This window comes from Pimephales promelas, chromosome 2 (genome assembly GCF_988280905.1).
Source record: "Pimephales promelas chromosome 2, fPimPro1.hap1.1, whole genome shotgun sequence".
Taxonomy (NCBI): Eukaryota; Metazoa; Chordata; class Actinopteri; order Cypriniformes; family Leuciscidae; genus Pimephales; species Pimephales promelas.
This window is the reverse complement of record NC_142770.1, coordinates 21,866,620-22,010,798: the sequence shown is the minus strand read 5'-3', so window position 1 is coordinate 22,010,798 and position 144,179 is coordinate 21,866,620. Positions and strand designations below refer to the sequence as shown.

At 37.6% G+C, this 144,179-nt stretch overlaps 1 protein-coding gene across 4 annotated transcripts; it reads left to right on the top strand.

The window, feature by feature from the left end:
• The first annotated feature begins 30,641 nt into the window (after nt 1–30,641).
• On the top strand, nt 30,642–135,330 carry pcbp4 (poly(rC) binding protein 4). 4 transcript variants are annotated; one of them, XM_089117917.1, is made up of 15 exons: nt 30,642–30,782; nt 80,993–81,171; nt 84,399–84,422; nt 90,031–90,063; nt 93,096–93,212; nt 103,551–103,682; nt 105,328–105,456; nt 106,898–106,972; nt 115,641–115,712; nt 124,010–124,051; nt 124,262–124,340; nt 125,815–125,892; nt 126,421–126,473; nt 131,245–131,414; nt 133,148–135,330. In XM_089117917.1, exons 2-15 carry the CDS (start codon nt 81,064–81,066, stop codon nt 133,500–133,502), a joined length of 1,467 nt encoding a protein of 488 aa, XP_088974043.1. In that variant the 5' UTR covers nt 30,642–30,782; nt 80,993–81,063; the 3' UTR covers nt 133,503–135,330. The 4 variants fall into 4 exon arrangements, with proteins under 4 accessions (XP_088974043.1, XP_039524550.2, XP_039524552.1 ...); XM_039668616.2 differs by lacking the exon at nt 125,815–125,892; XM_039668618.2 differs by lacking the exon at nt 125,815–125,892 and having other exon boundaries at nt 132,884–135,330.
• Nucleotides 135,331–144,179: the final 8,849 nt, after the last annotated feature.

Here is a 144,179-nt window from a genome sequence, read left to right as displayed (position 1 = left end):
AAACAGACCTCGCTGCCCCAGGTGAAAGAGAGCTTCCTGTATGAGAGAGACGATCACCGGGCCCTGTGGCGCCGCATCATGCATTGTTTCCTAAAAAGGAACATTGAGACTACTGATTTTGCATTGAAGAATCTCTGTAAGACATGGATTGAAAATATTGACCCGACGAAAAGAACATTCCCTCCATCATCTAGTGCATTAAGGTTGTTCGCTCATTCGGAACCCAAGAAAATATATTTGTTTATTCTCGTTCTCGTGTTTTTGTTAGTGGTTTTGCCATGACAGGCAGATTTAACATCATGCATAAATGTTAGGGTTTGGAATTTGAACAACAAGAACGTAACTCTTGAACAGTTTGTGCTTTGGAAATGAATAATGCCTTAAATCATATGTTTGTTGAAGAAAATATTGCCAAACCATGTAAGAAAACATGCTTGCAACCAAATGGTAACCAACCACAACCCTCAATTGTTTAGCAATGTCCTGACAGTCATCTACAAGCCCCTAGCAACAGAATACCAAACCCTAGCAACCAATACCATACCAATAGACTGGCAACCCACAACCCCATAGCTACCTCATATACACCCTGGCAATCACCCGTAATCACATAACAACGCTGTTACAACCACACAGATAACATATATAAATGCTTTGACATGGCAACCACAAATAAACACAATGGCAACGAGTCACAACCCCCAACCAATGTCCTGGTAACCACCCACAGCCCACTATTAACCACAAAAAAAACCACAACAACCTGGCAGCCATTCGCAACCCCATTGCAATGACATAGCAACTCCCTAGCAACCACCCACACTCATAAGACAGAGCCGCATAGAAACCACATAGAAACACCCTGGCAAGCACTTCAGGTCTCTAACAGCCATATAAAATGTCCTGGCAACCACCCACAATCCCATAGCAACTCCCTGGTAAATACCATCACTCCCATAGCAATCACAGAAACAACGTGTCTACCACATACTACCCCATAGCAAGTGCACTATCATACAATCAAATATCAGATGGAAATAGTCTGACTATCGCATATAAACACTCTGGAGTGGCAACCACTCACAATCCCATAGCAACCCTAAAGCAACTCCCTGGCAACCACCCACACTCATATATCAACCAGATAGGTTAAGACAGAGCCACATAGAAACCAAATATAAACACCCTGGCAACCACTCACAGGCCTCCAACAGCCATATAAAAATGTCCTGGTAACCACCCAAAATCCCATAGCAACTCCCTGGCAAACACCCACACTCCCATAGCAACTCCCTGGCAAACACCCACACTCCCATAGCAATCGCATGAACACCATGTCAACCACCTACAACCCTATAGCTACTACAAAACACTACAATCAATCGCATATATTAATCAGATAGAAATAGTCTGACAATCGTATATAAACGCCCTGGCAACCACTCACAAACCCATAGCAACTCCCTGGCAAACACCCACACTCACATAGCAATTGCATAAACACCCTGTCTACCACATACTATCCCATAGCAAGTAATTACACTATACTACAATCCCATATACTGTATCAATCAGATAGAAATAGTCTGGCAGTCGCATATAAACACCCTGGCAACCACCCACACTCCCATAGCAACACCATAGCAACTCCCTAGCAACCACCCACACTCCCATAGCAATCGCATGAACACCCTGTCAACCACCTAAAACCCTATAGCTACTACAATACTGTACACTACAATCGATCGCATATATAAATTAAATAGAAATAGTCTGACAATCGCATATAAACACCCTGGCAACCACTAACAAACCCATAGCAACCCCATAGCAACTCCCTGGAAAACACCCACACTCCCATACCAATTGCATAAACACCTTGTCTACCACATACTATCCCATAGCAAGTAATTACACTAGACTACAATCCCATATACTGTATCAATCAGATACAGTATTTGGGATTAAACACCATGGCAACCATCCACAACCCCATAGCAACTCCCTGGCAAACACCCACACTTCCATAACAATCGCATATAAACACCCTCTCAACCACACACTACCCCATATCAACTATACTACACTACAATCCCGTCTCAAGATAGAAATTGTCTGGCAATCACATATAAACACCCTGGCAACCACCCACAACCACATAGCAACTTCCTGGCAACCACCCACCCTCCTGTATCAATCAGATAGACGCATATTAAGCCTGGCAACCACCCACAACCGCAAAGCAATCTTCTGGCAAGCATCCACAACATCCAAGCATCATGACAGGGAGGTTTGCAGCTGAAAATGTCTTTGACATTTTTTAAATCAAGTTATTATTTACAATATCTGACCTCATCTTCTATGGTGTTTGATGTTATGCAAGAATATCAGTGTGTTATATCTCTCATCTCTCCATAAACAGATCTAGCCTGGTTCAACTCTGGAACCGCTCCATTGAAAAACGTTTCCTTCCTTGTAGGCGGGTTCACTATTAAAGTTCAAATTGGATCTGCCCAAAGTGACGTATGTCACGCGCCGAAATGGCTGGAAACAACAAGTCCGAATGATCAGAGGATTATGTTTACAATAGGATTTCAGTCAACGAGCGCCGCAGGTTTTGTTAATCTAGGAACAATTATTAATTTGAAATGTATATTTGACACGAAGGACAGTGATATATTCATTCAACGGTGGAAGCTGTGTCTAATCATTACAAATACGCCGCTGTGGTCGTTTTCTGATCTGCCGCAAATGCTGTAGCAGCTACAGTGAATGATCAGTCTGTCTCTATCTGCGGATGTGTAATAAACAACAATTTTTCATATTGCGTCTTATTGTTTCTTAATTACCTTAACCCTTGTGCTGCATTAGATTTTTAACACCGTTGAGTGCATTAAGGACCAAAAATGGCCACATATTAAACATTGCCTAAAATATTATATATTATTATTATTTTCCACTTTTACCAAGTTAAATCTTTTAACCAGCATCAGTCCTCATCATAACTACCAAAAATCTATTCAATTTCAGGATTTTAACCCTTTAATTACCAGTTTTGTTTGCGAAACCATCGATTTGTATAAGAGGAAAAAACACAAAAATTCAATTATTTTCAATAAACTAAATGCAAAGAGAAAACTTTAGATTTGGATGATCACAGTCCCACTTTGCAAAAAATCCCACTTAGCGCGTTAGAGACCAAAAATGGCCACCTATTAAACATTGCCTATTGCCTAAAATAAGGTGCATTTCCACCCATAGGGAATACATATGTAGTGACGTCATCTGGTGGAATACACTATATAATGCAAATATAATGCTTTTGCTTCAAAATGAAAGGATGTTTGTGCAAAAATCATGTTTCATGTATTACTGACAGCCTCAGATTTAATGGGTTTCAATGGGCCATTGTTGGTCTTTATGGTGCTGAGTGTTACTATTTGATCTACACAGTGTGTGTTATACATATTTTGCAAAATGGGATCACATTTTTTACATGTATCCAAAAAGTCACAATTTTGCCAAATTTCATACCATTTGCATTAAAACAGCCAAAATGGTCAAAGAAATTAAACTGCAAAAGACCAAAAATGTCCCTAATGCAGCATAAGGGTTAATTATGGTCTTCAAAGTATGTGTTTGTACATTTTTATGTGGCATTTATTTTTTTTTAGTAAAACAAATCAACCATTGCCATCTAAAACTGAAAATCAAATATCTTCAAAGTATGGTTTTTCACATTTTTATTTATGACAATTTTTTTTTTTTAAATCACAACCAATTTGTATGATTTACAACATGTAAAACTGACACACCAACCTCCTGCACGAGTGCACAAAGGGGCTCAAAATGTTCTATTCATCACAAGAATCAGTAAATTTACAGTTGGGAATATGAGCGACTGACATGACTCCTGAGCGGATCTTCAACAATGGTTTAGCAGCCAGGACTCGGGGCTTCCGAACACCGCGAACACCAGGCTAAACCGTCCGTCCAAAATGTCACGGTCATCGTGCACGAGCTGCCCAGCACAAACTTCCAAACTTTCTGCCTCTTCACTTGGTCCTCAGTTGTGCAACAAGAGGTTAGACGACAACAATCCGGCTTTAAATTCTGTATATTCTGCAGTTTCTTTTCCAACAACGGACCGAATAGCTTTTCTCACGTCTTTCTCCGCTGCCATTACTGAATTGAAACTGACGCGCTTACATCAACGTCATCGTTCTCAGCCACTCCCTCTATTCGCTGATTGGTCCTACAAAAAATTGATTTCTGGAAACCTAAGGATATGGAGCGATCCCAGACGTAGTACAGAAGTAAAATGAAATTGAGCGGACGTGCGTAGGAGGGCGCAACCAGGCTAAAACAGACCAACTGTTCAGGAAATCAAATCTAAATTATGGCTATTGTCCACTGATCAGATGGCAACTGTAGCACTTTCAGTTGACGTATTTGGACTGTCTACTGCGTTCAAAGAGAGGTATGCATACAGTAGTTTCAAAGGACATCATTTATTGATCTCGTTGTGTCTGGCAGAGTTTCGAATAACACGAGTACGTCTCTCCAGAGAAGACACTTGGCCGTGAGTTAATGTTTTCCAGAAGCACAGCACATTTGGAAAAGAACATGGAACAAATGGCCACAGTGAACAATGAAAAGCACAACGCCAATAACAACAAATTAGATTTCAATGTCCACAACTTTACATGATTTTGTGTCAAAAGAGATCAGATCTTGGAATTTAACGCTTAATAATGAGATTCAAGAATATAATAACCATCGTATTCATAATGCTCATCTCATTTAATAACCCATCAACTCATCTTATCCTTTTAACAGCCCATAAGGAGGCAGGAACAATAGTGAAGGAATGACAAAAGATCACGTTGAACGATGGTGTTCGCTAAAAATAAATGCATCTACTTCCAACTTTCAGTATGTGAGAGTCAGTAAAGCTCCCTACACCCCTACAGGCACAATAAGGGAGTGGGTGGACATTACCGATAAAAAGCAATTAATACCCGTAGTCCATAATTAGAAGATATGACAAAGTAACAGAACTTTTAGAGCAGCCCAAACAAAAGACTACAGTGTAGGAGGGCTGAATCTCTTTTAGCATCCCCACCAAGTGGAATGGTCTCCTGTAGAATAGAATAGAACTACAGAGAAAGAAAAGGTGTCTTTCATCAAAGAGCTGAATGTGGTAATAAATTTGACGGCAATAAATTAGCCAGAGGTGCGGTGTTTGATATATGGGCTTTCTGAAACACCTACCCAAGAATAAATGTCAAGAGAATTTTTATGATCCTGTTTTTCATCATGTATTTCACCGCCTTATGCTAAAAATCTATTTTCCTATAGAGGTATCTTCCTGTGTTGTCGCCACAAATTTACCACAAAACATTAGCGTTCTTCATTTCTTCAAAACAAAATTAGAATCAGTAGCTAAAAGTAGTTGCATTGTTAGCATATTGCTAATACTGTTATAACTACTGTTTTTCAGTATGTTTATACACAGTTTAAGGTTATGCTAAAGGCGTTTTGTTTTTTTAATATCAAAACATTTTAAATCTACTTTGGCAAATGAAAAAACCCTTTCACACCAAAAGTGAGATGAATAGGTATGTACATGTATTCCTGTACAGTAGAGGGCGCTGCTCAAACAAACCTTTCAGCTGTTTTGCCATTCTGGATCACAGAAGAAGAGGACGCAGTAGAAGTAAGTTTGTTTATGTGATTTTTTGTATTGTTGGTATAGTTAAATTGGATCATCGAAGGTCAGCAGCAAAGACATTCATTAACAAATTGAGTTTAAATAAATAAAGGTGGCTATATTTGTGTAATTTAACACTTAATTATTGGAGGTTTGTGTATTAATCTGAGATTGCATTTTACTTTTTTTATTCATGAACACTGAAGTGACATGAGTAAATGAATGTTCACATTTAGTCTAGATTTAATCACCATGGCTGCGTCCGAAATCGAATACTTCCCTACTATATAGTATGCGAAAAACAGTACGCGAGCAGAGTAGTATGTCCCAAATCATAGAATTCGAAAAATAGTAGGCGAAAAGTACCCGGATGACCTACTACTTCCGGCGAGATTCTGAAGTGCGATGCCACGGGAGAGGAGTTGTTGTCGTTATATTTGAAAATGGCGGAAACCGGAGACCGAATACTGTAACGTTAGGAGACAAACACAGACACACATGCTTGTCTCTATTGATTCATTTATGTTTATTTATCGATGGTAATATCACAAGCAAATAAATGGCTTTTTCCTTGCCAAAAATCAACATCTGTCATTGTTCATTAGGGGTTGTATGAGGTAAAATTTATTCGGTAAATAAATGTTATTTGAGAAATTCCGCAAAAGAATTTCTCCTCTTGATTGAAGAACTTCTCCTCTTGATTGTCGGCTCGGACGACGTAAAAACGCAGATGAAAACAGAAAGCAGAGCTAAAAACAGCTCGAAGTTGGTGCAGTCACTGGAATGGGCTCTTTAAATTTTCGCACTGTTCTGACAGCGTATGTCACGCGACAACAACATGGCGGATGTAGTACGTCCGGACTCATTCATACTGCCCATATTCATACTATATAGAACGGTCACAAAGTACGTTCTTATTTAAATGTAGTACCTACTCGCATAGTATGCGATTTCGGACACAGCCCATCACGGCCCACACAACGCCTTTGCACTACTCCTAATTTCTCTCAACATGACGACAGAAAATGTGTCAGTCGAAAACTTTAAAAAACAAAGAGACTCGTGTTACTCATTTGAAAAAGTAGCTAATGTGATTTGTTGTAAATTTAAAATTAGTGCATTGCTAACTGTCACATCTAATTACGTACTGTAACTTGCGTTACTTGTATGTGCTACCCCAACAGTAGTAGTAGTAATAGTGTTGCTTACGTTAGCATCTTATTTAATAATACTAAGAAGACAACATGACATCATGACTTTTGCGTAAACATACACGCCACTTTCGAGTCAAATGGCGTGTTATCTCTACGCATTTTGAGCTATCCGCGTGTATCCACGTGTATGCGTGTATGTCTATGCCGTTTACGTCCGAGTGATTCCGCGTGTCTGTACACGCCGTCAAATGTCCGCGCGAAACGAAGCAAAATGTACATCTACATCTGGGGAGCGATCTTTTATTTTCCTAGGATGGTAGGGGAAGACTCATAAATGCCATTAACCCCAGTGACGGTTAGGTTTAGGGATGGGGTTGAGGTAAGTCATCAGTGTTGGGAGTAACGCATTACAAAATAATACATTACAGTAACATATTACTTTTTGCTGTAACGCAGTAGTGTAAGGCATTACTAATCAATTTTCAGTAATATTTTACTCGTTACATGTTCAGTGAGGCTTGTATTCAGTATTACAGTGTATTGTCTGCTTTTACTTCTTAAAGGCAACAGATGTGAAAGTTTTAAAGCAGTCTTTTAGTGCCAGTTCAGAGCGGTCGCGTCTGTAACATTGTTTTTTCCTCATAAATGCGAACACGAAAACTAAAATAAAATGAATATTTTAAGTTCTATGGAGACTGGAGAGCCAACCCTTCCTCATCCGATTTGCGCAGTGCAATTAACAAAATTACAAAAAATATATTTTACCTCCTATTTTTTGTCACGCATGAATGTGTGTCTTTTCCCTAATATTAAAAATAAAACATAGACTGATATTTGTCTAATGTCTGGAGTCCTTTAAGGAAGTAGCCTATATATATGTTTCAATACATGTATTTTCTGAGAATTTTTCTGAGAATTTATCTGCAAATGTCATGTCCATAATGTTGGACTTCCCCAATTTTCAATAATTTATCCTTAACTAGTTTTGTGGTTAACTTCAAATGTTAACTTCAAATAATACTAATAGCCTAATTTAAAGATAAGGCAGCATTGGATCTGGACGGTAAGGAGAATAATGCTGGGAGTTGGAAGAGGTGTGTCGCGATTCTGTAGGTTCGTGGATCTGAGTCGTGTGGCGAATGGCGATTTCGGTTTCATATTGCATATCGTTACAGCCCAAAAGTTAAGTTCTACTTAGTTATTTTGGTGAAAGTAACTCAAAAGTATTACATGAGTAATGTAACGCATTACAATTCTGAGACAGTAATATTGTAAGGTAATGAATTACTTTTAAATAACAGTAACAAGTAATACCTAATGTATTACAGTTTGGAAGTAACTTGCACAACACTGTAAGTCATATATTTATACAGTAATAACGTTAAGTCAACGGCGTTCATAAACACGCTGAAAAGTCTTGATAGCACGCCAAAAATGGAAATACGAATTGCCGTGTCATACACACGCTACTTCATGAGATCAGTCTGAAGAAGACGACGTATCATAATGAAAAGCAGAAGGGTAGCCATTACTTCACAGCTCGCGCCTCTTAAAAATTGTCCTTGTGCTGATCGGTGGACCTGGCACAAGCTCACATTACCCATCAGTCCTGAGAGACCAAGGCTTCTGCCTGAGCAATTCAACCCGCCACAAGTTGTGGATAAATCTCAGTTGGAGGTTAAAAAAGAGCTTCCTTATCCATAATACTGGCCCACAAGATTCCATCCATCCTGTAAATGGCTTTGTTTGGGACCAAGATGAGATTCACGTCTCATTCAAGCCGGTGTTGTGCCTGACCTGTGGCCTGTTGGGTTCTGCAGTTTGTTTGGCTGCTGGCCAATCCCCATCCCCTTCCAGGACCTCATTGAAACCGTGAGATAATACATCACACTCATTCCCCAGTGCTGATTCAGGCACTCCGTCTTGAAAGATATGACTGCGTATTAAATTTGGATGACCTCTTTGGCTTGGTCCGTTTTATTTATTTATTTTAGCTTCTTTGGTCCTAATATCAGCAGAAAGTAGTTTCCAAAAGATCCACAAGAACCTGTCCGGCAGCTGATGTTGCCCTTTTTTTTTTTTAAATGGCGGTACGCCAGCGTATACATTAATGCATGTACAAATCAGATAGACCCTGTACTTGTCAGAAACAATCTCTGTCTACAGCTGATGGGCCTCATACTTCCAAACGAGGCAACGTAAGGACACTGTCTTCAACATTTCTGAACACCAAGTGAAGAGGCTGAACCAAGAAACTAGAAGCGAAAATAAAAGAAGAAGCAAACGCCAGAGCCTTCTGATGACTTGAGTTACAGTGTGGGCCGGTGATGTAGTGTACCATAAAACTGGTCATACAACTGTGGGTATGTTATAATTTCAAGAAACTCAGAAGGAGGAAAGGATGAGCAGTTTTCTTGTGGGAGGTTTGTTGGAAAAGCAGGGCCCATTAATGTCTCATGGTAGTAATTATAGTAACTCTGTTTATGGTGCGTCCAGATGGCGGCTCCTGTAATGTTTCTGAAGTTTAACTTTTCATTTAAATCTGTTGCTGCTTGGAAGTGCCAGATCTGGAAGCACATTATCTTTTTAGCTAGCATTTCTATTGTTTCTATTCAACGGGCCCAGGTTGCGATTCTATTCGAATGGTGCAGACACCATCATTTTCGAATTTTCACACAGGTGTGAAGCGCTCTCCCTCGTTTACCTGGTCCTTTTAGAAAGTGCAGGTGCTACACAAAAGCCTGACCGCATGTAATAATTGTATATTTTCTGCTTGGGATAACGCCCCTTATTCACAAGAATGTGTTTAATCCAGTGAAAAGCCAGACAGTCGGCGAGTTGTTTCACTAAATGGAGGCTGTAGACTGAGGAATAACAGGTGTACAAAATATCTTTGGCTCTTTGAAATACAGTCGAGCGAGAAGAGGGAACAAACGCTAGAACATTCCTCAATAAACAATGGACGTATGCCAGACACACAAGGACTGGTTTTCATCTGGTATCAATGTCCCTCTGGGATGATGCCATCTTAGTGCCAGAAACAGGTGTAAACAGGTTCCAAAAGACCTTGGAGAAGAAAAAGACCTAATTTCGAAATGGTTCATCCCAGGAATGCAAACATACAGGAACTGTTTAATGAAGTATCCTAAGCTTTCCATTTTAAGATTTCTCCAAGCACCACTTTGGGGACAGTTAGAACACACAATGCCGGCTAGCTAACGTTTATTTTATCTGACTAGTCTCCTGCGCTACCACTTCCCAAATGTTCTAACCTCACTTCAGGGGATTTTGCCAAGGAGCGTTCAATTATACCAAAGCTTCAAATATTAGGAGAAAAAAAAAGGTCCCAGTATTCCCAAGTGCAGAAAGCACATATGCCGTAGAAGCCCTCTCTTTCTACCTGTAGTGCTCTAATGGCTTGTGACAGCTGGCACTTCACAGTTCAATATGATGATGTTTGGGACTAAACATCATCCCTGAGATGCTGCAATGTGCTTGTTGCTGGACAAAATATTCATAGCATGTCATTGTCAACTCCATTTGCCATTCCATCAAGAACTATGGGAAGGTAGTCAACAGTCTCCTCGGAAAAAGATGATTGTAAAATTAAGATTCAAGAACTACATCTGGTAAATGACTACTGGAGCTAATGTACATTTGCAGGGCCTGAAGTAAATAGCAATGCTTGGAAGGTAACAAAAAAATGGGGCCTAGACCCGAACCTTGTGGAACAAAATGACTATTTAGATCCGATTTAACATTATTTATTTGTACAAATTGAGATCGATCGTCAAGATAACATCTTAACCAAGAGAAGGGGTAACACTTTACAATAAGGTTAATTAGTTAACATTAGTTAACTACATTAGTTAACATGTACAATATGTGAACAATACTTCTTCAGCCTTTATTAATCTTAGTTAATATTAAAGGAGAACTCCGGCGAACAAAGAACCTTTGGTTGAATAAAACATCGGTACATAGTCAACCGTTCTCTGAGATTTGTTTTCATGATAATCGAATGTAAAGAGTTTTATCTCTAAAAACTGTTTAGCGTATAATGCTAGTACTGGGGGCATTGACTAAGTAAAAATAAATCGCTAGTTTATACCACTAACAAGGCTCAAAATAGCCCCACACTAACACAGTAACATAATGAGGGTCCCTACATGCAAAACGAAGCATTGAGAACTTTGTAAGTGTACAGACCGTTTAATAAGAAGATTCTTTATGAAGACAGTTCACTTCGCGTATACAGACAGGAGCCATCTTAGAAAATAGTCTCGATAAGTCAAACCACGAACGTCGTGCTGAGTGATCTGAACTCTATGAAGTTCAACGAACTTCTGAACAGTTTGAACGGCGTTCGGGGATCGACTTATCGAGACTATTTTTTAAGATGGCTCCTGCCTGTATACGCGAAGTGAACTGTCTTCATAAAGTATCTTCTTATTAAACGGTCTGTACACTTACAAAGTTCTCAATGCTTCGTTTTGCATGTATGGAGCCTCATTATGTTACTGTGTGAGTGTGGGGCTATTTTGAGCCTTGTTAGTGGTATAGTGGTTAGTGGTCTTTTTACTTACTCAATGCCCCCATTACTAGCATTATACGCTAAACAGTTTTAAAACTCTTTACATTCGATTATCATGAAAACAAAACTCAGAGAACGGTTGACTATGTACCGATGTTTTATTAGACCAAAGGTTCACTGTTCGCCGGAGTTCTCCTTTAATTCCAACATTTACTAATACGTTATTAAAATCAAAGGTTGTATTAGTTAACAATGGCTTTCCCTTTAAGAATGCCACTAAGAATGGCACTTTGTACGCAGCTCACATTTAGCTAACAGTTAGCGACCTGAAAACTTTTAAAACTCAAAATTAAAGTTTTTCCATTATTGTAAAATTTTAATTTGATATATGTCTTATACTAAGACCACTACTGTACTACTGCTTTTGTAGCCTCAAACAAACACAACTTCTGATTTCTAATGAGAATCTGTTCAACGTTCTGACTTAACACAAACTATCTCGGAACTCTTTCCCCGCCAAACACGGAATTTTCCGTGTTTAATGAAAAAACGCATCTGCGCCAAACACGGAATTTTCCGGGTATCCGTGTTTTAGGTGGTATACGGTAAGGAAGACCCGCGCGCATGTCCTGAATGATTGCGCAACTCTTTGATCAGAGAAACAGATCGCAATCGTCTCAAACAGTGGAGTAGTGAGAATGTATCAGACAGACAATGCAGAGGTATATGGCTGAAGTACTGGAGGTTAATGGACTCGGAGTCCGATCACTCTTTATTTGATAATTCTGAATCTGACCGGGACGAAGTAGTCAGTGAGAGAGATGCACATGTTCATGCTAGCCATGGACGTGCCGCAGATAGATCGTATAATATTATGACACTATAATATGTATGTGTGTGTGCAGGCATTTATGTGTGGCTGTCTAAATATGAAGGTGTAATTGTCAAATTATTTCTCTCTTTGTGCACATTTACCACATTGTAATATGTATTTGTGTGTGTGTGTGTGTGTGTGTGTGTGTGTGTGTGTGTGTGTGTGTGTGTGTGTGTGTGTAGGCTTGTTTATTGTAATTCCAATCATTATTCACAGGTAGAACACAGAGAGGCAGAGGCAGAAGTTTTATTGCAAAAGTTACATTTCCCTTACATCCTGGGAAATTTGATATATTTTACATTTATTTTATGTTTTTAATTTATTTTGGAAAGTTTTATATATGAAGGAAACAACATCTGAATGTATTCTGCTTTTAAATGCACTTGTTTGATAAAAATACCTTTTTCTCAGTTTTTTGTCCAAAATGTTGTGTTTTTGACAAAACCTACCTCTGTTCAAGAGGCAATAAAAAAAGAACAGATGAAGATAAAATAAAAACGTTTTTTTTGCCTAAAAGCAGAGGCTCATATCTTTATTTTTATATATATCATCTTCATATATTCATGGAAGAAAATATTCAGCGGGGGCATTCAAATTTAGCGAAAATCGTCAAAAACCCTGGCGGTGGCTGGCAACTTTTTTTTAAAACGCTGGCGGGGAAAGAGTTAAACATTTGAAGTAGCACGTTAAAAATGTAACATAGTCCCCAAAAATCCCTAATAAATGCATTCTGGCAGCAAAGATACAGTAGAATGTGTTTAAAATGGTATATCTGGCCTTCTGTCTGGATCCCGTACTGAATGTTTGTAACACAAAGCAGGCCTGGGCAAGCCAGGCATATCATCATTCTCATCTAAACTATAATGAGGAATTCAGATCTCAGATCAGTGTTACCAACCCTGAAAAGCTCACACACACACAAAATGCAGAATGCAGACTCTGCAAAGTTCATCCTGAGTAAGATTTCTGCTAGTTCAAGAATTCCTTCATTAAAAATGCATTATTTAACTTCAAACTGGACACTAATTCAAAATTGTCTGAAGGAAGAATGTAGTTCATACTGTAGATGAATGTGTGTGTTCCTGTTTGAACACTCAAAGGCCCTTGACTCTGTAATTAATCCAGCACTGGATTGCTTAAACACATCAAAGCACACCTTGTGAAGCCATATATCAGTAATGTGACTTCAAAGGGAAGGTATACAACAGTTACGTACATCATTCTATGATTAATAAAAAAAAGTTTTGTGTTTCCATTCATCTTTAAAGTTATAGAAGATGAAAGGCTGACTTTAATGATGCAATAACGGAAATTAAATAAAATATACAGATGAAGTATTTGGACAGAATAGCCTTATGTGACATTTACATCGTCTTTCTGATGGCATTTAAGGACATGCCGTCGTATGCAACAACTTAGAGATGGAGCTTATATTTTTTTAGAAATGACTACATCTTGCTGCTATGTTTAGCCCTAAACCAAGAATCAGTGTGTTGTGAATAGCCTGAGCCCTATCAGGTGTGATAAAAGCGCCCTCTCCTGGACATGTAGTTACTTACATCTTTTGCATTTTTTTTGTGTCCAAATACTGTCCAAAAACTGCTCTCATTCTTTAACAAATAACCTTTTTGTTTTGACCATTTATCTAATGCAGTGGCATTCACGCATTTGTAAATGTCCAAATACTGTTTTGGGACATTCTGCATCTACATCGGTGCTCTTGTGTTCTCCGCTGGCTAAAATTAATGTAATTTGGCTGGTGGCTTCTTGTTTACAGCAGTGTGGATGAGTTTGTTTCTAATTGATAGATGGTTATCAAGTGCTTTCTCTTTCACCACAAATCACCACAGACAGAATTAATGCAACTGTCACATCTGCCACGAAATCTAGGGATTAAGATCCTTGTGCAAACATAATGAGCAACACGCCAGTCAAACTTCAACGGAAAACAAGCAGCATAAATCAATATACTCATTTCAACCACTGTCTGCATTTATAACAGGTGGGAGAGTGTTTGAACAACGCACTATTGATTTTGTGCTGCCTAATACATCCTTCGGCTGATGAAAGTAAGCAGAAACCCTTAGGCAGATCACAAAAAGCTCACAGAGCTATAATGGCCTCCTATTGATATGACGCTCTCATGGTATCACAAAAAGAGCTGACAGTTTGTTTGAGTGAGAGAAAGTGAAATCGGCTCTTAAATCTTGATCCGCCCCAACTGGACCCTCTTCTCATCAATATAACTGTCCCTTCAAATTACAGAGCTGTAGTTACACTTGGCAGATTTCTTGTTTCCAACACTGAGAAAAAGCTTTCTAAGTATACAATGTATAACCGACGTGCCTAATGTATTATGAGGGGTTTTGACTCTCTATAATTTCATCAAAACAAGAGGGTGGGCTATGAGTCACACGCATGTAAGCAATATATCATTTTCAAGGGGTTTCAAACATTCATTATAACAATAAGATTAAAAATTAGTCAGAGTGCATATTTTCATTTGTCAGCAAGTAAAAGCTAGCGGACAGAAGTCACAAAGGACGCAAACATAGCAACAACGTGCTGTTCTTGCACTTTTCACTGTGAATCATATTCTACAGAATTTTGTACCTTTCTTTTTTTAATAAAGCCCCGTGAAATCAGCACAACGGCAAGGCCAGAATACAAGAATTAATGACAGACTCTCCCCTGGAAGGAAGGGGAAGGAAGCAAAGGAAGCAAAAAGGGAGGGAGGGAGGAAGGAAGGAAGGAAGGAAGGAAGGAAGGAAGGAAGGAAGGAAGGAAGGAAGGAAGGAAGGAATGAAGCAAAGAGGGAAGGAAGGAAGCAAGCAATGAAGCATATAAGGAAGCAAAGAGGGGAGGAAGGAAGCAAGGAAGCATTGAAGAAAGCAAAGAAGGAAGGAAGAAATCGGAAAGGAAGGAATGAAGGAATGAAGGAAGGAAGGAAGGAAGGAAGGAAGGAAGGAAGGAAGGAAGGAAGGAAGGAAAGAGGGAAGTAAGAAAGCAAAAAAGAGGGAAGGAAGCAAGGAAGCATTGAAGAAAGCAAAGAAGGAAGGAAGAAATAGGAAAGGAAGGCATAAACGTTTGAACAATTATTATTTAAAATGTTTTATGCATCAAGAAAATGTAGATTTCATTTTTTTTAAGCATTACATGCTATTTAAATGCATTTGATCGGAAGATTGAGTAATGAAAGTTTGATTAAAGGAACACATGACTTTTTGGGACTTTAGCTTATTCACCATATCCCCCAGAGTTAGATAAGTTCACACATACCCTTCTCATCTCTGCATGTGACGCACCCACCGCTAGCCTAGCTTAGCACAAAGACTAGAAGTAAATGGCTTCAGCTAGCATACAGCTCCTAATAAATTACAAAATAACGTAAATTTTCCCATTTACAGAATATGTTGTGATTTTTATAGTCAGAGTGTGTACAAATAACAAGGTCATATGAGACAGACATCTTTTAACGGTATACATACTGGGAACTATATTTTCAGAAGGCGAAGGGCTCAAGGGCTCCTGATGAGCTGGTTCAATTGTATTTGGATCTCCAGGAACCGTATTGGGCAATACTGATGATCTACAAAATAGATGCAGCAACTTAAATTAATTTGGGGTTGCCTATTCGAGCAACGCATATTCAAAGTTAGATTCATATAAAATCTCCATATAAGGGCTTTCCACACACCCTTTCCTTTACAGTCTTTTGTCACTCTTAGCAAACATATCTTTCTTCAGATACTCCATCTGTCTACAGACACTAGAGCAATTACAAAGGAATCCCATCCACATTTACAAAACCTCCAGCAGTGTCTCACTTGCTTACGTCTTAAATTAGATCTCACTTTCTAAAGCAGCTGAATTAGTTGTAACACCACTGTGCCGCTGTGTTATTATTACTAGAAAATGGATTAAATTCTACACACATTTCAAATTACTTCTGCCCCGTACCTTATCAGAAAATAGGTGGCAATCCAAACCATGTGACCAGAAGATCCAGGGCAGAAGCATTTCGACTCTAGCCCATAAAGTTTAGTGTTTTCAGATTTCAGGCCTATGATTCACACATACTGTATATGCATCCTTCGCTGCGTGTGGACCCGTAATGAACACAAACTTCAAATCATTAATGTAGAGCTAGATGCTAGATTATTTTTTTAACTTTGAGACCTCTAATTAATAGCAACTTGACACAAATTGCAATTGCACAGAATAATAATGCATCTGAAGCAAAGGTCATTATGGCTATCTCACATAGATACCTAGTATAAGCAACGAGGTGGACCTGGAGATATAAAAAGCTGTTTAACAAAAAAACTGCTACTAAGAACTACACACACACACACACAACAGCAGCAACAACAATATGCTTGACATTAAACCAGCATTTAATTTTAAATGAGGACATACGATGCTTACCTAAGATACACTGCAAAACACAACTTTGTATCATATATTTACTTTTGACTCAATTGTCCAAAAGATTTGATTGCGTTAACAATAAACCTCAACATAAGTTGATGGATTAATGCTTAATCAAGAAAAATAAACTTTTTTAGTGTTTTTTGCAGCTTTCAATGTTATGTCATGATGTTGTTTGTTAGTTAGTTTTGCAGTGGTTTGTCTAAGTAAAACACATTTTGTTTTGATTAAAAGAGAGTTGGATATGTTTACTGGTTAAGAAAATGTTTGTTTGTTTGTTTGTTTTGGTTACAGCTATTGTCTTGATTAAAAGGTAGCTGGATATGTTTATTGGTTAAGAAAATGTTTGTTTTGGTTACGGACAAGTAAAACACATATTGTCTTTATTAAAAGGCAGTTGGATATGTTTACTGGTTAAGAAAATGTTTTTTGTTTGTTTGTTTGTTTTGGTTACAGCTATTGTCTTGATTAAAAGGTAGCTGGATAGGTTTACTGGTTAAGAAAATGTTTGTTTGTTTATTTGTTTTGGTTACGGATAAGTAAAACACATATTGTCTTTATTAAAAGGTAGTTGGATATGTTTACTGGTTAAGAAAACATTTGTTTGTTTGTTTGTTTGTTTTGGTTAAGGCTAAGTAAAACATATATTGTCTTGATTAAAAGGTATTTGGATATTTACTGGTTAAGAAAATGTTTGTTTGTTTGTTTGTTTGTTTTGGTTACGGCTAAGTAAAACACATATTGTCTTGATTAAAAGGTAGTTGGATATGTTTACTGGTTAAGAAAAGGTTTGTTTGTTTGTTTGATTGTTTGTTTGTTTTGGTTACGGATAAGTAAAACACATATTGTCTTTATTAAAAGGTAGTTGGATATGTTTACTGGTTAAGAAAACATTTGTTTGTTTGTTTGTTTGTTTGTTTGTTTTGGTTAAGGCTAAGTAAAACATATATTGTCTTGATTAAAAGGTATTTGGATATTTTTACTGGTTAAGAAAATGTTTGTTTGTTTGTTTGTTTTGGTTACGGCTAAGTAAAACACATATTGTCTTGATTAAAAGGTAGTTGGATATGTTTACTGGTTAAGAAAAGGTTTGTTTGTTTGTTTGATTGTTTGTTTGTTTTGGTTACGGATAAGTAAAACACATATTGTCTTGATTAAAAGTTAGTTGGATATATTTACTGGTTAAGAAAATGTTTGTTTGTTTGTTTTGGTTACAGCTATTGTCTTTATTAAAATGTAGTTGGATATGTTTACTGGTTAAGAAAACATTTGTTTGTTTGTTTGTTTGTTTTGGTTAAGGCTAAGTAAAACATATATTGTCTTGATTAAAAGGTAGTTGGATATGTTTACTGGTTAAGAAAAGGTTTGTTTGTTTGTTTGATTGTTTGTTTTGGTTACGGCTAAGTAAAACATATTGTCTTGATTAAAAGGTAGTTGGTTATGTTTACTGGTTAAGAAAATGTTTGTTTGTTTGTTTTGCAGTGGTTACGGCTGAGTAAAACACAATTTGTCTTGATTAAAGGATAGTTGGATATGTTTACTGGTTAAGAAAATGTCTGATTGTTTGTTTGTTTGTTTTGCAGTGGTTATGGCTAATGCCGTGTTCACACTACATGACTTGCTCTCAGTGAAATCAGAGTGTTCAAGTTGTTGAGCTGTTCACACCACACGACACAACGTGATTGATCCGCAACAGGAGGTAACGCACTACACGAGTGGACAACAACTCTGTCACCCAACAATTCTATCTTGTCTACAAACCACGTTTTGTCACGGAAAATCATGCGATAAGACGAACCGGAAATGATGCAAAACGGCATAATTTGAGGCGTCTGCGAGCGTCTTTGATGCGTTGTTGGCTCTTTCATGCTAACAGATTGGCAAGCGTCCATCACCCGCTAATCCCCGCGATTTGCATGCGATAACACCCTGACCTGTCGGCAAGGTCAACGATTTGCAAATCGGGCTTAAATCAGGCTTAAAACCCTATAGTGTGAACTTGGCTTAAGTAAAAGTTTAACATGTCCATTACGTTATGAAAATGTTATTTTATGTTATTCACCGAACGTTGAAAGCGTACAGTTATTTGATAACTGTTTTTCTTTGTTATTCAAACGTTAAGAGAACTTTCCACTCGATAATTTTGCAAACATTGAATGTTACTTTGGAATATTCTCCAAAGCTTTGAAACTAGGGGTAACATTTAAAAGTTTTAGTAGTAACATTTAGTGAAAGTCCAACTAAATTTTAGGAAAATAAATTCCCACTTTTCCAGACAGCAACATAGTGTTGAATCCACATGTACCAGATGTGGCCCGGATCTGGGCCGACACTATTTTGCTGTCTGGCTTGCCAAATGTTTTTAAGCCAATTCATTTTTTATTTATTTATTATTATTATTTTCTGGGTTGAAAAATAGTCAAATTAAGTACATTTAACCCACCATCACATAATTTATTAACAAGGACACTTTTTCTTAATTTTATGCGGCTTGTTTCTCCAGTTTAAATTAAAGCGTTTTATCCATTTGTGAGCATATATCTTTAATTCTTTCTTGAAGAATATGGGTAACCAAACAGTTGACCACTTTTTTTTCTCCATAGGCTACTATTGAAGTCAATGGGGTCCGTCGACTTTTTGTTTACCCATATTCTTCAAAATATCTTCTTTTGTGTCCAGCAGAAGAAATAAACTCATTCAGGTTTGCAACAACTTGAGGGTGAGTAAGTAGTCAACATTTTCTTCTTTTTTTGGGGTGAACAATCAATATGTACATGTAATTTTCGTTTTTTTGAATCAAGGAATGAATCAAATAATATTTGCCAACTGACAGAATGTCCCACTTACTACCCTAAACATTCCTTAGGTCAGACCAAACTCCAGAAATGTTAACGTTTCAGTGAGTGTGCACTCAGCAGAAGGCAGCGCCACACGACAGATGAGAACATATGCCAGCTCTACAGTCCTGTAATGTCACTGCGCGGCAGATGCCTCTTCACTGTAAGGACTGTTAAGACTGGTTTTACAGGGGATAATCAACACCTGCTTGCGTGATAATGAAGGTCCTCTCTGATGGAACAACTGGTGTTATGTAACAGGCCTCAATGAGGTCAGAGCGATGAACATGGGGATTGGATTTAATTTACAGCCTGACCTTCGCTGTTTTGAGGGATGATGTGATTCGGATTGAGAGGTGTGTGAGCATCACTTTCAAATCACCATTGTTGAGGCGTCAACAAGCTGATGTTCACGCTCCAGCGAGATCATAACAATAACTTGCTAATAAGAGAAGACATTTCACTGCAATTCTGAACATTTTGGCCAATGTCAGTACGACCAATATGATTTAGCCTAATATTTGTCTTATTTTTCATAAAAAATATCTAAACATTCACCAGGTCACATTTATTAGAAGGGCAAAATTGTTTAGGACTTTGACTTGTGAAGTTTATGGTTAAAACATTTAAAAAAAATACATTTCCAGTGGGCTAGAAAAAAAATCAATAGTCAACACACTGCAACTTTATAATTGTCACCATTGTTGAGATTCACAGGCTGATTCTTGACGTCTCTGTGTTTCTTTGGATTATGTTTAAAAGTTTAAAACACTATGCTGTGCAAGAATAGTGCTGCTATTATTGATAGAGTACACCTAATTTGGCCTCTATATGAGTTCAGTTAATTAATTCAGGTCAAATGATTGTTAAATAATGATTGTTTAAACACAACCAACACCATCAGGTCACCTTTTCTATGTATTTAATCATCTGGCTGTTATAACTCAGATACAGCAGCCAAACAAAATCTAAAGTTAATGATTTAAGGGTCAAGCACCCAACTAAAGTAAACACTGATCACCATAATGGTGGCTTAACACTAACATAACACTAAAATGTTTCAGGAAAAAAGTCCCATGAATGATGTTTACACTTAGAACACTTTTGTGCTAATGTTTAATACCCTTATTAAAAACCACATTACTCTGAATGAACGTCCTATTAACATTACTGGAATAATGTTTGTTCAAAACTTTGAGAGAACCTTTACCTGACCGTTAGCCAGAGTTCCCTGTTAAAATATGGATTAAAATGTTTTGAAGATCTTTGAAAGCTGAATGTGTCATAAAGCACATTTTAGATAAGATATAGCCTACATTCAAAGGTAGGCAACTGTATATAACAGGTATTATTCAATATGCAAAATACACATGGGCTAATCTTGGGGCTAAAATCTGGATAACAAGAAAATGAACAGAAAAATGTTCCATCTTCACAATGAAAGGTCAAAATAAATTGCAGAACAGTGATATAAACTTTAACAAATTTCTAATCGAATTCCCAAAAGCTGTTGGATGTGCAAACAGAAAAGCTGCATTGCTAGTAACCACTAGAGGGAGGTATGCTTCCACATCGAGGCTTCTGTCCCGAAGAGTCCTCTTTAAAAGGGATCAACATTTGAATTTGAAGGAAAGCTTCAGAGCTTCACACCCCTCCAAAATGAACAGAAACACAGTGTCGGAGAGAGTCATTGACACTTGCTTTATCACCGAAAGAGTATTCAATAACAATCCCTATTGTCATCATTACTATATCTGGGACAGTGGGATACCTCTAGACCACTGCATGCCTGTCATGTTGCACTTACGACTGTCTGGAACCCGTTCACACCTCGACACGCTTCCCGCCGTTTACACCCGCTCTGAAATCCCGCGAAATCTCTGGTATTTCTCAATGGACACCAGTTGGCATGTCCGTCAATTCTGACACCATTTGATTTGCTCAAGATACTTACTTACCCAGATCTGAAATATCATAGACTTTTAAAAGTAAAGACCATCTCCACTTTGGGATTATGATCGTCAAAGCATTGATATTTCGGCATTGACGCGATGAGAAGCAAATGCAGGTGTGCGCTGTAAGTGACAGAAGGCATACCATAAATCACTCAAGAAAAGCCGTCAAAACCATTTATAGTTGTTTACCAGAGACAAATGCTCGTGTCACTTGAAGTTCATGTCAAAAAGAAGATGACATACTTGCATTATGTGGCATATAAAAGGAAACATATGCTAATCTATACTGACCCCCACTTCAGTCTTCCCTTTTACAGTGTAACAACTGTTGCCTCAGACACAAAGGGCGTAGGGAAAAACTTCTGTCATTGTTTACTCACCATTACGTCATTCCAAACCTCTAGGGCTTTTATTTGTAGAAATGAGGTGACATTTTGTAGAATGTTGACACTACTTTTTTGGGAAAGCATGAAAAAAATGGTGTCGGAATTCAGAGAAAAAAAGAAAAAAAGGGCAAAGTCAAAATTGCAAGAAAAAAACAACAATTGTGAGAAAACAAGACAGAATTGCAGGAAAATTTTCAGTTGCGAGTTTCACGCATATGACTTTATAACTCACAAAAGCCATTCTGCAGGAAAGAAGTCAGAATTGAGAGATAAAAAGTTACTATTACATTTCTATTTTGTATTCAATGGCGGAAACAAACTTACATGGCACCATGGTCGAACAAGGATAAAAAGCACTATAAAAGTATAAAAGCAGTCTAATAAAAGTATAAAAGCAGTCTACTAGCCTTTTGGCTAACTCTGGCATATTTTGACTTGTCATGTTAATATGCACTGTCCTTGTAATAAATAAACAACAACAACAAAAAAATAGGCTGATTGAGAAAAACATATATAGGCATACAAATAAAAATATTTAAAAAAAACTAAACAAACATGTTAACAGTTAATTAATTATTCCATTGATTCATTTTATTTTTTATAAAAATATTTTTCTACTGACAAAATGGATTGTAATATGATTTTGATTCACTCGAAAAATAACCGGTTCCTAAGAGTCGTTCGTTCCTGAGTCGAGCTTCACGGGTCGCACCGTTACTGTCTGAAATCTTAGTACGTACTGCATTCTATGGAAGTTTGTTTTCGCCACTGAATAAAAAAAAAAAATTAAAAAAATAATTGCGACTTTTTATCTCACAATTGCGAGATATGAAGTCAGAATTGTGAGAAATAAAGTCGCAATTGCAAGATATAAAGTCAGAATTGCAAGATATAAATTTGCAATTGCGTGTTATAAAGTCAGAATTGCGAGATATAAAGTCAGAATTGCGAGATATAAAGTCAGAATTGCGAGATATAAAGTCAGAATTGCAAGATATAAAGTCGTAATTCTGAGGAAAAAAAGACAGAAGTGCGACTTTTTATCTCACAGCTCTGACTTTCTTTTCGCAATTGCGAGTTTATTTCTCACAATTCTGACTTCACATCTCGCAATAACACGTAATTGCGAGTTTATATGTTGAAATTCTGCCATCTTTACTCGCAATTGCGAGTTATCAGGCCAATTCTAAGGAGAAAAAAAGACAACCCCCCCCCCCCCCCCAAACTAAAGATTTAGTTTAAATCTAACAATTCTTACTTTATATCTCGCAATTCTGACTTTATAACATGCAACTGCGACTTTATATCTAGCAATTCTAACTTTATATCACGCAACTGCGACTTTATATCACGCAATTGTGACTTTATATCTTGCAATTGTGACTTTATATCTGGCAATTGTGACTTTATATCTCGCAACTGCGACTTTATATCTCGCAATTCTGAGAAATAAAGTCAGAATTGCGAGATCTAAACTCGCATTTGTGAGAAAAAAGTCTGAATTGTGAGATAAAAAGTCGCAATTACCTTTTTTTATTTTTCATTCTGTGGCGGAACAAGCTTCCATAGCATTCAGTTTAAATCTAACAATTCTTACTTTGTATCTCGCAATTCTGACTTTATAACATGCAATTCTGACTTTATATCTGGCAATTGTGACTTTATATCTCACAATTGTGACTTTATATCTCGCAATTCTGACTTTACATCTCGTAATTCTAAGAAATAAAGTCAGAATTGCGAGATCTAAACTCGCAATTGTGAGAAAAAAGTCCGAATTGTGAGATAAAAAGTCGCAATTACCTTTTTTTTATTTTTCATTCTGTGGCGGAACAAGCTTTCATAGCATTAACGGTTTGAAACTTACTATGAAATGAAGGCAGCCCTATATTCGGACGCAGTGCGTTTTGGATTTGCTAAAAAGAACCGGTTCCTATAAGTCTTTCATTCAGGAATCGCTGATCGCACTGTATGTTTTTGATTCAACAAAAAGAACCGACTCGTAAGAGTCATAGGGAATTGGTTAGACTACACTGGTTGTGTTTTCATTCACTAAAGTCACAACAGGATTTGGACTACACTAGCTGCACTTTATGACTTGTAATCACTAGAGTTGCCCATATAAGCTGCTTGTCTGTTGGTAAGGACTACATTAGTTATGCTTTTGATTCACAAAAAAAAAAAAAAAAAAAAAAAAGACCCAGCTTAAAAGCTTATTACACAATGGTCATGCTGCTTGTTTTTATTCACTTAAAAGAACTGGCTCATAAGAGTCATTCGTTAGGGAATGAACTACTCTGGTCATACAGTAGCTAAACAAAGAAAAAAGAGCAGAGCGGACATTATTAAAATTTTGCATTATTAAAGGGTTGGATCAACGTGATGGTGAATAAATGAGGACATAATTGTGTATTTCTTTTGTGATTGTGTGTGTGACGCTTTACATGCTGCTTTTGTGTCTCTAACTATTGACTAAACAGCTCTACAACAATGGAAATGGGTGACATATGATACTAGATCACCTGTGGCCATTTCTCACTGTCACATGACCACATTTACCACTGCCTTCATTCTACATGAACTCAAACACTATGTATCAGTTTCAGCCCAGTTAAATATACACGCATAATTACACTGTTGTAATTAATTCAAGGAACCATGGAACAACAAGCCAAAGCACAGATTAGGTTTTCATACTTGACGTAACACACTTAATAAACAAGTGTAACCGTAAGAAATTACATACAGAGTATGGAAATAAACAAAATATTTTTTAAAAGGTAAACTTATTTTTAACGCATTTAACAATGCAGGGCAAAAACTGTGTGATGTAGCCCATTTTTGATGAATGTTGGTAACCAAACTGTTATGGTTACCATTGACTTCCATTGTATATGTAAATATAAAAATAGAGCTGGGCAACGATTAATCGCGATTAATCGTATCCAAAATAAAAGTTGTGTTTACATAATATATATATATATATGTGTGTAGTGTGTATAATTATTTTGTATATATAAATGCACAAACATGCATGTATATATTTAATACATTTTTCTATACATAGCTATATTTGATATATATTTTTGCATAATTTATATTAAATTAACAGATTTTTCTTTAATATACACATTTGTGTAAATTTTTATATACAAAATAATCATACGCACAAAACACACATATATTATGTAAACACAAGCTTTTATTTTGAATGCGATTAATCACGATTAATCATAGCCAGCCCTAAAAAAATACTAAGACACTTTTATGTTTCACACACGAAAGAAGTAATACAGGTTTTGAAACGACATGAGGTTGAGAAAACGATGACAGAATAATTTTTTTGGGAGAACTATCCCTTTAATACCCATTTATTAATCTCATGGTATTTTTATGCAGCTGTAATTGCAGTGTAAATGCATTCATGCCACCTCTGAGCTGTAACTAAATACAGATGCAGCTTCTGAAAACAGATCATGGCCATTTTAACCTAAGCGTCTGTTTACACGACAATGATGTAATAAAAACGGAAACGTTTTTCCTTCGCGTTTATCGTGTACAGACGACAAAGTTATCTTTTAAAAAAGATCTTTCGCGCAGATCCGTGAAAATGACTAAAATCACTGTATTATTCATGCCAGGACAGTAGATGGCAATGTCACTTTATTAAGAAACACTATGCTCCTACGTAATGCATGACATCACTGTTTTCACAATTTTAAGTTTTTGTAGTTTACATGGAGACAATAAAAGTATTATTTTCAAAAACTTGCACTTTGAAAGCCTTTTTCAAAAGTTTGAGTTTTCAGGCTCCCAAAACGCTGTTGTCGTGTAAATGAAAAAAGATTTTCGTTTTTAGTTAAAAAAAACTGTGTTGTGTATACGGATCCTAAAAAATGTGTGTAAAAAAGTTCTATGTTGAATCAAATAATCCTTTCTGACGCTACTTTTTTTGTAATGAGAAAATTACGTTCAAATGTTTCAATCACACTGTGTCGTTGATTCTGTGTTACAAATATTCAAATGATCATAGAAATACTGGGATAAAAGTTTATAGCTAGGATAAAAATACTGATTTCTACTAAATCCTTTTGAAAATAACTTGGTGTTTCAAATAACGAATTCGTACGATTTGTCTAAACCCACGTGATGGGTAGGTTTAGGGCCGGGGTCAGGGGTAGATCATTCATACGAATTCATACGAATTGACCAATTTGCATAATATATATACGATTTAGCAAAAATCATACTAATTCGTACGAGTGAGGTCGTACGAATTGTTACGAATTAGCCACCTAGTAAAATTCGTACGAATTCCCGTGAGATCGGGTTGGTATTACGTGTTCAGTCTATAGTGTTTCATCGCCATCTAGTGGCCTGGAGCAGAATACAGCACTTTTAGTCGTTTTCTGTGTGAATGGGCGTTTTGACAATGGAAAACTCGAAGGAAAACTTCTCCGTTTTAAGGATATCGTTGTCATGTAAACGTACTCACAATCATTCATTCAAGAGATTCGTTCAAAAATGCTGATTCATCCAGTAATGACACAAGTTTAATATTTATGAGTGAGTCATTGAATCATTCTTTCAATCAATCAAAAATGTAATTAAATACTTTTAATAGACTGCAGCAATTAACACCATGTCAGAAGCTATAGTAGATTATGTTATTTTGTTTAGTCGTCTGTTCAGAATCGCGTGAGAATCGAAATCATGAATTCATCAAGAATCATACAACTCTATAGATTAAAAATTGTAATCAGTTGGACAGCCCTATAAAGATTCGCTTTGCATATCTTTGGATTTTAGCGTGACGAACATGGCAGCAGACTTCTGGGATCATTAGTAATCAACAGGAAGCCACGTCTAGTGTTCAAATCATCTCTCTCCGGCTGAAATGAAAGATTTCTGTGACCTGGAGTGGCCCTCCGCTGCTCGTTACAAGGCCGAATAATATTGAGAAAGGCAGCTTCAGGCTCCCGCTGACTTTATATCATTTTTACAACAGGAAAATTAATTAAAACATCCAGAGACGGAGAAAGACTGCTAGTAACACCATGAGATAGCGAGAGACTGTCTGTCCAAAATCACATGCGGGGAGCAAGAGGAGTTATGTGACCAAGCAAATTCAAAATTACAGGGACATCTAATTGATTTAATCAGCATGTATATTAATGTGTTTTGGATTTGTACTTGAGTAAGTCATTTGGATTTAATATAATCAAGTTATTGACAAAAAGTCTTGCTAGATTTATCTTCAGTAAATCTTTATTTGTCCTGGTCAATTTATTTGCATTACACCAAAGACTAAGATTAAGTTTAATTAAATTATGTGAACATAAATTGTTGTACCTGAGCAGTTCGTGGTTATAATAATAATAATGATATACAGACGATGTATTGTCACTAGATGGCAGTATTTCTTAGGACATGCCAGTGTGCCTTGTTTATGTTGAATTTATTCATTCATCTGTTTATTGTTAATCAATATATAATGCATAATGCAGTGTCTTCAGTCTGGATGGTAAGCAGCTGAAGACTGACGAGTCTGTCCACGGTAGCCGAATGGATTTCATTGTGCAAATGGATTTTATAATGCCTATAAAATCAGGGCTATTCTGCAAGCAAATGAGCTGTAACATTGATCAACTTGATCACAAAATAAGATAAGATAGACTTTCATTATCATAGTTTCACCATAAAGCTAAAGTTTACCATCTTACGTCCTTAATTTAAATAGCATCACTGTATAATGCCTAATTACATTCTAAAATAGACGTTATTATACACTCAAATAAGCATGTTTTGAAGATTCATATTCATATGATTCATGTTCGGTTCATATTCATAGATTCATATTTCAGTGCACTTGAACCACTATTTTGAGGTCAATTATTAAGTAATTAAAATGTTGATGTCTGGTTAACAAAGTAAATGCATCTATAAATGGGCTACTACTGACCACAACAAGAAATACTTTTTTTTCCTGTTTTTGTTATTTTGAGATATTTCCTGATTTATGATGCTCGACCCCTTGATGACTCAAATCGAACCTTTGTATGGATTATTTGGCCGAATTATATCTGTTAATGACTGTAAAATCAAATGCCCCTTCAGCATCATAATGATAATTAAAAAAAATCTTGTTTCTCCTTCAGCACATCACTCAGTCCTATCAGTCCAGTCAATTTTTTTTTTTTTTTTTTTGGAATGAAATTGAATACTTGAAGAATCCAATCAAATATTTTCCAGTCAGGCAATGTGTTGAATAGAATATTTTCCAGTCAAGCGCAATGGAAACGAATATTTTTCAGTCAGGCGCTGTCGAAACGAATATTTTTTAGTCAGGCGCAGTGGAAACGAATATTTTTCAGTCAGGCGCAGTGGAAACGAATATTTTTCAGTCAGGCGCAGTGGAAACGAATATTTTTCAGTCAGGCGCAGTGGAAACGAATATTTTTCAGTCAGGCGCAGTAGAAACGAATATTTTTCAGTCAGGCGCAGTAGAAACGAATATTTTTTAGTCGGGCGCAGTGGAAACGAATATTTTTCAGTCAGGCGCAGTGGAAACGAATATTTTTTAGTCAGGCGCAGTGGAAACGAATATTTTTCAGTCAGGCGCAGTGGAAACGAATATTTTTCAGTCAGGCGCTATCGAAACGAATATTTTTTAGTCAGGCGCAGTGGAAACGAATATTTTTCAGTCAGGCGCAGTGGAAACGAATATTTTTCAGTCAGGCGCAGTGGAAACGAATATTTTTCAGTCAGGCGCAGTGGAAACTAATATTTTTCAGTCAGGCGCAGTGGAAACGAATATTTTTTAGTCAGGCGCAGTGGAAGCGAATATTTTTCAGTCAGGCGCTGTCAAAATGAATATTTTTCAGTCAGGCGCTGTCGAAACGAATATTTTTTAGTCAGGCGCAGTGGAAACGAATATTTTTCAGTCAGGCGCAGTGGAAACGAATATTTTTTAGTCAGGCGCAGTGGAAACGAATATTTTTCAGTCAGGCGCTGTCAAAATGAATATTTTTCAGTCAGGCGCTGTCGAAACGAATATTTTTTAGTCAGGCGCAGTGGAAACGAATATTTTTCAGTCAGGCGCAGTGGAAACGAATATTTTTTAGTCAGGCGCAGTGGAAACGAATATTTTTCAGTCAGGCGCAGTGGAAACGAATATTTTTCAGTCAGGCGCTATCGAAACGAATATTTTTTAGTCAGGCGCAGTGGAAACGAATATTTTTCAGTCAGGCGCAGTGGAAACGAATATTTTTCAGTCAGGCGCAGTGGAAACGAATATTTTTCAGTCAGGCGCAGTGGAAACGAATATTTTTTAGTCAGGCGCAGTGGAAACGAATATTTTTTAGTCAGGCGCAGTGGAAGCGAATATTTTTCAGTCAGGCGCAGTGGAAACGAATATTTTTCAGTCAGGCGCTGTCAAAATGAATATTTTTCAGTCAGGCGCTGTCGAAACGAATATTTTTTAGTCAGGCGCAGTGGAAACGAATATTTTTCAGTCAGGCGCAGTGGAAACGAATATTTTTCAGTCAGGCGCAGTGGAAACGAATATTTTTCAGTCAGGCGCAGTGGAAACGAATATTTTTCAGTCAGGCGCAGTGGAAACGAATATTTTTCAGTCAGGTGCAGTGGAAACTAATATTTTTTAGTCAGGCGCAGTGGAAACAAATAGTTTCCAGTCAGGCGCAGTGTAAATGAATATTTTTCAGTCAGGTGCTGTGGAAACAAACATTTTCCAGTCAGGCGCTGTCGAAACAAATATTTTGTGTCAGGCACTGTCGAAACGAATATTTTTTAGTCAGCCGCTAAGGAACCAAATATTTTTCAGTCAGCCGCTGTGGAACTGAATATTTTTAGTCAGGTGCTGTTAAATGGAATATTTTTGAGTCAGACGCTGTTGAATCAAATATTTTTAAGTCAGGCACTGTTGAATCGAATATTTTTCAGTCAGACGCTGTTGAATCGAATATATTTCAGTCAGACGCTGTTGAATCGAAAATTTTTAAGTCGGGTGCTGTTGCATTGAATATTTTCCACTCTGTAAACATTTTAAGTTGATTCAAATGGAAAAAGTGAGTTAAAACAATGAAGGAGATTGATTTAATCATCAGAAACTCAAAATAATAAGTTATTTGAACTAAATAAATTATTTAAGTTGATTTGACAAAAGAAAAAATGTTGTGATAACAATTCTTGAAAATATTACTGAGAAATCAAATAATTTTCAGTCAGACGCTGTCGAAGTGAATTTTTTCTTAGTCATGTGCTGTCAAATCGAATATTTTTTAGTCAGGCAGTGTCGAAACGAATATTTTTTTTTCAGTCAGATATTGAGGAATCAAATGTTTTTCAGTCAGGCACTGACAAATTAGTTCATAATATTCTAAACTGAGCACTTGGATAGTCATATCCAAGTATGACTATATAGGCTACTTATATTTTTATATTTTGTAGACTTATATTTTTGTTGGCTACTATTTTGAGTTAATGTTAGTCTAATTTCTTATTGCCGACAAAGAACAGGTTGAGAAGACCAATGCAGTGAATTTTGCCCTCGGCATATGGTTGTGCATTGTTGTTCCTTTTAACCCTCATTTGTCTTTTTGTAATTGGATAGTATGGTCGGTCCTATCTCCTTTAGCCCTCCCTCTCTCCCCTTCTCTCTCTCTCTCTCTCTCTCTCTCTCTCTCTCTCTCTCTCTCTCTCTCTCTCTCTCTCTCTCTCTCTCTCTCTCTCTCTCTCGCTCTCTCTGCTCTGACATCGGGGTTTTCTCTCATACAGTAAGCGCCTGGCACTGACAATGTGGACACCAGCGGGGAATATATAGTGTTATCATCCGAATTCGCGTCGTGTTCACAGCGCATTCAACTTCATTATTACCAGGTAAGACGGAATCATTATGTCAGACGTCTTTATCCATGTGGTGTCTGTATAGCTCTCGGTAAATGCATCCCGATCCCGATGTAAATCTGATCGGGACAGAAGTGAGAGATGGTTCGGACTCGCGCAGTTATCCCGTAGGAAACCGCTGCTGTTGTTATGGCAATAAAAGCGGAGCGCGTTTGTTTCAGCAGCACTAGTAATACAAGTTCATCACCTAACCGGTTGGAACGGTGAAGTTTACAGCTTTATGAACGTTAGAATCCTTTTAACTCGCAGCTTTCTGAACATAACATTCAAAAGCATAGCGAGCGATACACTGCGTCTGGTATATTGTGTAGAAGATTAGGCGCCTCAAGTTGACTTGTGAATTTAGATTAGGTTAGTTAATCTGGTTTAGAGCTAATTCGAGAGAGGAGGTGATTCAAATCTCCTCTACATTTAAAATAAAGGTTATTCATTCTTTATAAAGATTCTTTATTGGTTGGTCAAGCAACGTTTTGGTTTTGGACTTGTTTAGATCATCATGGTTCCTTAATGATTGAATACAGGGCTAAAAGTTCTTTGTATCTTCATATGTAGCACCAGGCTTTGGTTGTACTGAAGCCTTTATAAACGTGTGTGGTTTTGGATGAAGTGTAGGAGATACTAATGGTGTCCGGATGCCAGGGGTCTGGGTGATCACTCCTTCTGGACATCTGATTTGATTTTAGATGCTGTAATTGATTAGGTTGACCGGGAGCCGAACCCTCGCAATTAGTGCAAATACTTATTAGCTTGGGTCAGTGACTGAATGACTGAGCATCTTTGTAATTGAACTTATCCAGGAGATTGTATTGAGTGTTTGTGCTCCTGGAAATGCAGCAATCCTCCAATTTATATTTGCAACAAATTTGCATACAGAGTCAAACCTTTTAGTTTTTCCCCAAATCTAAAGATGAAACTCATTTAATTTAGTTTGTGTGTACAGAATACAGTATTTATTCTTCTGTCATTCACAGTTATAGTATACTGTAAGAAGACCTCGAGCTCTTACTATCAGCGCAAGTGATTGAATGACTTGGCATTATTGCTAAGCAATTGAAACTGTGTATTGTATGTTTAGTCCACAAAATGCTGCTGTTTCCCAACAGGCCTAGATTGAATTTTTGTTCAGATTAAAATTTGTTTTCGCGTCATTGTCAAAATCAGAATTGAGCTTTTGTTCACTGTCTGTTTGAGTGATCTATCTATCTATCTATCTATCTATCTATCTATCTATCTATCTATCTATCTATCTATCTATCTATCTATCTATCTATCTATCTATCTATCTATCTATCTATCTATCTATCTATCTATCCATCCATCCATCCATCCATCCATCCATCCATCCATCCATCCATCCATCCATCTATCTATCTATCTATCTATCTATCTATCTATCTATCTATCTATCTATCTATCTATCTATCCGTCCATCGTTCCATTGTTTCTTCTATCTGTCTGTCCATCCACATTATATAATGTATTCTAAATATTAAGGCGTTTGTAGAATAATAGAGTTGATTAGTTATTTTAATTGCTCTCCATCGCCTAGAAATTAAGTAAAAGCTTGACTGCACACACCAGCTGAACTTATGTAAAATAAAAAACCTCATTGTGTTCATGGCATTTTTGCTGCAGAACTGTTTGGCATGTGAGCAGCTAATTCTTGTTCTCTGAATCACTGAATAGAGATCTTTGTTGCCATTTTCTTGCCTCTCGTACAAACTAGCTTTGAAGTTAACTTTGGATTTTAATAGGGTGTACTGAGACATGTTCGTAGCTCTGTCCTTTTGAAGAGCATCATCCATCCAAAATTGTTTCCACACCAATTTTTGGTTCTTCATTGGCATTGGTGGTCCCACGAAGAACCTTTAAGATCCATGGAACATCAATTGTACAAAAGGTCCTTTCACTCTAAAAAATGCTGGGTTGTTTTAACCCAATTTTGGGTAAAATATGGACAAACCCAGCCATTGAGTTACATTTTTAAATTATATTTTTAACCCAATTGGCATTTTAGCATTTTTTAGAGTCTTCTAGTAGAAAAAGGTTCTTTAGATTATTATAAAGATCTTCACATTAGAAAAAAAAAAACATGGTTCTTTTAAGAACTGTTGACTGAAAGGTTCTTTGGGACACCAAGAAACGGTTCTTTTACACTCTAAAAATGCAGGGTTGTTTTAACCCAACTTTGGGTCAAATATGGACAAACCCAGCCATTGGGTTAAATTTTTTAATTATATTTTTAACCCAACATTTGGGTTTGTCCATATTTGACCCAAAGTTCGGTTAAAACAACCCTGCATTTTTAGAGTGCATAGCATCGCTGCAAAAACCAACTTTAAAAAAAAAAAAGTGTACGAACCTCGAAATGTCTATTACAAAATTAGTGGCGGTGATGTAATTGTTGCCATTAAAATTTTGACAAATCTGCACCAAAGCTCATTAGTTTTGGCTCTTTGATTAAGTCCCTTGTCAACTCAATACCCCTCAAACTGATATTCCCTCAAAGCGAGTTTATAGGAAAACAAATTGCTTCTCTGGTTGAGGAAATGAGGAGGCAAAAAAAAGTGATGAATGACTTTAAGAAGGAGAAAAAAAAGTGGGTGAAGTGTAAACATCCTTCTAAAAAAAAAAACAAACAAAAAAAAACCCCAGAGATTTCTGAGACCTCCTCATTGAAGTTCACCATGTACGAGGCATCTAACGCACAATGGCATTACGGTCCCGCTTCAATTCGGCATGGCAGACAGGCGATTAACTGCAGTTTAATCTGCGCGAGGCCTTATTCTCCTCAACATTCTGATCTACGACACTATTTTTAGCCCCACAAAACAACCCCGCTTCCCCTACCCCCTAAAAACACTGCAGGCGTCTGTGAGGAATCCAGCGTTTAAGATAAGAGCACAGGCTCTGCGTGAGGACGCTAAGTTTATCAGCATGACATGCATGTGATTCATGCTAATTCTCCCTTGTCTTTACTGTATTTGTTTTCAGTTTAAGATGGTTCAGCGCGTGGCGCTTCACGAGGTCCTCGGGCACTTGATCGTACATGGATTCTCTGTTTAATGTGACTTCTGACTGTTAAAACTATTACGACTTGGACTTTTAGTTGAAAGCACTCAGTCTTGTGTCGTTACAAACCTGTATGATTCAATATTAGAGATGTTTTAAATGTATTTGTTTCATATTGCCAATATAATGGTCAATATTTGATATTGTAATTTCCTCCTAGTTTTACATTTAAAACATCAATCATTTTACATGTAAATCATTTTTCATCGAGCGCTGACTTAATTTGTCATAGTATTAAAATAACTGTATTTATATTATGGTTTATATTAGGGCCGTCAACCGATTAATCGCGATTAATCGCAACCAAAATAAAAGTTTGTGTTTACATATACATATATGTGGGTGCACGGTATATATATATATATATATATATATATATATATATATATATATATATATATATACACACACACATACACATATACACACATGCATGTATATTTCAGAAAAAAAAATATTATAATAAATGTTTATATTTATATATAATATAAATTAATATAAATATATGTAAATATAATGAATATAATATATATGAATATAAAAATAAATATAATATAAATATATGAATCGATATACAGAATATACATTAAATATATTTCTTAGCATGTGTGTGTATTTATAAATATAAAATAATTATACACAGTGCACCCACATATATTTTGTAAACACAAACTTTTATTTTGGATGCGATTAATCGCGATTAATCGTTTGACAGCCATGTTTAAAAAAGATGTAGATTTAGATAATTTAATATATTTTTAGAGAAAATAATGTTGAATTTAATATCAGCTGTTTATCGATTATCGGCCATGACAAAAAGTATAATTGACTTCATGATCAGTATCAATTTTTAAATAATTTTCTGCATATGGAAAAGAGCTGCATGGACATTCTTCAAAAATTCTCCTTTTGTGTTTTTCAAAAAAAAAAAATAACAGTATACATAACTCATTTTTTAAGTAAAGAAAAAAACTGCTTATTGACAGATTGATAGTGTCATAATGGCTTAATGTCTATCGTATGAGGTAAACAAATTTGATCTTCTGACGAAACTTGCTGTCACAGTGCGTTTAGTGCTGAATCTGGTACAATGTTCCACCCCACTATAGCACTTCCTCCAGCTAAATTTGTCAACTTACATGAGTATATTGTTCCTGTCTGGTACATTTATAGGTAATGCTATGAATTTTCTTTTTGACAGATGAGATTTTTCACACCGTTTTTCCTCTTGTTGGTCCATTGGTATCTATTTTTGACATTTTTTATCTATTTTTTTTTTTCTTCTTTTTTCCCCTGAAGATTGTTGGAGCATGTTTTATATATTATTGGAATAAGAAAATACATTTTCAGTCATTGTACTTGCCTCTATTTGTTAAATTTACTACCAATTTCGAAATGAAAGTCGTTTAAAAGTAAATTACTCAAATTTTTCTTGTGTGGTGTAATTTTAAGCCTGTTAGCCTTGGATCCAATTCTTTTTGTACAACTAAAGATTGCGTGATGCCAGCTTACACAAATATATTCTAGGAATGTTTTGCTAAGGTTAAGGGAATATGCCATTTTTAAAATTTAGGAAAAAATTATGAAAATTTTACTTTTGAATGTTATCTGACCATTATTAACATTTGAAAAAGTTAGAGAACAAGGTCCAACTAAAACATTTCAGAAAAAAAAATAAACGTTCCATGAACAATGTATAAATAATATTTAGTGCTGTCAAATCGATTAATCGCGATTAATTGTATCTAATATAAAAGTTTGTATATGTATATATTAGGGCTGTCAAATGATTAATCGTGATTAATCGCATCCAAAATAAAACTTTGTGTTTACATAATATATGTGGGTGCACTGTGTATAATTCTTTTATATACATATATATATATATATATATATACACACACACATATATACACATATATATATATATATATATATATATATATATATATAAATATATATAAACACACATACTTGTATATATTTAAGAAATATTTTTATGTATATCTGTATACATTTTTATTATATATAAATATAAATATTTTATATATAAATAATAATTATACACATTGCACCCAGATATATTATGTAAACACAAACTTTTATTTTGGATGCAATTAATCGCGATTAATCGTTTGACAGCCCCAGCGTATATATATATATATATATATATATATATATATATATATATATATACATACATACATACATACATTTATATTAGATGTGATTAATCGTGATTAATCGAGTAATCGTTTAAATAACGTTTTGAGAACATTATTAAAGACCACATAACTTTGAACGAAAAAAAGTGTTGACAATAAAGAAAATGACAGACATTAGTTTGAAACTTATACCATATCTCACTCTTTCGCCAACGTTTATTGTCAAGGTTGTTTCTTTTGTCTAGAGACTGTATCTAAACTTAGAAGGTTCTCCGTTGTGCATGTAGTTTGACACTCGTATGCTTCAGTTGAAGTTTTCTCCCATCAATGTCACAACATTACCCCCCCCCCTTTCTCGCCCACTGTCAATGTTGTGCTTCCAACTTTTTCAGAGCGTCTTTGATATATTTCTTTGGAAGAGAGGTGTTGCAATTTAGAGCTCTGAGAATTTTTAGATCAAGACGTATCTCTCCAATTCCCATCGGTATCAAAGCCAGTTGGCAAGGTTGCAATCAAAAAGCTGAAAACGACTTTCAGAAAACGCGACGTGTTTGACCTGCTCACGAAAAGTGAAGGAACGTTGTCGTTTTGATAAAAGAACGCAGAGCTATTTGATATTTGTGGTTATGCCGCCGTTGAAAACGACTGTTAGAGTTAGTGAGGATTGTGTAATTGTTCAGTCAGTTTATACAGGCCTCTTCTGAATCATTTCCAACAGAACGCTTCTTTCATAGAGAGAGAATACATATATTGTTTCACATGTTCTAGCAGAATGGTAAAAACGCAGCCCACTCTTCAGAACAAAGCTTCCCCTTATTTTCCTGCTTTCTGAGAGATTGAGGTCATTGTTAATTGAAACACAGACACATGTTAATTAGTGCAAGATATTTTTCCCCTGAATCTCTCCAACTAACGATGTCCTTCAATTAATTACCGGCTTCTTGTCTCTGCTGCAAGCTAGTGCTAGTCAAGAGAAAAATAAATTAACGAATTGGTCCAGCCACAAATGAACATTCACTCGCCCTCGTGTCGTTTCCCAAATGACTGCCTTTGTCCCGTGGAGCACAAAAGAAGATGTTTAGCAGAATGTTCATGCTGCTCTTTTCCATATGAACGGAGCGGTGGCCACAGAATGTCACTTCTGCATATTCAAACCCAATGCCATTTGGTGTTGTTGATATAAAACGTTAATTTGTTCGTAGATAATTCAAATAATAATGACTGAATGTTTGGTCTATTCCACAAACAAAACTTACTCAAAGTCATGTGAACTACTGTTATGACACTTTTATGTATGTAAAAAAAAAAAAAGCTTTGAATTAACATAAAAAAACCCACATAAAATTATTTAAATTAAAAAAACATTAAATAATATTAAACTTAATTGAAAACTGATTACTGAAGTTAAAGGGATTGTTCACTTTGAAATGATTTTTTTTATATGTTTTAGCTTCCCTCAAGGGCATCCAAGATGTAGGTGTCTTTGTTTCCTCAGTATTTTCAATTTTTATATTTTTAGGTCAAACCGTTTGTGTCGATCAGTCATATAATGGAGGTCTATGGTCACCACCTCAAAGAGGATGCACAGAGAAGTCCAGATTAAACATGATTTAATGACTCGTAAATGTAAATACACATTGATGGCCTAAGACACGAAACGAGCGGTTTGTGTGAGAAAACGAACAGTATTTATATCGTTTTTACCTCTTGTAAACACAGCCACATCCAAGTGATCTGAGGGCGCGGGCGCTTTGTGGATGTGGTTACAAGAGGTAAAAACAATGTAAATACTGTTAGTTCTCACACAAACCGCTCGTTTCGTGTCTTAGGCCATCAATGTTACATTATGAGTCATTCAATCATGTTTAATTTGGACTTCTCTGTGCATGCTCTTAGAGGTGGTGACCATAGACCTCCATTATATGACCGACAGACAAGAACGGTTTGACCTAAAAATATCAAAATTGAAAATACTGTGGAAACAAAGACACCTACATCTTGGATGTCCTTGAGGTAAACTAAAACATACCAAAAAACAATTTCAAAGTGAACTATCCCTTTAATAGCATATTATTGTACTATTGTACTAGTATATAAATAATGCTAAAAAAACAAAACAATTTTGGAGTTTGTCAGACATGGCCACTATTGGAAATATGGATAAGAGCAGCCTGAACATTCTAATAAACATCTCAATTTGCGTTTCATAGTGAAACATAGGTATTATTATTATCATTTTATATTAGGGATGTACCTGTATTAAGATTCTAGCCAAAACTGATAAGCTGATCATTCGTTTGCAAACTTTACTCATTTGGTTTTCATAATGGCAAATACCGATATTCTATACTAGTTTGTCTGGATAAGAACAAAAAAATCAGTTGTTTTAAAGTGAATTTAGGAATTTACTTTATAGTCAATTAAATGCCTTACTAACAAATTGTTAGTTTGACGCTGACATCAATCTAAACGTAGGCTTGAGAGAAATCAAAGGAAATTAATGTCAGACCAGGAGGATTTCCTGACGCCTAACGAGTTTTTCCATGGTGATTTTTGGGATATAATCAATCTGACATGTGTATCAAACACCTGTTTTCCCCAAACAGAATGGCTGCCACCTTCCATTTTAATCAGCCAGGAAAACTGCCATGGTGGGCTTGACTATCCGCCCCAGAAAACCAAACACGGATCCATCGCCGCTCCGCAGAGATATTTATGAGACGCACTATCCTCCTCCTACAGGCGCAAATGATGTCCTTTCCGGAAAGGCGGGCGTGTACCTGAGCGTTGTGGGCGCCTTGCCATGACATCTTGCCTTTACATTAAGAGGAAAGCACAATGCTATTTTCTGAAGTAGTACTTAACAGGAGGGGAGGGAGGGACCTCGGGAGTTTCCGCCACTCGTTGGGAGTCTTGATAGTGGGAAAGAGGGCTGGAAAAAAGTGTTCATTTGAAAGCACTCTGTATCCTCAGAGGGATGGGTAACCGCATTGGGAAGAGTTAAAATCCTCCATTAGACTGAAAGGTTACAGGCTAATAACTGACTGTGGAAATAAGATAGGAGAATGAACGCTTTTTGGCATTCGGGCTAAGTGGAAATTGTGTCTTGCAAACATGAGCATATAGCGGAAGGTCTCGGCTGTAATAGCAGGATGTTAGTGGACATCAATTTCAAAATTGACCTTATTTGTTAATGTGCTCCTGGAGTCCTTGTGATTTATTATTTCAAAGAGAAAAATAAAATCTTTGCAACATTTCAACATTGTTCTGTCTCTAAAATAACTAGATCATTTTTCAGGACCGTAACATTTATTATATAAATATTTTGGTGCTGTCAACATAAATCTAACATAAAAGTTAGTGTTAAAGTAAATATAATAATCAACATAAAAATGTTGATTATTACATTACATATTAATTATTTTTAGAATTGTATATTGTGAGATTTTCACAAGCGCTCAAAGTTCAGCATTTCAATTTTAGATGAAACTCGCAGCTGTGATGACACAGCGAAACTGGTTATAAATATACTATTTCCCTTCTGCTATGATTCATTACTGTAGCATTCATTTTTTTTTTCTTTTGTTCGCCAATAATTGTTGACAATCTGTTAACCAACAGAAGTCAGTAATTTACTATAATAATATATTAACATAATTTATTTTGTATTAAGCAAACATATTATTAATGTATTCATAATAATATTGTTAATAAATCTAAACATAATATACAAATATATTTATAATACATATATAATATAATTAGCATTGATATTTTAATCCATTATTCACTCTCAGAAAAAAAAGGTACAAAAGCCGTCACTGGGGCTGTACCTTTTCAAAAGGGAAAACTTTTGTCCATTTTTGGTAATATGTACATTTTAAGTGCTAATATGGACATTAATGTGCTAATATGGACATTTAGGTGCTAATATGGACATTTTAGGTCCTAATATATACACTTTAGGTGCTGATATGGACATTTAGGTGCTACTATGTACATTTTAGGTGCTAATATGGACATTAAGGTGCTAATATGTACATATTAGGTGCTAATATTTAGATTTTAGGTGCTAATATTTAGATTTTAGGTGCTAAAATGTACATTTTAGGTGCTAATATGGACATTTAGGTGCTACTATGTACATTAAGGTGCTAATATGGACATTTAGGTGCTAATATGTACATTTTAGGTGCTAATATTTAGATTTTAGGTGTTAATATGTACATTTTAGGTGCTAAAATGTACATTTTAGGTGTTAATATGGACATTTAGGTGCTAATATGGACATTTAGGTGCTAATATGTACATATTAGGTGCTAATATTTAGATTTTAGGTGCTAATATGTACATTGTAGGCGCTAATATTTAGATTTTAGGTGCTAATATGTACATTTTAGGTGCTAAAATGTACATTTTAGGTGCTACTATGTACATTAAGGTGCTAATATGGACTTTTAGGTGCTGATATGTACATATTAGGTGCTAATATTTAGATTTTAGGTGCTAATATGTACACTTTAGAATGCTAACATGTACCATTAAGGTACCAATATGCACCCTTTAGGTACTTTTGAAAAGGTACATCCCCAGTGACAGCTTTTGTACCTTTTTTTTCCTGAGAGTGTAGGCAAATATAATATTTGCCTCACTCGTAATCACATGGCCATTTTGTAGAATCAACTTGCTGACAAATACATAAGACTCTATTTTTAAATGGATAGTTTTGCCAATATTGAAAATACTACTTGAGAAACATGGTCACGATGAGCTGTTTTTGTATGGAAAATGGCACATATTTTTTTCTAAATTCTGCCCTTGTGCTCACAGGAACAAATGGACGAGACACCTATTGGTTTGGAATGACATGAGGGTGAATAAAATGACATTACATTTTTGGGCAGTCTACTCAATATAATATGCAGACCTCTTGTTTGATTGTCCAATGCAAAAGTGAATGACCGGTTGAATTACTCAGAGCGACCGAAGCGAGACGCCGCAATCGAGCAGCCATGGAAGATGCGCTTCCGCGTAATCGAGTCGTACAAGAGCATGCTCCACTAATTCACATCTAATGCGCAATTTTTAAGCAAGATCTAGGTCAAATAGTATGTCCCATCGAGAGAAAGAATACTTCCAGCCTGCCTTTTATTTTAAATGAGTCACCCCCCACACCATGCATTATTCGGCTTCTCCTGCTCAAGCATGGGCGCACAATTATGTCAAGAAATTCCTTGGCTTGAACAAGCGCCTGAATGGTTCACTTGGTCATAAAGAAGATCGCAGAAGCACTCAACTTCTTTATTATTTAAAGCCCATCATCTGCTCGTTTCGGAGACTTGAGCCCTACCGCTTCTCCTGAGTTTAGATGAGGTGAATTTGTTTGTGTAATCCCTGTCGACTATACTGATGGGGGTCGACAGGGATTACACAAACAAATTCAAACAAACAATCTAGATGATCGTGTGCTGTGAATGCAACCAATCCTGGGAAATTTTCATGTCTTAAGCGGTGGTTTCGCGAAATGTCAAGTTTTTTTTCTCTCTCACAAGATGGGTGGGTTGGCATCTTGAATGAGGTAAAACTGATATTGCTCGACAACTCCACTTGATTATGTTGAAGGGATATGTAATGATGTGAAAAGATCTGTGAGCAACAACAACTGGAAAGCCTTTTGATGGAATCATGTTGAATAAAAATTGAATCTTCTTTGAAGATAACCATTGATACCATGTTTTTCATATGGAGACGTAATGTGTGATAAAAAGTACTTTTTGGACATTTACCATATTACCAACTGATACCATAACTATGCCATTGTCCAGAATACTTTTAAAAGGAATGGTTCTCCAAGGTATTGCCATGGTGCAGAGAATATGGTTTTACCAATTCAAGCTATTTCAAGCCATGACATTTTTCAAGGAAAAAAAAAACAAATTCTAAATGATTGGCTATTTTGTCTGCCTGACGAAAATCACAGAGGAAAAACCCCAAAGATTTGGATTGAAGGAAGGCCTCGAGCCATATCTGGGGACCATATTTGGGGTGCACCTTTGAATTGCACCAACCAACCAGAATACCTTAGCAACAGTGGAGCAACCATCCAAAATGCACTTTGGCAGCAAGCTTTGCACAGAAAACGCAACAATTTTTTGTTAGTCTAACAGCACAGTTTATTTTTTCTTCCTTTATCTTTGTGTGTTTTGCCCAACAACAACTGTCTTGCGTCTCTCCAGAATCCAAGAAAAATACGACCTTGTTTTGTGAAACAGTTTCCCCTAAGTCAAATAAATAACAATGGCGAAGGAGCTGCCATAATGGAAGCTCACATGTCATGAGGAATGCTCCTAAGGCGGCGCGAGAGGGGGTTGTTATGCTGTGTGGGCGCATGCATGCACGTCTTTATCCTCGAACACGTCAGAATGATTCATACGATGACAGAGCAGCCACTGTGCTCGCTTCCCGCTCACAAGTGGCTGCTTTGTGTCTTCGTCAACCTCAGTACAGAGATGGCAGGACATGACGAGCAGGACCCATTCTGCGAGAGATGCCCGCTCTCTCTGGATCTGACCGGTCCAAGACCGTCGAGAAGGAGCGAGGTTAGGCAGCGATGGGGAGTCTTGCCAAGTCGGCAGGCAGCATCCATTCCCATCTTGAATTTAATATCCTAATGCACTCTTCGAATCGCAGATCTAATAAGATGGAGAGGGAGGGAGGGAGAGAAAGAGGGTGGCCCCTTTCAATAATGAAAACCGGGCAGAAATCTCTCAAGCAGTGAGAGAGGGAGTGAGAGAGAGAGGCCTACCATAAATTACAGAGTCAGGAAGTGACACGCACGTCTCCAAAAGCTCTTGGAAATGCCAATATCTGGACTTATTTGCAGTGCAAAGATGCGGCAGTTGCAATCCCGAGCAGTGAAAGTGCAGGGTGGAAAATTCAAGATGGAAGCATTGCTGACTGTGAACCCCAATCGAGCCAGTGTAAAAGAAACAGCCGACTGCTCTACTGTATCTCCCTCTCCATCACCCTTTCTTTAGTCCTATCTTTTCATAGAGTTCAGGGTTTTCGATTATTGCTGCACAGCACACATTTGTCCTTTTAGGAACATATTTTGGACATTGTTGTAGCCGAGACCAGCTTATTCGAGTCCAGACCTGAGTAGGGTGTGTCAGAGTAAAGAGTAAAGACTGAAGGCCCGTTCACACCAAGAATGATAACTATATTAACGTCCATTCTGTTTATTCTAAGTCTGTCTCTTTAAATGCTCAATCTTGTAAAAGCAGGATGGATTCTGATTGGCTGCCAACATTTTTATTGCTCATCAGCTGGATAAAATCGTTCTGAAAGTAATTTCAATGATTTTGTTTCTCTGTGTCGTTATCGTTATAGCTGTGGTATGAACTCTTTTTAATATTGAGAACGATTTTTAAAACTATATCTTCATCATTATTCTTATAGTTATCGTCCTTGGTGTGAACGGACCTTAAGAGTAGAAGAGGGTCGAGTCCGATTCGAGACAATACCTGAAGAGGGTTGAGTCGAAGTCGAGACTTGGGCTTGAATAGGGTCAAGTCTGAGTCAATATTGAAACCGAGTTGAGGCGAGACCTGAATATGTTTGAATCCGAGTCTATGAGTCCACTCTTAACTGTGCGTTCACACCAGATGCGAATAGCATTCGCGCGCCAAGAGCGAAATTGACGCATGTAAAAACAAAAGTTTGAAAAGAAATTTACGCGCGTCAGAATCGAAACGTTGGCAGCCATCTTTTTTTATGTTGATCGAGCATTCATCGAGAGAGTCACCGCTTTGTATTTGCTCTGGAGAGCAGAACACCGGCGTGGGGTTCATCATCGCCGTATTTGTGTCCACCGGACCCTTCCGAGGCGAGCCGTTTGGCTAGTTTCACAATTTGCTCGCTCCAGAAGCTGTGCCTGGATCTGTCATTTATTTTTGTTTTTATGATAAATAGAGCCAGCCTCCAAAAGTTATTAACCTGTCCTGTGATTTTTTTTTTTCCCTCATGTCCAGACACAAACTTATGCACATGTATGTTGGTTGTCTTTACATCATAATAATATTTAATATAATCTAGCAATGGAATACATAACATTCAATACAAACGGAACATGTCTCGTATATTGAAATAAAGTTTGGTCCGACTTTATATTAAGTGGCTTTAAGTACTATGTACTTACATTGAAACAAATCATTTGATACAATGGACTTATTGTGTACATACATGTTTTTACATTGTACTTACATTTTTAAATTCCAGCATGTAATTACAGCTGTAATTAATTTATGTAATTACATCTGTAATTACACAGTTGACCCTCCCCTCACACCTTAACCTACCCTTAAACCGACCCATACCACCACACCTGTCCCTAACCTTACCCATATCACACCTCAATAGCAGCAAAAGTGTTTTACAATACAACAGGAACACAATAATACATTGTACTTATTGTTCAATGTAAGTACATAGTACTTAAAGCCACTTAATATAAAGTGGGACCTAAAGTTTTAAGTGATAAAATAGTTGCTTTGTTGTGCATTAGAACCACACCAGGCATTTAGCCATATTACAAAATAATTTATTGAAGCATCCAGATCCTTCACCACGTGAGCAAGCAGCTGGCTCCTGATTGGTTAACGCGGCGCGAATTGACGCCAAAGTTCAGATTTTTCAACTCGGGCGGCAGACGCGAATTCCCAAGTTATTTGCGCTTAATGCGCCAGACGCGCCATTTACGCAAATTTGACGCGTGAATGAGGCGTTTTCACGTCTACCGCGCCGCGCTCTACGCCTCATTCCCGCCTCAGGAATTTTTTACGTGCGTAACGTTTCTTTGCATTGACTTAACATTAAAATCACTCACATCTGACGCGCTATTCGCGCCCGGTGTGAACGCACCATAAGTACTACAATACTTATTTTGAAGGCCACTAAGTTATTTGCGCTTAATGCGCCAGACGCGCCATTTGCGCTAACTTGACGCATGAATGAGGCGTAATTCGCGTCTACCGCGCTCGCTGCGCTCTACGCCTCATTCCCGCCTCAGGAATTTTTTATGTGCGTAACGTTTCTTTGCATTGACTTCACCTTGAAATCACTGGCGTCTGACGCGCTATTCGCGCCCGGTGTGAACGCACCATAAGTACTACAATACTGATTTTCAAGGCCATCAGAATGTCTTTCTGTTTTGGAAAAAAAAAAAGAATAAAAAAAAAAAACAACAACACAAACATACAGGACAAAGAGTTTGTAGAATGGATAATATTGATGTCCATGATCAAATGCCCTCGAAAATTTGAATGCCCCTCACGTTAATATCACTTGTCACAACTAGCATTAGCAGTTAGCAATCATGCATGACTGTGGCATAGAAAACTCCCAAATAATACCTCTTTTATATCGCAATCGTTTCTTTTAGACGACAGAGCTATTAAATGGAGAGCTAATTAACTTTCTTCTGTGGAACACAAAAGAAGATATTTTGAAACATGTCTCTGCTTGTCCATACAGTAAAAGTCCAATGTTGTTTTGGACACCATTGATTTCCATTGTTTGGACAGAAACAATGTTCATGTCTGGAATGACATGAGGTTGAGTAAATTAGCTATTTAGACTTTAAATGAACATAACTGGGAACTATTACGTCTCATGAGCTATAAAAGAACAACCTTTGAGCAATCAGATATTTCGTCGGCTTATTGCGCTCCTTATTCTCTCTCCCTATCACCTCCTTGTTTTCTCTTGAATATACATGTCTGCGCTAGTAATTACTGCACAGATCTCTCTGTTATGTAGCGCAGAGGATGCGGTGTCAGTATGAATTAGGGATGAGACAGCCCTGCAGCTGACGTCTGCACTCGTTTTGAAGATATAATCATCCACCCTCGTGGCTCCACCAGCATTTGTTTCCATCGCCGCCTACTCTTTACGCTAAAATACAAGCCGATCGCTATTATTAGCTCGTTTGGTTTCTGTAAAATAAATCGATTAGGCTGACCTAGTTGACTTGAGGTTTATGAACGGGACGAGGTTTAGTGTCTCCCATGCTGGTGGGATGATGAGATGCTTGTGGCACTCCGGCTTAGTTTTAGCAGCAGGCATCTAGTCGTTCCAGGATCAAGGCCGTACCCTGCACAGTCCTCGGAAATAGTCTAATTCTCTTTCTAATTCTCAGAAATAGTCTAAATCCCACTACCAGTCCGACACAAGTGCGTGATCCAGAGGACAGAACGAGACGCTGATATCATCGCCCGTCATCTTTATAAAAGTTTTTTTTTTTTTTTTTTTTAAACGTGCCAGCTAGGCGAAGTGACTGCATGTGATTTCATGCAGCATCGATTACTTTGTGAGAGGCTAACAATGCAACTGTGGGTGAAGGAGCTGGCACACTTGCATTTGAGCATGCACTTTTATTGTTTCACACTAGTTTATGTTCCTCTGCGGCATGCAGCATTTTTTTTTTTTTTTACCTCGGCACTGAGCTGCTTATCATTCTAGAGGCTGGTTACCTCTCGCTGGCTTTGATCAAACCCTGTTTCTCCGCCTTTACTCGGCTTGCCATGAGAGAACCTGACGCCCATTACCTCTGCACCTATCCCAGAAATCCTCTCTGCAATTTCCTGATGGCCTATGGGGGGTTTTGATGGAATGTCATAGGTTGTTAAGAGGCGGTGAGAAGTGCCAAGCTCTCAGAGTTTCCCCCGGCCCGGTCCTGACGCCCCGCACTAAGCCGTTTGTTGCTGGCGTGACAGCCGCTAACCGCTAACCGTTGCTAAAAGTGGCCTGCTTTTCCTAGCACTGGCTAATCTCACTTTGTTTCGCCAAGCTCCTAGTTTCCACAAAGCCAGCACTTAAATAACAGCGTGGCTTTAAAGAGCCGGCCCAGGCCGAGGTGGAGGGAATTACGGTGGTGAGAGCGGCGCATGGTTCATCGCTGAAGATAAATCGACGCCGTTCAGTCGCGACACGCTGCTAAACCTATTCATGCACTTATAATGCAAGACGGGACCTTAATCATTCAACGCTAGAGTGTTTGTTTGTGGCTGGGGTTTTTTTTTTCTTCTTTCTGTCTGCCGAGTGCCTAAAATATTTAACAAGGCTTGTTCTATTTTTGGATGGGAGCTCATGCTCCCCCACTGTGCGCGTTCCTTTGCTTTTTCTCTTTTCTAACCATGATATGACGACTTCTGAAATTCAGTTGGATGCAGTTTTTAGCTTTGCCAAGAACCAGCAGTGAGTTGGTCTTCGGGGTACGGCTGTATTTACCTGCCGACGGTTGAGAGATTTGGCTATACCATTTATCTCACAGTGTTGCAGTGATGCTACTCTAAAACTCTTCAATTCAAGATCCGAGAAGAATACTAGAGCTTATTCTCTGATATGTGTGTTTTGTTTGTGAATCTTTTTTTTTTTTAACAAATATATTAAGTTATTGTCTTATTTGTTTAATTGATTAATCGATTGATTTTTAGACTTTTAGACTAGTGTAAAATAATTCAAAATACAAATAAAACACCATTTATCTGTTCATCATGAGATTTATTTTTAAACTACTACTACTAATGAAAATAATAATTTAATAAAAACTAGGGCCGTCAAGCGATTAATCGCGATTACTCACATCCAAAATAAATAGTTAATAAAAGTTTGTGTTTACATAATATATTTATTTATTATGTAATAGTGTGAAATAAATAAAAATACAAATAAAACACCATTTATCTGTTTATCATGAGATTTATTTTTAAACTACTACTACTAATGAAAATAATAATTTAATAAAAACTAGGGCCGTCAAGCGATTAATCGCGATTACTCACATCCAAAATAAATAGTTAATAAAAGTTTGTGTTTACATAATATATTTATTTATTATGTAATAGTGTGAAATAAATAAAAAGACAAATAAAACACCATTTATCTGTTTATCATGAGATTTATTTTTAAACTACTACTACTAATGAAAATAATAATTTAATAAAAACTAGGGCCGTCAAGCGATTAATCGCGATTACTCACATCCAAAATAAATAGTTAATAAAAGTTTGTGTTTGTGTGCTGTCAAAAGATTAATCGCGATTAATCGCATTCAAAATAAAAGTTTGTGTTTACATAACATAATTATATTACAGTATATACATGAAAATATTTCTTAAATATATACAAGCATGTGTGTGTATTTATATATATAAAATAATTATACACAGTGCACCCACATATATTATGTAAACACAAACTTTTATTTCGGATGCGATTAATCGCGATTAATCGTTTGACAGTCCTAAATAAAACCCTATACATAGTAGTAATAATAATAACAACAATAATAACATTGTTTATTATTATTATCTAAAAATGCGTAAAAATACAAATAAAATGAAGGCCTGTTTCATGTGGATTTTTTTTTACTCCGGTTACGTACTCAAATTTCTTGTACTAAATTCTTTTCCATTTATTTGATTCATTTTTGGTCTTACCACCAGTAAATGGAGGCCAAAACGAGTTGTTTTCCTCAACGACTGGTTCTTTGAAGATATTCCGCATGCAAATTGAAGAAGTTGGCAGGTGTCACCATTCACTGAGGACACGCAGCCGATCAGTGTGCATGTTAATCACTTTCAATGCATCCTAGATCTGTCTATTTTCACCTTTTCTTCCTTCCTCCCCTTCTCTCCCTGCTGTGCATCTGTCCATCACGATGACAGGCGGATGGGATGCTCCCTCGAGAGAGAAAAAATAAAATACATGGAAATTTGCTGTTGTGACAGAGAAAGACCAAAGTCCTATATTTGTAGACGAATCTTAGCTAGAAATGCCTAATCTAAGAGCAGATTCCGTTCGTAATTCTCTTAGCCTTTGCGCCCTGACCAATCAGAGCTCATCCTAAAACAGTTTGTGTCCTGCAGTATGATTTCCCACAGGCTCGCTGTCAGTTGTCCACATGGGGTTTAATCTGGAATCATTACCTCTCGAAGGAGTCTTGACGGATGTCATGAGATGTATGGATATTAATTGAAAGGTTTGAAGTGTCGTTCTCAATATCAATGATGAATGTTAAGCACTTAATGTGACACCAACACAGCAACCAGAACCCAAAATATGTTTCATTAATATTCAGAACTGATATGAGATTGACGTATTCTTGCTTGTCTCGTCTAATTATCTTCTCTGCATGTCTTAAAGCACGTCACCTAAAGCGCCTGACTGTAATATGGCTTATTGCGACACTTACGGGTCCTACAAACCAATCCTCTTGGTTGCGTATCACCTCATGCGTGACCACCAAACATGCTGTCTGGGATTAGACTCAAAGGTCATATGTCCCAGTAAGCGTGCCATTTATGGGGAGATGAAAGCAAGCGGTTTGAGGAATAGCTTTGAATACCTGCCATGACATGTGCCTCTCCGCTGAAGAGCAGCATGTAGGATTTTTCCTCGTGTCTCAAGCACACAAGTGGCTTCAAATGAGGTTTTGGCGCATATGGCTTCCTAGAGCCAAACACAAAAGACCTTGTTGTAGCTGTGAGATGGTTTCACATTAGAGAGCTGGCTGCTTTTTATCCAGTTCTCTGACTTTAGAGCTAGTGCTACGATGTTGTACATTTTAAGATTTGTTTTTTGGATTACCTCCATGATAGATTATACAACTGCCGGTCGAGACATTTTAGATTGCTTGCTTGCTGCTTAGTGTCCTAGATTATTTAGCTTACAAAACAAGTCAGAAAACAAGATCTCCATTCTTTTTTGATGAGTAAAACCAGGCCTGGGCAGATAAATTGCACATTGTAGTCTGTTACTGTTTACAAATTACATGACGGAAATTTTAATTTAGATTACTTTGTTTAGGTAATGTATTCGGAGTATCTTTGGATTACTTTTAAATTACTTTTGACCTTACTCTTTTAAAATCTCCGGGGTCTCCAAGTAAATATTTTAAGCCAAAGGGGTCTGATTGAAAAAGTTTGGGGAATCCCTGCATTACATGAACACACACTAATAAACATGAAAATTTTACAAAAATATGAATCATTTACTGCCATTTTGTGAATATGTAATCATGTAACTGTAAAAGTAACTGTAATCTGATTATGACCATTTTAAAACTTAATATAATCCAATTACAAGTATTACATTTTTGGAATCTGATTAAGTAATCCAGTAATCCAGAGCTGGTTAAAACATTGTTTTCCAGTAAGCAACCGATTAATTGGAGTATTTCGTCTCAGTCGTTTTTAAAGATAGAGACTCATGATTTAGATGTGGGTTAAAGTAACTTGTGGGGCAGGAGCTGAAGGTCACAGTCCAGACTGGCAGGTCACGTTGGAATCATGCATCAATTATTCTTGTTTTTGCCTGACACTGTGAGTTGCCAATTTGGGTGCCTGTTTTAGAGCGCTGGCATTCCGGGCAAGGTAAGCGTCCACATTTAACCACTGGTTCTGCTGTTTTATTGGCGTGGCTTCAATCCAGAATAAATTAATAGGCTTTCCAGTGCGTAGATCTGTCTTTGCTCTGCGCAATGTGTACATTTGTGTTTAAAGAGTGTTGAAAGGGGAGTGACCATAACATAATGTAAGTATAGAGTAAATATACGCATGATTCACTTAAATTTATGCTGAAAATGTATACCCTTAGTTTACATTTTTCAAGTGAAATGACTAATAAGGTTGGTTGGTTGGATTGTGAGTGAGTGAGTGAGTGAGAGAGAGAGAGGGAAATGAGCGAGTGAGTGAGTAGGTGAGTGTGTGAAATGAGTCAGAGAGTGAGTGAGTGAGTGAGTGAATGAGTATAATGAGTGAGTGGGATGGAAATGAGTATAATGAGTGAATGAGAGTGAAATGAGCGAGTGAATGAGTAGGTGAGTGATTGTGTGAGTGAGTGATTCAGTATAATGAGTGAGTGAAATGAGTGAGTTAGTTAGTGAGTGAGTGAGTGAGTGAGTGAGTGAATGAGAAAATGAGTGAGTTAGTGATTGAGTGAAATGAGTGAGATGAAAGTGAGTGAGTTAGTGAGTGAGAGAGTGAATTAGTATAATGAGAGTGAGAGTGAAATGAGCGAGTGAGTAGGTGAGTGAGTGAAATGAGAGTGAGTGAGTGAGTGAGTGAATGAGTATAATGAGTGAGTGAGTGAAATGAGTGAGATGAGAATGAGTGAATGAGTATAATGAGTGAATGAGAGTGAAATGAGCGAGTGAGTAGGTGAGTGAGTGAGTGATTGAGTATAATGAGTGAGTGAAATGAGTGAGATGAAAGTGATTAAGTGAGTGAGTGAGTGAATTAGTATAATGAGAGTGAGAGTAAAATGAGCGAGTGAGTAGGTGAGTGAGTGAAATGAGTGAGATGAGAGTGAGTGAGTGAATGAATGAGTATAATGAGTGAGTGAGTGAGTGAAATGAGTGAGATGAGAATGAGTAAATGAGTATAATGAGTGAGTGAAATGAGTGAGTGAGAGAAATATGCGAGTGAAATGATTGTGTGAGTATGTGAGTGAGTTAGATGAGTGTGTGAGTGAGAGTGTGTGAGTGAGTGAGTGAAATGAGTACAATGAGTGAAAGAGTGAAATGAGTGAGTGAGTGAAATGAGTGAGATGAGAGTGAGTGAGTGACAGAGTGAAATGAGTGAGTGTCTCAGTAGGTGAGTGTAATGAGTGAGATGAGAGTGAATGAGTATAATGAGTGAGTGAAATGAGCGAGTGAGTGAGTGGGTGAGTGTAATGAGTGAGATGAGAGTGAGTGAATGAGTATAATGAGTTAGTGAGAGTGAAATGAGCGAGTGTGTGAGTGAGTGTAATGTGTGTAATGTGAAATATGTGAGTGAAATGAGTGAGGCAAATATGTGAGTGAAATGATTGTGTGAGTATGTGAGTGAGTTAGATGAGTTTTTCGAGTGAGAGTGTGTGAGTGAGCGAAATGAACGAGTGGTTGGGTGAATGAGTGAGTGAGTAGGTGGGTTGAGTGAGTGTTATTGTTTTTAATTGTATTGAGCCGTTTCGCAGTGTCCTGTGATGTGATTCTAATAAAATCTAATTATTTTAATAAATGAACTAATCCTCCTATAATTATTTTGAAAAAAAAAATGGTTCTAATTACTTCATTTTATTTAAGAGACTTCATGACATATGAGTAGTTTTGAAAATGTATTTGTCACGCTGCAAATTTACAATAAATGGCCTTTTGTCAGGACCACTATCGTAAAAAAAAAAAAAAAAAAAAAAAACATTTGGCAATTAGCATACAGTTTGGATTGGCGGTATGGTTCTGTTCTGGGCAAGAACTCCCTGCGCATCCATGCAGCAATAACCCAAACATAACCAACATGGATGGATTGCAAATATCATTAATCTAATATTTTAAAGTACAACATAATTCGAGGATTTATTCCGATTCAAGGAAAATCAAAATGCCAAATACTGACTGACGAGAGGCGGAGCTGGGGATGGAGGAGGGTAATTAGCTCCTGAGAAACGCGATAGCTGCTAACGTGACCTTTAAATTAAATTAAATGAAGGGAAATGTCATTTTCAGGTCACAAGGTCAAAAGCGAAAAATTATAAAAAATGTCATAAAAAGTATTACACTTTCTCTTTTTAAAACCCCAAAATAATAATAATTACTTAAACTGTACTGAGAATGAGGTGTGGGTAGAATGAGGGGGTAAAATGTGCTTAAACAGTGCTTAATGGTGCCAAAATAGGTTTAATTTTCTTTAAGATAACTAATATATTTTGTCGATTCTTTCCTTTAAATTTTTGGGATGAAATGAAATGGGTTCTTAAAAGGGTTTAGATAAACAACAGCTCCTCTGTGCGACAACCAATTCAAACAGAAGAAAATGAACACAATAAAATACAGTCGTCCCTCTGTCTGCATGTCCTGAAGAGGGGGATCTTGACATCCGTGCACCTGCATTTTTAATTTCCACCCTGACCGCTCCACAGAGCTCTAGTTCCTCCAACGAGAGATCAGTCAGAGCCAGATGGAGATGTCTTTTCCCGCAAGTCATATATTACTCTTTCATTCCCCTATCTCTCTCTGTCATGAAGCAAAGTACTTCACTGAAGACGTCTCCTGCCATCACAGGGTCTCAGGCAAGCCGGAGTGATTCAAATGTAAAAATAGCATGACGTGCCGTCTGCCGATTGGCAAAAAAAAAAAAAAAAAGATTTGTTGGCCGTCTCACTCTTTAGTGACTGGTACAAAAAACAAAAACCCACAGGAGCCAAAGAAACAGAGACTTGCAGATGTAATTGAATGAAGAATCACTCGCCTCATATTACGGCCAATTTAGACGCAAGGACAAAACGTACATATCCGTAATGTTTCTACATTTCATTTTCTGGTTAATGAAGCCATTCAGAGATCAGGTGACGGACGAATCAAGGGAAAGCAGAAAGAAAGGGCGGAGGACTTTTACATTTTGCTAAGGCAAGCATCACTGTTGCGTTTGCTCATACTTGGGTTGGGAACACTGAAAAAAAATTGAAACACGTCCGAAAAAAGAACTGTAACTCATTAAATATCCTATTAGTCAAAAGTCTTGTGGACGCATATTTCATATGTGTTTTGTTTTTCAATAACCACGCATAAACACTATTCTTTCAAAAATACAAACATGCACATACATGTTGCTCACATATTATGGTAGCCCTGTTTGTGCTAAATATAGTGTAATTTCACCTGTGCCATTAAACTGAAAAAAGCACAAATGTCACAGCATGTCAAAACATCTCAAGGACCCCAAATACACCTTGGTCACTAGATGGCAATTTTTTGTTTACTATCTTTAGGGCAGTACATGCATTTCTCATTTCCAACAATGCCTTCCTTAAAAGTACTAAAAAAGCGTTAAGGAACTGCTTTGTACTCTTCACAAACTCTACCTTTAATCCTCTGCAAAGTTTATTTCACTAAAAAAGATCACAGTCAAAGTTCAGCAAAGGATTAGTTTATCAGTTACGGCGAGATAATCGGGAGCGAGCCGCAGTGGGGAAATCTTTATTTATTTATATTGGCACTCTTTTGAAAGTCTTATCCCAATCCACCGGAGTTCTTTATCCGTTCTTATCCTGCTCTTAACCTTTGAATCTCGACAGCCTCTCATCAGGCATCTCTGCAGGGAACAAAGCGATCTGACAGGTCTGTACGATGACTGTTATAGACGCTTCTAATTTACACATTTATCTTGCTTAGGCATATTCTGAAATCTGTATGCTAATTAAGCGCTCGAGTCTCACAATGTCCTGTTATAAAAGATTCCAAAAACTCTGTGTCTTCTGGCACTTTCAGCGAATAATGTCATATTATATTTTTTGTAAAGCATTAGAGGCACAAACCCCCTTTTTTTTTTTTCTTTTGCGACATGTGGTAACACTTTGGTAACACTTTACAATAAGGTTGATTAGTTAACATTAGTAAACTACATTAGTTAACATAACAGCACTTTTACAGCATTTATTAATCTTTGTTGATGGTAATTTTAAAATGTACTAATATTTTATTAAAATCTTGTTAAAATTAGTTAATGCACTGTGAACTAACATGAACAAACAATGAACAGCTGTATTTTCATTAACTAACATTAAAAAAGATGAACAAATACAGTAACAAATGTATTGCTCATGGTTAGTTAGTACATTAACTAAATGTTACCTTATTGTAAAGTGTTATTAATCTCATAATAATAATCTCATAAAACATGTAATTTGTAATTTGATTTTCAAGTATTAATATTAATGAGAATAATGGCAACATTAGAATATAAGAAGAAATGTCTCGAATTTGTAAACAGGGTGGCAAAAAATATAAAATGTATTTTTATTTTTTTTTATTTTAGATGTATAAACTATTGTCTTCTCTGTTATTCACAACTCTGTTACTCATACTAATAACAGTTTTTTTATTTATATATCTATTTATAAATGTATCGGTCATTTTATTTATTTAATAATAATAATGAGAATATTAGAACATAAATGTCACAAATTTGTAAACAGGGTAGCAAAAACTGCACAAACAATGTTTAGATGGATTGGTTTCCGTTATTTACAACCCTGTTTACAACCCACATTTTTATTTTTTTATAATATTTTATAATATTTATATTTTATAATTTTATTTCATTATTTATATAATAATGAAATAAAATTACAGATAATATTAATAATAATATTATATTATTAATAATAATATGAATCAATATTATCATTATTATTTTTATAAACTGTATTTACAAATGTACCAGTTTTGTTTTGAAGAGTTGCAAAAATTTCAAACCACATACAAAATTAGAAATGTAATTTATCAAATTAAAGAAAATATTCCATAATAATTTGTTTGGCATACAATCTTTTCATGTATTATATTCAAGATATTATATAATTTGTTTGGCATACAATCTTTTCATGTATTATATTAAGATATTTGATTTAATTGTGTACCCTATTTTTGGAAAGAACTTTTGTTCTCTATTATCCCTTTGTCGTCTCTACAGTATCAAGTCTATATTTAAACACTGTGACATTTATTTTATCCTTTGCATGATTATGGAAAAAAAAAAAAATCCATGTCCTGATCTGCAGTTCCCGTAAGCAAGCAGCAAGTAATGCGAGTATCCAGAACCTGAACCGCCTGACTATTCTAAAACTATTGATCATAGGGCTCCACACCCCCGTCCCAGCATCTCTAGTGGCTTCTCGGGTTGCTTGCGTCATCCTCATTGAGTGGAACCAGAGTAAAGCGACAGATTGATAGAACGACCTTCAATCCAGGCAGAGGTCAAAGGTCCACATAGGCGTTTCTCCTAAATTACAGGCCATACATAGTCATGCCTTAAGGTCAGAGCTGGAACAAGGACTAGAGAAGGATGAACATAAGGGATAAATAAGCGAAAACAAGGGAGGTAAGAAATCATTTTCCATAGTTTAAGTTTGTATGTCTCGAGGGACTCTAGTTACAACTGCAAAGAGATGCTTTTTTTTAGAATCACATTTGAAACTACCTCTATTTTTGTCCTACTTATTAATTCTACGTCTTTAGCTGTAAACAGAACATACGTTAAATCATTAAATTCAATGGAGGGGGATAAAAAAATAAATAAATAAATAAAAAAACATTAAAAAGCTAGAAATAGCCTGTAATATTTTACAGAAGGGTAAGAAACAAATGCACGTGAAATAATTCCCTGTAGGTCTGCATCGCATATATTTTTAGATGTGCTTTCTAGCTATGATGTGTCTGTCGGCAATGTAACCGAATGCATCCAGAAAATTGGTTGAAATCTGAGAGAATCGGCAGCATATGTTGGGATCTCGCCTGAGGGGCTAATGTGTCCCGTGAGAACAAAGTGGTCCCCGCTGCAGAGCACCCATTTACCCCCGCGTGAAGAGGATTTTAACTGATGATGGCTCGATCTGAAGAGGGCTACGTGTCGTCAGTGGTTGTCCTGTGAGAAAACTCAGTCTAGATGCTTGGCCTTGTGACGTTAAATTTCATCAGTGAAAAGCACATTATCACTCTTAGGCCACGTCCACACGAAATACCGTGCGGGTTTTTCCTCGTTCTAAAAAAAAAAAAAAAAACGTAAACACGGCGTTGTCTCAAGAAATATCTGCATACACACAAAACCACTGACACCGACTAAAAACGGTGTAGTATATATGCCAGACCAGTATGGGGCGCTGTAATTCTGCCACAGAGATACACTAAGATTGCGCACAACCTTGTGCGCTGTATACGAACCAAGAAGAAGACGACGAAGATGGCGTGTGACGCAGCAGACACGTGATGTGATGACATCATCGTTTCACAAAATATACGTATTGGCTGTACACACGAAACCGCAAGTGTGTCGTTTTCAGATTTATCCACTTTGGTACCTGGTTTCATTTTCCCAATACGCCGGATCCGTGTGGACGAAACGCCAATACGATAAAAAATGTATACGAATACAGCGAAACGCGTTTTCGTGTGAATGGGCCCTTAGTCCAAAAACATAACTTGTATAAGTATGCAAATGTGAGCCACTAGCCAATGTAGCCTCATTGTATATGAATGGCATAAAAAAATGTATACTCCTTGAGGTTCATTTATAATGTTAATAAAGTTAACACAAAAACAAACAAACAAATATATATGGAAAAATGATTACGTTCAGCCCTAAATCTGACCCTCTGAAATGATTTTTTAAGGGGCGGATCATTTAAGGCTTGTCAGTAAACGGCGTTGTCATGATTGGCTAAGGCCGTGAGTCCACCAAAGCGTTTTTAGCCAGCTGAAAACGCTAGTTGCTCTGCTGAAGACGCCGTGCTTTGGGCGCTTGAGAGCGTTTTGGCAGCGCAGCGTTTTTTCCGTTGAGACGTTTCGTTGCTATGATACAGAATATCCGCAGCAGTTTGAATGTTGTGACAGTTGGTCGGTGTGGTATTAGTCCCGCCCCTCCTCCACTGTGATTGGACGGCTGGGTAAAAAGTGACAGTGATGAGCGCTGCGTTTTATCCAAAGTTGAAAATTTTTCAACTCCCAGCGACCAGTAAAAACGCTGGGCGCTCGGCGCTTCAGCGTGAAAAAAAACGCTCACCGCCTCGGTAAGCTCATGGCGTTTAAAAAACGCGGCACTCCCATTGAAAACAATTGAAAACATACGCCAGGTGCGTGGAAAAACGCTTTGGTGGACACACAGCCTAACATCGCCATTGCATAGGAAACCGTATGAATGGCCACTCGCTATTACACGTGTTTTGTGAAAACATCAATATAAAACCGTCATTTATAGATAAAGCATTATGAAATCATTTACTTAAAGGGACAGTTCGCCCCAAAATGAACATTCTGTCACCATTTACTCTCCCTATATCGTCCCCTAATATGAAAATGAGCTGTTCTTTGAGCTTGATTAAATTGGTTTTAAGATAAGATATTTGAATGGCCTTTATAGCATTACTTGTGACTTCAGAATTCAACACGCACTTACATGGGTTTACAAATCGTGTTCGGACACATTTTAAAAAGAAACCTGAAAACGAGCTTATATTTAGAAGCATCTGCTTTCATGTACTTGCATTGAGTATGTCATGAATTGTGTGGTAGTACATTCTGGAAAACATTTCGTTAGTCTCAGCCACCCTAAAACTCACTCACATCTGGGTCACGGCACCAATGTAACTCTGTCCAGTTCTACTTGCACTGCTCTGAGCGGGATTCAAAGCAGTGTTTCCGGCAGGTGAGCAAACAAGGACGCTAAATACTTCAGCATTTAGCGTCAGTCGCTAGTGAGCAACTTCTGGGCTTTATTTACTCGCACAGCTCTTACAAGCTGGCTTCCGCTTCCTCCCATCCGGGTCACGGCACCAACTGAGCCCTTTGGTTGTACACGCACCACTCCAGGTGGAATTTGAATTGACGTTTCCCGCATGAGAGGCGGGCGTGTTAACAAGGCTCTGCCTCTAACGTCAGTCGCTAGTGCACCTCTTGAGACCTGGGGAGTGAGGTTTATTAGCACAGCTCTTATTAACTGGCAGTCGTCACATTATGAATTGTACTAAACGCAAACAAAAACATGGCCTTGAAATTGCCTGTTTAAAAAGTATTTTAAAAGGCTTTAAATGGGCCTGGGATGAATTTCATTTGGGAAGTGAGAGGAAATGATGACTCGGATCTTAACAGGATTCTGTATTGCTGTAGTGTGTTCTACAATTAGTCTTCTGAGCTCATCGATTTAAGCCCACTGTCTAGCAAGAGACGAGACGCGCAGATCCTTTGTGGGTGTTTTTACCCAGAGGGGCCGTCCCGATTGCTGTCCAGATGTCCATTACTTTAATTGAGAGTAAGGAACAGCAGACTGCCTACTTGAGGGAGAAGGATATAAGACAGGGAGAGGTAACGTACAGGGATGAGAAGCTATTCCTGGTCCAAAAAAAAATTCCACTTTGCCTCTCTTCTAAGTGGTAGAACTATTAATGTCTTCCTGTTGGTGCATTAATGTCTCCTCCGTCTATAAAATTATAATGAGATCCCTCTTCTGCGCTGTCCTAAAACATTCTAAGAGAAAAGGCGTTTGCGAGCCATACTTTGTGTTCCCTGTTGAATCGTTTGCAATAAGACCACATGTTCGAATAAATAGGGCCTATTTTAATAGTATGTCGACCATTTTTGACTTTCAGTCATGGGAAGTTCACATGTTGCTAAATGAGCTCAGAAGTTGCAACCGCCCATCGAGGCTCGCTTTATTCCAGTGTCATTTAGAATGACAAACGGGGTATTTTTATGTGGCATTGTAGCTCTCACAGGGACTGTAGTCTGGGTTGTGGAGACGGCGAGCTCAGCGACACAAAGCCTTTGTTTTGACAGGTTTCTGTTCTCCATCCTTTTCATACCAGTGTTTTAGATATTTCTAGGTTCATAATTGTTTTGTCTATGGTTTTTATTTCAGACCAGTTGCTTGTTTGGGGGATATGAGAGAATTTGTCTTAACGGCATCTTAACTGTGGTTTGTTCTTCTAACATTTAGCTGATTTAAGCGTTGTGATCAAAAGGAAAATCTAAAATAAATTAGGGCTGTCAAACGATTAATCGCGATTAATCGCATCCAAAATAAACGTTTGTGTTTACATAATATATGTGGGTGCACTGTATATAATTATTTTGTGTATATATATATATATATATATATAAATACAAACACCAGAATGTATATTTAAGAAAAAATTTTCCATATAATATAAATGATATATAAATCTATATACAGAATATACATTAAAATATTTATTAAATATTTACAAGCAAGTGTGTGTATTTTTATATATAAAATAATTATACACAGTGCACCCACATATATTATGTAAACACAAACTTTTATTTTGGATGCAATTAATCGCGATAAATCGTTTGACAGCCCTAAAATAAATGTGTGTTTTTTTTTTTTACGATTTTGTTACAATTTTGGCAGTGTGGTTAGAAATATACCATAGGGTTGAGGAGACCCTTTTTATGAGCTTTTTCTTCCTAAGCAAATAAATCGTACCCCCTTAATTAACTCGCAAATTAATCCGCTCAAGACTTTAATATTTTGAGCATTTTTTTCCTGATTAATAGTCAAAGCTTGGGATTACTGGTTCTAATAATTATAATGTCCAATATAATGGATGATTTTAATCAAGGAAAATAAAATGAGACACAAAGTTGCATGACCGAATGCAGTAAAATGCCGTCACTGAAAATTACAGACGCACTTTAACTTGAGTAGAAATGTAACAGAGGAATTTTTGTTTTAGGGCCAGGCGACTATGATTTATGGTGGTTATTTTTGGGCCTTAAAACAACAGGTGACATAAACAATGAGCTTTATCCATGTGCAACCAACCACTACAACCTGGCAGAGCTTGCATTGAATATTGCTAAAACTATGTTTTAATGTTTAAAAATGACATAAACTCACTCTGTGTAGATGGTCAATTTAGTTATTGGAATACATTATTATTATTACTAAGTGAAATATAAAGGCGATTTTACCACATTTGTTCAATCTTTAGACTGGAACACTGAACTGGAAAACACTCTTTTGCGGTCTCAGCACAAAAACAACAGATGGCTAAATTATCTTGACTTATTGTCTTGGTGGATTGCAGCAGACACAGGAAGCCCAGCATTATATTATCCCTTGTAATTTGGATTTAGCACAATGGCTGTGGAAATCTTGAGGATCCTTAAAATCATGGGGGGTAAAAAAAAAAAAATCAATAGGTGCTGTAGGGGTTAATGAGGCAGATGTGCGCTTCGTAGAAGAGTTTGCATGCTATCTGGACAGCTTAGCCATAGGTTAGCTGGATATGGGCCAGACTGTGTTCTAGTACTCGACTGACCCCCTGGAGACGGAGACTGAGTGTTCACTCAATAGACGAAACATGGACTGACATGCTCTCGCCATCCAGACATGGATGGCTGAGCTCAGCGCTAGTCAATCGAGTCAACATCGCAAGTTTTATTTTTAACAACGCTGGAATGTAACACTGCAAGTTAAGATTTAATACAAAGCAATGTGTAAATTAACAAGGGCTAACACCACGTGAACTTCTTAAAGGAGTAGTTCACTTTTTAAAAAAAAACTTTTGCTGATAATTTACTCACCCCCATGTCATCCAAGATGTCCTTATCTTTCTTTATTTGGTTGAAAGAAATTAAGGTTTTTGATGAAAACATTCCAGGATTGTTTCCATATAATGGGTTTCAATGGGAACCAAACGGTTCAAGGTCCATATGAGAGTTTCAGTGCAGCTTCAAAGGGCTTTAAACGACACCAGACGATGAATAAGGGTCTTATCTAGCGAAACGATCGGTAATTTCATAAATAAATAAAAAAGTTTAAGTTTTATAAGCTCAAATGCTCGCCTTGCTCTGTTCTGTGACGCACGTTCGTGACTCTCCTGTTCGAATTCGTTCATCAAAATGAATGAATCTTTTTTCGGGTCATGACTCGAAAGACCCTTATTAATCGTCTGGTGTCGTTTAAAGCCCTTTGAAGCTGCACTGAAACTCTCATTTAGACCTTGAACCGTTTGGTTCCCAATGAAGTCCATTATATGGAGAAAATCCTGGAATGTTTTCATCAAAAACCTTAATTTCTTTTCGACTGAAGAAAGAAAGCAAGTCAGCAAGTTTTTTTTTTTTTTTTTTTTTTAAATGATCTACTCCTTTAATACCAGGTGTAAACAGGGCCTTAGTTGTAGATTAATCTTATCCCAACAAACCCCACAGTCAATACTGATTTTGATACTGATTCACAGGGGTTCAAGCTGTAAAAACACTAATCCCATTGGTTTATTGGAATGGTGTTCTAAGAATTAACTTCACAAAGTTGTAATTGTATGAAGCAGTTAAAAGACAGTCTGCCTACATCCTTAACTGCACCAACCCGGGCTCATCCCAAGACGTCATATAACTGTCTTTTGACCATACGTCAATATTCGCCTTTTTGGGGCCCCCTTAAACGTCGGTAGATGAGGTTATGGGATCCTAACTCTACCCCAGACCTAAACCTAACCCTAAACCTAACTCGTCTCCTAACTGACGTTAAAGTTAAAGCGTCAGTTGTATGACGGCCCGGGATCGCCATCTACCGACGTTTAAGGGGGCCCTAAAAAGGCGGATATTGACGTATGGTCAAAATACGTCCCAAAACGTCAGTTATATGACTTTTTGGGCTGAGACTGTGTTAACTGCACCACAGGGGTGACCAAGAACACAAGAAATTCATAACCATACCCTCTAATATTTGCTTCTTTGAAGGCCTGGCCACTTTAACTTCAACCAAGCACTACTCTTCAATTGAAGAGTGGTCAGACTCACACCACTTCTCCTCAAGGTTTTAATGAGGTCCGCGGGGAGCAAAGCAGCCTGCTTGCCATGCCCTAACACTCTGTAAGAGTGCTGACCTCCCGCCCCATCATACTGTCAAACTGTGTCAGAAGAGACCCAAGAACTATTAAAACCAAATGAGAAATGAAAAAATGAGTCGCAAAACTTGGACCGCTAATGATCCGTTCAGTGTACATGTTGGCTTGCCGCTGTTTATTTCTCAATTTCGCTCAAAGATAAGCCAGGCTGATTAATGTTCAGTCACATGGAGGTGATGATAATTACCCCGACTGATAAAATGTCACAGATGTTAAAGGTTACATTCGGCCCTGTTCTTGATAACTGCCTTACTTACCATTTAATCCCTCCAGAGATAGTTTCACTCTATATCATAGCCATTTTGATGACTAATCTTACCTAATCTCCTTTAATGATCATGAAGACAAACTTTTAAATAAAGTTATCAGTATATTGATTCACGGAAAGTGCAAGTTCTGCCTCTGTGATGTTTAAAAACATTCCTCTGTTTGATTGAGTAGCCCGACAACAGCAGAACTGACTCAACCAATAGGGTGAGTTTGGGGCGGGGCTATCTATTTTACAGACCAATGGCAATTTTTTGCGGTTATTAAGTGTAGTGACACTAGCAGTGTAGGAATTACACACCTTCATCTTCAAATAGAGATAATTCATTGGTCTTTCCAACAAATCAATGCATAAACATGACGCATCAAGCATGCTACTTGAGTTTGCACGTACAACGAACAAGTGTGTGTGTGCATTAATGAGACAGCGATGGCCTTTTGATTTATTTGCATTACAAAGCAAGCACAAAGACTGACTGTAATCCATCAAAACCAGGCAATCTGATTCCCCCGAAAAGCATTCTTCAGATAAACAAAATTACGGCTTTAAAAGACCTGCGCCCCATCGAATCCTGCACTCCTGGAGTTCGGAAAGATTGCTTAGGAGAAATATAAATAGATATCTTACAAACAGATACGTCTGATTAAAAATCCTCTTTAAATAATGTCGCAAACGAATGTTTCGTCACAGGCGAGTCTCATTATTCCTCCAGGTGACAAACCCAGGTTATAATATCCATACACTAATATCCTGGATCCCGTCGTCATTTAATAAATGCACTGCTGACATTTACGCATCTTTATCTTATTAGTATAACAACAAAATATTAGTCCTAAATGAAGAGCAGCATAATAACCCAACGCAACACAGTGCCAATTAGGTGAAGGGACAAATGATCTAATTAAATAATTGTAATTCTGGGGGTTTTATGCTATGACGGGCGAAGAAGCGGGGACGGCAGACAGGCTTGTTAAGCCATGTCATTTTAATTGTGATTTACAGCTCTGTTCAGTCAATGCGTGTGTATGAGTGTGTGATGGAGGCGTCTGACGGGCTGAATGGCCTGCTCTCATTAGTAAATGTCTCCCTTCGTTGGCACCAAAGAATAGAAAGCTATGACCGTCGTTTAACCATCCTAGGGGTTGGGCAAGGCCTGGATGCACTGTTGGTTTTTTAGCAATTAGTGCCGACGAAGCAGGTAAACGTAGTCCTCACAGAAGCGTGAAGTAGCGCTGGACCGTATTCTTCAGTGCATGGGCGGCTTGTTAAGTAGACATGGTAGACATATCCCTTTTTACATCTGATATTTTAATCTCTATATTTTTAGTCTCCATTGTCCCCTTTCAACCACTTTTGTCCTGATTTCTTCAAGGGGTGGGTCTATGAGGGGGTAAATGAATGGGCTTTTTCAGAAATAAGCTTACGCAATATACATATGAACGCACATGGAGACGACGGACAAACATATGGAGAACATCAGCTTTCATTTCTGCTCTGAAAGCCGCAAGATCACACCGAACACTGCCATCTCAAACCAAACTTGGGTCTTCAGTCGACAAAGTTAAAAGCTAGAGCGCTTCCAATAATGTGTCCGTGTTCGATCAGTTGGCGGAGAGAAGGCGGTTTTTCGACCACATGAGTGTTTACACTACGAAAGCGATTTTGGTTGATTGCGTTTTCGACTAGCTCTGGAAGTGGTTGAAAGCGGACACGCTCAAAACGTTTTAGACCCCATTTACACCTATATTTAGCTTTGTCCACTTGTGTTTCGATCGACCAAAACAGATCTTAAAGGGGTGATGAACTGAGAAATCAAATTTTTCTTGAGGTTTTGACAAAGATGTCATCATATTATACGAATATCCTGTAAGTTTCACAACTGAAAACGTCCTTGTTAGTCCAGGCTCAGCAAACGACTCGTTTTTCAAAGTGGGGAACTATGACATCAAAGAGGATAAAACACCACCCCCGCAGAAGCAGATCAACGCCTACTTCAACACGGCCCGTTTAGCCCCGCCCACCGATTCGCGCATCACACATAGCTAAATAACATAGATGCCTACCTCATGATGACAAACGGATCGAGGTACCGCGAAATACACAATATTGTGCAGTGCCTGGTTGTGGAAGAAGACAGTCGCTGCATGAGTTTCCTCTGGATTCCAATAGGACTGCATGGATAAACTTTATTTTTAATGACGTTCCAGCTGATGAGGTAAAACATCGTCCGTCTGTTTGTTTCATTTCACTGAGGATTGATTTGTAAACAAGACTGGATTTGCAGACTGATTAAGAGTAAAGATCGGTGCTGTGCCGTCTATATTGGACCTGACAGGAATCGTGCAACACACGGACTCTGAGTCGAACATGTATGGGCGAATCATTCCGGTTGCCATTTCACAACATTGGACGTTTTCAAAACAATTTCCCCCAAGTGCATCGACGGGTGAGTCGAAACTTATTAAAATGCAAAACTGTTATCCACTCACAGCAGTGGCCGTTTACTTCCAAGTCTTCAGTGCGAGACGCCCATAAAAACCGAGCGTTTTTCAGCTAGACTCAAAACTAGGCTTCAAAATAGCCTATTACTTATTCATTTTGATGTTTTTGAATGCAAAATCCAAGGGAACATCATAAGTTGACCTCAGACAACAATATAATACAATTTAAAAAGCCAGTTCATGACCCCGGCTTTAATACCAGGTGTAACCAGGGCTTAGGATTGCTATGTATCCATTTGATGTAGTAGACCCAACCGTTTATGGTTTACTTGGTTTTGTAAGCTTCCAACTACAGTTTTACAGTTGCATGGTATCCAATTAAAATAATAGAGGATAACATCATTGTTTCAGGAATGTTAGTCCAAAGGATATTGATCCAGGAATATGTCCTACTTGAATATTTAAAAGGGTGGTTATTGGTGGAATTTGTGCAGTTCTGTGTAGCAAAAGCAAAACATGTTTTCACAAGGTATATGCATCGAGTCCTGTCGCCTGTACTCTAATTTGAGCAGGCTGTCTGGATCCCTCAGGGGTCCAGCTGTCCAGCAGGGAGCAGCTGAGGAGCTTCCCAAAGATCAGAGGCACACGCCCGAACCTCTCTGCTTGTGCAGCTGACAAAAGCCCTACCCCGTCCCTCCGCCCAGCCCCACTCAGTTTGCTTTGTGCAGCAGCCCTGGAATCCACCCCTGTGTGAAGGGTGGGTGGCACGCTGTGTTGTTTTAGCACCATGCTCAACTGGGCTTAGGCGTCAAGTCTCTAAACCTACCACATATCTGTCATTGGAAGGGTTGGCTGACACAGACTTCTAATGGCAAGGATATCACAAGCCACCCCTTGAAAAAAAAAAGAAGCCTGAGTCATGATGGCATCTGAAGCCGTCACCGTTGCAAGTTAATTCAAATGGAAGACTGCAGTGCTTGTATATTATGTATTTGGGTCAGTTTGTGTCAGGAAGGCTGGGGTTGGCTCATCAAGAGCGAAGTTTCCCATAATCTCGGTGTATGGCAAGCAACACGATAGGAGTTCTCAAATCTGCTTTCAGAAACAGTCTGGAATAAAGTGCTTGGTTCATTTGACAATTTCTCCTTGGAAGTCTTTCACAGTAGCAATCACAAGTCTATTCAGTATGGCTTTGGTCAAGAGGAAGCACTTACGGATGTCCAGCTAATGGCAAATTACCCACCCCTTGTGATCTCAGTGTAGTTTCACGGGAAGCAAATGGGAACTCTGAAAATCCAATAACTCCTTTACGTTGCTTCTCTGATCCCTTCTTTCCAATCTCCGTTATATTTACACCGCCATCCTTTGGTATGCGAGTAATCCTTAGCCACTTCAGAACCGGGGGTCAGAGATAGAAAATAAGAAAAGAACCTGCCGTAATTTTCCTCGGCCGGTGACCTTCACCCAGATTAGGTGGCGGCCGAGATACCGAGGAGTATGTAATAAAACCTAAGAAAAGAGAAATGGAGTTTCCTGCCGAGTACGCCAAACCCATCGGCACAGCCTCGGGAAGGATAAATAACTCTGCTGCCTTTGCCGAGCATCTAATTAAATCAAAATAGGGCAGTTTCAGTTTATTGCCTACACTCATTAAGTACCTACCCAGTCCTGGGTACTCCTTTGCTTGGAGTTTGAGATCACTGAACAAATTTAATTCTGCACCACCACTCAGCTAGAGCCTTTCGCACAAAATGAGAAAAAATGACGAGTAGAATTGCATTGGGTTTAAGCATTAGGGAAAATCGCTGATACCTTCAGATGGCAGGCACTGCGCTTGGATTAGTGGTCATGTGTTTGACTTTGTTAACTACTTCTATTATGTGCAAAATTACAATTTTACTTCTGGGTTTAAGAGAGTATGCTGCCCTCAACAATTTCACAACCAGCCAATTCGGAGTTATTCACACAGTTTCATTTCTGCTTAACAAGAAATAGACCATCTTAATAATCAGATTTCGTTCTGTAAATTTAATGACCAAATATTGTGTGCTACATAAGGGCCACAGCACACTCCACGCTCACCACGTGGGCTACTCTCACACACATTATAATCCGCCATCTGACCGATTGAATCATGACTTGAGCCTGATCCATGCTAAACCTGTAATTCCACAGCCAGGATACTGAGAGGTAATTTTGGTGGCGGCACCATCCATAAAGTCTCTTTGAAACCTTTCCCTTTCTGACTTTTTTTCTTTTTTAGGAGTGATCCTGACACTAGAAACCCATAAAGGATGAAATTGATGGACAATAAACATGTCATTAGCATACACTTTTAGTCTATGTAGCTTTAGATTTTATCTGGTAAAAATCTGTTATTTTGTAGCTCATAAATAGGCTGATTTTATCCAAGAAAATGCCTATAAATGCAATGAGAAGATGTAATTAAGATGGTGGAACTTGGCAAGAAAAAGTATTCCTGACTTTTTCTCTCACAAGTGGTGACACAAACCTATTGGAGGCAAAAATATTACCCAGAAAATTCAAATAGGATGAGAACCAGACACACACAGCATTAGCATTAAGCTAACCTGATACAGGGCGACAATCACACACACGTGAGCAGTAATAAACAAAACATTAACCCTGTTGATAGCATTAGCATTTAAGCTAAGTGGCTTGTTAAAGCTTTAGATTTTACATGGGGAACATTTCTGATTGTTATTTCCACAGAATTTGCAAAGAGAAAGTCCCACATGACACACTACTACACTATGAACTTAAACTACGCAGTATATACCCTTGAAGTATTTGAATTGGGACACACACCATATAATTTAGGTAGCGGCGCTAATCACACAGCTATTTTTCTTTTTTTTATAGTTAGCGGAGCAATATAGGATGACAATCTAACACACAATCAATAAGCAAAGAATAAAAATGCCATTAGCATCTAAGCTAACTCATTTGCTAACCACTTTAGGCTTTGTGGTAAAGGCTTGTGTCTTGTGCAGCTTATGCAGTCCATGATTAGGCTACATTTGTGCAGGTAAAATGTCCTTAAATGCAGTAAAGGAAGTAGAGGTCATTTTGGCACAGACGATCAATGGTATCAGATCCACATTAGAAAATAGTCCTTGTAAAAATACACAGGTTTAATTTAGAATGATATGGCATTATCCCTGAACTAGTCCTTTTATTTATGTGCAGTAGCTGACGTACGTTGATCGTGGCTTTCCATTGCTGAGATTCAAATGTCTGGTGTCCATAATTTGAATTTTACCTAGCAATTTGTTTCTCTTTGTCCTTGTGCAAACAGCAGTTCAGATTCTATGCTCTTGTTCACTGATCTGAGGTCAGGAGTTTGTTTGCTGCTGCTCTTCTACCACATGTGTTTGTTTGTTTTCTTTTGAGGAGGCTGATTCCAGATCAGCACTACAGTATGTGGAAAACTCAGCGTGGCTGTGATCTCATGAGTCATGTCACCTTTGGCACAGATTTACTCACTGTCTTTTTTTGCTGTAGTTTTTGGGAATGTTTAAATGGCGACGCATCTATGTGTACGCAAATAATAATAACATAACAGTAATTTTATTTAATAACAATGTATAATAACAATAATACTGATATATGAAATATATAAATATTAAATATATATAGTGTATTCAATAATAATTATTATTAATAATTGTTCATACATCTTTCTCTTTCTAATATATATATATATATATATATATATATATATATATATATATATTAGTTTAGTATAATTATAGTATATATAATATTAGTATATTAATCAACATTTGTATTAATGTTGTTATTATTTTATCAGCATAAAATTATTTGTAATAGGTTTAGTATTATTAACAGTAGCAGTACTAATAATATAACAGTCCTTTAATTTAATAACAATAAAAACAATAATAAAATTGATATTAAAATTGTATTAAATATAGTTATTTATTATTCATTATTAATATTATTAATATTGTTCATTATTAAAATGAGTTTTTTATATGTATGTATTCATGTAAATTTGTATTAATGTTGTTATCAGCAGCATCATATTATTATTAATAGTAATAAAAAATATTTAATAACAATAAAAAAAATATATGTATATAAGGGCTGTCAAACGATTAATCGTGATTAATCGCATGCTTACATAATATATGTGGAGGCACTGTGTATAGTTATTGTGTATATATATATATATATATATATATATATTTCACACACACTCACACACACATGCATATATTTAGGAAAAAAAGTATTATTTATATATAAAATATTTATATTTATGTGTAATATAAATTATATACTATATATATATATATATATATATATATATATATAAACCTATTTACAGTATATTCATGAAAATATTTCTCAAATGTATACAAGCATGTTTGCATATATATATATATATATATGTATAATTATATACAGTGCACCCAAACTTATTTTGGATGCGATTAATCGTGATCGTTTCGTTTGATAGCCCTAATTATTATATAATTATTTTATTTTTAATAATATTTTTAATAATTTTAATATACATATAGTGTTGATGTTATAAGTTTACATTTCTATTAAAGTTATTAAGAATTATTATTATTATTATTATTATTATTATTAATAATATGGATGTTTTTATAGTGCTTCACCTTTTTGGATTTGTAATAAGCTGCTAAAAAATATTTTTTAAGTATCATGAAGTCGAGTCAATAATGACAATGCAAATTTTTTTTAACTATCCACAAGTTTCCTACGCCCCATGAGGCCTTGCGTCAAAAGTGGGCGCGACTTCCGGTTGGAAGTATACAAAGCGCGATTTGACATGCTTGACACTCGTTCATTCAACAGTTGACAGTCATTCAAGTTATAGCGATCCAAACTAGCTAACGATGTGGGAACACAATCTCAACGAAATTAAAAAGGGTGAAATAACAGTACCTTTACCCTCCGCAGTCGTTGATTGGGAGTATTATAATAACATTATTAATAATCAATAGTTATCAAGGCATGGTGACAGACAGTTGTGCGAGCTGGCAAACATTTAAAATAAAAAAAATACACACTTAGTCATTGTGCTTTGGTCGGAGTTTATTCAAAATTATATATGAATGTGCTGCTTGAATACATTAACTGGCACATTTGGTATTCTGTCAACAGAGGCTTTGATCCCGAGTTTAGGTGTAACATCAGTAGCGAACAGCCAATCACATGCTGATAGAGTTTATAGAATATTAAGAATTTAAACAAATGTACACAGGAAGATTCGTCGTCTTTTGGGAGGTGATGGAAACTACGGTCGTTGGCAGGATCAGAGACTGGCTCTGGCAGGATCACTCTGATTTCGTTTTCAGCTTATGTTCAAAACAATCACGTTTAAGCCACTGAATTAGTTTACTCCGGTTATACATACAACCGCGAACAGCACATGTTGTCCCTGAGCTCCGTAACGACATCTCTCATAAAGATTTGCGTCTTTAAATAGTAAAATAATTCTCCGAAAAACAGCTAGCCTCTTCGCTAACTAACACACAAAATACCATTGGAATGCTACTTCCGCCGCCTCACCGGAAGTTTCACCCACTTTATTTTTTACAGGAGCGCCCCTCGGAAACTTGTGGATTCCTTTTGCATTTTTTCCCCAAATGAGTGTGACATTTTGCGTTGATTTGTGTCTGTATTCACAGTTGTGTTCTGTGTGCGCACTTCTGCACATTTGCCCCTTGTGGCGTGGAGGGGCCGTCGGCAGCATGCAAGATTCCCCCTCCAGTCCCCAGTCTTTTCGCCGAGTTGTTTTCAGACCTGTCACATAAATCTCAGACGGCCGGAGACCCTCGGCGGCCAAGGTCACCGACGCCGTTTAGCTGTCAGTCATCCGGCTGCTTTCATAGAAAAAAAAAAAGCAACATCACCCTGAGCTGCACACTCAGCTCACTGCCGAGAACAAGAGAGAGGGACACAGACACCAGGCGAGAGAGTAAATAATATCACAGCAACAAACTGTCACTTCAGTTTGCGTTTAAAGTCAGATTTCCACCGCGCAGTAATTATACTAAGTCTTTAACAGTAAAATGGCTCTCGGCTCCCTGGTAACGTGGTGTTATCTTTACCTCAGGGGCTTGCGAATGCATTTATTGACCTTTAAGTTGTTGTAGAGCACGAGCTGTCAGCGAAGGAAATTGATTCAGAAAAGAGAGCAATCAGAAAATTCATCCTGAACTCGCCCGCTCTCGCAGTCCGCGCCGTCGCTCGCGGCAATTATCCTAACAAAACGTAATGATGCACGATTGTGATGCAACTGTCACAAAAGAAATCAGCCTAAATCGAGTCTGACTGCTTTGTACTTAAGCACGTGCACTTCTTTCGAGAGCTCTTCAACGCCCCTGCTATCCCACTCAGCATAATTATAGTGATCATGAGCGCGGGATGAGTGATGGAAGGAGAGGGAGGGCGAGACGTGAGGATGGATGGAGTGGGTGGAGGGAGGAAAGGCGAAACTGCATGATCTTGTTTTGTCTTTGTGTTCTGTCAGAGCTGAGACGTGTTACCCTACACTTCGGCGAGTTATAGAGTGTGAATACTCCTCTCTGAAAGATATATGTGGATGAAAGCATTTGCTAGGTGTGGTTTTTCTTTTTAATACCTTGTTTTAGGCAAATCCATTTGGCAAACTACCAGTGCAAAACTACTAGTTCCAAACTACCACTAATTGGATCTTGTTTTTGTGTAAACAGCAAAAAAAAAAAAAATGTCATTCACGTTCATAATTACCTCTGATATTTGGTTAAACATGTATTGAATACACAACTAGATCGAATCAGTGAGGGTAGTTCTTATGTATTTTGTAGATACATTTTATTTACATAAGTGTGCGTCAAAACACATTTGAGATTAGATATTTGGCATTCGCATTCATAATTGGGACACTTATGCAATGTGTATTTGACTTGTTTGCTTTTTCTTTAAAATTCAGGATATTTACAGATCAGAGTAGTATACAAGGATTACATAAAAAAAAAATACATAAAATAAACATGTATTAGTTAAATATGCATACCAGTGAGGGCAGTTTATATATATATATATATATATATATATATATACTGTGTCTGATCCCCTTTCGCCCTCAGAACTGCCTTAATTCTACGTGGCATTGATTCAACAAGGTGCTGAAAGCATTCTTTAGAAATGTTGGCTCATATTGATAGGATAGCATCTTGCAGTTGATGGAGATTTGTGGGATGAACATCCAGGGCACGAAGCTCCTGTTCCACCACATCCCAAAGACGCTCTATTGGGTTGAGATCTGGTGACTGTGGGGGCCATTTTAGTACAGTCAACTCATTGTCATGTTCAAGAAACCAATTTGAAATGATTCGAGCTTTGTGAAATGGTGCATTATCCTGCTGGAAGTAGCCATCAGAGGATGGGGACATGGTGGCCATAAAGGGATGGACATGGTCAGAAACAACGCTCAGGAAGGCCGTGGCATTTAAACGATGCCCAATTGGCACTAAGGGGCCTAAAGTGTGCCAAGAAAACATCCCCCACACCATTACACCACCACCACCAGCTGCACAGTGGGAACAAGGCATGATGGATCCATGTTCTCATTCTGATTACGCCAAATTCTGACTCTACCATCTGAATGTCTCAACAGAAATCCAGACTCAGACCAGGCAACATTTTTCCAGTCTTCAACTGTTCAATTTTGGTGAGCTCTTGCAAACCCTAGAAATTGTTGTGCATGAAAATCCCAGTAACTGATCAGATTGTGAAATACTCCACCAACAACCATGCCATGCTCAAAATTGTTAAATCATATATATGTGCATTTTGTTTTTGTATTTTTTTTACACTTGTTTGTTTATGCTATGCATTCATTATTACATGATCTCCGAACAAATTTTCCAATCAATGTCCGTTTTTAAGGATCTGTTTCGGAAAACTGATTAGCGAGTTCATTTATGACAATCAGAGCACTTGCTAATTGGAGCAAAAAATATCTGCAGTATAAAAATCATAAAATATGTTATTTTCTTGTATGCATGCATTTTAATGTTACAGACTCAAATGAAATTGAGGTTTTAGCAAATTGAAATGAGCTTTTTTTTCCAGCAGAGAAAACATTATTTACCCAAGGCCTGCTGTCTCATTGTTGTCCAGCTTTAGAGATTACATCCAGTGCTTTTAAACAGCTTCTTTTCATATCATCAATGCAATTCACCCAACAATAACATTAACTCAGCCCTTGTGTGATGTTAATAAAGCGTCTAGTCCAAGGACAGCACAGCTTTTAAAGAGACAGGAGCTTGTATAATTCGGTGGAGTGATGGGGATATGGCCGAACAACCCTTGGGACAGGCCGTAAATCAGTCATCCGTGGGGGACTGGGAAAGAGGACGGGAATTGGGGGTCGACAGGGATTTAACCTCACCTTACAAGTTTTCGAAATCAGTTCCATAATTCATGTACACTGAGACGAAGTGTCATTGGGTGTAATGGAAATGCCGCGTGTTGATGAACGTCCAAGAAAGTCCTTTAAATTTGAGATGAATCCAGCTCATACAGTATCTACAACCTTAGAGGTACAGTGTATGAGCTTAGTAAACCGTTTATCTCAAATCAGCTCTGGATGAAACATCCCATTACTTTTATAGCTTTGTTGTGGCTTGAAATACATAATGGCGTTTGCAGTTAGAGTAAAGGCGCAGTCATCATAGTGAAATTTCGTGGGCCACTTCTAAATAGTGGTCAACCGATATTAATTTATTTTTTGACGGCATATGGCGAGAGCAGGGTTTGCTGATGTCCGATGTAAAGATTATATATTTAATATAACAGCATAGTTTGAATCAAATCTCCTGTCCGAAAGTCTGCAAGGTTTGTGAAATGAACCTCGACAGCAACATAGTGTCGGCCCAGATCCGGGCCACGTCTGGTACATGTGGATTCATGTCTGGGAAATGTTTATAAGAGATTCAAAGATTACTTTAAATGATATGAATGGATAATTGCTGTTTGCTGACAGTAAATGAGAGAGTATTATAGTGTTTGCCTTTTATTACAAATGATATAAAAGCAAATGAGATGCATTTGAGATATTAAAGAGATTTTATTCGATTTTGCACTAAACCTCCAATCAATTAGCAAAGTGTTATTTTATTTGCAAACAGACTAGCTAATCACAACCCATCTTATTTACATATACATTTAAAGGTACAGCAGCAAAAGCTTGTTTTTTGATGCAGTAAACCTTAACCAAAAGTGGATTTTTTCAGGCAATAAAACTGCAGTGGCTCATTTGAACAACAAAGCATGTAAAACAATATGCCTCATACTTAAAGTTGACATCATTCCTAGTGTCTAGGGCTCCCCTTCCCTTCTCAGTTTGGTGGTTTCCTGTAACAGCTCTTGTATTCATGGAATGCGCCATTATGAATGTTGACGGGGTGAAGAGGGGGAGGGGGGCTGCAGGACAAGCACGCAGTGAACCGACACATTGGCGTGTACGGCCTTGACTGGCAGGGTGTGTATTTGAGCTGCGTGTCAAACATGGAAAGAAGAGAGGGAGAGAGAGAGAGCGAAAGAGAAAACCAGACCAATGCAAATATCAGCGCTCTGCCGTGACCTAGAACATCTCCCTGCATACAGATGCTTTGAATGAATCCTGAGTTTATTCTCATATCCAAACCCTTCCCAGCGTGAGGGCAGGTGCTTCTTAATGTCGGTGCGAGAGCATATATCGATCTCAAGCTGGGCTCTGAAATGCACTCAAATCTTGTGCGTTTGGGATACTAACTCACGGCATGTGGTCAATGTTACATGTTAAATTTATATAAGGACACGTGAGGTGTTTTATTTATAAAGTTTAGACATGCTTCCCATCATAATGTTGTCATAATCCTTGGGGTACCATGTACATACAATGGAATTGCTTACAGTATAACATTCTGATATCATCACTGGTTGCTTTTGCATGCACAAGGATATTCTAATATTAATCAGAATTTGATCATATTCCGTTTATGAAAGCATCATGTACATTTGTATTTTATTTTATCACTATAACCAGATTAAGTAAAGATTCCGATTTCTAGAATCTGAATACCACATATATTTTTGTTTTAAATCAGAATTTGGTCATATTCCGTTTATTAAAGCATCATTTACATTTGTATTTTATTTTATCACTATAACCAGATTAAGTAAAGATTCCGATTTCTAGAATCTGAATACCACATATATTTTTGTTTTAATCAGAATTTGGTCATATACCGTTTATGAAAGCATCATGTACATTTGTATTTTATTTTATCACTATAACCAGATTAAGTAAAGATTCCGATTTCTAGAATCTGAATACCACATATATTTTTGTTTTAATCAGAATTTGGTCATATTCCGTTTATGAAAGCATCATGTACATTTGTATTTTATTTTATCACTATAACCAGATTAAGTAAAGATTCCGATTTCTAGAATCTGAATACCACATATATTTTTGTTTTAATCAGAATTTGGTCATATTCCGTTTATGAAAGCATCATGTACATTTGTATTTTATTTTATCACTATAACCAGATTAAGTAAAGATTACGATTTCTAGAATCTGAATACCACATATATTTTTGTTTTAATCAGAATTTGGTCATATTCTGATTATGTAAGCATCACATAAATGCATTGATTGCTGTAAACCAGATTAAGCCAAATTCCTGGTTTCTAGAATCCGAATACCCAACGCTAGTATGAATTCATACTAGGTGGCTAATTCGTACAAATTCGTACGACCTCACTCGTGTGATATTGTACGATTTGTCTGAACCCCAGTGATGGGTAGGTTTAGGGGCGGGTCAGGGGGAGGTCATTCGTACGAATTGGGCAAGTCGTAAAACGTATGATTTAGCAAAAATCTTACAAATTCGGTAGGTTCCTTACGAAGTGTTACGATCTTCGTAAGTTACAAAAATACTTACGAAGTGAGGTTGTATGAATTCGTACGAATTAGCCACCTCGTCAAATACGTACAAATTGCCGCGAGATTGTGTTTGAATAGCACATTTGTATATTTTTGCTTTAATCCGAATTTTAGGCCATGCAAACACCTTTTCACAAACACCAAGCATCATAAATGCTTATTCAAATCTGTGCATGTCCAAACAAGGATAAATCTGGGTGATAATAAAGAGCTAAAATTTGGTTGATGGTTGATGCCACAGTAGCGAAATTTCACCAAATATTGATGGGAAAAAGATCAATTTTATGTTATCAATAGTGTAGAGATGCATTAAGATGCATAGAACATAGAGCTCTTCTGTAATAGACTGGCCAGTCTTGACAATCCATATTGTCACACACTACAGGGTGGCGAAGCCTCAATTAGCACTGCTAATTAATCTTCGTTAGATGTGTGTGTAAAGAGTAGAGAGATTTACAAGTGATTAGCATTAAATAGATGAGAGATTGTGTTCCAACAGAGATATTGCAACAGCAGGTTCTTATATATACAGGTGTAAATAATCTTACAGTGTAGGAAGATAAACAGTAGGATGCGTAAACGTTGTTGGTCCCGGAACAACATTTCTGGCTTTAGGGTTTGGGCTGTGGTTTAGTGGTGGTGGGTGAACGGGGGCAGGGAACAAGGCAACACCCAAAAGAGCCTTTGCCAAAGTCATAGTAAACTAAGTTAGAATGGCTTTGACACTCTTATGTAATTGATTACTGGCTAGCAGGGAGCATTTACAGTCGGCACTGCATTTTTTATTCAAATAAGTTCAGGCAGTTGTTTTAATACCCACCGACATAATTTGTATATAACTTGGTTGAATTTATAGCGAAATTGGTAGGAACACAGATAACTTGAAAGTTGACATCAGTATAGTGTCTGTGGATTTTAAACTACAAAATGGCTGCTGTTTAGATATAACGTCTGTCTTTAAATAATACTTAAGAACGTGTAACTCTCATGGTGTTTTCAGTGTTGTTTCACTATATAAAGACATTAATTTCATCTCAAAAGTCATCTCTAAACAGCAAACCTTTGTACTTTGTTTGGTAAAAAAAAATGAAAGGAATTGTTCAAATTTCATACTTAAAAAAAAGATTTATCACTATAATTTTTTATACTAAATTTATATTAATTTACAAAACACTGAAATATCCCCTCAAAAATTCTGAAAATTATATTTCACACAAAATAAATCTAAAAAAAAGAAAATACATGTCATAGGGCACTATTGTTAAACTTTTTAAAACATAATACAATTGTTATAAATAATATTAAGATATTAACAGTGTTGTAGTACTCGAGACTCTGACTCGTCTCGGACTCGGTCTCGAGACCATATTTTAATGGTCTTGGTCTTGTCATGGACCGTGTGCATTTGGACTCGGAATTGACTCGTACTCGAACATTTTTTTTTTAGGACTCGGACTTATTCCCGAGTCCACTCGAGTTCAATTCAAAATATTTTTCATGATTATTAATGTATGTTGATAAAATATTTCTTTAAATTGATTGACACGCCCAGTGATTGGTGATTTTCTAGTGCGCAACTGCGCATGACAAATTGTAATAAAATTACTTTTAACACCACCTACAATGTGGCCTTTTTACCCTAAACTGATCATGTTTTTTAAACTCTAAGTAAATTCAGTACAAAAAAAAAGGATTTCTCTAAGTAAATAAAAGTAAATTAGGTAATCAACCCTCACTGGTCTCGGTCTCGACTCGGACTCGACCGTCTCTGGTCTCGGACTCGACTCTCTCTGATCTCGGTCTCGACTCGGACTCGAGTGAGGTGGTCTCGACTACAACACTGGATATTAATTAAATAGACATCCTTTTTGACTAATATAATTGATTTAAACCATTAAAAATTAAAATAGAAAGCATGGAATTTAGAAAAATAAAATAAAACAGAAATCAGGAAAAAAAAAACTGTCATAGCAGTGTTATTTTAGTATTACTGGGATATTATAATCGATTTATTAATCTTTTAATTAATATTCATTTTTGATTTTCATATTAGATTTTATATTTATATTATATTTTATATTTGTTTTTTATTTAATAAAACTGTTAAATTTCTATATGAGTAATATCTAGTATAGTAATAGTATAATATAGTAATATCTATATAGTCTATTTAGAAATTCTTATTTCAGTTTAAGTTATTTTAGTATGTCGTTAAACTAAATAAAAATGAGAAATATTGCAGTGGAACGAAAACATGTGTAAGTTGTTTTATATTGTATTTTATTTCAGTTAATGTTTATATTTTTTAAGTATTTTATATTTTAAGTATTTTTAGTAAAACATAATATTTTAAGACAACCCCGTTTCATACGGTCCTAGTTTATAGGGCTTTGGCAGTTGCTTAACAGGATGTTGTGACAGGACCAACAGAAGATCCAGAAACATATTCAACTTGGCAAAATCCCTGAGAACCACAGGTGCAAACCAGTGTGCACGTTCTATCTCCTGTTCAACCCGCTGTCTCTTCTTCTAATAGGTTGGTGGATCGCCTTGAGGGAAGAGAAGAAAACGAGACAGGCACAAGTAGCGATCGCTTTGCACTAATGACATGCATATGCCAGCACCACCCGTGGACATGAGTGTCCAAATGACACACTGCTAAACTCCTATACGACGGCCTCATCAATGCCCCTCGTGGGCTTCTGCTTTGCTGTTTGGATTCCTGACCTACTTTTTTTGGAGCCCCGACTGACGTCAAATCTTGGATGTCTTCCAGTGTTATCTGAAAACACACACCCACACCTTTAATTGAGCGGCCACATCAACTGCGGTTTTAATTAACCTGCCGGCAGATTTCAGAAAACTGCAATGTGGGTGAGCGGTGTTACGACGAGCAGATGTTGGCGTGTTTGATTCTATGAATCATCAACTGCTCAACCAAGTCTGCCATTAGCATGCTGTGATATCGCTGTTTTAGGACTCGAGACGTCTGATGTAGCAGGTCCTCTGAGACTTGAGAGCTTGTTTCGTTCACCCCAAAGATTCAACAACACTTGCCAATCAAGTTTTAAATTATGACTCATGCAGTCTAATTTTGGGGACGTTTAGAAGCTGACTGAAATTTGTAAGCTTCCGACTTGCTTCCGATCTCTCGGGAGATGTCGTTACAAGCAAAACACACAATGCTTAGTATTTCTTTCTCAACATCAACTCTTTTTCTCTATCAACATTTTGTGGAGAGCGCACCACATGGCATTTCACAACCTGAACTAACCTTGCCTTGTCATTTAAAAAGGTCAAATTATCTGATATTTTTGACCTTGACATATTCATAAGGGCGAAGGGCCTATAATATCATTTCTCATTCAGAGTGTTGGTTGGATTTCATGACTTTACTGGTCGCACCACATGACATCCTTCCTCCAAAAACCATCTCTGTTGTTGGTATGTGTGATTCCGGGATTGTAGAATGCATATACAGTTATTACTGCAGACTTGCTTTATATCTTGAATATCTCCAACTGCTCTTTACACACAACACTGCCTAAAAAGGCCATCAAATGGTCTCGATAGAACCTGTGGTTTTTCTTTCATGTAGAGGCAGGGGTGCACAAAAACTGCAATTTCTTGTTTCAAAAAGAACAAAATTGCCAAAACTAGCTTCACCTCTTACTCCACTTCTGGGCCTTCACCAAAAACCGTGGAGCATGCAGTGGGGATCATTTCAACAAGCACTTACAGTCGTCCTCTCCTGCTTTGTGAGATTGGCTAAATTGGTGATGCTGACTTTGGTGCCACTGTAACAGAACACCTCATTGTCATCATTCAGCTGCTGAGGCATTGTTGGATTCACTTGTCATGGTTGTCCTCACTTAACTGAATACTTTGCACACAAGAACAGATGGCGTGGCTATTACAGATCGTCTTATTTACCACTGTGAGACACGCTGACTCCTGTCAAGGCAAATAGAAACCAACACTGATTTGAATCTGGGTTGGGGTTGTTTCCCAATCCCATCTATCTTTCCCAATGAAGGCGAAATGCACATAAATATAAATATAGACCATAAATATAGAAGCAGTTTTTATTTCTGCAACAGGTTAAATAAAACTAAAATATAAACTAAACTAAAGTGCCCCATTAGGCTTTTTTGAACATTACCTTTCATGACCAATCAGAGCAGAGTAGACCAATCACTACAGACTGGGCCATCTGACCAATCAGAGCAGAGTAGACCAATCACAACACACTGGCCATCTGACCAATCAGAGCAGAGTAGACCAATCACAACAGACTGGGCCATCTGACCAATCAGAGCAGAGTAGACCAATCACAACAGACTGGGCCATCTGACCAATCAGAGCAGAGTAGACCAATCACAACACACTGGCCATCTGACCAATCAGGGCAGAGTAGACCAATCACAACAGACTGGACCATTTGACCAATCAGAGCAGAGTAGACCAATCACAACAGACTGGACCATCTGACCAATCAGAGCAGAGTAGACCAATCACAACAGACTGGACCATTTGACCAATCAGAGCAGAGTAGACCAATCACAACACACTAGGCCATCTGACTAATCAGAGCAGAAACACTTTGAGAAATGAGGTGATCTGCAATGCATATTATGAGAAAAGTGTTTTTTGACCATCAGTGCATGTAAATCTATTGTGTAGGAGACCTTCAAAAACAAATTATCAACATTTATAATAGCATAATATGGGCACTTTAAGTTATTGACAAATGTTTTGTGTTGTCTTTCCAGAGCGGTGAGTGGAAAGAGAGAGTCCTGCTTCCCCCCTCCCTGCCCATTCCATCATCCGTAGAGCATCTTTCATGCGTCTCCCTGGGTCTGAATCCCACGTCAGGATGAACTGTGAGCAGGATTTTGGAGATGGGGGCATGAACGTCACTCTAACTCTCCGGCTGCTCATGCACGGAAAGGTAAACACACTTAGACTCCACAAACATTTAGTGTTTTCAGTGCAAGATGACACTGGGGGTAGGAACCCGACATCGACATGTACATTTCAAAGTAGGGCTGGGCGATATATCGAATATGTACGATGTATCGTTATATTTTTTGAAACGATATGGAATGAGGCAATACCGTACAGTAGTTTGATATGAGCACATCTGAAAAATAGCGGAGGTTGCAGTGTGAGCTGCTGCAGTGAAAGTAGCTAGGCTACGTAGTACAATTTGTCCTAAACATGACACAAGCTTATATTAATTGCGTCAAAATCACTTTGATATAGTTAACAAGTTTAAGGCAGCTTGCCGCCCTGTCAAATGCTCTGACAGACACTGCTGCTGACTGACAGATATACTTGCACTGTTTAATGCATTTGAGATGTGGTGCTTTCCTCAGTGCTCAACTTACATTTCACATATTCTCCATCTGTAAATGTTAGAAAGTAAAGCAAATATGTCCATTTCACAACAAATATGTCCATGTCAGAAGAGGACGAGCTTCTGCAAGTGAATCTCCGCTAAAATTCATGCTTCCTTGAACGAGCGCCGGCGCGCGCATGCGCGTGAATAGTACTACGTAGTACGCAATAATTCTGACTAAAATAAACATATTGCTAAAATATTTGTTGTTGGAGAAAATAAATGTGCCATATGTGGAATTTTAAACCTACAAGTATATATTTTTAATGAAAGTGAAAGTGATTATAATGGGGTAATCAAATGCAGGCTAATATAATTAGTTTGTGCTTTTGTTTTTGTTTTTATTTTCATTTTTAGTTTAGCTTTTAGTCAATATAAAAACAAAAGCTTTTTGCACATAATATATTGCATAGCCTATATTATATTTGTTTCCATATCCTTCAATATCAACATTGTTTGTAGGACATCATTGGGCCGAATGTGAATATACTGTATATATATATATATATATATATATATATATATATATATATATATATATATATATATATATATATATATATATATATATTTTTTTTTTAATATAAAGATTTTCTTTATCTAAATAGAAAACGTAGAAAGTACCGAGATATATATCGTATATCGCCATTTGACCAAAAAATATCGAGATATGATTTTTTGGCCATATCGCCCAGCCCTATTTCAAAGTGATATTGCTTTGTACCGAAACTTCTAATGAAAACAGTGTCGGTAGACCACTTTCACGCCTACTCTAAGTGGCTCAATCTATCAATACAGAGATAATGTAATACAATCTCTGATTTAACATGATTATTTGCTGCTAGAGTCTTCATTGTATTTTACTGATTCCAAATGTTTTAAATCTACTTGAATTCAAGTTATTGGTAAACAAATGGTTGTAGATTGTCATTACAGTGTTGTCAACATGTTCGTTTAACTGTCAGCCAGCTGCCAGTGACAGATTTCCTCCCACGTGCCTATAACTCCTTGATATTTCTCATTTGCATATCCCTTAAAAGGAATGAGTCATTAAAAACAGTCATGAAAAACCAATGAAAACATAATGAACCGTTAATAAACTGCCACATTTATATGATTTATGTGCCAATTTATCAACAGATTGTAACTTGATCTTTCAATGAGGATAAACAGAGATCCTTCAAAACTTAAGTGTTCCCTTACATTCTTGGCAGCTCAAAGCAGACATCCTTGCTGAAAACTTTTCTAGAAACATTCGTACATGATGCAACAGCTCAATAAGCGGTGCATGACATCTTCCTTCATACTGTTTTCAGCCAGTTAACACAAATCAAAAGCAACACCCAATCTCACGAGAAACCATCACTGTTTTATGGGGTGCAAATTTCGTAGAAATTTCGTAGAATTGCCTCCAATTCAGCAAAATTTTAAATAGCTAAATTGCGATAAGAGAGTGTTGAGCCACCTGATAATCTAAAATGTGCTTTGCGCTTTAACCCTCTTGGGTGTGATTTTCATTTTCATTTATCACCCCCATGTCATTCCAAACCCGTAAGACAGTTCATCAACGGACCACAAATGAAGATTTAATGAAATCTAAGAGATCTCTAGGAGAATTTAATCAAATCTGGCGTCTCAATCGAGGTTGCATCACTGAAGTCACATGGATTACTTTTATGATGTCTTTACTACCTCTCTGGGTCTTGAAAGTGGTAGTTGCGTAAACTGTCAATGGAGGGACATAAAGCTCTCAGACTTTATTTGTGTTCCGAAGATGAACGAAAGTCTTGGAAAGACATGGAGGTTAGTAATAAACGACAACATTTATATTTTTGGGGCAACTAACCCTTTAACTACTGAACAAATAATCAGTGCATGTTAATCTAAAGAAGAAAAGTTTGGCTTTTAAATGTTTCATCAAAATAAAATGTGATTAAAACACGCTCCGTCTTTAAAATGACTTTGACTACTATGGGGACAACTTTAACAATTCAATTTGTTCTTAGATATCACACATTTTGGTAACATTAATCAAATGGGGTTATAGGCTCAATCCCAATTCACCCCTTGGCCCTACCCCTTGTTTTCGAGTGTACCCCTTGGCCCTTAAAACAGAGTTACAAGGGCCAAGGGGTTGAAATATTCCCTTATGAAATGGAACAACCCTTCACTAACCCGATACGTCATCAGTCGTCGGCAATGGCTCTGCCGTTACGGAGTTCGAGTCTTTTCTGATTCGGAAAGGTAATTTATTTGACAGTTTCTTCATTTAAATGACTAAAGTATTATTATAATGGTAAATAAAGTGCATGGTGGTGTCATCTGGCGCAATTTTTAAATGTTTAACCGTTTGCGAAGCCATCTCGCCGGTGATTAGCGATGTATTCTGCGAACTCTCTCGTAGCCCTCCATTTGGAGTGTGCCTCTGAAAAAATCTCTGTTTCGAAGGCTATGTAGCCCTACCCCTCGATCTCAACAAGAATCGGGACACCCTACCCCTAGACGTGAACGCGCAATACGGAGGGGTAGGGGCAAGGGGTGAATTGGGATTGAGCCATAGACACCATTTTGTGCTGACTTTAAACCTAAGATGGGACATTTAAACGGTACAGAGTGCTTCCGGAGCCTGGAGGGCCCTGTTCTAATATGGTTCCACGTGATCCCAAGTGCACAGATACTCCAGACCCAGCCTACCTCATCAAAACCCACAGACAGATGAGCGGGGAGTGAGCTCGCTAATCAATAAGCTGACATTTGCTTTGTTTCTCTTTTCACAGGAGGTCGGCAGCATCATAGGCAAGGTGAGCGATTCTCTTTGTTCCCGTTGTCCCTGCTGTTGACTTATTAGATTTTGTGGATGCGTCTTGAGATTTTATGTCACTATTGGGTTTGTTTGTTTTCCCTCTGTATTAGATCTTGCAATCTTTCTCACAATCCTTTAGGTTACAATCCAAAAACCGCAGTTTAGAAACCCACAGAATGCATCACTACAAGACTTGATGTTTTCAAGCAAATGGTTTGTTAAATGCGACGAGTCGTAAATCATATGTATTAATGATCTGGATATATTGCATTGTTAAATTCTACAGCTAGCTCTGTTTATCCCCAGAGCGAGTGCAATTGTCTGAACATGGCGCAATCTCTTGGAGAGTGTCACAGTGATTAGTAAACAGTGTGTCAGCTACTGATGAGATGATTTTTGGGGGAGTTTTGTTCCTTACTTCGGCCAACTCTAGGTCCTGGAGCTACAAAACACAAATACACACAGTTGTTGGCATTTATTTGGCTCTAAATTAATCTCTTGCGAAACAAAGCTCTCTTCAGAACTGGCCTGCTAATAGGTCTCTGGGCCTTTGCCAGAGCTTGGCCTCAGGACCAGAGCCAGACAGAAGGATACAGACCCGCTCTGAGCTCCACGGGGTCTCCGCTGCTGCAAATGTCTTCTCGAAAAAACACAGTGCACAAAACGAATCGAAAAGTATGTTGCAATGTCCTAAAAGTGCTATCTTCAGATAACAACATCCAAACAATAAATCAAGAACAAGCTTGGCTGGACTTCCTGTTGCAGGGATCTGATCGATCGATCGATAAAATAGAGCCTAGCTGCAACAAGTAGGGCCCAAACGCATTTTCTAACGCAAATATGTGGATGGAAATGTCCTTGCCATGCAAATTCGGTTTTATATTGCGTTTTAACACTTTTGGGAAGGCAGTAGCTCAACCTTTGCGTTTCATTCTCAGCGTTGCCACAAGTGCTAGAGTGCTAATATAGCTTTATAGGTAGCTAACTGAATCATAACACGTTGATAACTCTATCGCCCTTGAGTAAACATTCCTTGTTTGACAAATTTTATGTTTTTGTGTCAGCGTTGCCACAAGGGGTTCTTTAGTTGTTGTTAGTGTAAAATATTATCTACTACAATTGGTTTTCAATTTCAGATCAACTACTTTTATGCCAGAACAACAGTTCTAAAGATATCCTGGCTGAGAAAGCTTGCTAAAGTTAGCTAATCTGTCGACATGTTTAGGTGGCTAACTGAATCATAACATGTTGATAACTCTACTGGCCGTTTGAGTAAATGTTCCTTGATAATCTCTTTTTGGAACCAAAAACAGAGTTTGTGTAACTTACCGTGTGCATTTCATTTTCAGTGTTACCACAGGGGGTGCTATAGTTGTAGGTAGCTTAATTTATATTCTACTTTTTGATTTCGGATCAATTAATATCATGGTGAAACAACCCGGTCTCATCCCAAGACGTCATATAACTGACGTTTTGGGACGTCTTTTGACCATACGTCAATATTCGCCTTTTTAGGGCCCCTTTAAACGTCGGTAGATGAGGTTATGAGATCCTAACTCTACCCCAGACCTAAACCTAAACCTAAACCTAACCCGTCACCTACCTGACGTTAAAGGTAAAGCGTCAGTTGTATGACGGCCCGGGATCGCCATCTAGCGACGTTTAAGGGGGCCCTAAAAAGGCGGATATTGACGTATGGTCAAAATACGTCCCAAAACGTCAGTTATATGACTTTTTGGGATGAGACTGTGTTAGGTGAAACAAAACACCTAACTATGAAGGTCCATTCCTAAACCTATGCAACCATCAGGTCGCCGTTACCGGTGGTTCTCCATCACAAATCTTTATTGTAGATATTCGTGGGGGAGGGCTATCTAGAGTCGACTACTATTCGCAATACGTATTCAGGAGAAAGAAATGAAAGTTAATTGTGTATTATAAGGAGAGAGAGAGAGCTCGGCCACAATTGACGATGTTTTATTTGACATGAATAAAAAAAAAAAAGAGAGTAACATATTTTTTCGTTCAGTTGCCGTCATTCATGAAACACAATTGCCAGCATTTCGAACAGTATAGTTACAAGTCACAAATAAACATTCCTTGCTAGTTGCTACACAAACTATATCTTATATTGTGTTCTGACACTTTTGGAAATGCTGCAGTAACGCAGTATGTTGTTGTGGGAAGAAGGGGGCGGGAACCGGCGAACATTCAAAAGACTTTTAATAACAAAATAAAACAAATACAAAATGAAAGGAAAGGCAGCAGTCCCTCATGGACGACTGCTGCCACATAATAAAACAGAAACAAAACACGACGTAAAATCCAGGCCTGGCCTCTCTCATCCTTCACTATCGTCGCTCCTCCTTTTATACTTCCGCTCCTCTGTGAGAGATACATTTGCTCAACATTAATCACGCCACCAACCTCACGCCGTTCTCCCTCGGCCTCGTCCTGCTCGCCACAGCAGCGAAGAAAAAAAAGATTTTATTGCTTTGCTGTAAACATATTGACCACAAGGGGCGCTATAGTAGTCATTAGCTCTTACATTATATTTTACTACATCCAGTTTTTTTTTTTTTCAGATTAGCTGCTATTATGGCAGAACAATAATTGAATCTGTTGATTATTGAGGTTATGCCCTTTTTCTGTTCGTTGGCCAGGCATTTGTGTCTGCATTTAAATACCTGTGTAGAGTATGTTTCTGGCAGTAGTTCCCAGTACTGGCAAATTTCCTAAATCAAAGTGTAACATCGGTGTAGTATCAAAAAAGAAAGTTAAAAAGCCCTCATCTGTTTGATTCATTAATTTATGCCACAGTTTGCCATTTCATTGGGCTAGCCTTAAATGGTACGTCTCTCATTGTGGGTTGAATCCAAATGCAGGGCTTTTGGTGAACATCTGTGGAATGATGATCATGTAATGCTTAATCACGTTCCAGTATAAGATCAGCTAAACGATGACTTTGACATCCTCTGTTTTCTTCTTTTTCCCCTCTCTTGTTTTTTCTCTGAAACATAGTAAATGAATGAAGGCCTGTGGTGTAGATCTCCTTACTGTGAAATCAATACATCAAGGCTTGGTTTCCCGAACAAAGATTAAACACAGTCTTAGACTAAATCTGTGCCGTTACTGGTGGTTCTCCATCACAAATCTTCATTGGAGAAGATATTCGTGGGGGAGGACTATCTAGAGTCGATTACTATTCGCAATGCATCGTCAGGAGAATGAAATGAAAGTTAATTGTGTATTATAAGGAGAGAGAGAGAGCTCGGCCACAGTTGACAATGTTTTATTTGACATGAATACAAAAAAGAGTAACGGATTTTGTCGTTCAGGTGGCGTCATTCATGAAACACAAGGCATCTTCCGCAGTCTTGTTTTTGTTCATGCTAGCTTCTTTGTTTGTAAATCATTGTTGCATAAATTTTTGAAAAAAATTTAAATATTAACGTTTTGCATGGAAACACTGATTTTTCATTTTATTATTTGTTATAGTCATAGATTTAGCCTTCTGACGAAACTTTCTAAAGTTCTGAATTTAGTTGACAAAAATACATTTTATGTAGAAAACATAAAGGTAGATTTTAGTATCATTGAAAGACAATTATAGTTTATATTAATAGTTTGAATTATTTTTTTCTCCTAAATTTTTCAGTTTCTTTTACATTTTTGTTAAAGTTAAAGTAATTTTATTTTGTGTTTGTCATTTATATATTTTTTAACATGTATGTATGTATGTATATGTATAGTTCATTTGTAGTTATTTTAGTACATCAAGGTAAACTAAATGAAAATGAGAAATTAAATAAGTCTAAGATTTATTATAAATATTTTATTTTAGATAACATTTAATTCAAGTATATATATATACATATATATATATACACATATATATATATATATATATATATATATATATATTAAAGGGCTGTCAAATGATTAATCGTGATTAATTGCATCCAAAATAAAAGTTTGTGTTTACATAATATATGTGGATGCCCTGTGTATAATTATTTTATATATATATATATATATATATATATATATATTATGAAGAGTTCAGATGCAAAAGCCTCTAAGTGCCATTTGAAATTTTTATCAAGCTTGTATATTTAAGTTCAGTAATTTCACTTAAATGGCAATGAAGATTACCTATTAATTGTCATTTAAGTGAAATTACTGAACTTAAATATACAAGCTTGATAAAAATGGTCATTTTAGAAGAAAATTTCAAATGGCATTTAGAGGCTTTTGCATCTGAACTCTTCAAATATAATATATATATATATATATATATATATATATACACACACACACACACACACACACACACACACACACACACACACACACACACACACACACATGCTTGTACATATTTAAGAAATATTTTCATGTATATACTGTATATAGATTTATATATAATTTATATTATATATAAATATAAATATTATATATATAAATATTTTTGTTCTTAAATATACATGCATGTGTGTGTGTGTATTTATACATATACAAAATAATTATGCACAGTGCACCCACATATACTATGTAAACACAAACTTTTATTTTGGATGTGATTAATCACGATTAATCGTTTGACAGCCTTAATATAAATCTAAATCTAAATAAATCTTAATAAATATAATATATATAAACCCAAATGTTGGGTTAAAAAACCCCAAATGTTGGGTTAAAAATGTAATTTCAAATTTTAACCCAACGTCAACTTTCACTTTCAACTCTAATTAAAAAAAAAAAATTATAATAATAATAATAATTCAAGACAACATCTGGGTTTGTCCATATTTGAACCAAATTTGGGTTGAAATGACCCAGCATTTTTTAGAGTGCACATTGATGAATACCAAAACATAATAAAACATTTCATAATTTTTGTTATTTAAGTTTCATTCGCCAAATGGTCAGCATACAAGTACGCAACTGTGCGACACATTGTAACAAACTGTACTTGTGATCTTCCACAGCCTTGTTTTTGTTCAAATCAAACAAAATATGGTGTCAGCAGTTTGAGTTCAACTTTGAGGCATGATATTTGTGTTGTGGCATTAAGGGTGGATTTATAAGATGGGTGGCCTCGAAAAAATCTCATGTGGAATTTCAATTTCCTTGATAAATTAAAACCACCCAAGTCCCACTTCACCTCTGTTATGACATATCCAATCATCATTTCACCCCATCTAAAGACAATGAAACGCCAGTCAAGCGTGTTAAAGCAGATCCTCGGATCCGCAGTCGTGACTATGCCGTACACGTTAGCTTCTGTATCTGAGATAGCGAGACACTATCTGAGGCTATCTAAGTGATTCATGGACTATTGATTCCCTAGTCAGTCCAATTGCAGAGCCTTCGATTGGAAAACCTGTTCCCCTGAGGCCTATGCATGCAGATGCCATATTGCTGTGTAGCGAAGCAGAATTGATATTAATTTCAGCTATCTGTTCAACTAGTCAATCTCACTTTATCCTCCACTATAAGCCATTGTGAAAGACAGTCTCTCTGGGGAAACAACATATCACACAAACAAACATGAGAGAAAGGCAATGAGTGCTTTATGATCTTCTTTTTCTCTCGCCCTACAGAAAGGAGAGACGGTGAAAAGGATACGAGAGGAGGTAAGCCACATGCTACTCGTAGATGTTGTCTTTCTCCGCTTCCCAGCATGCAGAACAGACGGCATTCCTTTGAAGCTGGCGCTACATGGATTTCTACACATAAATGTGGTTTTACGCCGGGAAAAAAGGACTTATTTCCCACGTACATCCTCAAAACAGTTGATGTCCGCCACATTAACGCTGAAAGACTGCAGAAGACATTAATATTTAAATGAAGCCTTTCATCTCAAGGGCGCATGACAGCGCATACGCTGCGACCATTAATTCATTAGTTTGATATGAATGCTTTGGTATTTTCAAGGTAGCTGCTATTAACAATAGCTTCCGGATAAAGATTGAAGTTGAAAAACCCAGGCGTGGGTGAACATGTCCCTCCGAGTGTGTATATATATAAATATATGATGATCAGTAGAAATTCTTCATGAGCTAACAAAGCACCCATCGTCTCTTATTCTCTAGCTCGCTTGCACCCTTACCTAAAGGTTTTTGCTTCCTTACAACATAAAACGACAAAAATACTGTTTTCTTCAACCTAATTAATGGTTTGAGAGTGGAAAATGTGAACGCAAGTCTGCACATGAGGCCTGTTCTATTGCATTAGTTGGGACACCACAGGGGTCAATCCTGGGCCCGATGGATGTCATTAACAGAAGATATTGCAAATGGATGTTTTTATCTGCTGTTCAGTGCTATAACTAGGAAGAGGAATAGCTCTTCCTGAAAAGAAAGTCTGGCATCATGTACCATGTACTTTCTTCCTAAAGGAGACATTTTGAAGAACACTTCTGTATTCCATACAACAAAAACATACAGTTACCAGGGACTTTAAAGCTAGCAAAAAAGCACAAGAAAAGTGCACTATAATCCAAATCTTCTGAAGAAACAGGTTTAGAATGACATGAATGTGAGTAAAATATGTGAAAATGGTAGTTTTTGGGTATATATATATATATATATATATATTAAATACCTTTTCTTTTTGTCTACAAAGTTCAAACCTCAAACAGTCCAACATTATAATATATATTCTGGAAAATAAGTCATACCTCAACTATATTTTAAGTCATAAAAAAATGCATTGTTGAATAAATCAGTTTATTATTACATTCATAAATAAAGCAGAAATTACCAGTAAAAAAGCAAAACATTTACAAAAATAAATTAAAATGAATAAATAAAAAAAAATTAAATAATAATATATAAATAATATAAAAATAAATATTTATATTATAAAATAAATATAAATAAATATGTTAATAAATAAATATATAAATTATATAAAAAATATATATTTCTTATTTTTTAGTTTTTTTAATAAAAATTACCTTGTCTTTTTGTCTGGAAAGTTCAAACCTCAAACAGTCCAACATTATATTACTAAAATATAAAAATAAAAACAAATTTAAAAAAATAGATTTTGTGTACGATTTTCCAAACTTCTTTGGAATGAAGCATTAAATGCACCAATAAAAACTTAATTTCAAAAAAATAAAAAATAAATAAAATATATATATATATATATATATATATATATATATATATATATATATATATATATATATATATATATATATATAAATAATACCTTGTCTTTTTGTCTGCAAAGTTCAAACCTCAAGCAGTCAGTCCAACATTATATTACTAAAATATTTTCTGGAAAATAAGTCACACCTGAACTATACAAGTCTTAAAAAAAATGCATTGTTGAATAAATCAGTTTATTATCACATTCATAAATAAAGCAGAAATCACCAGTAAATAAAGCGAAACATTTACAAAAATAAAATTAAATAAATAAAATTAAATATGAATATATAAATAATATATATATATATATATATATATATATATATATATACAGTATATATATATATATATATATATATATTATTATAAAATAAATATAAATAAATATATTAATATATTAATAAATAAATATATAAATTATATAAAATAAATTAATTAATTTGTATAAAAAATAAAAATAATAATAATAATAAAATAATAAATATATATATATATATATATATATATATATATACCTTGTCTTTTTGTCTGCAAAGTCATACCTGAACTATACTTTAAGTCTTAAAGAAAAGTGCATTATACATACATTTTATTAAATATGTAAATTATACCACTGATAAACAGTTGCATTTGCATGCATTTGATTGATTGAGAGATCAGTTTAAGTGAAGCTGACAGTCAGAGCTCTGCTGGAGATCCACACATTTGGACAGAACACGTGATACCCACATCTAACAGCCAACAGAACTAGTTTCCCCGAGGAGGTCAGGTACATTTGTGTTTCATAGACGTACTTGGAGTTTAATCCCATCCGAATCGAACAGGCCTGTGTTTTTCTCACACGAAAACAGAACAAATTGCCTACAATTTTCTCGAGCATCCTCTGAGAAATCTAATCTCGTCTGGATAGGGATGTGCTGTGGTTTATTTTTTTTTTTTTTCGCAAGGTTGAATACCGAAACTAAAACTAGATTTATTGTTGTATTGCCTAGTGCACCTTAATTATGGATTTAAGGTTTTTTCCCAACTTGCAGTGTAAAATAACAGTTGGTGGTTCAATTAGTGCTGGTATCCCACCTGATGTAGAAAGAAAATACATTTTTGTTAATATTTTATGTGCTAAAGTAAAAAGTGCACTCACAAACAAAAAAAGTTTCTAAAGCACATTTCGAAAGGTCCACTTTAAACACACACACAGAATATTTCCTTTTAGAGGACAAGAAATGCAAGGCCACTACTTCACTATGTATATATGAGTAAAATATGCTTTAGAGAATGAGTTGAGAGAAAAGTAAAATGTTTAGGTTTCTCATATTATGATTTGTGAAACTAAAATCAATGGAGTATATTTTTACAAGCAAATGCTATCTGTCTTTATACTTAATTCAATGTTACTAATTAGTTGTGAAATTTCTAGCAATTTCCGAGAAGAAAATTTCAACACATTTTTTTTCCCCAGTGTACACCCCATTCATTTATGCGCTTTTACTATTCCACCCATACAGAGCAGTGCACGTATCAACATCTCCGAAGGCTCGTGCCCAGAGAGAATCATCACCATCACGGGCGCCACAGAATGTGTGTTCAGAGCCTTCACTATGATCACAATCAAACTGGAAGAGGTCAGTACAACAAAACACCTTTTGCATATGCAATCATGCAGAGCAATAACCATTAAAATATGACAAACATGTGCTAACATTAGCGAAATGTACCGTATCTGGTTTGTTAAAACGTGTACTTATTTCTATATTTTTGTATAAGTAATAACATACACAATTATTTTAACAGATGTTAATCCCAATGTATAATTACTTTGCCTGCAGTCTCTGCAAATAACCGACTTGGATAATTTCAGTTCGATTTGCAGCAATAAAGCTGTCACGGTGAACTCCTTTGAACTCTTTGAATTTAAGCAGTTTTGAGAGATGGTTCGTAAGAGCAGTTGGATGAAACAGTCGTGGGTAGTTTTCTTATATCGTCAGTCGGTCCCATAGCAGTGGGGTGCCTTTCTGTTGTAGGATAGCCACAAGAAATGTTATTTCAACCCCTAAATATTACATTCCCTTGGTGTGGCAGTGAACGTTTACTGAAAAGAGAAATACAGCTCTCTGAAAAATGCTAGATGTCCTAAAATGCGATGGGACCAAAAAAAAAAATCAAATAGGCTATTTGAAGCTGATATGCGTCACATATTTGACGCCAACATTAACTCAACCAATGGTATGCGCTCGGAGGCGTGGTCTGTTTCCCCGAGCAATGGCAGTCTTAACCCTTTCCCCGCCATTGACAATTTTTCGGGCAGTCCATTTTTTTCACTGTTATAGGGTAGGGGGCGCTCTTACGAATCTTCTGAAAGAGTACACCATCTCCAGATTCAGGAACAAAGCAAAGAAAAAGATATTCATAAACCAGTGGTGTGTTCAAAATCACCCCCTGCCCTCGTTCAGGGCCGGACTGGGACCAAAATTCGGCCCTGGCATTTGTGGTTTTCACCGGCCCAACTAATTGATGACGTTTAAAAAAAAAAAAAAAAAGTCCCCAGAAACTGAACATTTTCCCCACTGAGACACAACATCCAAGGCAACAATGACTTTCACACTGTAGTCTGTAGGCATGATATAAGACTGAGGCGCATAGACTTTATTCCATACAGGGTCTGAAATGAACACCCGCAAAGCGCCAATTGCGGGTAGATTTTCAGTTTGGCGAGTAAATCTCAAAAGGTTATCCGCCCCACTGGTGGGTGAATGTTCATTACAAAATAGTAATGAAATAAAATGTTGATTACAATTGCATTTTATCTGCAAAATACCTGGCATGATGGCTATGGACATGACGCAGTTGTTGTGTTTGCGGGATGACAGGGCGCAACTGAGCGCGCGCACTCACTCTTTCTCTTTGGAGGCAGGCGAAAGTTTAAACAAGGCTTCACCACCGTCTCCAAAGCGTCTTCTTGCTTTCTCTCCTTACACATATTAATCAAATCGACACGATGGTAAAACATCGGACCATAGTTTCATGTGGAGCATTTGGATATATATATATATATATATATTTTTTTTTTTTCCTGCATTACCGCTGGGTGAGAATTGTGCTTAAAAAATCTTCTCTGAAAAGCGTTCGCACATTCAGCGGACTTAAGTTAAACCACACTTTAAATAAAACAAATAAATAAATAAATAAATAAATAAATAAAAAAACTATCCAGTGATGAATTATTTTCTGTGTTGAATACAAAACTTGTTGGATGTCCAAGCTGCCTGCCGGGATAATCACACAACGCGTGCACATCCGATGATGACACGTCCAATTCTCGAGCTACCGATTCATTTTAATGAATGGTTAAAACAACTGATATTTCCTTTGACTGTCTATGGATATTCCCAGTCCTTCAGTTTCTGATCGGATAATCAGGGTAAATGGAGTAGCCTAAAAAAATAGGCAGAGTAAAACTATTTTTTAAATATAATTATAGTATATAATTATTATTGCATATATTTTATCTTATTATTTATTTACATTTTATTTATTTAATATACAATTAATACATTTAATTTGTATAGAACTATTTTCATAGGCGCCCCAACAGAAAATATGATTTTAATGTGTGTAAATTGTGTAATATGTGTGTAGGCTATATAAAAGTAAGAATGGAAAATAATAGACCAGAAATATAATGACAAAAAATGTTTAAATAAGCCTATATATATATAAATTAATGTATAGCCTATATGACACAAAAAGACTGTTTATTATTTTGGCCGGTAAAAAAAAATAAAAAAAAAATAAAATGCTTGGCTGGTGAATTTTTTCATCTACCAGTCCCCGTGGCAGGTGAGCTAAAAAGTTTATTTCGGACCCTCACAGCACACACGAGTATGGCACAGCGGCCAAAAACACAAGCACACAAGCGTGGCACAGCGGCCAAAAACACACGCTCACGAGCATGGCACAGCGGCCCGACGCACACAACACAACTGCTTAAGAAAAAGGACCATGACCAAAGCACAATAGAATATATACCGTATTTTCCGCACTATAAGGTTTTAAAAGTAACTAGGCAGAATTTTGATAACTGAACTTTTACTCAACGCGCACAATAAAAAATTAAATGGGCTTATAACCATTGTACACAGAAACTGCTGTAAAATTAAATGAATAAATGGTCCTAATAATATAACTAAAAATTATATAAACAAAAATGTAAAAATATAAATGTTTAAAATATATCCCGCACCGGATTATAATGCGCACCTTCAACGAATGACCTATTTTAGAACATTTTTTTCGCCTTATTGTGCCGAAAATACTGGTATAATAAAAAGAAGCATGACCTACCTGATTAAATCAGCAGCCGTTGCATCAGGGCGCTCTTCTATCAATGATGCAATCCGTGTCCAACGAAACCAGAGTCTCTTTTTCGATTGCCATCAACACAGGCTTCAAGATGCTCCTTCGCTGTGCTCCTTAATCGAGTCTTGATGAATTTTAACGTGGAAAAGCTTCGCTCACATGCAACTTGTGTCACAGAGTTAACAGAAACGTGTATGCAAGTCCGATTAGATGGTAGGAGTCAGTGAGCAGGTTTGTAGGACATAATAACAACAGATGGGACATTTTCTGCAAGATTGGCAGGTTTTGTTCACAACATCCCATTCTTCATCTGGAGTCTGCTCATCATCTCCATCCTCAGTACTCATCTTGGTCAGATAGCCTTTGCGCACAGACACCTTCAGCTTGTCCCAGTGCGTAGCCAGGCTAAGTAGTTCAGGAGTTGCTCTACTATCATGTCTGATCAGTTTGGCGCTCAGGGCATTGAGTGCGTCTGCAGGTACACCGTTACATTTCAAGTCATGGAAATTCTGGGGATCAAGCAGGGCGAAATCTGTTTATAGTTCTCTGTTTTCAGCAAAACGTTGGGAAATACGTTCAATGATGGTATCCAGAATGACATTGTGCACTTGTACCTCATACTTGCTGTCAGCATCTGATATGGTTGTGTCATCACATCTTTTTTGTCTTCTTTGGTCTCCGGTTTGGCAGCGCATGTTCCACCTCTGTCTGTCTCACACACGTTTAATTCTCCATTGGCCCACTGCACAAATGCGTCTGTTGCTGTCTTTATCCCCTTAAAATCCCTTGCATATTTTTCCAGATTGTCTTGTGTGCTTGTGACAAAGCGATGGGCCGTGAGCAAATCCATTTCACTAGTTTGCAAATACTTGGAAAGTGGAGTTGTTTGTTGGAAGATGCGTACAAACGTCTTGGCAGTGAGGGTGGTTTGGTATTTCAGCAGAGCCTCTGCATAACCGTCGGCCTTCGCACGCACAGTCGGATTCATGTTGTCTTTCTCGCTCAGGGCTTTGAGTGTAACAACAAGATCAATGTAAAGACATCCTTCTGGATCTCCAAACTTCCCAAACACTTTTGTAAGCGCAGCGTCTTTGACCCACCATCGGGTTTCAACTCTGATTAGGGGGAACGCTCCACCTGATAAGTCACGTGACGTAGGTGTTTTGAATCACGCTTCGGTTCAGTGTTTCGAATCATCTGCGCTTCGGATCTCGCAAAGCTTCGAAACGTCTGTTTCGCGTCAGCCATCCCTAAAAATATCCCGTATTTTTACGCTCTGACCGTGTTAACTGACTCAGAACACGCAACTATCTGTGTCTCGGTCCAAAACAATAGAAAATCACACCGGCCCTTCTGGCATGTGCCAGAATGGGCAATATGCACGCATCCGCGTTTGACGCAAGGATGCTCGTCATTTTCCGGAGATTAAAGCAAAGGAAAACCGGGGAAAACGGGATAATGGCAGAGTCTTCAAAATCTACTGTCCTCCCGTCTTTGAAATGAAACTTTCATACGTTTAGATGCAATTAGTTAGGTTTATTTTATATAATTTTTGAAAGAAGCATAAACACAACGAGGGGTGTCTGTTTAGTCTGTTTTTGTGACTAACGTTTCTTTATTATAGCCATAGAGTATAAAATTCAATATAAATTATCGGTATTGTATTGGACTCGATCGGCGGAAGTTATCGAGCATCCTTACTATATCTTCACTGGCCAATCCGGGCCTGCCCTCGCTCACTATTCCCTACATTAGGCTACTCAACTAATATCCCTTTAACTGACTTCTCAACCAAATGGTTGAGCACATTTTGAGTCACTATATTTTACTGAGAGGAGCATCTACTAACTCAAACTGATTGAGCCATCTCTATCATCTGGTTGAGGTATATTATGCCAAAAATAAAAAAAATAAAAAATACTACTAGCCTAGATTTCAGTGTCAATCAACAGCACTTGTCACAACACTTCTTCTAACATGGAGGTCAGAAACAAATAAATCACACCAGCCATGTGAAATGTTTTTGGTGAAATTTTGCAAGCTAAGCATATTTTTATTTTTTTGTACACATTACACTGTAAAAGCCCTAACTTTACAAAATGATGTCACTTGGTGCTATATGAAAAAAAAAAGTATATTTTTAATAATTTTTCAAAAACATGCTCAACCGGTTGATTTGGCACATAACGGTTAATTGCCACTCCCCTTTTTGAGAATGGACATTACAATGCACTATTGAAACTTGGTTGTAATTGAAGAATGCTTTGGAATAAAGACTTAAGTTTAGTCTTGTTTTAAAGAAAACACTGCTGATTATTGTTGAAGTAAAAGAACTTTAAAAATAAAAGTATGAAAAAGTTATGGAAGTTTTAAATTTACATTAAATCAAATATAATATTTTTTCCTATTTTCCTATATTTTTTATAAGAAATATATATTTTACAAAATATTTTCCCCATAAAATTACTATAAAATCAAAGCCATATCTACCCAAGTTGTGTTCCAAATTTGAAGTTAATATCACAAAAAATTAAGTTTGTTTAGGCATACAAAAAATGACACAAATTTAATAAATTTCTGTCCAAATATCACTTCTGTTACAAAATAACAGAACCTTGAGACTCAGACCTTTCTGGCAATATGTGTTTTGTCAAGACTAGAAAAGGTTTTGATCATAAATTATGATGGGCAATGAAAAAGTATGGCAAAATATGTGTATGAATTCCGGTACCATTTATTACCATTAATTGACATCTCAGCCATTTGGTAGGGGCCGATATTTTAAAAATTATTGGATGTGTTGGAAAAAAAAAAATACATTGAGTGGTTACTAGCGACATAAGATAAGAAATACAAACAAAAATTTTTCATCACTTTTTTCTTGGTTTTCTCCACTTGTTTGCATAGATTTTGCTATTTAATAATCATTTGAAACTTAGCAAACTGGCAGCTCCAAATATAGTAATGAAAAGTTTTAACTTGAACTCTGTCATGGAAACTAGCTTGTATACACCCTAATTAAATGATTAAATAATCTATTAAAGGAGTTCATACCTGAATGAAATCAAACCTGCCTAAAAAACAAAACAATTCCAAACCCAAGTGTTGATAAAAAAAAAAATAAAAAAAAATGAATGAAGCTAGAATATAGCAGAGACTCTTCTTTCTTTTGATATACTGAGTGTATTATTCTGTGGACTATGTCAATTTTGTGAAAATGATAAAAAATGCTGCCTCTGAATGGCAACTATTCTAGTAAACACTGGTGGGGGATAGAGTTAAGCTTTAAGTAAATTTGGAGGAAATTGTACAATGAAAAAGTTAAAGGTAAATACAAATGCAAACCTGAAAACACACAGTCATTTATAGAAACACATATTGATGCATCACACATTCATATGTATTAATAGCATCAGTAGAGTTATATAACTTGCAGTCAATGAGGTGTTTCTGTCTGCCTGAAGCGTGTCAGCTCTACACCCACCAAGTAATAATGAATCTTCTCACTCCTGCTGAATCCATTATGTATTTGATATCCTTTCATCGAAGGCATGGAGCCATTCATTAAACATCTGTTAGCAATCTCCATGTCCGCCGCACAAGTCCGTGTGAAGAGTCTGAAGAGTCACCATAGAAACCCCCAGAGGTCGCGTTGGGGTTCATTTATGCCGAGAATATGGTTGAATTTTACAAGAAGCTCTATGGAGGTCTGGCCCGGCTTTGATCCCGAAAGTCTGCCCTTGCAGTCAGCTGAGAACATGGATGACATCTGAAAGCCATGTCTCGCAGAGGTTTGGATGAGATATGATAGAATAGACAGTTGGGAGAAGACTGTGAAAAATATGTCATGTGATACTAGTTTCCATTCAATAATAATTGCACATGGTTTTTGGTGCGGAAATGTTTGCACATTATTATTTGAAGGTCATATTGCTGTGTTCATTTGTGGTACTACAAGGCAAATGAATGGCACTACACAACAAAAGTCACTGTGATTTTTGCCAAGTAAGACATTACCTGGGTCCACATATTTTTTTGATCCTGGAACAACATTCTTGCCTGAAAATGTAGTCCTAACCCCTATCCCTACCCCTTAACCTAACCCTACCTATAAGTTACACCTAAAATAAGAGGAAAATGGTAGGTTAATAACACTGATGTAGAAGCACTGAACCCTGGTTCCAAGCCCAAGCCCAAGCACTGAACCCTGGTTGCAAGACATAAACTGTGAAACTGTCCCTAAACTCTGATTGGTTGATTGAAATGTTGTTTCAGGGACAACAAATATTGTTGATCCAAGAACATGTTCCACTTGGTTAAATCAGGTTCTGCGTCACCGTGATTTTGCCAAGTAGGGCATTACCTGGGTCCACATATTTTTTGGATCCTGGAACAACATTCTTGTCTGAAAATGTAGTCCAAACCCTATCCCTACGTCTAAAGCCTGGAACACACCAAGCCGACGCTGACAAACTGTCGCTGATGAAAGCCGGCTGTGTTGTCGCCTCTCGTCCGCTATCACCGGGGTAAAAAGCTGCACTTGAACACACCGAGAGAACTACAGGCAACTGTCACCTAGAATGTGCGTTCTGCGCCTGCGTGTAATGAGCCAACTGTCTATTTCTGCAGATATATTAGTCTACATTCGTCATTCAAAAAGGAAAACCGACGCTGCCGGCTGCAGATACACATACCGCTTTAAATATCAATCCCGCTAAACGCTTTCTTTATTCCACCCCGCTCATGTTAATATTGAAATATTCGCCAAGGAACACTCAGGTAAGATGACGTAACATAAGAACAGCCTACTATCTTTAACGTTTGTTTGACTTCTTTGCGTGCTGTTTTGCTTTTATTCTCGAGCATTGACTCTTTCAATAAGCTAAACAGCCAATCAGAGTTCTCTCTTTCCCCGACGGGTCGAATTGGGCGAAACCAAGCCGACGAGGGCTATTTTAAGCCGACGGCACAGAAACCGTGCGGAACACACCGAGGAAACTTAGTTGGCCGACGCACAAAAACTGCCCGACGTCCGACCGTCGGCTTGGTGTGTTCCGTGCTTAAACCTAACCTTATAAGTTATCCCTAAAATCAGAGGGAAATGATAGGTGAATAACTCTAGGTCCTAACCCTGGTTTAAACTTTTAAGGGTTAGTTCACCCAAAAATGAAAATTAAGTCATTAATTACTCACCCCCATGCTGTACCAACCCCGTAAGACCTTCGTTCGTCTTCGGAACACAAATGAAGATATTTTTGATTAAATTTGAGAGGTGGATCACTACCACATACATAGGCTCCTAAGGGATCAAAACTTGACGGCCCAGAAAGTCAATGAAGAAAATGATTAAATATTCCATGTGCCTACAGCGGCTCAACTATAAGTTTATCAAGCGACGAGAATACTTTTTGTGCGGAAATAAAACAAAAATAACGACTTTATTCGACTATTCCTTTTTTTCCTTCTGGGCCTGAGACGAGAGTTCAAGAGATTTTCACGACGCATCCGCGAGAATTGAACAAGAAGTCGTAGAATAAGAACGCGATTCTCGCGCATGCGTCGTGGAAATCTCTTGAACTCTCGTCTCAGGCCTACAAGGAAGAAAAGGAATAGTTGAATAAAGTCGTTATTTTTGTTGTTTGTTTCGCACAAAAAGTATTCTCGTCGCTAATTAATGACTTAATTTTCATTTTTGGGTGAACTAGCCCTTTAAGATTGTCACTCAAATCTGATCCAGTATCATGTACTTGGTGAAATCAGGCTCACCTTTTCAACCCTGAGTTACTCTTGCATATGCTTTAGATTGCAAGAGCCCTTATATTGTAAATTGTCATAAATTCTTGGCCAGGACCCGCTTACTCAACAGATAATATGCAAATAAGAGACAGAGTCAATCTGCTGAGTGTAATATCTAAATTGATATTTTATTATGGAGGGTTGTTAAGTGAGACGAGAGGTATGACCGGTAAAGGGTTTGTGTGACGCCTAACATTAAGAGTGAATCAGGGGATTTAGTCACCGTTATTAAAACTGGGGCATGTTAATATCTCTACTAGAGAAAAGACTACAGAAAGCCACAAAGAAGGACAAGATAGAAATGGAGAATATAATTTGGATATTCCTTCTCTTATTTTCCCCCTGAAACTCCAGCAAGAAAAGATGCATGGTTTCCTTTTTTTTTTCCACCTCCCCTTCGTTCTCTGGAGGTTTCAGGGCAAGATGTTGAAAGAACACAACAACAGCGTCTTCAAACCCCTAGCACTGATGGAAACGCTAAACAGAGAAGAAAAAGACTCGCTAGCTCTACTTTCCGAGACGCCATTTGAGGCGTATTCATTCTGCTCACGTAGGTGAGGTCTGGGTTGATGGGCAGAGAGACAGCACACACTATTTACATTTCAAACTCTGCAAGAATCCGGCTTCCTCCTAATTGATTGCAGCAGTGGTGGGCCACGATTCGGGCTGATATTTATTACCTGGTTTAATTAAAGAGAAAGCCTCTGAATCTGCACTGGCTGAATAATGGACGTTGAAGCTGATTTCTTGCAGTGCCTGGAACATAAGAGCGGGACACAAGTTGTCCTCCTCTGCTTAATAGATGAGCTAAAAATGAAATTTTGACATTCGGATGGTTGAGATAGGTTATCATATAAATCTTCGTGCAGCTGTTTTCATTGAATGATTATGTGACCACATGTAAAGCTCTGAAAGGTATCAAATGGACCATAAAAATATCATAAAATTGGTTCATACAACTCGTCTCATGCAGACATTTAGCAAACTTCCGAAAACTCACCTACCTTGCAAATACAAGTCACACCTTGACAGAGACAAGTGGGGATGACAGGTGGGTAAATATCATTTAATTCAGTCATAAAAATCAATGGGTGTCTTCGATGGCGGTGCAGTCGGCTATAACCTTTTGTTGGCGGGGACATCGATCTGCAAACTCTGAATAGAGACATTGATTAAAGTGGCTTTGGTAAAGAACGTTTCATCAGATTGCAATCAAAAGCCATGAAGGGTCAGCGGTGCACAATGACATTTTCAAACCTGGGAACAAAGAATGTACGTTAACGATCCTTGTGAATTATGAGGACATCATTCAAATGGGAATCACCAGATTAACTCGTGGTGGTGTGCTTTGAATCTTGTTGAAGAATGCCAGGACTCAATGCCAAGGATGTTCTACTGGTCGGGGCAGTGCTTCTAAGATAATGGCACAACTTTTTAGATGCTCCCAACTCCAACTTGGATATCTCAGCAAATATAATTCTATAAAATTGCATATATACTTTTGTTTGATCCCATCTGGAAAATCCAGGTTAAGCCGATAACAGTAGTCTTGGTAGGAGAAGCATATCGAATGGCCAGTTCCCTCAGGGAGTAACCTGGGGTTTAATCTCTTGTTCAAAGGGGAATAATGGTGATAGATTATGAATTACTGCTTGCAGGTTTACACCTGAAATGTTCTTGTTACCCAACCAGATCTTTATCCTGATTCCAAACCACCCTGCATCACATTTGCTCTTTTGAAAGATCCTTTATAAGTCCCACCACAACTTTCAGTTAACATGTCATCTGTTCTATGTTTGGCCCTCAAGGACTTGGCTGCTCTTGTGGCGAATGGCACAGTGACTAGTAAGCCTCCAGTTACGCTGCGGCTGGTCATCCCGGCCAGTCAGTGCGGTTCCCTCATCGGCAAGGGCGGCTCCAAAATTAAAGAGATCCGAGAGGTGAGTGCTTTTCCATATCCTTATCTTCCTTTTCTCTGCCCTATGACGTCCATGTTAGGACTACTTGCGCTGTTGCATATTTCATAGGTTTGGATGCCAGTAAAAGCCCATTTATTTTACATTTATGGTCTCTGGGCTGTCAGGACAGTATGAGGCAATGGTGAATGGTCTGTCACGCTAAATTTGGAGTGTTCTGTAATGCAGTTGAAGGGGGGTGTGGGCAATGGGAAGGTTGTTTGAGTTAAGGGAATATCAGGTGCGTTTAAATAATCAAATCTATAGAGTTTGTTTTAAAGGTGGGTTTGGGTTTTATTTGGTTGGAGGCTTTTAAGTTAGCAGGAGCTTCTTTCAACTTCTTTTAAATCGATATCTTCATTTACACTATGAACTTGGCGATACAACCAAAGGTAGGCGTACTGGCCCGGAAAAGATTAGGCCGAAAAAGGAAGTAATGCCGTGATTTGCAATGGAGGCAGGCGTTTGCTTTCGGCACCATCTTTAAAGGGGTGATGAACTGAGAAATCAAATTTTCACTGAGCTTTTGACATCTAAGAAGTCATCATATTATAAGAATATCCTGTAAGTTTCACACCTGAAAACGTCCTTGTTAGTCCAATAAAAGCTTTTAATTAACACCAGCCTCAGCAAACGACTCGTATTTCAAAATGGGTAACTATGATGTCAAAGTGGATAAAACACCACCCCTGCAGAAGAAGATCAACGCCTACTTCAACACGGCCCGTTTAGCCCCGTCCACCGATTTGCGCATTATAGCTAAATAACATAGGCCAACCTCATGATGACAAACCGGATCGAGGTACCGAGAAATACACAATATTGTGCAGTGCCTGGTTGTGGAAGAAGACATTCGCTGCATAAGCTTCCTCTGGATTCCAATAGGACTGCATGGATAAACTTTATTTTTAATGACTGTCCGTCTGTTCGCTTCATTTCACTGAGGATTGTTTTGTTAATAAGACTGGATTTGTAGACCGATTAAGAGTAAAGATCGGTGCTGTGCCGTCTATATTGGATCTGATAGGAACTGTGCAACACACGGACTCTGGGTCGAACATGTACGGGCGAATCATTCCGGTTGCCATTTTACAACATTGGACATTTTCAAAACAATTTCCCCCAAGTGCATCGACGGGTGAGTCGAAACTCATTATAATATGCAAAACTGTTATCCACTCACAGCAGTGGGCGTTTACTTCCAAGTCTTCAGTGCGAGACGCCCATAAAAAACGAGCGTTTTTCAGCTAGGCTCAAAACTAGGGTACAAAATAGCCTATTACTTATTCATTTTTATGTTTTTGAATGCAAAAACCAAGCGAACGTCATAAGTTGACCTCAGACAACAATAATAAAATTCAAAAAGCCAGTTCATTACCCCTTTAAAGGTCAGACAAAGTTTGGGTTGAGCTTTTGTGCAGAAGCCAATCCTACTCTTGGTGGATCACCAACCCTAAATAAAGACGCCTAAACTTAAACATGCTAATCAAGGTCTTAAGGATTACTCGAAACTTTCAGACAGGTGTGTGGGAGCCAAACTCTGCACGAAGCTGGCTCTCCAGGAGCAAGATTCGACACCTGACCTATGTAAAACAGTGTACTAATGATCTGTTCTTCCATTGTGTGGCAGAAAACAGGGGCTCAGGTACAGGTGGCAGGAGATCTGCTCCCTAACTCCACAGAGAGAGGCGTGACGATATCTGGCAGTCAGGACGCCATCATCCAGTGTGTCAAGCTCATCTGCACTGTAATACTGGAGGTAATTTGACTCCAAGCAAATCCATTTGGCTTCATTAACACATTTTTATGCATGCATTGGCCCTGAAAAACTGTTGTGGATGACTATTGTGTGATAGTCTTAATCTACTGAAGACTTCAAAGGCTTCTGTACTTCAAAGACAGCATGCTGGTTTCAGTAGTGGCATTGAAAAGAATGGATATGATCCATTTCTGTAGCCTAAACATATATTTTTCATTGCTTTTTGCAGCTGTCAAATACTTTTCTTCAAATACTTGATCTAACTAACTGCACATTAACAATCATTACAGTAATGGTTATTGAATGTGTTCTCTCAGATCTCCCACAGCATGAAATGCATTTCCTCTCAAATGGTTTTCTTTTGTACATAAATGGTTCAGAAAAAAAGACTTTTAGCTGGGGCTTTTTATTCAGTGAATTGTAATGCATGCGTCCTGGTCTTTCTGTTTAATTTTTAATGGACCGGATGAGGGCCAGATTGTTGACTGCGACACTACCCATTTTAGGAATCCTCCACTGTCTGCTTGCTCCGGGATGCAAATTATGCAAAGTAACCCAATGAATATTTAAAAATATTCTTTTTGTTTGGTTGAGCAAGCATGGGGGATGTGCTTCACTGGGTTTTCATTTTATCTTTCTTAGGGTTTGGCCTTATTCTGACCTCTTGTATTTTGGCATTTTAATCAAATTACTTGGTTATTTGTTGTTGTTTTGTGCAGATGTGTTTCAAGTAGGGCTGTCAAACGATTAATCGTGATTAATCACATCCAGAATAAAAGTTTGTGTTTACATAATATATGTGGGTGCACTGTGTATAATTATTTTCTATATATACATATAAATACACACACATGCATGTATATATAAGAAAGAAATTTTATTTATATATAAATTATATATAAATCTATATACAGTATGTACATGAAAATATTTCTTAAATATATACAAGCATGTGTGTATTTATATATAGAAAATAATTATACACATATATTATGTAAACACAAACTTTTATTTTTGATGCGATTAATCGTTTGACAGCCCTAGTTTTAAGATATTCTGATGACACCTTGTCTCAGAGGGCCAACAGTCATTTTGAAAAGTATTTTATTATTTTTTAAAGTTATAATCTGGGTTTGTAGAGTAGCATCATTAAAGAAAAAAAAAATGCTGCATTTGCAGCATTGCAAGTTTTCCATCTAAGGATATCATGAGCAAGCATTAATAGCATTCTGAAATTATCTGTCCAAATGACTTCCTGTGAGAGGATAATGGTATGCTTTTAAGTGATCCGATGAAGAGCTGATCGATAAATGTTGCATTTGTGCACCGTGTCAGCATTTCCAGTCATTAAGGATAATATGACCAAATGACTCTGAAACCTGTGGATGAATCTGTATAGTCCTGATTTAAAGTTACTAACTGCTTTATTATACGTTTGCAGTCTCCTCCAAAGGGTGCTACAATTCCGTACCGCCCCAGTCCTGCTCCAGGTGCAGTTCTTCTAGCTGGAAATCAGGTAAAAATACACACCGACATGGCAAAATGTGGTTCTTTCATCAACAATACTAAGTATCTCACTGTTCTTCTCATAAAAACCGCAACATTTAAAGGTGCACTATGAAAGATTTTTTTTTTACTTATTTAAATGAACAAAAATTCACAACCTTTCCTAAACAAATTTTAAAATTCGCTGTGATAAACCAACTGCCTGTAACCACTGGTAAACCTCAATCCATTATATCCTCAGTTGAAACCAAACTCATGTGATCACCTATACAATTATCCGCGATTAACAGGGGCGCAACTACCCAGTTTCAGAGGGGTATGCAGCAACAATTTTAGCGCCCCCCCCCCACCCCCACCAAAAAAAAAAAAATTAAATAAATGTAATGTAAGTGTGCTATGTAATAACTGAGTAGGAAGAAATGAGAGCTAACAAAAAAAATAAGTGCAAAATTGTCGTTTATTAACACAATTAAACTATAGCTACTCCACCTTGATGAACCCCCCTAAGAAAACTAAGCTCCATTGTAACAGCAATAGCAGTGTTTCTCACAGGATTTTAGGTAAAACTGTGGTAGGTGGACCCCTGTTTCTCTAGGGGGGTTCGGGGGCATGCTCCCCCGTAAGAAAATTTTGTGTTCTGTAATGGTAAATTCAGCAGTCTGGTGCACTTTGAGAGTTCAAAATTAAAAGCTCCAACCCATATTCAGGGTGCAAATTAAACAGAGAAAAATTTGAACCTCTTTTAGTTAGTGTCTGTCTACATTACACTACATAATAATAGTTATAATATTAATCCCATGATAGTAATTGCCATTAAGGCTATTGTAAAACAAATGCACAGAAAAATAAAGGAAACTTTCATAATTAGTTTTGCACTAATTTCTATACTTGAAAGATACTTGCGCATAATGACATATTTCATGGGCCAGTGTGTCAGAAAAAAAAACTAAAGCTGACTTTTTTGACCAATGCATTACACCAGCACAGCGCCGCCAATTAAGCAAAAAACAAAACAAACAACAAACAAACAAATGGGCCGCCGATGTATGAGTTTTGTGGGCCGTTAAGACAAATAAATTAAAAAAGGAAAAGCACGTCGGCCCAGCGGGAATCTCCCGGTAGTCCCGATGGCCACCGAGATATAGCCTATGCCTGGACATTTTAAATCCTACCTGTTGGCTTTCAGCAATGCATGCAGTTATTTAGCTGCTGTTGCATCAATTGACATGCCATCTCCTTTTCTCTCTTTCTTTTTCTATTTTTAGCCCCACAGCATTTTGTTTTATCCATCTTTTTCGACGACAACTAACTACTCGTACCTGCTCGCTCAGCGCTCACGGCGCCCACGCCCGCTCGCGATATTACCCGCCCCCATTCTCCATGAGGGCGCCTACTCTAGCCTCGCTGTTAGTCCTCTAAAATTTTATATAACATTGAAGGAATGCAGAAATGATTTAGAAACGGACAACGGCAGCTACATATAGAAATACAATATAGCCTATATATAATTTTTTAATTTTTTTTTTTTTTTTTTTAACCATCGCTTTGGCGCCCCCCATTGTGCTGCGCCCCTATGCGCCGCATATAGCGCATACCCACTTTTTGCGCCACTGGCGATTAACTTGCAATTTACAATTATCTGCGATTAACTTGCAATTTCATGAACTGCATTTTAAAATTATTTTATGTTTCCTACAATTGCAATTGTCAAGATTTAGAAATAAAAGGCTATTTTTGACCCTGATATCAGACCTCTATTTTGAAGTGGTGTGTCTGCTGTGAGATTTCAATGCAAACGCCCACTGTCATGAAAAGTCATGAAAAGTGTTTATTATAGCATTATATTTAGATCTACTACCCTGGCATGAAAGGTTGCGGCAATGAGCCGACGACAGACATGACTGTTGAATGCAGTGATCATTGCAGCTCGATTATTGCATCTCTCACGAATGCTTTCATCGTAACTAAGTGTAAACAAGATGTAAATACGAGTCGTTGATTATACGGGTATATAATATAATCTTTCTTTATTTACTCGCAATTTAAATAACAGATTTTGTCATGCTACTGAGAGAAACAATGTCAAAGTTGTCCGTATAGTCACTGGCTTGATTTACTGATGCATAAACAGCATTAAACGATTTTGAGACAAAGAACGTCTGACTGTACATAAATTACATCAGAATTCACTGATCACAGATCAGGAAATAGAATTAGCACAGTTATTTATGTTGTGGCATTACTGTCAAGTCCATATCTTACAGTAAAAGTCTGTTTGCAAAGCCAGCGCCGAAAGTACAACTGATTTATCAGCGCAGTCTCATCCCAAGACGTCAGTTATTTTGACCATACGTCAACATCCACCGTTTTAGGGTGCCCTTAAACGTCGGTTAGATGACGTTATCGGATCCTAACCCTACCCCAGACCTAAACCTACTCCGTCACCAAACTGACGTTAAAGGTAAAGCGTCAGTTGTATGACGTCCCAGGATCGTCATGTAACTGACGTTAAAGGGTACCCTAAAACGGCGGATGTTGACGTATGGTCAAAAGACGTCCCAAGACATCAGTTATATGACGTCTTGGGATGAGACTGTGGTAGATTTACTAAAGAATCCACAGTGAAATGTACCGAACAAACAAATAAAAGACATTCACAGAGTTAGCACTTAGCACTTAAAGGGTTAGTTCACCCAAAAATGAAAATTAAGTCATTAATTACTCACCCCCATGCTGTACCAACCCCGTAAGACCTTCGTTCGTCTTCGGAACACAAATGAAAATATTTTTGATTAAATTTGAGAGCTGTATAACTACCACATTGGCTCCTAAAGGACTGCCTCTTGACGGCCCAGAAAGTCAATGAAGAAAATGTTTAAATATCCCAAGTGACTACCGTGGCTCAACTATATGTTTATCAAGCGACGCGAATACTTTTTGTGCGAAAAAAAAAACAAAAATAACGAGTTTATTCGACTATTTCTTTTCTTCCTTGGAAGAAAAGAAATAGTCGAATAAACTCGTTATTTTTGTTTTTTTTTTCGCACAAAAAGTATTCGCGTCGCTTGATAAACATATAGTTGAGCCACGGTAGTCACTTGGGATATTTAAACATTTTCTTCATTGACTTTCTGGGACTATAGAGTGCCGAAGTTACAACGTCACTCTGTAGGCCAAAACGCGAATGTGAGTTAGCATTTTAGCACTCCCTGTTCCCTCGCTCTAATAAAGTCAATGGGATTTTTGAATGGGTTTTTGCTAAATCGCCTGAAATAAGGTCTGTGGTGAACAAAGCCTCTAAATATTTTCACGTTTTGATCTATGACATAGAACAGACAGTTATAACCTGCTTGTGTTTTTTAAACTTTATTGTGTCTGCTTGTGTTTTAAAAAAAACTTTATATAGGCTTCAAAATGTATACATTTTGGATTAACTTGTAAAGATGATCTTGATAAACAAAACGTGTCAAAAACGGTCACAACTCTTTGTTAAACACAGATCTTATTTTTTGCGATTTTCCAAAAGTCTGTGGGGAAAATGCATAGCTTTTCGATCGAGGGAACCCATGCGCCGCTAGCTTCCGAGTTGTCCTACAAAGTGACGTCATCACTTCGGCACTCTATTAAAGGATTAGTTCACTTTTGAAAAAACTTTTGCTGATAATTTACTCACCCCCATGTCATCCAAGATGTCCATGTCTTTCTTTCCTCAGTCGAAAAGAAATTAAGGTTTTTGATGAAAACATTCCAGGATTTTTCTCCTTATAATGGACTTCCATGGGAACCAGGTCCAACCGAGGTCCAAACGACAGTTATAACAGTTACAGATGCAGCTTCAAATGTCTTTAAACGACACCAGATGATGAATAAGGGTCTTATCATGCGAAACGATCGGTTATTTCAATGCTTATTCCAAAAATGTAACTTTTCTAAGGACAAATGCTAGCCTTTCTCTATTCTGTGAGGCGCGTTTGCAACGTCACGTAATACGTAATTACGTTCAAAAGGTCACGGGCGACGTAGCCAGAAGTACAGAGTCAGAGTGTTTACAAGTTGAACGCATAGGTTGAACGTGAAAACTAACTCAAACGCCGTTTACAAAAAAGGAATTCAAAGGTAAAACAACGATGTCGGACGATTTTGATTCTGTACTTCCGGCTACGTCGCTCGTGACCTTTTGAACGTAATTACGTATTACGTTACGTTGCAATTGCGCCTCACAATATATTACAAGGCTAGCATTTGTCCTTAGAAAAGTTACATTTTTGGAATAAGCTTTGAAATAACCGATCGTTTCGCATGATAAGACCCTTATTCATCGTCTGGTGTCGTTTAAAGACATTTGAAGCTGCATCTGAAACTGTTATTAACACTATCTTTTGGACCTGAACCATCCGGTTCCCATTGAAGTCCATTATATGGAGAAAAATCCTGGAATGTTTTCATCAAAAACCTTAATTTCTTTTCGACTGAGGAAAGAAAGACATGGACATCTTGGATGACATGGGGGTGAGTAAATTATCAGCAAACGTTTTTTTCAAAAGTGAACTAATCCTTTAAGTCTTAAAGAGCATATTGCAGGTAAAAAAAAAAATTGAAATTTATAGATAACCTTGTATGAAAATACCATATGAAAAGATAATGCAGGATTTAAAATGTTTTAAAACAACATAAGGGCACTAATTTAAAAGATAAAGTGAGCGTTTCTTGGACTGCTAGTAAAAACGGCTTTTTTTTCAACATCGCGTCATTTGACGTCATAGCAGGGAGCCGCAGCCTCGGCTCAGTGAGAGAGCAGGCTGGTGTTCAGTGAGAGCGCTCGTCAGTCAGTGTGCTTTCGTTAGTTTTTGGATTTTAATTTATCATCGTCATGGTAAATTATTGTGTTTGTGGAGATTGCAAAAACTCCAGCCTGTCAGGACTTCAAGATCGAGTCCACAAGTTTCAATTACAATAAAAGTGACGGTGCTATATAGCCTATCTTTCGTTCCTGGTGCGGTTTGAGCAGGTGAAGAGATGGGATTTCTCTTCTGCATCGGCTCGGAAAACGCGGTCGTGTGTAGCGTTTACTTCAGATCAAATGACTATAGCATCCCGGCGATATGATGGAGTTCAACATGGTATGCCGAAGCAAGAGTATTGATCGTCGTATACTATACCAATGGCATCAAATAGTGTTATATAGGTAACTTAGTCATGTCACGCCCTAAATAGAACTTATAATTGAAAAACAAAATTGGTTGTTTAAATACTCAAATCTTTAATGTTCTGTTTATGTTATAACCTAGGTGAAAAATATGTATTAAAGATTTACCTGAGTATAGCCTATGCTTTTAGTATAGAAATATACTCAAGTAAAGTTTTTATACATTTAATAGTATATAAATCTACCCTAAACATACTAATGTCTGCTGGCCTGTTATAGGATCATAATAATCTGTACAATATTGTGAGCACAGTGTATATCGTTAGCGAACGTGTATACTATAAGCACGTCTCTCACCTAAAGGCACCTGTCCTGTTCTCCACTGGTTCTCCTCACATCACAGCTCAATTTTTCTCTGACCATTCTGTCTGACATTATCCTGGCCTGTCCCTAATCTCTTTAGCATAGCAGGCTCATAACTTTATGGCTTGATCCGTCATACGAGTATTTCCTCAGCGTCCGAAATGTCATGCGATCCATTGTTTTCCTGTTGTGTGAATCGACGGCTCTCCGGCTCATTGCGTCACGCCTGCCACGCCCATTTTCAGACGCGGAAGTAAAATTCTCACAAAAACAACTGCAGAAGCTTCTGTAGCGTGTTTATACGTATATTTTAAAGAAAATCTAGTTCCTACATTGTTTTTCTATGCATTGACTCGTTGGGTCCTCTAACCTGCAATATGCCCTTTAATGTGAATTCGAAATAAGTAGTTTTCTGAGCTCGGTTTCAATTAAAATAAGAATTTACAGGATGTTTTTAATTCATGATCCATTTAAGCTTCAACTGGGCAAAACTTTCATAGTGCACCTTTAATATGCATTAGTTCACTCAACAAAACCAAACATTTTTTTTTTAAATAATTTACTCACCCTCATGTAGTTTCATACCTCTATGACTTTTTCCTTCTGTGGAAAATGGATGAAATTTTGAATATCCCAGAGCTCTTTTTCCAGAGTACTGAAAGTGAATGGGTTGTCAAGCAACAAAAATGACAAACCAATCACAAAAAGTGGTCCAGAAATCGTGTACTATATTCCAAGTCAAATTTAATTTTGGGACAAAACTGTATTCCTTCAAGGCCTTGTTCTCGCCGCACACAAATCTGATTTGTTTTTCAAATATGGACTGCTGGTCCAAACTGACATTTTGCAAGGTATGAAAATGAAATCTATTTGTTCAGACAGTGTCGTCAATGTCTGCTACAGCTACAGCGATTGTGACAGTCATGACGTAGGTGTCAGCATGATGCCAAGATAGGTGCTTCTTCTACTGAGGAAATTAGCTTTAAAGTTAATATCAATGTGGATTATGACTTTTCCAAGCATGAATGTAGTCTAGTCTACAAAATAAAAGAAAAAAAAAAGATTTTTGATGCCTGTGGGAACAAGGCCTAATTGTCTCAAATTTAATTAATGGGATTAGCAGATCCAAAAACATACAACCCACCTGTAAAGATGCTGAGTGCACTGAAAATACTTTATATTAATTTGATTCTTAATATAGTAGAGTTTCATAAAGCCCCACACAGCTGACAGCATGTTGCCTCCATTTCCTTTAATAAAACGAGTCTGTCCATCAATGAAGGGTGTTGGTGGGGGGCTGTCTGTGTTTATGAAATATTTTTGAAGCTTGCTTTTTGTGTGTGCTATTATAAATGTCATGGAGTGTAAGTATTGCAAATTCCATTTATTAATATACACGCTTATAAATGTGTCATGTTCGAATTTAAACCTGCAGTTAATATACTAATGCATATTGCGAAAAACCTCAATAGACCTTATTCAGTGTGAAAGGCATATTTAATTAGACGCAAACAAAAGCGAGGCCGAGGGATGGAAGTACATTCAATGTCTATTCAAAGAACCTCATATGTGTAACACAAGCTGAACATATTTGAGTGCTAATAATTGAATAAGTCCAAATTTGATTGTTCACGCGAATTTGATCGTGGGAAGCCAAAATCGTGATCGTGATTAAAATTTGATTAATCGTGCAGCAGTGTTGTAGTACTCGAGACTCGGACTCGTCTCATACTCGGTCTCGAGACCATATTTTAATGGTCTTGGTCTTGTCATGGACTCGTGTGCATTTGGACTCGGAATTGACTCGTACTCGAACATTTTTTTTTTTTTTAGGACTCGGACTTATTCCCGAGTCCACTCGAGTTCAATTCAAAATAATTTTCATGATTATTAATGTATGTTGATAAAATATTTCTTTAAATTGATTGACACGCCCAGTGATTGGTGATTTTCTAGTGCGCAACTGCGCATGACAAATTGTAATAAAATTACTTTTAACACCACCTACAATGTGGCCTTTTTACCCTAAACTGATCATATTTTTTAAACTCTAAGTAAATTCAGTTAAAAAAAAAGGATTTCTCTAAGTAAATAAAAGTAAATTAGGTAATCAACCCTCACTGGTCTCGACCGTCTCTGGTCTCGGACTCGACTCTCTATGGACTCGGACTCGACTCTCTCTGGTCTCGGTCTCGACTCGGACTCGAGTGAGGTGGTCTCGACTACAACACTGTCGTGCGGCCCTAAATAAAGCTATTCCTAACTAGGCTGTCAGATTTAATCGAATGGCCATTGAACAAACTGGGCTTCCATCCTTCACAGTCTTGTTTTCGTCCGTCAAATGAAGTATGCCGTCTACCCGGACTAAGGTCTATTGTTTCATATCGTTTTGCCTGTTATTCACTTCACATAATTCTCTAACACGTCCCCCGAAGAGAGTAGAGAGGCCGTTATGTTTATTCATGTTGACACGGCTATTCATTATCAACACTCCTATGCATGAATAACAGTAGCATTAAGATCAATCAGGCTCATGAATATTCCTCAGCATTATAAGCGCTTTGGAGTCATTCGCCAATGGTGTAATTAATCGCAGTGGTAGAAACTTTGACGTGCATACTTATGATACATCAGCCCGTTTTCATCCTTTAACGTCATACAGAACGCTATATGCAAAAACGGCGCTATACTACGCACATGGCACCCTTTATCGTTAATATAACACGTGAACCCAAGACGTTATAAATCATTTAGCGTGAATATGACACGCACACCCTACCCCACACCTAAACTTAGCCCTCACAGCGCGTGTTATATTAACGATGACGGGTGCCATGTGCGTAGTATAGCGCCGTTTTGTCATATAGCGTTCTATATGACGTTAAAGGATGAGAATGCGTTGGATACATCGTCTGTTTGATATTTTTATATGTCTGCCGTAAAAAGTGTAAGATTAATGTCTAATAATGAAATTAATGTTCATTGCTTTATATCAGAGAACATCTTTTTCCCCCTTATTAACCCTTTTCTGTCTGTATTCAAATCACGCTTGGTAATGACGGCAGTAACAGCAAAATTGCCGCTGATGTACATATCCGTAAGACTAATGAGTAATGACATGCGAATGAAGCCTTGGTTTGTGTCTCTGTCCCCTATTTGCCTTTTTAAGGTTTTCGAAACGTCAGAGTTTGCGTCTCACCCGCTTTTCTCAGTGGCTCAGGGAGGGCTGGATCTGCAACAAGTGAGTATTATTTATCCATGACGGATAATATAGGGAGCTGTGCTTCCCACTCTTTCTTTATTTGCCTCTTCCGCCCCTGCATGGAGATGGGAATTCTGTTCCCCTCTGTCATTCCTCCTGCCGCATGTTGCAGCCAGTGTCCTGCCCACTTGAGCAAGGGAGCGAGACTATACAGCAGTTACTGTTTTTAGATATGAGATTATTTTTCCACTTGACCGTACCATTTGGGCATGGCTTTACCCCTCGACCCACTGCAATTGTCTTGATTTTTGCTGAGCATTGTGTTTTGACTTGACTTTGTAAAGTTGTGTAAACTTTACAGGTATCATGTAAACGGTGTCCCCCAAGGCTATGGCTTTGGTCCTATTGTATTTGCAAAAATTTAAGATTCATTAATAAATAAACCACATAAAATCTCGCCATATGATGTGTGGGCTATGTAAAAAATAAAAATCCATAGTTTGAGTGAGGATCTGACCTCAATGCAGGTATCAGGTAAACGGTGTCGCCCAAGGCTATGGCTTTGGTCCTATTGTATTTTCAAAAATTTAAGATTCATTAATAAACCACATAAAATCTCGCCATATGATGTGTGGGCTAGGTAAAAAATAAAAATCCATAGTTTGAGTGAGGATCTGACCTCAGTACAGGTATCAGGTAAACGGTGTCCCCCAAGGCTATGGCTTTGGTCCTATTGTATTTTCAAAAATTTAAGATTCATTAATAAATAAACCACATAAAATCTCGCCATATGATGTGTGGGCTATGTAAAAAATAAAAATCCATAGTTTGAGTGAGGATCTGACCTCAATGCAGGTATCAGGTAAACGGTGTCCCCCAAGGCTATGGCTTTGGTCCTATTGTATTTTCAAAAATTTAAGATTCATTAATAAATAAACCACATAAAATCTCGCCATATGATGTGTGGGCTATGTAAAAAATAAAAATCCATAGTTTGAGTGAGGATCTGACCTCAATGCAGGTATCAGGTAAACGGTGTCCCCCAAGGCTATGGCTTTGGTCCTATTGTATTTTCAAAAATTTAAGATTCATAAATAAATAAACCACATAAAATCTCGCCATATTATGTGTGGGCTAGGTAAAAAATAAAAATCCATAGTTTGAGTGAGGATCTGACCTCAGTACAGGTATCAGGTAAATGGTGTCCCACAAGGCTATGGCTTTGGTCCTATTGTATTTTCAAAAATTTAAGATTCATTAATAAATAAACCACATAAAATCTCGCCATATGATGTGTGTGGGCTATGTAAAAAATAAAAATCCATAGTTTGAGTGAGGATCTGACCTCAATGCAGGTATCAGGTAAACGGTGTCCCCCAAGGCTATGGCTTTGGTCCTATTGTATTTTCAAAAATTTAAGATTCATAAATAAATAAACCACATAAAATCTCGCCATATTATGTGTGGGCTAGGTAAAAAATAAAAATCCATAGTTTGAGTGAGGACCTGACCTCAATGCAGGTATCAGGTAAACGGTGTCCCCCAAGGCTATTTGGTCCTATTGTATTTTCAAAAATTTAAGATTCATAAATAAATAAACAACATAAAATCTGGCCATATGATGTGTGGGCTAGGTAAAAAATAAAAATCCATAGTTTGAGTGTGGATCTGACCTCAATACAGGTATCAGGTAAACCGTGTCCCCCAAGGCTAAGGCTTTGGTCCTATTGTATTTGCAAAAAATTAAGATTCATAAATAAATAAACAACATAAAATGTAGCCATATGATGCTATGTAAAAAATAAAAATCCATACTTTGAGTGAGGATCTGACCTCAATACAGGCATCATGTAAACGGTGTCCCTCAAGGCTAAGGCTTTGGTCCTATTGTATTTGCAAAAAATTAAGATTCATAAATAAATAAACAACATAAAATCTGGCCATATGTGTGGACTATGTAAAAAATAAAAATCCATAGTTTGAGTGAGGATCTGACCTCAATATAAATTGTTTTGATTTTTCATCTCACTCCCCAATTTTGCGAACAACTCGGCTTTGAAGTTTGTAATTACAGGGAAAATATCACACTTTAAGAGGTGTTTATCACTGACATTTCTGTTAGGAATAAACATCTATTCTTGATGTTTTACAGTTACAGGATTCTCTGCCAATGTGGGAAGTTCATTTGAGGACACTATGATGGTGTGAATGACTGTTAATCTCTCGACTTGTGTTGAGGTCTTTTAGGCAGATATGTGCATGTTTCACCACAAAGATTAACAGGAACGGTTGATAGCATCACCCATCCCCAAGTCAGCAGTTAAACATAGTGATGAAAGAATGTTTATCATAGCCTAGAGACGCAAAATATCAACGCCAAAACTGTTAAGCATGTGTTAAAGGAAGATATCCTCAAAAATGATCATTGGAAATGATCTTCCACTGTGAAACCCAAAAGGAGATGTTCAGCAACATTTCAGTAAAACAACTCAAATTTTGTTCTCTTCCGCACACAAATTTTGTTGTATGGAAAGCAACTGCATACATATGAAATAAATCATCCAGTGTGTTTTGAGAGTAAAGTAATAATGCCAGAATTTTCATTTACGGTGAACTATTCCTTTAAGTGTCAGCCTCCTCTGACTAATGCTGATGTGAAGGCTGAAACGGGGAACCATGTGACCTTCCAATACACGCACTCTACTTCGAGAGCTGTGTCAGGTCCGACTCCGAGGAGTGACATTCTCTTAAACGAGCGGAGATAAATGCTGTCTGCCAGGAGACGGGACTGACAACATCACCACGGCTCTCCCTAATGAAGGTCCCACGTACGTGTGTGTGTGTGCATAAGGATTACGCAGCGTTAAGTGGCTCAGCCAGGCGATTAATGCTTTTCTACATTATTTACGAGCGTTCTGAGCTCGGTGAACAGGAAGGAAAGAAATAATAAGGAAATTACTAAAAATGATGGAAGCTTCGCCATCCCATTTTTTTGCTACCTTAAGTCCTACCCCGGTAAGCACATGTACTTTGCCAAGCATTTGGAAGTAGTGTGTTATATTATAAAGTAATAGTTTACCCAAAATAAATTAATGTTTATTATTATTATTAGTAACATTATGTACTCAGCCTCATTTTGTTTTAAATCTGAATGAGGGCCGCAGAAAGATATAGCTAATAAAGGCCACTATGCACTATATTCCATGTCTCCTGAAATAAATGATTGTCTTAAAGAGAAAATTTTGGGCAGGGATTTGGTTCTATCTATCGGTTTATTGATTGGATATTGAGATGTGGATGTTGCACTCAAACATAAAGCCTGGCATGCGTCAACAAAGAAAAGTAACTTTCACTGAAAGATCCAATTATGACAGTTTGATTTTAAATAACGAGGTCAACATTTTGGTACAAAATTAAACGTATGCACAGATGAACTGTTCAAAGTATGATCTAACTATATAGAGCGAATTTTCACTTCATACTAACTTTAAACTCTGCTCTCAATCTCATTTGCATTTAAATGATGCGTTGTCAGGTTTGAACTTAAAGGTACAATATGCAAGATAGTTTCGCCACCAGGGGTCGCTAACCTCTTACAATAACAAAGGCGTATATTAATGATCTTGTCATACATTGATGTTTTTAACATGACTGTAGTATGAAGCAGGGTGCGATGCTAGACGTATACCAGCGCCACACACAACGCGAGTCCCGCGCATATAAAGGAATAAGGACATTTAATTCTACCGAACTACATGATGAATTACTCACACAGGACAGTTTACTAGAGGAATTAAACTTGAGGTAACGCAGCGCTGCTTCACTTGCTCTAACAGTTTCACTTTCACACTAAACGGCATTTGAGTGTGTTGAATGTTGTTAGTTAGGTTGTTTGTCGGCTGTATTAGACTAAGCTAGATTAACATTAGATAATAACATACAGATCATATTCTAACTTTTCATCATGTTGAACTATATAACATTGATTAGTTTTATATACTTTAATTTGCTCACCTGTTTGCTCAAGTAACATGCAACACTCGCGTCTCTGTCAAGTCGAAGTTAGTCGCGGATGTGGAGCTCTCGGCATCTCGAAAGATGTTGATATTCGTTTTAGTCGTCTTTTTGTCTCAAAGTCTGCTTGACATGGTCCATAATTTTTGAATAAAACCCTGCTAGGGACGCTCACGCTGTTGAGCACGCATAACGGGCATAACTGACCCAGTTGTCCACGTCCGTCGCCATGGTTACTATTGCAGTATGAGGTCAAACCTGGCGGAAACCGTGGGTAACGCGGATATGACGTCATTGACTGGCGACTCCTCACCCCTGCTCACACGCCCCATTTCCTTGGTTAAAAATCGCAATTTTCTCACGATTTACAAATAGTTGGCAACATTTGGGGTATTGTAAGTAATCAACTAAACAAAATATATAACATTGGCCTAGTGGTTTTTGAATAATTTAATGCAAAAATTCAGCATATTGTATCTTTAAATTGCGGACTGTCCTGACACAAACTGTTGAAATTCTGACTTCAGAAGACTTGAAATACAGCACATATCTTGGTTTTCTATTTTTTATTTTTTTTCTGTTTTAAGATGGGCTCAGATTACAGGAGTTGTAGGCCGATTTCTGACTTATTAAAAAAAAATTGCGTCCAGGGCATCGGTAGGTTCCTATGTTCGGTCTAGATTATCTAGTAAAGTGAGTAATGTAAACCTCCCGTTCTGATTGTGGACACGTCAGGGCCGCCCCAAAAATATCAAACATGATTACGACTATAATTACGTCAATACTTCCACAATAGCCAATCAGAGACAAGTCTACAAGGAGTCGGAGGCTGCGTCCGAAATTGCGTACTATGTAGGTACTATATTTAAATAAGAACGTACTTTGCGACCGTTTAAAAAGTATGTTCTATATAGTATGAATACGGGTAGTATGAATGAGTCTGGACGTACTACATGCGGCGTGTTGTTGTCGCGTGACATACGCTGTCATAACAGTGCGAAAATTTAAAGAGCCCATTCCAGTGACTGCACCAACTTTGCGCTGTTTTTAGTTCTGCTTTCTGTTTTCATCTGCGTTTTTACGTCGTCCGAGCCGACAATCAAGAGGAGGCGTCGGTCAGCTGCGCGCAGATCACGCCTTTTGTGGAATTTCTCAAATAGCATTTATTTACCTAATAAATTTTACCTCATAAAACACACACAACCCCTAGTATGAACAATGACAGATGTTGATTTTTGGCAAGGAAAAAGCCGTTTATTTGCTTGTGATATTACCATCGATATAAACATGAATGAATCATTAGAGATACGCATGTGTACCTGTGTTTATCTCCTAACGTTACAGCCGCGTCTCCGGTTTCCGCCATTTTCAAATATAACGACAATAACTCCTCTCCCGTGGCATCATGGTATAGACGAATCCGACGAGCGTTCTGTGTAGGCTGCCATCTTGTGGCGACCCCATTACTGAGCTGTTACACAGGCATACAGACATATGCACCGGTATGTAAACAAACCTCGGTGATAACGCGAACTCACCCTCGATGACAGCTACAGCCAGGCAGAATGACTTGTTGGTTTGATCTGTGACTGCAGTGGCCTCCAGTCACAGATGAAGGTACAAACGATCTTACAGATTAACGTTATTTATGAAAATAGCTTGACAAGCTAGCTAGGCTAACGTTTGCTAACGAGGAAACTTTAAAAAGATCTGTCCATTTGGCAACAATAAATAAATAAATGAATGAAATCAAATAAACAAATTCATGTTTTTCATTTGTGTCCATTATTTATCTCATTTTCACATTGCAACAGGCAAGGGTAAGGTAACGTTACAGCTAGAAAGTATACATAATATCGACCAATTAGTGTTTTTAAACCATGGAAAGAGGTCAATATAACAGCAGGAAAACAATTATGTCACATAACGTTACATTTAGCTCAGGAAAGCCATTTAATGACCATAGCATGTTAATTGAATAGAAAAAACAGCAAGAGAGGAGATTTTGCTGATCACTATATCACATATTTATTATATTTTTTTTTACTCATGTCATTAAATAATTGTTATTATACGCGAATGTCCACGTCTTGTACTCGCCCAGGAAATCTGTAAACCGTACGGCACCAGACAGGGGCAGTCGACCCGGGGTATTCACAATGTTTTCTCTTCAAAATTTAAATTTTACTGCCACCATTGAAACAATTTATAACGGAAACTGTTTACCCACTCGACATTATACAAGGGGTAACGTTGTAACGTTAGTGACAGTCGTAAATCGCGGGCTGTTTATTCCAGTGGACGGAAGTTGCAACTAAAACAATAGGAGGCAATGGCGCAACGCTACCCAGCAACAGCTCAGTAATGGCGCCCCGCTTACTTCCGGTAGTTTCGCCGGATTCGTCTATAGTAAAGTGTCCATCGTATGTGCACTTCAGAATCTCGCCAGAAGTAGTAGGTCACCCGGGTACTTTTCGCCTACTGTGTTTCAAAGTCTCTCTGCTCGCTCGCGTACTGTTTTTCGCATACTATATAGTAGGGAAGTATTCGATTTCAGATGCAGCTGGAGCGACAGAACTTTTGAAATGGCGACCGTGAACCAACAAGCAGCTGTGCGCATGTGGTGGACAACAGAGATGGAAGAAACAGACATAAAAATGTCTCCTCATGTGATGTCCACAGCAAGTTGCCGCGATACAGTATCTATTTTGTTTACGTCCGCTTCATCGTGAGATTGCCTGAGGTGCTAAATCTGGCATGACAATCTTAAGAATATCTTGTATTGTGTAATACACCACGATTTTCAAATCTTGTTGTGTGTGCAGGTTTAAGATCTGAAAGAAGAAAATCTGTGAAGATTCTCCATATGAGCGTGATGCAACCCGATTTCACAATCGGTTAAGATTTAAAAACTCCTGTAGTCTAAGCCCGGCTTTAGCTGGACCTTCTGATCTTCAATTCGTATTTGAAACATTTTCAGCACACATTGAAAAGGAGGCTAAACAATAGAGATAGCAAAACAAAATGGCAGTGTATCAGAGACATTGAAGGGTAGGGGTGGCAGTCACGTAGAAAATTCTGAGCTCACCTCCGGAGACAAGCTAAATCCGTCCTGACAAAGAAAGGTCATGTTTTGCCCCCTAAACAACGTTTTCCTTGAGAACTGTGACCAATCATTTTCATTAACGTGGCTGCCAGAGACACAAACTAGGGTTGCTCTTCAACATAGACTGCCATTTCTGTCTCACTGATTTTTTTATTTTATTTTCCATTTTATCCTCCCTCGGTTTCTTTCTCTCCATCTCTCTTCCACGTGTTTAAACTTTTAAACAGGCTTATGCAAGAGAACCTCTGGGACTAGCATGTAGCGTTCTCTGTAGCTTTTGCGTCTGGCTATTTGGCTTCTTATTCTCTTTGATGCAGAAGCCTTGATTCAGAGATCTTCTAGTTTCACATCTGTCCCCTTTCGACAGTTTTTGAACTATGAGAGTGAGTGTGGTGGGGGCAGAGACCCCCTAGTTCTGGCCTAACCAGATGACAAGCGCCCAAAAACCCTATAGAACCAGCCAACAGATCAGCAAAGACAAGCAAACAACTTTATGAATATTATGCATTGAGATATATGCACATTCCAGCCTAATTTAGGAACTCATCCCGCCTTGATAAACAACAGTATGAAAAGTATATGCTTGTTAAAGGGATAGTTCACTTTGAAATTCATTTTTGGTATGTTTTAGCTTACCTCAAGGGCATCCGAGATGTAGGTGTCTTTGCTTCCACAGTAGTTTCAATTTTGATATTTTTAGGTCAAACCGTTCTTGTCTGTCAGTCATATAATGGAGGTTTATGGTTACCACCTCAAAACAAACAGTATTTATATCGTTTTTACCTCTTGTTTTCTTGATTTCGTGTCTTAGGCTATGTATACTTACATTTACGAGTCATTAAATCATGTTTAATCTGGACTTCTCTGTTAAAACCTCCATTAGAACGGTTTGACCTAAAAATATCACAATTGAAACTACTGCGGAAATAAAGACAACTACATCTTGGATGCCCTTGAGGTAAGCTAAAACATATTAAAAATTCATTTCAAAGTGAACTATCCCTTTAAGTTGTTAGCCAATAATTATATTGAAGTCAATGTCAACATGAACTGGCAGGTCTAACCTAAATTCAGAAAAAGAAATGCTTAAAAAAAATACAGAACACTGCAAGTTTTCTAGTTTTTTAGTTGTTTAAAACAATTATGAGGATCTTCAAAAGAGAATGTTTGAATAATATGTTCTCCATTATAACACTCTCCACTATTTCTTTTTCAGGCTTATACTGTACAAAACCAATATGGCATTCCACACTCAGAGGTAAGAAGCTTTAAAGAGAATTTCTGAGAACCATCCTCAAACTGCATTACTTCCATTAGTCGAGTGTCCTTTTGTGAAGTAAATGAGCCTGTTTTACACTTGTGAATTCATTAAATGATTCAATACTCAGCTGTGTCTTCTGATAAGAGTAATAAAACATTTTCATTAGAATGAAGTGACATTTCCCTTCCGTTTTTTCTTTTATCTCAGTTGGCCAAGTTGCACCAGTTGTCCATGCAGCAGGGTCTTGCTCCCATGGCTCAGCCCACGGCCACCCAAGTTCTGTCCGGTATGTTTTGCAAATCCAAGTCTCTTTGAACAGGAATATAAGGGGTTGGGATTGGTTATTATTATGGGTTAGACAGTGGCTTAGACTTGTTGCCACCTTACTCACACATGCAGGACTTCCCTTTTTAAGGTTCACATCAATTAGTAATTTGATCTATGATCAGAGTTAAAGGAGTAGTTCACTTTTAAAAAAAAAAAACTTTTGCTGATAATTTACTCAGCCCCATGTCATCCAAGATGTCCATGTCATTCTTTCTTCAGTCGAAAAGAAATTAAGGTTTTTGATGAAAACATTCCAGGATTTTTCTCCATATAATGGACTTCAATGGTAACTAAACGGTTCAAGGTCCAAAAGACCGTTTCAGTGCAAACTGCAAACTGTTCAAAGGGCTTTAAACGATTCCAGACGATGAATAAGGGTTTTATTAAACAAAACGATCAATCATTTTAAAAAAAAAATGACAAAGTTGAAGTTTTATAAGCTCAAATGCTCGCCTTGCTCTGTTCTGTGACGCACGTTCGTGACTCTCCTGTTCGAACTCGTTCATCAAAATGAATCTTTTCACGAGTCAACTCGTTCATTTCGTTCGTTGAATGAACCAAATGACTCGAAAAAAGATTTGTTCATTTTGATAAACAAGTTTGAACAGGAGAGTCACGAACGCGCATCACAGAACAGAGCAAGGCGAGCATTTGAGCTTATAAAACTTAAACTTTATTATTAATTTATTAAATGAGCGATCGTTTCGCTTGATAAGACCCTTAATCATCGTCTGAAGTCGTTTAAAGCCCTTTGAACAGTTTGCACTGAAACTGTCGTTTGGACCTTGAACCGTCCGGTTCCCAATGAAGTCCATTATATGGAGAAAAATCCTGGAATGTTTTCAACAAAAACCTTAATTTCTTTTCGACTGAAGAAAGAAAGATATGGACATCTTGGATGACATGGGGGTGAGTAAATTATCAGCAAACGTTTTTTTTTTTTTAAAGTGAACTACTCCTTTAATTCTTTGAAAAAGATCCAAAGTGATTTGATTTGGTTTCAAGGCCAGGAACAGTGTGAATGAAAAGAGAAGTAGGTTTTTTTTTTAATCACTCAGTTAAGTTTGTAGCATACCAAAGTGGTTTAAACTTCTCATAAAGAGAACTTAAGTGTGAAAACACCCTATATTTACCCAGGAGCACAGTGCTAAATCTCTGTGTACAGCGATTGTGGATGTGACACAATTCCACCGGATAACTCAAGCTAGTAGATTCAAACAAACCTCCCAAAGACCCATAGGCCACCCATGTTCAAGGTAATACACCTGAGCTCCATGGAGCATATGGCACATGCAGATTACAGCTGCAAAAATGGGGCCAAACTTTACAAGGCTCCACGGTCAGCTCCTGGGGCTTCTCCGAGCTGTGATAAATGTCCAGCTAAAGCTCTCCTTTTCTTGTTCCCTTTCTTTTTTTTCCTTGCTCACAACCAGACATCCAATTATACAGCCACCCCAAGTTTTTCAGTGATGTCTTTCAAGCTGCCCGGAGATACCCAACATTTGTGAAAGGTTTGTTGTGTAGGATCTCTTAAAGCCAACAGACTGTTGAACATTATGGTAAATAAGCACTTTCGTAGCAAATGTGAGAATCAAAAAGCCCTTTCGACGAATTGAAGGGTCGAAACAAGTGTAATAGTTGCCCCCCGCCGCCAAAATTACAAGAGCACATCCTATCATGATATGGCTGGGGAATTCGATTATGTCGGAGGTAAAAAGCTCATCAGTCAAGGCAATGTTTCAGTCTATTAAATCGGCCCCTGTTGGGCTTAGAGGCACTGCTGGGTCTGGGCCTCCTGCTGAGACAGGAAGTAAAGGGAAAGAGATACAGGCTAGGTAATAGCACCCAGCTAACAGATAGGTGATCGCTTAAAAGAATATTCTGGGCTGAGAATTGGTGGCCCAATGCAGATCTACACCATTTTGGGTCAGAAATAGGCCTATGTTTAGGCCATTGAAGAAAGGGAAAGAAGAAAGCAAACAAACTACAGTAAATTATCCTATGGTTTGTTAACGTGGTACCTGTTCCTCTTCCTGCAGGCATTGACTCCAGTTCCCAGACAGCATCACAAGAACTTCTCATTCCAAATGACGTAAGTAAAACTTCTTTTTTGCAGGTATCGCTTCGCTCAAGATACTCATTGATATTGTGTAACAATGCTTAATTGTGTTTAGACTTTGAAAATGGTCAGATATGCATTCTAGAAATGAGAGAAGTCATGTACTTAATATTCGTAACAGCACCTCTCATGGCACACTTTGGCCTTGCAGAAATCCTGAAACTTTTTATTTCAATCTGCCCACCCCCTGTCCAGTTCAATCCTGTCATGGCGTCTGACATGCTTAGAACTCCTCTGCTGTCAAAACAGAGACGGTAAATAAAGCCAGAGCCTTTTGTCAGAGCTCTAGGTTGCACCCCGGGGGCGAACGGGACGTTCCCTTCATGCCTGCTGGCCAGGGCTCACTCCCGCCTCCACGTCTCCCTGAGATCACAGGATTAATCGACTGGCGAAGGGCCCAGCTGTGGTACTCAATACATATTTTCAACTCCCATTGTTTTGTTATTTTAAAGATTCATGCCCGATTCTATTCTTTGACTTTTTCCCATTATCTGATTGGTCTCCAGTTAAAAACAGGTCTCAAAACATGTAAGTAAAACTGTAACTGTGTTGTTCCATGCTGTTGTACTTTTGAACATAAGTATGTGCCCAATGTGAACTACTCATACTGTGCTGGTTCTCTCAGTAAATGTAGTTTCAATAGAATTAACCTACTCATAGAATGAAAAAAATAAGATATACTTCTTGTACTGTAAATTAATGTGTCAAAATAGGATGTTTTAGATCATTTTACATGTGTACATTTATATCGTTTTGAAATGGCAAAATTAAATACGTAAAATAATGAGAATAATGGTTAGACCACTAGGAGGCGCCTTCTGCCCCATATATATCTGCGTCTCATTTGACGCTAAAGGGTGCCATGTGCGTTGGATGTCTACGCTTTGGCAAAAGCGTCGTATATGACGCCTTGGGATGAGAACGGGCTCGTAAAACAAATGAGCGTGTCGCTTGAATAATAAGCGTGCCTTCATTGGAACGAACTTGAGGGCAAAATACTCGATATGTCAACCAACGGTCCCTTGACGAGCTACCTCAAATCAAGCCACGAGCTGGTAGATCGCGAGCGACGTGTTGGAGACCCCTGTGATAGATAATAGAAAACTGGTTCGCGGCGCAGAGTATTTTTTTTTTCGTGCCACCCCCCATGTGTTATGAAAAAATACCCAGTTCGCCCGAGCCCAAAACCGCTACTGCATAATAGCTTCATGTAAATATATATATCCTCAGCATTTAAAAAAAAAATATTTTAGTTATACAAGCCGGCATGTATACTAAACAGGTTTGAGTTTTTACGCTGATCCCTGGTTTGGTGCCAATGGGGCAAAAAACCAGGTACTTGTTCGCAAAAGTAGGTTTTGGACAAAATTCAACATAACATTTTTTTATTTATTTTTTTATCGAAATTGATATGCATCTTGTTCGTCTTGAGCCAGGGATCACAGTGGTGTAAAAATTGATTCTAGGTCAAACGGTCTAGGAGTTATGGGCAATTTAGTGTTTTTGGTTGCTGTAGCGCCACCTATGGGCCAATCTGGCTCATAATTTGATAACCTCTCCTTGATTTCTGTGCTACCTTAATCGCAAATATCAAGTCTGTAGCACTTACGGTTTGGGCTGCACGATGCGTTTTACAGCAGCAGATAAATAATAATAATACAAACCCTTACAATTACTATAGGTTTTCAGTGAACACCTAATAAAATTAAATGACCCATCATACTATTGATCTGCTCTACCAAACTTGGATGTCTTTTTTGTTTCCAGTAATAAACACTGTTAAGTTGTTTTGATTGATACTGTGAAGCAGCTTTGATACAATCCGTATTGTGAAAAGCGCTATATAAATATATTCGACTTGACTTGACTTAATAATAAGAGACTTTTTTGACGATTATAGCGCCACCTATGGTCCGATCTCCATGAAACGTGGCATGCTTCTTCACCATGTTCTGACACATATGTTTTTGTGAAGTTCTGACTTTTACTTTGGGATTTAATGGCTTTTGACTGTATTTTGCCACAGACCACATTCTAAATGACCCTGTTACAACCAACCAAGTATATCTCCAATTTCGATTTGGAGCAAAAAAAAAAGTTTGTCCAAAACTTACTTTTGCGAACTAGTCCCTGTTTTTTGCCCCATTGGTATCAGCATTTTTGATTTCTTGTACTGCTGTAATGGCAGACAAATTAAGTGAATGAATTATCAAGAGTGTTTCCTTACAAGTGAAGTCATTGACGCACATGAACAGAAAAAGTGTCGGCTCTTGTCAAATTGACACTAGCTTCTAATAAAACTTGACTTCCTGAATGGTTCTTAACCTCATCATACATGATAAACTTAAAAGCAACTTCAACCATTTCTCCAATCAAGGGCTAATTTAGCATGCTTGTATATTCATATTCCTGCATAAAGCAGGGAGATGGAAAGCATGTATTATTGAAATTCCCTCACAGCGATGCAATTCCAAGGCAAGGCGACATCAAACAGACATCAAACGGCTGGCAGGCTAAGTTGTTTATCATTCGCAATCAGGTTTCTCTCTATAGAGGAGCAGTTTCTCCATGGTGAACCATCCCCCCCTTAAATCTCCTGAAACATGCTACAGTTAGATTGGGATTGGATCAGTGTTCGAGAGCACAGCAGTGGCAGCGGCTGAAGTTGGGTCAGAACTGTTTAAAGATTGGCCTGTGAGAGGTGGACGAGCCTGTCAGTGACACCAGTTTTTTTGCTGGCGGGAGATGTGTCCTCGCTCCTCAGACTTTCAAAATTAAGACCTAAGAAGTAGATTCACCCAAAATAGGCCTGTCTCACAGCTTGGCCAAAGTTATACCTGTCTCTTGCTTTAGACAGATTTGAGTCATAGATTGGACCTTGATTTCAGTGGATAAAAAGAAGTCAATAAAACACACCGAACTGATTTTTTTTTCTTTGGTAAACTTGAAGGTTGGAGGAGGATGTGTGGGTGATGGTACTTTGTTTCATTATCCTGTTGCTTGCGGATATATAATTCATAGATTTCTAAAAATGAAGGATGTCAGTGGGCAAATATGTGGTGCAGTGCAAAGGACATGCTGGAATCCTTTATGTCAGGGCGGCAGCGAGACCTGGCGGTCGACTGCAAGCACTTAGCCACAATCAGCTGAGCCATTAATAGCCCCTGGGCACCAGGGAGAGCGGTGTGACAAATCAGGAGCTTTGACGTCCATATGACTCGTGAGGAAAGGAATGCTTTGTGGAGCAATTCTTGCCCACATAATCCAACTCGCACTCAGAGTGAGGGTTGGGGGTTGGGATGCAGGGTGGACAAAAGACAAGCTGTCAGTCATTCGAATGATAAACTGTTAACTCATCCCAGTCGGGGGTCACTTCACTTTATCATTGTTCAGGCTTGACACCAATCCCTAGGGTCACCCAACCCCCTTGGTCCTTTGGACACCTTCCATAGAATAGGAACGACTGTGTACATCATCTGGATTCATACAATGAGTTTAAGGAGCTGCACGCCCACAACTTTTTAAAAAAAAACTTGATGCTGTCACAGTAGGATGAATTAGTTCAGCACCACCTGTTGTTGGTTTAAACTGGCCGTCTAGATCCACAGAACTATTAGCACATGCTTGTTACAGAGACAATGTCATGTGCAAACACAGCCGTGTCATCTCAAGTCCAGATGACTAAACGCATAAACTGGCATTTCAGAGCCAAGCATGACATGCACACAAAGAGAGATTGAAGTGTTTGTCAAGGAACACATTAGATATGGGCATGAGGGTGCAAACACTGTCCCTGAAATCAATAGGTACTCTTAACCACACTTGGGCAGTTGGGCTGTATGTTCTGCTTTATGAATTTCAGGATTGCTGTTGACCAAGCGACGGAAATTATCCAGACGTAAAATTCGAGCAACATAAATTTGGCTTTCTTTAAACCGATCATGTTGTCAATGTTTATCATGTTGCAATTTTGTACCATGAGCTATGGTATCCAATCCTACTCCCGGAGGGCCACTGTCCTGCTGTCCTGATCTCCAACCTGAATTGAGCACACTTGATCCAGCTAATCGCGATTTCAAGAAACCTCCTGGCAGGTGTATTGAGCCCCTTTCACACAGCGCGTTGATCCTGGGAAATTGCCAGAACGATTTCTGTGTGAACGCAAACACGACCCGGGATTGATACCGGCATCGATGCCGGGTTGGGGACCTACAGTAGTAACATTGCCGGAATCAGTCCCGGAACGTGCGCTGAGTGAACAAAAGCCAGGACCAATGCCGTAAGGGGTGTGTCACAGAGATGACGAAAGATGTTTGTGTTCGTAACAAAGAAAGGACGAAGAAATGTCTGCAAACTGGAACGAAGCAGAGACCAGGAGCTCCTCACTATCCACGCTGAAGCGGAGATCGTTCAGCAACTTTGTGGAACGGTATGCGGGTGTACATGTTTTCGACACGTACGTTACACGTCTCATCCTGACGTCATGTGTCTTTCCGGGATCTTTCCGGGTTGTATGTGAACGCACGCACAGATCCCGGCAAATCACTGGCAGTGTGAATGAGCTGAAATCAAACAATCCCGGGACAAATGCCAGGTCACATTATCCGTGTATTTTCCGGAATCTCTGTGTGAAAGGGGCTTTGGAGTTAAACCTGCAGGACTAGGACTACACACCCTTGTCTTGGAGGGAAATTGTGTCATAGAATAGCTGTTTAAACTTATTATTGATCTGATTGCCTTTCAGCTGATTGGTTCAATAATCGGCAGGCAGGGTACCAAAATCAACGAGATCCGCCAGGTGTCGGGGGCTCAGATCAAGATTGGCAGTCAACTGGACAGCACTAGTGACCGACACGTCACCATCACAGGCTCCCCAATCAGCATCAACTTGGCCCAGTATCTAATCACATCTTGGTAAGCACTGGAAGACATCCCATCCCACTAACAGATTCAGGGTGTTTGTACTTGACCACTCCATGTGTTTGTGTGGCATAATGCTCTAGAGGACCCTGAAGTAGGTGACCCTGACAAAACCTCAGGGAATATTCAATCAGGGGTCTTTCCAGTCCGTAGTTGCTCGCAAAAAAAGAAGCACCCTTGAGCAAAGGCATCGAAGAACTAAAAAAGCAAGAATATGTGGCGGAAAGAAGCCAGGCTGAAGGATTAATTGGCCAAGTTTCAAGCCAGAATCTTGTTAAAGCTTAGAGGCAGAGCATTTTGGCCGCCTCACAGGCAAACTCTATTTTTCTCCCACGTGATCTATGCGGTTGCAATTTGATCAAATGTTGTGTCAGGCAAGAAAGCAGTAAATTCCTGACAGCTCAGTTCCTCAGCAAAGACTTCTCCAACAACGCTGGGGCAAAATTTAATTTGCTAATGTAACAGAATTAATAGTTCTGTTCTTTATTCTGCTAATGGAAAAGATCGTTTTATAACGTCAGTTCAATTAACCTTAGGTAGAATTTGCAAAACACACATACACAATTCAAACCACAAGACCATTTTTATAGTTCTTGTTAGTAAAGAGTTCAAATCAGTTATTCTGTTGACCGGAGCATATCAATTAATGAAAACTAATGAAGAAACTGAATAAGACCGCACTTCAAATTAGTGGCTTCTTTAACAATCAGTTGTTGCATTTTTCTGTATTGGCTAGCAAATAAATTAAGATTTCTAACAGATGCAGTGTCATGTACAAAGTTATATATTAATTCTTCTAGCATATTATGGCTCAGCAAGTCGACAAGAGAGCAATAATTGGGTCTTGAATGAAATATTTATGCTTGTCTCAGGTGTGTTCAACAAGCAGACCGGTGCAGAATGTCAAACTCACTCTGAGAAGCCCCTCATTATTTTATTTGAAATATGTTACTCAGGCTTCCTGCATATTTTAAGAAAGCTTTTGTTGTTTTTCTTCTGTCTTAATATTATTGATTTTACTGTTTTTTCATCAGTTGAATTCCTATCAGTTTGGTTTTTTTGCCAAGTGACGGCAACAAAAAACGATGATCTCGGAGCAACCCAAGGCACTCTAGCGTCAGAATATCTGCTTAACTAGTCCAAGCCATTAAAAATCAAACATGATTATTCATGCCCTAGAAGAAGTCTGGAGACGTCACCCCCAATCAGCGTCACTCTCTAAGAATACTTCCTACGAGACAGACGTCTCGTTTCAGTGCATTGCATCAGAACGTTCTGCATATTGAACACACCCCCTTCGTGATAACGAGAAATCAGTTCTACGCCCTCGAAATACATTAATGGCAGAGCACGTTTGATTACATGCATTTGCAATGAGTACCATGTTGACAAATGCATCTTTTTGATTAAAGATAAAGGAAATGCTACTAAAAATTGAAATCATTTTGTTTCTTTTCCCAAAGCCCCTACCCAAGCCATCACCCTGAATTAAACAGCTCCTTTCCCATGAGTGCCAAGGTCCCCCCTCAAATAATCTGTTGCAACCACCAGCAAAACACACCTCTCTTATGATTTTTTTGTTTCTGTTTTTTGATTCTTTTTTTATCTCTCTCAATTTTTGTTTAACATGTCTTTTATTTAACCTTCTAACCCTTCTCCATCCGGCTCCCCTCCCTTGTCCCTCCACCCTCCTCTCCTCCACCTCCTTCCTTCCCTCCCTCATACAGTTTAGAGACCGCCAAATCCACTGCCCAGTCCTCCTCCATGTCGACCCCTGTAGACCTCAACATGAGCTTCACCCAGACTGCTCCCCCTGCATCGTCCTCTGCCGCAGCCCTGGCAGCGATGGGCGGCCTGCCCCACGCTCCAATCTTGGGCGCCCCCTATACCCTCCCCCTCTCCAGCCTCCTGGGAATAAAATCCGTCCCCTTCCTGGCACTCTCGGCCCCTGCTGCCCAAGCTGCCGCCGCCGCCGCCGCTGCCGCTGCCCCTGCCCACGGCACCTTGGCTTCCTACACCGCCAAGATCTCCTCCGCCAACGGCATCAAGAAACCAGAGCGACAGAAGTTTGCGCCCTACTGAAGTTCGCCGAGAGGAACTAGCCAGTACCTCCTTTGTTTCCGAGACAACAAACAGGAGAGGAATACTTTGAGGGTTATTCTCTTCTAGCCTGATGTAGCTGTGTAGAAACAGACGGTACCAATTTGTTTTCTTTTTGGTTTTCAGTAACTTGTCCTGAAAAACGGTATGAAAATAATGGCATAAATTAACGTTTTTTTTTGTTTGTTTGTTTTGTTTTGTTTGTTGATGTTTTTGGCTGAGGTAGCCGCTAAAGCCATAGACTATTCCTAATCTCCTATTTTCCCGAAATCTTTACACGCGTTTATTGTCTACTCATATTTATTGATAACAATGAAATATTCCCGCAAAGAGTTTATAACGTAGAACACTGTTGACTGATGCTAATCTCTTATGTATCAGCTTTTATACAATGATGTCTGTGAATGCTTCTGTATACAACTTCCTGATTTTTTTAGAAATCTTTAAATGATGTATTAAAACGAAAATATGAAAAAAAGAAATGTTTTTAAAATGACATAAGATCTAAACCTTGCTTTTGTGTTACATTTTTACGTTTTGTTCACATTCGTTTTGAAATGTTATTTATTTTATTTATTGTGCGGAGTGTTTCTTTTACAGTCAATGTTTGTTTTTTTCTGTAACGGCTGCAGAAATTTCTTCCACTCGATCATGGTTACATACGTCCTGAAAAAGACACGTGTTTGAGGAACCTCGAACAAGACATTAGTTTAGGTTGTTGGTTACTTTACTTTAAATGGGAAGTGAATGGTGCCCCGGTGAATTCTGGAACAAATATCCAAATACTAAACGGCTAACAAATTCAGCCATGGCTGAGTATGAACATTATTGTTTCAGGGGGGTTCTTTCACCATTTCTAATGGCATACAATGACTACTATGCATGGTGACTGCCCTTGTCGGAACCTAATGCTGCATGTTGACTTGGCCCCTCACACATACACAGTAGCAAAGATAGCTAACGCGTAGGTCTCTTTGTTGATGGCGTTAAAAATAGGCAGTGCTGCAGAAGAGCAATATTCATCTGAAAGTACTAAAATATAGCAGATCTACACATAAACATGCTTCAAGTGTAGCTACAGTAATCATTATGCTCAATCACAGAGTATATTACGTGGACTGACTTTTTTTCGTTTTTTAATATAGAAATAATCACACTTATTTTTCTAAAACTAGAGAGTCCTAAAATATTGAATGTGACCACTCACACAATTCATTCACGTGGTAGACCTTGACTCGTGTTTGTCATTTTTTCTTTACCGTAACGTTTTTTTTTTTTTTTTTTTTTTAAATCTTTTCAAACGTCTGTCCCATACTCATTTGCATGAATTTAACTTGGCGTCTATGCAAAACATCTCGGGGGCGGTTCAGTGAGGTATCCTGTGTCATGCTTCATAGATGGCCCTAAATAAACCACCAGTGGGAAAGGGCTATTGGCAAAGATGGAATTCAAGGACAACGATGCTCTCAAATTTATGAACCATGCTATGTATAATATACATGAATATATAAATATATGTTATATTATATTCATATTTCCCATTCCAAAGCCTAACACATAACCACCCTCTCTTATACACTCTACGAAATGACACCGTGTGGCTTTAAAACGCACTGTCACTCTTCACCGTGATAATTCCACGATAGCCGGACAAGGTTTGAAAACTGTGCAGATGCTTGAATTATCCAAAGTCTGGTTTTTGGATTCACACGAGGTTTCGTTTGTCAGCCATGGCATAAATGCAACTCTTGTTTTAGTTTTATTCATCAATGCCATAAAAATGAATAAAAACAATACTGTATTAACGTAATCCAGTCTCTTTAGTTCTTTTTCAGCCGCGTGAAATGGAACATTATCATTAATAGCTAAGTGTGTGCATGCTGGGATAGTCACAGTGACTAATAATGCACAGTCTTTTTAAATATGTATCTATTATAGTTTTTTTCTGTTTTTTTTTTTTTTTTTTTTTTTTTTAACCTGAAATGAGTTTAAACTCAAGACCTCAAATAAACAAGCAATTAAAACTAAGCCCTGAGGTACAATGTGTGTTTTATTAAAGCAATAATCCACTCAAGGCTATTACATCACAATGATTTTGCCATGGGTTAGGGTGTTTGACCCTCAACTATGGTAAGATCAGTGTACTGGATAACCTCCAGTGCTGTGTTGCTTGCATGAAACTGCAGCAACAGTAATGTAGTGCAAGACAGCAAAATTCATATTCGACATTATCATTAAAGACAGCAGTGATGTAGAGGACCAAACCAACTAGCATCTCAAAACTTTGCTTTTAAGCAAAACAAATTGGTAATGACATAATTGAATCAGAAACTATAACATTTCAGACAAATAGGCCTGGTTTCACAAACGTGGCATATATAATAATGATATTAGGCCTTAGTTCAATTAGGACATTTGAGTAGCTTTTATAAATGTGCATTTTAAAAATAAAAACATTACTGGTGTACATCTTGAGACAAAACAATGGCACTGCAGATATTTGAAGATATCAGTTGCTTTCAGTTAAAACAGCCTAAAAATGCATTCTGTCTGTGAAACCAGGGGATTGCAATTGCTTAGTATTAAAACTATATATTTTAAGTTTAAATTTGGCATGAAATAGATTTTCTAAATGCATGTTAAAGATCTTTTTGTGAATGATTCACACATTATTTACTTTTTTGTCATAACACAGATCTTCCAGTTAAACGACACACTTTTCTGACGATGTATAATTGACTTCTCGAATGGTTTCATCCGCTTAAACCCCGCCCCTTTCTTACAAAGTTCGAATTCAAGAGTGCGTTTCCTGACAACAGCGTAACTCACTGCGTCACTAACATAGTACCATGCATAGTTGAAGAATTCAAGCTAGTCCCGACATTGTTTTGTTTATATATAGTTTTACTATTGTTAAAAAAATGCTTGCTTTAAAATTCGGCTATCTCGTGTGTCCCAATTTTGATTGTGTCCCTTTTGAGCCATGGGGCGTAACAAATGGGGGCTCGTCCGGGATCTGAACCCAGGACCTCTCAGCTCAAAAGGGACGCAACAATCGTTCTTATGTACTAGAACACGTAAGCACATGCTCACTCTTTAAAAATGGCACTTTGTCTCTTGACAAGCTAAGAGACGTAAATGACATTTGTATATGAAGAGTTCAGATGCAAAAGCCTCTAAATGCCATTTGAAATTTTCTTCTTTAATAATGATTTTTATCAAACTTGTATATTTAAGTTCAGTAATTTCACTTAAATAACAATTAATAGGTAATTATCATTGCCATTTAAGTGAAATCATTGAAATTAAATATACAAGCTTGATAAAAATGATCATTCTAGAAGAAAATTTCAAATGGCACTCTGGAACTCTTCATATATTAAAAATATTCAAGAGCTGCCGTTCCATCCACACAACTTTGCGATGCTGTTTGCTAATGTTCGTTAGAACTATGGTTTCGGGAAACACAGATTCGTTTAACTATGTTGATAACAAGGGAACTTGCAACCATAGTTGCTTTCGGAAAATACACCCCAGATCTGCCTCCATCCAATCAACAACTGACGGACTGACGGACCCCCGTTACATCATTAATTTTATGCAAAATAGTTAGATATTTTCAACAAGTAATTTGAGACTGACTCGATTAAATCTAGAATGCTTCATGAAAGTGGACAATCATCTTTTCACGCAGTTTAGATTCATTTTTCACAAGAATTTGACTTCATTTTTTTGTGTTTAATAGCATTAAAATTGCTTGTACCGAAGCATACACCGTCACTAATCTCTCACTACATCTGTCCTGAAAGGTTAAAATGCTAAAGCTTCAAATCAGCCTTTCTTAGCATTCATTATGCCAGTGGCCAACTCGTTTGGCCATGGGACCCACATTTTGCGGCGCACTTTTATAATGAATTATGTATAGCACAAAAATAATTGACACACACAAACAAGTGGCATCCCCCTTTAACTTAGTCAATTTCTTCCAATGAATGTGTATGTTAAGGCCCATGTGGTAAAGCAAATAAATAGCAGTCCCAAACTAGTTTTTGTTGGTATTTTGGGGTCATGGAAACAAGTTACCATGGAGAATACACAATACTAATATGAACTGTTCATGAAACATGGCAACTGCTCTTGATGAATAGAATGAACATAATACCAGCATACAACTCCTTCTCAGCTAACACATGATGTACCAGTAACATGATTTATTGGTATATTACTTTTATTTTTTTTGACTTAACAAAGTTGCATGCTTAGTTTTCTTGCACTTTGTAAAGCGTAGCGATATATAGCTTGTACCGCCATATTTGCATACTGTGCAATTGAAGAGTGAGTGCTACTAGCGCAGAATAACCGGACAGAAAAGTTTGTTTTTCTGAGGAAACAAGCTACGAAAATAGCGTTACAATAATGACACTGACAACATTTCATTTGACACCAGCTACTGAATCAGGACAACACGTTTTTCTCAGGCATTTAGGCTAGCTGACAAAATAAAAGTCTTGCTCTTGGAGTTACTGCACCCTAGACCTTAACACACTCAGAACGTTCTCGCGAACCACCAGTTGAGAAACACTGCATTATGCAGTATTAATGCCAACGCACTCTCATTAGAAGATTTGCCTGGTCTGTCAACATTGATGTTACGTTTTTACAAGGTTAGCATCCTCTCAAAAGCTAATTAAAAAGCCATAGCGCAGTGGGCCGTTAAAACAAGCAGTCGAAAATAAGACATCCCACTTTGTTTGAACAAGTCTCTATTGTGTCACTCAGTGCAGACGGTGTATTTTCATTTCTGAGGAAGGGCCCCTTGAGAGCAGTACAGCTGAATATCAACAGAGATTGCTGAAATTCATCTGTATAATAAACAAACTCAGCTATAATAACATGCTGACACATCAGCCACCCCTCTATCTTACTATCCCAGTGCAACCTGGGCTGAGAGTGCCGCCCATGGCGGTTTGCCATCACGCCAATGAATGCAACGACGCCAGAGATGAAAGCGGTCTATGAATAAAGCTTACACCTCACAGCAGCTGCTCAAACACAAACAAATTCTTACAGGCGGGGTTTTCTGTCCCGAACGGGTGGGGGTGAGTGTAATGACAGCCTAAACACAGTCTACATCTCTCACAAAGGGACTCGCTGATGCCCACACACGGCAATCCGTGACATCTCGCGGAAGAAATACACACCGGGTTTGGCGTCCTCCAATTGACGTCCACGGTCTGAGACGCACACTTTACAAGAGTAATTATGCTACAATAACCTCCTACAGCCAGTGAGTGGAATAATACTTGCAATTTACCAACAATTAAAGACAATCTGGAGACAAAGCGGGTTTGAAACGGAAGCCAGTAATTATGTGGTGATGGCCATTTGGCTGTGGTGGGAACGAACACTCGTGGGTTTGGCATGCGAATAAAAGCTCATGCTCTGTGCCATGTATTGGGGGGGGGGAAACATGGAAATTGGAATGGAATTCACAGGAAACTGAAATCCGGCTCAGGCCATTAAAAAGAAACTAGAGTGTATTTTTAGCCTCAAGCTATCTAGAATGATTTAGGGCCACTGTGACCTTCCCTAGAGGCAATGTGAAAGCTTGTAAAATATTATGAAACTGAAAACAGCAACTTCACCATTTTCTATTAACAGGCCAAATCTCCCATCGTAACGTGGAAATATTCTTGAGATGATTAAGTTGTATTGATTTACTCTATGCATATTGCCCTGGATTTAGTAAGCTGTAGCGTATAGACCATTTCACAAGATTTAAACAACACTGGTCCAGAAGCACTTCCTGTTTCAGTTTTTCTACATAAAAGCTGGGATAAAGTAACCAACAGAACATTTAAAACTGAATCAAAAAGTTAAACAAACATATTTAAGATGTTTTCTTTACATGTGAAATAAAGAAAACAGTTACAAACTGAAACAGGAAGTGCTTCTGGACCAGTGTCGTTTACATCTTGTGAAATGGTCTATATGTAAGTTTGATCCAATGATATTGTAGGACACAATGTCTACCAAGTTTAAAATCTAATGTTTTAAAGGCAAATGTCTAATTTTTGTATTCAGGGAATGCAAGATGAAAACAGAAACAAATATGGGAATGCATTATATAGTTTACAATATTTTAAAGTTTTCCAGTTTATACCATTATATAGATAGAAAATAGCTGTGATTTTGCACAGACCAGGTTTATTACATTTAAACCCCACAATAATTCCATTGTAAGAGCATCACTGTAAATGTGATTAAGTGATTTTACAAGCAGGGTTATTATACTTACATCACAAAAAAGAAAATAAACGTTCACTGAAATAAAATCTATTAATCTATTACTTTTACGCTTATTTTTACATAAAAACTAAAAACTATAGTAATGATACTAAATATCATTTAGTACTAATTAGATACTAAGCTGAAAAAATATTTGTTTAAAAAAAACTTAACTAAACAAATATTACAAACAATATAAGCACTAAAATGATTCACTGGGAATAAATAACTAAAATTTACTAAATCTAAAACTAAATCTAAATAGGAATATTCAAAAAAATACAATTTACTAAAAATGTATCTAAAATGAACAAAAACTTTAAAAAAAAAAATGTTATCCAATTCAAAATAAAACTAAAATAACACTACCGTCATACTGTTGAAATCACAAAATGGTCACAAGAGTTCTGTGACGAATATATTTGATGTCCTTCACATTAGAGTGACCTTTTGCCTCCAATGCAACACACACAGCCATTCATTTGTCCAAGGCCAGGGCAAGCGGCATCATGGATACACAATTGCACGTCATTATCTGTGTGGACTCGGTCTGTATAGAGGTTCAATGAAAAAAAAAACAAGGTTTGTATAATAGACTCATTTCTCTAAGATCAAAAAGACGATCAAAAGCACGAGGCCTCGGGTAACCTGTTAATGAATGATGAAATGTTGCAGTGTGCTAATGTGATTCAAACTGGTACAGGCTAAAAAGAAAAATAAATCAAATATTGAATGAAGAAGAAAGTGGGATTTATATGACAAACCAAATTGTTTATTACATTTTTTAGAAAGATTTATTTTGAGATTTTGTTCTCCTTTTATGTTAAGATTTGGTTCTCTTTCATCAAAATGCAACAATGAAATACTAATTAATCATACACTTCATAAATGATTAGGATTGAAGGAAAATAGCAGATGAAGTAAATAGCGGATAGCAGTCTTTAATATGAGCCTATAGGGCTATGAAATGTATTTTACACAATAAGTTTAAAGATGCTATGAAATAAAACAAAAAATGGTCAAATAGTTGACAAATCTCAGCAGACTGATCCATCTGACCAATCACAGCAGAGTAGACTAATCACAACAGACTGGGCCATCTGACCAATCACAGCAGAGTAGACCAATCACAACAGACTGGGCCATCTGACCAATCACAGCAGAGTAGACCAATCACAACAGACTGGACCATCTGACCAATCAGAGCAGAGTAGACCAATCACAACAGACTGAGCCATCTGACCAATCAGAGCAGAGTAGACCAATCACAACAGACTGAGCCATCTGACCAATCAGAGCAGAGTAGACCAATCACAACAGACTGGGCCATCTGACCAATCAGAGCAGAGTAGACCAATCACAACAGACTGAGCCATCTGACCAATCAGAGCAGAGTAGACCAATCACAACAGACTGAGCCATCTCACCAATCAGAGCAGAGTAGACCAATCACAACAGACTGAGCCATCTGACCAATCAGAGCAGAGTAGACCAATCACAACAGACTGAGCCATCTGACCAATCAGAGCAGAGTAGACCAATCACAACAGACTGAGCCATCTGACCAATCAGAGCAGAGTAGACCAATCACAACAGACTGAGCCATCTGACCAATCAGAGCAGAGTAGACCAATCACAACAGACTGAGCCATCTGACCAATCAGAGCAGAGTAGACCAATCACAACAGACTGAGCCATCTGACCAATCAGAGCAGAGTAGACCAATCACAACAGACTGAGCCATCTGACCAATCAGAGCAGATCTAGGCTCTTGGAAAAGAATCCTCTATTGAGCAATTTCAGAATCTGAGAGAAACGAGGTGATGCTGCAAACATATAATGTGAAAATGTAATTGTTTTATGACCTTGGATGCATGTAAACCTGTTGTAGGAGACCTTTAAAACAGAGCCTTTAAAACAGCATAACAGGAGCACTTTAATACCACCTGCTGCAAATTAAGGCTATAAAAAAAATGATGAGCTCTTCAAATATGTTTAGCACATACTGCCCGTTTCGACAGGGAATACTGAAAATGCTTTAAGATGTTACAGTGACTGCAGTTAACAGAGGAATTTTCCCTCTTCCTAACCATTATTTGGATCCACGAGACGGCACAAAGGCACGTGGGTTCGTTCTCCGTCCCTGTAATTATGCGTCTATGAGAGTGAGTCACACTGGCAGATCTGAAACTCACACAGCAATCCTACAATCAGCGACAATGAGGGTTTTCAGCACAGACAGAGGTCTGCGTGTTAAGCGATTAAACACAGGGGTCGGTCCCTCACGCTCATTCACCAGCGTGTTGAGCACACAGCCCATTTATCAAGCTATACACACACGTCATGTACAAACTGCCTTCCCATTCACTATATGCAAAACAAACTGTGAAAGGCTCCACTGAATGACCTGGTTATCAACACAACCCTTCTGAAGAACTGAAGCTTCATTTGCAGCAAAGAGGAAGAGGCTGAATGACACGTCTTTGTGCCGAACGACCAAACCCTCTCCGTAATGATGATCCTCAATCCAATACTGTAAACTCCTCACCTCTGAAGCTTCTCTCCCAGAGGACCAACAGGAACGGGATCAATCACAGGGTCTGAAACAGGAGGAGGGGAATGACCTGGACCTGGATCTGCTCTTGTGCTGGTCTCTGAGTACACTCCATTATACCTGTGAGATAAGGATGGGAATTGTTTTTTTATTTTATTTTTTGGAAATCTCAGGCCTTTTAATAGATAAAATCCAAATCCATCAGCTTGTGTAGTGTTTAAATATATTTATTTTTTGTACACCAAATAAGAAAAAAATATGATTTGTTTGCTTGTTTTCAAGAAGTCTCTTCTGATCACCAATGCTGCATTTATTTGATCTAAAAGATGGTAAAAAACGGTAATAATGTGAAATATTAACTGTTTTCTATTTGAATACATTTCAAGATGCATTTATTCCAGTTTTCATTCTAATATGATGATTTGAAACAAGATTATTGAGGTTGAAAACTGTTGTGCTGCTTCATGTTTTTGTGAAAATTGACACACCAATTCGTATTTCCATTTTTGGCGATCAACACACATAATCGCTTTTCAGCGTGTTTATGAACGCCGCTTACTTAACGTTACATTACTGTATAAATATATATGACCTTCCCCAAACCCATCCCTAAACCTACCCGTCACTGAGGTTAATAGCATTTATGAGTCTATATAAATTGTTATAGCAATGGCATTTATGAGGAAAAAAATATGGCTCCCCAGATGTAGATCTACACTTTGCTTCGTTTCGCTCGGACTTCTTTAACGGCATAAACGCGGAATCACTCGGACATTTAACAGCATAGACATACACGCATAGGATAGCTCAAAATACGTACAGATAACACACCACTTGAATTGAAAGTGTCGTATATGTTTAAGTAAAAGTCATGATGCCATGTTGCATGAATAGAAAGTTTTTTTCTTTGAGAAATAAAGTCAGAATTGCGAGATATAAAGTCAGATTTGCGCTATATAAAGTCAGATTTGCGATATATAAAGTCAGAATTGCGTGATATAAAGTCAGAATTGCGAGATATAAAGTCAGATTTGCGAGATATAAAGTCAGAATTGCGAGATATAAAGTTAGAATTGCGAGATGTAAAGTCAGAATTGCGCGATAATAAGTCGCAATTGCGTGATATAAAGTCAGAATTGCAAGATATAAAGTTAGAATTGCGAGATATAAAGTCAGAATTGTGAGATATAAAGTTAGAATTGCGACATATAAAGTCAGAATTGCAAGATATAAAGTCAGAATTGCGTGATAAAAAGTCAGAATTGCGAGATATAAAGTCAGAATTGCGAGATATAAAGTCAGAATTGCGAGATATAAAGTCAGAATTGCGAGATATAAAGTCAGAATTGCGTGATAAAAAGTCAGAATTGCGCGATATAAAGTCAGAATTGCGAGATATAAAGTCAGAATTGCGAGATATAAAGTCAGAATTGCGAGATATAAAGTCAAAATTGCGAGATATAAAGTCAGAATTGCAAGATATAAAGTTAGAATTGCGAGATATAAAGTCAGAATTGCAAGATATAAAGTTAGAATTGCGAGATATAAAGTCAGAATTGCAAGATATAAAGTCAGAATTGCGTGATAAAAAGTCAGATTTGCGAGATATAAAGTCAGAATTGCGAGATATAGTCAGAATTGCGAGATATAAAGTCAGATTTGCGAGATATAAAGTCAGAATTGCGAGATATAAAGTCAGAATTGCGCGATAATAAGTCGCAACTGCGTAATATAAAGTCAGAATTGCAAGATATAAAGTTAGAATTGCGAGATATAAAGTCAGAATTGCAAGATATAAAGTCAGAATTGCGAGATAT

What these genes read in the sequence shown, in the direction of transcription:
- pcbp4 (XM_089117917.1), top strand. Translation starts at nt 81,064, where the DNA reads ATGCGTCTCCCTGGGTCTGAATCCCACGTCAGGATGAACTGTGAGCAG. An exon ending in TCGGCAGCATCATAGGCAAG is followed by an intron (nt 84,423 to 90,030) that starts GTGAGCGATTCT and finishes CTCGCCCTACAG; the next exon opens with AAAGGAGAGACGGTGAAAAG. An exon ending in AACTTCTCATTCCAAATGAC is followed by an intron (nt 126,474 to 131,244) that starts GTAAGTAAAACT and finishes ATTGCCTTTCAG; the next exon opens with CTGATTGGTTCAATAATCGG.